Here is a 121,896-nt window from a genome sequence, read left to right as displayed (position 1 = left end):
AAAAAAAAGTTTAAGCGCTCTGATATCCCTACAAGGAGGGTCCTAAGATTAGCCTCATTACAGATGGGGATGAAGGGAGCAGGAGCCAGAGAGGGGATCCTGCCCCAGGACTCTTCGTTAACGTTACTAAACCCTACTCTGGAGGGCAGGGAGGGGTACAGCTCCCCCTCACTGGGTGTCTGGGCAGCAGCCTGCGAGGTCCCTCTTTGTGTGCACGCCCCCTCGGGCCTCAGGGCAGGAAGCACCTGGTCTGGAGCGGATGCACAGGGCGCCTGGTTCCGGTCCAGCTTCCGCCACTGCGGCCCCTGGAGAGCTGGGCCAAAGAAACCAGGCGGCGAGGAGGCAGCGGTGCGGGGACACGTGGGGGCTACCGGGCAGGAGCGCCCCCCTATGCGCAAGCCCTTGGCCTGGAGCGCGCTGAAGGTGGGAGGGGGAAGAGGGGCAGAACCCCCGCGGGAGCGAGCGCACAGCTGCCGCCCCGTGGCCGCTTCGGGAATCGCAGGCTCCGGCTCTGGGGTGGCTCAGTGACCCTCGCTGCAGAGGGGCCGACTACTGTGCAGATGGTCAGCTCCTACCTCCCATACAGACTCAATACTCCAGTCAGGCAGGGACGAACGATCCCCAGAGGAACAGAGGAACAGATCCCAGTCATGCAGCTGTATGGACCAATACACAAACCACAGGAAATCGGGAGAAGGTGACGTGACATCTCTTTATTGGTTCAGTCTATGCCTGGCCCAGCGGCAGCCCCAGGTCCAGGGGGGCTCTGGTTGGAGGTCTCTGGACAGTCAGGGGCAGCATCAGCAGAAACCCTGGGTGTCGGGGGGCTGTGGGAGTAGCAGCACTGGTCCCCACGTTGACAGGTGCCCTGGTGGGAAGATGGTGGGTGTGAACCCCTGCCCGGAGCTCAGCAGCCCCTGATGGGATCCTTTCCTGGGATGGGAAGCCCACTCCCAAACACTTGCCTGGCCCCAGCTCCCCCAGCTCTCTCCCTGTTGCCCAAAAGGGAGACTCACGTGTCCTGCAGTGGGGGAAAGGGAGGAGGGACCTTACCTCCTTAAACCTCTTGCAAGGAAACGTCTTGAGCCGGGCAGCCCGCTGGGCCGCATCTTCCGGCGGCTCCTTCCGCTTGTTCTGAAGCAGCCTGCGTCTCTCCTCCATGGCTGCGTCGGCCTCCTTGCCCCTGTGCGAGGGGAGGAGTAGGTGGGACCCCATCTGCCCCTTACCCCTTCTTTCCCTGGCTGAGCCCCACCCCCACCCTACCACCACTCACCCCGGCCGGGCACGAGGCCGTGGACCCCAGTTGGCCTCTGGGTTAGCCTGGAAGCGCTTGAGTCCTCGCTGGCGGGAGCTGGGGTTGGCATCTTCCCGGATGGTGAAGTTGGCCTGCAGCCTAGGGAAGCAGGGGTGGGGCGTCAGGGCTGGGGGAAGATGCCACACGAGTGTGTCCCCACTCCCCACAGGGCCTGTCCGCCTCCACCACACAGCATGAGGTGTCTGTTCATGTCAGGATTCTCTCATTCATCTAATAAACATTTTTTTGTTTGTTTTTTTGTTTTTGTTTTTTCTTTTTTTGAGACGGAGTCTCGCGCTCTTTCGCCCAGGCCGGAGTGCAGTGGCGCTATCTCGGCTCACTGCAAGCTCCGCCTCCCGAAGTGCTGGGATTACAGGCATGAGCCACCACACCTGGCCTTTTTCTTTTTCTAATTATTGTTATTATATTTTAAATGGAGTCTCGCTCTGTTGCCCAGGTTGATGTGCAGTGGTGCAATCTTGGCTCACCACAGCCTCCTCCTCCTCCCAGGTTCAAGTGATTCTTGTGCCTCAGCCTCCCAAGTAGCTGGGACTACAGGCATGTGCCACCACACCCAGCTAATTTTTGTATTTTTACATTCTCCTGCCTCAGCCTCCTGAGTAGCTGGGACTACAGGCGCCCACCACCACGACCGACTAATTGTTTGTATTTTTAGTAGAGACGGGGTTTCACCGTGTTAGCCAGGATGGTCTCGATCTCCTGACCTCGTGATCCGCCTGCCTCGGCCTTCCAAAGTGCTGGGATTACAAGTGTGAGCAACTGCGCCCGGCCATATTGTTGTTTTTTTTAAAGAGATGGGGTCTCGGCCAGGCACGGTGGCCCATGCCTGTAAATCCCAGCACTTTGGGAGGCCGAGGCGGGTGGATCACCTGAGGTAAGGAGTTCGAGACCAGCCTGGCCAACATGGTGAAACCCCATCTCCACTAAAAATACAAAAATTAGCCAGGCGTGGTGCCAGGTGCCTGTGATACCAGCAGCTACTTGGGACGCTGAGGCAGGAGAATCGCTTGAACCTGGGAGGCGGAGGTTGCAGTGAGCTGAAATCGCAGCACTGCACTCTAGCCTGGGCAAGAGAGTGAGCCTCTGTCTAAAAAAAATAAAATAAAGATATAGGGTCTCACTCTGCTGCTCAGGCTGGAGTGCAGTGGTGTGATCGCCATCAAAGCTGCAGTCTGGAACTCCTGGGCTCGAGCAATCCTCCTGCCTCTGCCTCAAGCTCCTGAGTAGCTGGGACGACAGGCAGGTACCACCATGCCCAGCTAATTTTTTTAGTTTTCTGGTAGAGATGGAGTCTTACTGTGTTGCCCAGGCTGGTTTCAAACTCCTGGGCTCAAGCGATCTTCCCGCTTTGGCCCCCAAAGCACTGGGATTACAGGAATGAGCCACCATGCCTGGCCCTAATAAACATTTTTATTTAACGACTGTGTGCCTGCATTGTTCTCAGTGCTGGGAATAGACAGTGAACAAAATGGACAAAAAGTTACCCCTGGTATGCCAGTAATGCTAATTTTCTTTTTTTTTTTTTTTTTTGAGACGGAGTCTCACATTGTCGCCCGGGCTGGAGTGCAGTGGGTGCAATCTCGGCTCACTACAAACTCTGCCTCAGGTTCAAGCGATTCACCTGCCTCAGCCTCCCGAGTAGCTAGGACTACAGGCATGTGCCACCACACCTGGTTAATTTTTTTTTTTTTTGTATTTTTAGTAGAGACAGGGTTTTGCCATGTTGGCCAGGCTGGTCTTGAACTCCTGACCTCAGGTGATCCGCCTGTCTTGGCCTCCCAAACTGCTGGGATTATAGGTATGAGCCAGTACGCCCAGCCCAGTCAGATTTAATAATTTTTATATTTATTTATTTATTTATTTAAAAAAAAAATTTTTTTTTTTTGAGATGGAGTCTTGCTCTGTCGCCCAGGCTGGAGTGCAGTGGCGCGATCTCGGCTCACTGCAAACTCTGCCCCCCGGGTTCACGCTATTCTCCTGTCTCAGCCTCCCGAGTAGCTGGGACTACAGGCGCCCGCCACCATGCCCGGCTAATTTTTTTTTTTTTTTTTTGTATTTTTAGTAGAGACGGAGTTTCACTGTGTTAGCCAGGATGGTCTTGATCTCCTGATCTCGTGATCCGCCTGCCTCGGCCTCCCAAAGTGCTGGGACTACAGGCATAAGCCACCGCGCCCAGCTATTTTTTTATTCTTTTTGAGATGGGGTTTCACTCTGTCGCCCAGGCTGGAGTGCAATGGCGTGATCTAGACTCGCTGCAACCTCGGCCTCCCAGGTTCAAGCGATTCTCCTGTCTCAGCCTCCCGAGTAGCTGGGATTACAGGCACCCACCACCACACCATGCCCAGCTAATTTTTGTATTTTTAGTAGAGATGGGGTTTCACCATGTTGGCCAGGCTGGTCTTGAACTCTTGACCTCAGGTGATCCACCTGCCTCAGCCTCCCAAAGTGCTGGATTACAGGCGTGAGCCTCCTACCCAGCCCCAGTCAGCAGATTTTGAATCTCACTTGAAGAATGGGCACGAGTCTGTGTGGGGCAGCATCTGTGTTGTTTGCACACACATGTGCTTCCCATGCCTATGGGCAGCCCTGGCCCCTCCCGCATGTGCTTGCCCCTACCTGGGCTCCACACTGAGAATGCGGTACGCTGGACTAGTCTCTGATAGTCGCTCCCGTTTCACCGGACATTCCTTCTCCTGGGGGCAGAGGTCAGAGGTTAGGGAATACTAGGCCCAAGGGACCTCTAGGTGACTACCACCTGCCCTCCCACTTGCATGAGGTCAGCCCTGCCCTCACCCAGCAACGCATGATGTCCCAGAGGGCGGAGGCAGGGGCATCCGTCTTCACAGCGTTCCTACAGGCGTGGGAGAGCGAGACCCGGAAGTCAGCGTGGAGGAGGGCCGACCTGGGGAACAGCAGGGATTATGAGGGAGATGCCGGACCCCTTGACTCCAAAGCCTGAGCTGACCAGTGTAGGTCAGACTACCTTTGGCAAGGGCTTATGGCTACAGAGTTCATTTCTTTTCTTTCTTTTTTTTTTTTTTTGAGATGGAGTCTCGCTCTGTCGCTCAGGCTGGAGTGCAATGGCGCAATCTTGGCTCACCACAGCCTCCGCCTCCTGGGTTTAAGTGATTCTCCTGCCTCAGCCTCCCGAGTAGCTGGGACTATAGGCATGTGCCACCACACCCAGCTAATTTTTGTATTTTTAGTAGAGACAGGGTTTCACCATGTTGGCCAGGCATGTCTGGAACTCCTGGCCTCAAGTGATTCGCCCGCCCCAGCCTCCCAAAGTGCTGGGATTACAGGCATGAGCCACCACACCTGGCCTTTTTCTTTTTCTAATTATTATTATTATATTTTAAATGGAGTCTCGCTCTGTTACCCAGGTTGATGTGCAGTGGTGCAATCTTGGCTCACCACAGCCTCCTCCTCCTCCCAGGTTCAAGTGATTCTTGTGCCTCAGCCTCCCAAGTAGCTGGGACTATAGGCATGTGCCACCACACCCAGCTAATTTTTGTATTTTTAGTAAAGACAGGGTTTAACCACGCTGGTCTTGAACTCCTGACCTCAAGTGATCTGCCTGCCTCAGCCTCCCAAAGTGCTGGGAATATAGGCATGAGCCAATAAGCCTGGCCTAATTTTTTTTTTTTTTAAAGAGACAGGTTCTCATTTTGTCACCCAGGCTGGAGTGGCATGATCATAGCTCACTTTAGCATCAAACTCCTGGCCCAAACGATCCTCCCACTTCAGCCTCCTGAGTAGTCAGGACTATAGGCATGTATCACCATACCAGGCTTGTGTGTGTGTGTGTGTGTGTGTATACATACGTTATGTATGTGTGTGTATATGTGTGTGTGTGTATATATATATTTATTTATTTAATTTGTTAGAGATAGGGTCTTATTACGTTGCCCAGGTTGGCCTCAAGTGATCTTCTTGCCTCAGGGTACTGGGATTACAGGCATGAGACACTGCACGGGGTTCTCCCCACCCCCTTGCAAGTTCTATGCATGAGAATCCCTGGACTTGCCCCAGGCCACCCTGTGGTCAGGGACAGGCTCCTCCCGGCCCCAGGGGCTCTTACCGCAACTGCAAGAGGCTTGGCGTGTTGCAGTGGATGGTGCTGCTCAGCTGGTCCAGGGTGTAGTACAGAGGCACGTCCGGGAGCTCCTGCGATGGGGGACAGGATGGGCATGAGTGGAGATGGGCAGGCACAGGTGGAGCCCCCTTCCCCGTCACAGCCCGGCCCTCACCTCAGTGATGACGCTCAGGACCCCCCGGATCCGCTCTGAGGTGTGGAAGCGGCCGGGGTTAGTGCTCACAGCCTCCAGGACACGGCCCACAAAATCCAGGTCATGGATGGGCTCTGCCCACACGGGACCACCAAGCTGGGGGCGCACCAGGGACAGGTGAGCAGGGACCATGACCTTCGAGACCCTCTTGCTCCTTTGCCTCCCCTGGCCTAGCCCTACCTGGTGTCGCTGCCCACAGTGTTCACACTCGGGGGTCACGGGGGGACCACAGGCTGCAGAGAACTTGACCCTAAACAGAGAGGGGCGGTTGGTAGGGAGGGAGGAAAACCCTGGGACGCCCCTTCTCCTCCTTCCTCCCTGCTCACCGGCCGCTGGGGACTCCTGACGCTTTGCCGAGGCGCTGAAGGTGGAAGGTCCCGCAGCCCACACACTGGAACACCAGCGCCTGCTTGCTGTGGGGGGTACCAGTGGCCATGAGTTCCCAGCGTGACCACGACACCCCAACTCCTCCCTTAGACTGGCTCTGTCCCTTAAGAAGCCCCAGATCCCCCAGGGCAAGGTCCCGTCTCCTCTCTCAATCCACCACCACTCTCTGCCCCCGGGCTGACCTGGCTGAGGCCTTGACCTTGGCCTGGCCGGTGAAGACACGGACAAAAACACGCACATAGAAGTCAGCGCTGATGCTGAGCAGCGGCACCACGAAGCGCTGGTAGCAGTTGGCTCGGAGGTCCAGGCTGTGCAGGACGATTCTCAGGGCCTGGGGGCGGGGGGTGGGTGTCAGCCTCCCCTCCATTATCCACCCACCCCACCAGGAGCCCTATATGGTACTCACAAGTACAGGCTCCAAGCCCACCCCCGAGAGTCCTGGCTGTGGGACCCTTAACAGGTGAGTATCCCCTCTCTGTGCCTCAGTTTCTCCATCTGCAAAATCACAACAGTCCCTGTCTGTGGCACTGCTGGGGGCACTAAATGAGTGAGGAAAACATAGATCCAGCCTATTCTGATCAGCATTATCAGTGTGCCATGTGGCATGTACTGAGGACCCACGTTCCAGCCCCCAAGGGCTCTGTGGGCAGGAAGTGGGGATACTAGGTGCTGTAGAACTGCCGGGGCCTGGGCCTGGCGCGGTGGCTCACGCCTGTAATCCCAGCACTTTGGGAGGCTAAGGCGGGTGGATCACCTGAGGTCAGGAGTTTGAGACCAGCCGGGCTAACATGACAAAACCCCCGTCTCTACTAAAAATACAAAAAATTAGCTGGGTATGGTGGTGGGTGCCTGTAATCCCAGCTACTCGGGAGGCCGAGGCAGAAGAATCACTTGAACCTGGGAGGCGAAGGTTGCAGTGAGCCGAGATCTCGCCACTGCACTCCAGCCTGGGCAACAAGAGTGAAACTCCATCTCAAAAAAGAAAAAAAAGAAAAACAGCCAGGGCTAGGCCGTGCGCGGTGGCTCACGCTTGTAATCCCAGCACTTTGGGAGGCCGAGGCGGGCGGATCACGAGGTCAGGAGATCGAGACCACGGTGAAACCCCGTCTCTACTAAAAATACAAAAAATTAGCCGGGCGTGGTGGCGGGCGCCTGTAGTCCCAGCTACTCGGAGAGGCTGAGGTAGGAGAATGGCCTGAACCCAGGAGGCTGAGCTTGCAGTGAGCCGAGATTGTGCCACTGCACTCCAGCCTGGGCGACAGAGCGAGACTCCGTCTCAAAAAAAAAAAAAAAAAAGAAAAACAGCCAGGGCTTTCTTGCTAGTGTGAGACTCTGATATGGGAAAGGAGTCAGCATTTCCCAGGCTGACTTCATGACAGAACCCTTTAGGAACAAGGACAAGAGCCCTCTGTGGACCAGGCTGGAGTGCAGTGGCACTATGAAAGCTCACAATAACTTTGAACTTCTAGGCTCAAGTGATCCTCCTGCCTCAGCCTCCAGAGTAGCTGGGACCACAGGCATCCACCACCACACCTAGGTAATTTTTAGGGTTTTTTTGTAGAGATGGGGTCCTCACTGTGTTGCCCAGGTTCCTAACCTCAAGTGATCCCCCCATCTTGGCCTCCGAAAGTGCTAGGATTACAGGCATGAGCTGCTGCACTTCGCCACTCAGCCTTCTTGAATCCTGATCAGAAACTCAATAGGGTCAAACCATTTTTTTTTTTTTTTTTGAGACAGAGTTTTGCTCGTTGCCCAGGCTGGAGTGCGATGGCGCCATCTCGGCTCACTGCAACCTCCACCTCCTGGATTCAATCAATTCTCCTGCCTCAGCCTCCCAAGTAGCCGGGATTACAGGCACCCGCCACCACGCCCAGCTAATTTTTTTTTTTTTTCATATTTTTAGTAGAGACGGGGTTTCACTATGTTGGCCAGGCTGCTCTTGAACACCTGACCTCAGGTGATCCGCCCACCTCGGCCTCCCAGAGTGCTGGGATTACAGGCGTGAGCCACTGCGCCCGGCCTATTTTTTTTTCTTCTTTTGAAACAGAGTCTCGCTCTGTCGCCCAGGCTGGAGTGCAGTGGCACGGTCTCGGCTCACTGCAAGCTCCGCCTCCTGGGTTCACGCCATTCTCCTGCTTCAGCCTCCTGAGTAGCTGGGACTACAGGCGCCCGCCACCACGTCTGGCTAATTTTTTTGTATTTTTAGTAGAGACGGGGTTTCACCGTGTTAGCCAGGATGGTCTCGATCTCCTGACCTTGTGATCCACCTGCCTCGGCCTCCCAGAGTGCTGGGATTACAGGCATGAGCCACCACACCCAGCCCTTTTTTTTTGAGACAGAGTCTCGCTCTGTTGCCCAGGCTGGAGTGCAGTGGCCAGATCTCAGCTCCCTGCAAGCTCTGCCTTCAGGGTTCACGCCATTCTCCTGCCTCAGCCTCCCAAACAGCTGGGACTACAGGTGCCCGCTACCACGCCTGGCTAAGTTTTTGTATGTTTAGTGAAGATCGGGTTTCACCGTGTTAGCCAGGATGGTCTCAATCTCCTCACCTCGTGGTCCACCCACCTCGACTTACCAAAGTGCTGGGATTACAGGCGTGAGCCACCGCGCCCCGCCTATTTTTTTTCTTTTTTGAGACGGGGTCTCCCTCTGTTGCCCAGGCTGGCGTGCAGTGGAGTGATCTTGGCTCACTGCAACCTCCGCCTCCTGGGTTCAAGTGATTCTCCTGCCTCAGCCTCCTGAGTAGCCGGGATTACAGGTACCTGCCACCATGCCTAGCTAATTTTTGTATTTTTAGTAGAGATAGGGTTTTACCATGTTGGCCAGCTGGTCTCAAAGTCCTGACCTCAGGTCATCCACCTGCCTAGGCCTCCCAAAGTGCTGGGATTACAGGTGTGAGCCACTGCGCCCGGCCTTCAGACCATCGTTGTGCCCATTTTACAGATGCAAAAAAACCCGAGGACCAGAAAGGTGAAGTCACTTGCCCAGAGCCACCAGCAAAGCTAGGATTTAAACCCAGTCCTAAGGGTGGTCGGTTAGCTCAGTTGCTGAGAGAGTGTGGTGCTGATAAACCCAGTCCTGGAAAAACCACCTTTAAAAAAATTTTTTTTTTTTGAAAAGTTGTTTTAATACAGAAAAGTAAAATAATGTGGCCATGCACTCCTATCCTGGCCAAAGCTACTGTCCCCAAATGACCATGACTATCAGCCATGCTCTTAGGAACTATGTGGGTTGAAGACACGCCTGTCGTTAACAGCCTGGGATGCATCTGGCCATCAGCCTAGAGGAAGCTGAGCAGGTCTGAGGAGGGGGAAAGTGTATTGGGTAAGGGACTCAGACAACCACCTGTCCCCCGGTCTCCCTGGCTGGCTGGCAGAGGGCCCCTCACCATCTCGTGGCAGGCCCGGCTCTTGAGGGCCATGGCCCCGTACTTGCTGTAGCATGTCTCCCCGCTGTTTCCCGCCAACACCGCCACGTCCGTGCAGGTCACACACAGCAACCCTGCAGAGAGGGGCTGGGCAGTGAGAACCCTCCAACACCCCAGGCCCTGCTCCTACCCCAGTGCCATCCCCGCCTCACCTCCTTCACTCACAGCCTGCACAGCTGCATCCAGGAAGGGGGCTGGGCTGCCATAGGGGTCCAGATCAATGACGTCAAACCTCTCCGACACCCTCTGGTGCTGGTACATCAGCATCCTGGGTGCAAAGAGGGCCAGGTCCTCAGCCTCCCGCGCCAGGTACCTTCTCTGTCCCCTACACATATTAACTCCTACAGCACGGTGGTTTGGGTCTGAACTCCGGGGCCAGATTCCCAAGTTCAAGTCCTGGCTCAGTCATTTATTTATTTATTTATTTTAGAGTCAGAGTCTTGCTCTGTCAGCCAGCTGGAGTGCAGTGTCTGGTCTCGGCTCCCTGCAACCTCCGCCTCCCCAGTTCAAGCAATTCTTGTGCCTCAGCCTCCCGAGTAGCTGGGACTACAGACATGTGCCACTAGACCAGGCTAATTTTTGTATTTTTAGTAGAGACGGGGTTTCAACATGTTGGCCAGGCTGGTCTCAAACTCCTGACCTCAGGTGATCCATCCACCTCAGCCTCCCAAAGTGCTGAGATTACAAGTGTGAGTCACTGCACCTGGCCTTAGTCATTTATTAAACTGCACAATTTTCCGACTTAGGAAAAGCACCATGTGGAACTCAGTCCACACATCTAAAACAACAGCAATACTGATATAAGACGTATCTGCCTGACACCATTTCAAGCAGTTTATAGACGTATTAACACATTTTTTTTTCCTTTCTTTGGAGACAGAGTCTTGCTCTGTCACCCAGGCTGGAGTGCAGTGGCGGGATCTCAGCGCACTGCAACTTCCACTTCCTGGGTTCAAGCAATTCTCCTGCCTCAGCCTCCCAAGTAGCTGGGATTACAGGCACATGCCACCATGCCTGGCTAATTTTTATGTTTTTAGTAGAGATGGGGTTTTACCATGTTGGCCAGGCTGGTCTCGAACTCCTGACCTCAAGTGATCCACCCACCTCGGCCTTCCAAAGTGCTGGGATTACAGGGGTGAGCCACTGTGTCTGACTGCATTTTAAAATTTTTGTAGAGACAGGGATTTCACTGTGTTGCCTAGGCTGGTCTTGAAATCCTGGCCTCAAGCGATCCTCCTGCCTTGGCCTCTCAAAATGCTCAATTACAGGCATGAGTCACCATGCCCAGCTAATTACTTTTCATTGTCTGTGATTACTATTTGGATTCCAGTAAGTTCAGAAAAGTAAAAACTTTTTTCTCTGTAAAAGGTCAGAAGGTATTTTAGGCTGTGTGAGTCATATGTGGTCCCTACTGCATATTCTTCTTTTTTAACCTTTAAAAATGTAAAAAACATTCTTGGGTTGTGGGCCATTGATAAACTGGCTAGGCCAGGCTCACGTCTGTAATTCCAGCACTTTGGAAGGCCGAGGCGGGCAGATCACTTGAGGTCAGGAGTTTGAGACTAGCCTGGCCAACATGGCAAAACCCTGTCTCTACTAAAAATATAACAATTAGCCTGGCATAGCCGGGCGTGGTGGCTCATGCCTGTAATCCCAGCACTTTGGGAGGCCTAGGCGGGCAGATCACGAGGTCAGGAGATCGAGACCATCCTGGCCACCATGATGAAACCCCATCTCTACTATAAATACAAAAATCAGGCGGGTGTGGTAGTAGATGTCTGTAGTCCCAGCTACTCAGTCGGGAGGCTGAGGCAGGAGAATCACTTGAACCTGGGAGGCGGAGGTTGCAGTGAGCCAAGATCACGCTAGTGCACTCTAGCCTGGGCAACAGAGCGAGACTCCATCTCAAAAAAATAAATAAATAAATAAAAAGTAAAAATTAGCCAGACGTGGTGGCACGTGCCTGTAATCCCAGCTACTTGGGAGGCTGAGGCAGGGGAATCGCTTGAACCTGGGAGGCGGAGGTTGCAAGGATGTGAGATCGCACCACTGCACTCCAGCCTGGGCAACAAGGGTGAGACTACATCTCAAAAAACAAACAAACAAACAAACAAACAAAAAAACAGGCTGTGAGCCCCACAGGCTATAGTTTGCCAACTCTTGCGAAGGTCACCAATTTTGCCTGTTTTGTTTCCTGATGCATTTCCAGCTCTGAAAATGGTGCCTGACACATAGCAGGCATGGGATATACTATGGCTCATTTGAATGAATAAAAGGAGTATAAGAAGTTAAAACAGAGACCAGGATGCTACTAATTTCTGGCACAGAGTATGGATCATACAATAATTATCTATTACTTACACATCACAGCAACCCCTGTAAAACTAATTTTCTCACTTGACAGATAAGGAAACTGGGGCTCAAACAGGCTAAGTCACTCACTCAAGGTCATAGAGTGAGAATATGACAGAGCCAGAATTTGACCCCAGGCAGGCTTGTCCCAGAGCTAGGCTGTGATGCCCAGAACCTACCGGGCATCTGCTTGGCTCGGCTGTACCAGGTGGGCCACGTCATTGAGCTGGACATTCTGGCGTATGAGATCCACAGCCCGGGCGGAGGCATCGTTTGCAACCACAGATCTGAGCCCAGGCACCTCTAGGGCAAATCGAATGGAACGTAGGCCTGAAGCTGCCAGGCCTTCCAGCACATGCAGGCCTTCCTGTTGGAGTAAGCAGAAAACCTCCCTCACATCTCCATCTCTATCCTCTTCTGGGCCCCAAGGAGCCCCCACCACCCACCTCCTATAGCTCTCTCCCTCCAGGAGCCCCCTGTCTCCCGCTAAATTCCAGGGCGGCCAGCTCGTAAGCTCAGGCCCCACCTCACAGATCTCCCCGACGGCCGCTATGCGAGGTTGGTCTCCTGAGGCCCGGTTTTCACTCTCTTTCAGCTCAACCTTTTCCTCCTCTTGCTCCGACAAGTCCACAACCACTTTTTGCGTGTCCTTCTCTCCTGGCACCTTGACTGCAGCCACCCAGAGGCACAAGTCAGAGAATAACAAAGTCCCCTCTGAGAAACCTCCCTTTAATCTCCAAAATATCGTCCCTGAAATCCCTGGGAAAAGGCTGAAGGAGCAGAACCCAGGGCCTGCTATGTGGCTGAAGCCTCTCTGGATTTGGGCGGCAGAAGAGCCCAGGCAGGGAGATAGACTCGTGTGACCCCCGCCCACCAGAAGCCTGGACCTCCACTCACTCTGGATTCCTTTCGCCCCAAGCTGAATGCGAGCAAACTCGGTGATCACAGCACATCTGGTGGGAGACAGAGGACTAGCTCATACCCCGCCCCCGCCATCCACACTGACCCACTAGCCGATGCCAGGCTAACCTCTGACCCCTGCTCACGTCAGGTCCCGATTGAATTCCTGCACCGGGTTATAAAAGACCTCGTTGGCGCTGGGAAAGGCGATTTTGGCAGCCCCCTCGGTGACTGTCGTCTCCTGGACTTCACGTGGGCGTTCTTCTCCGTAGGGCCCGGTGCCGTTCTCCATCGCTGCTGGATTCGGCAGCCCTGGGGACTGCCACTCGAAAAACTGGACTCTACAGAGCACACGGGCGCGGCGGAAAGTGAGGCTTAGCCACATGGACGATCCTTGCATGAGACATCCGCTGGCGCCTCTGCCTGCCAAGCCTGGTTCGGGTGGCGGGGAAGGGCATAGAGAGGGTCAAAGAGCCGCATTCTGCGCCCGGGGCTGTCCTACGTATCTATGAGGTGGGGACTAGGAAGACCTGCGGCCTCGGTAAGCTGATATCCCCTAGTTTTGGGGATGACTGGTCCCTGTGGAGCCGATGCCCTCGTGCAGGCCCGCCCCGAGTCCGAATCTCTCCCCGCGCTGCCCAGCCCCTCCTCACCCGCTCTCGTAGCCACAGAAAACCGAATTAGTCAAGGTGCACGTTTCCCGAATTAGGACTTGGGCGCCGCCATGTTGGCACAGTGGGTGGGCGAGTCACATGTTAGTGGTTGGCCAGTCAATGAGGAAACGTACGGTGGGCGGCCGGGATCAAAATGAACGCCATAAAGGAAGCGCGCTGATCGTGCTGTTCCGGGGGGTTTTAATCACAGTGGATCCCCTGGGAGAGGACACGTCACTAGTCCCATTTCACAGATGAGGAAGTTGTGGCTCAGAAAAGGGGCGGTAAGCGGAGAAACCCAACACTTATTGGTCCTCTTCTGTGTTCTGGGTGCTATATACACATTATTTCAGAGCACCTTGCAGGAATAACTCAGGCTCTGGAGTTGGATTTACCGGGTTTGAATCTCAGTCCCATCACATGCTCTGGGCAGGTTACTCCCGGGGCTTCACTTTTCTTACCTATTAAATAAGAATCGTGGTTTCTCAGATAGAGTAAAGATTAAATGACAGATTCCTGGAAAGCGTGCAAAGAGCCACTCTAACATTGTAAGCGCTCGGTAAAGTTCTAACCAGTGTATGAAGGCAGGACAGCGAAGTGGTCCCGGCTACCTGGGTTCCAGTCTCAGCTCGCCTTGCGACTTGTTAACTCTGAACTTAAGTTACCGCTTTTGCAAAATGAGCAGAACTTTTTTACCATTTGTTACTGGGTTGTAGTGAGAAGTAAACGAGTTAGTGCAGGTAAAATGCTAACAGAACCTGGCATCCGGTAAGCATCATAAAAGTCTTAGCTCTTATTGTCGCTTTTGAGCCTGTGTTTAAATCCTGGCACCCGCCATCACTTCCTTGCTATGTGATGATCTTCACCAGCTTTCTTCATTTCTCTGTGCCTCCTTTTCTTCTTTCTTTTTTTTTTTTTTTTTTTTGAGACGGAGCCTCGCCCAGGCTGGAGTGCAGTGGCATGATCTCGGCTCACTACAACCACCGCCTCCCGGGTGCAAGCGATTCTCCTGCCTCAGTCTCCCGAGTAGCTGGGATTACAAGCGCATGCCATCACGCCCGGCTAATTTTTGTATTTTTAGTAGAGACAGAGTTTCACCATATTGGCCAGGCTGGTTTCGAACTCCTGACCTCAGGCGATCCACCCACCTCGGTCTCCCAAAGTGCTGGGATTACAGGCGTGAGCCACCGCGCCCAGCTGCCTTTATTTTCTATAGTGTGTCTGTAACAGTTCCCACTAAAAAATGTTAGTGTAGTTTAAACGAGCTAATTCCCATAAAGAATGTAACACAGTGCCTGCCACAATAAACAGCCGTCATTATTGTTTTTGTTTTACAGGAAACTAAAGTTCGGAAAGGTAGAGCGACTTGCCCAAGGTCGCGGGACTAGAAGGTGGCGGGGTCGGGATTCGAACCATCGAGCTCAGCCGACGTACTGGCGAGGATCCCCCAGGGGCATAGAGAGGAGACGGAGCCGGTTAGAAGGGGCGCGCTCGGAGCTCGGCTGGCCTCGCCTGGAGGGCGGGGCCTGAGGGCGGTGCGCGGGCGGGGCCGGGGCCGCTCCTCCCTGGCCTGGCTGCGGCGGCGGCGCGGCTTGCGCTCGCTCGGCGCTCGGCTGGGGCGGCCTGGCCCACAATGAATGGCCGCCGCGGCTGCCGCTGCTGCTGAGGCGGAGGCCGCGGAGGCCGCGGAGGCGGAGGCCGAGGCCCCGGCGCAGCGGGGCGCGCCCCGGGCCCAGGCCCGGCCCCAGCCGCCGCTGCGGAGCCCGCCGGGACCCCCCGGAGCGCGGCCACGGCGCAGGTGAGGCGGCCCCCTTCAGGCCCGGTTCCGGCCTCCTCCAGCCAGGGCGGCCCGAGGGCTGAGTGGGGAGGGCCTGGGTGCTTTCTCTGACCGAGGAGGAGCCGGGCCCGCAGCCTGCCCTGTGCCCGGGCAGGCGAGTGTGTGGAGGCCGAGCTACCGCGGGCGGCCTTGAGCGTCCAGCTCGAGCTTCGGGGCTTGGGGGCGGCAGGATCGTACCTGGACCGCTCCCCCAGCTCCCAGCGAGGGAGGGGGCCAGGTCGGGCCGGGGCAGGTACCGGGGATCCGGGCAAGTTGGAGGGTCCGAGGCGGAAAAGTGAGGAGGCTCCCTTGGATGCCGGAGGGGGAGGGGGAGGAGGAGTCGGGCTCCGGCCAGGCCGAGTGGGGGAGGAGAGGAGAGCGGCGCGGCCGGAGGGGGGCGGGGAGGGGCCGGGCCTGCAGGTACCGCCTGGGCGCTGGAGGAGGTGGGTGGGTCAAGTTACAGGCCTGGGGGCGGCTGAGGAGAAGCCCAGGAAGTGGGGCACGGTGGGTGTGGGCGGAGTTAGTTCGGGTGGGGGCGGATAGGAGGTCCCAGAGATGTTTTCCGGGGGTCACATGAGGTCAGGACTCAGATGTGGGGAGGGGGAGGCTAGATGTGGGGGCGATCAGGTAAGGTGAGGGACTGCTGTAGGAGTTTTGGGAGTCAAGAGAGCAGAGCCTTTGGGCTAGGCTAGGGGGGATGTGGGGGCAGGTCAGGAAAAGCTGGTGTGACCAGAAGGTATATACTAAGATGCGCCCCCCACCGCCCCCAACTCCAACTGTTCAGGGTCACATCCAAGGGGTTCCCTCTTTCTCACACCTCATCCCTGAAGCCTCTAGAGTCCTGACCCTACCTCTTGGGCAAGCCTCTGCCAACTATTCAAAGGCGCTGGCCAGTGGGTGTTTGTGTGGGCAGCTGGAGACAGTCTGGAACACCTAGCTTAGGCATCTTGTTGATCACAAGGTGGCCCTCGCCCACCCCCACCTTATATATCTACGAGGAGGCAGCCCAGTAGACGTTACCTGGGTATTTTAGGATCCTGCATTCTTTCTCTACCTTTTGTGGCCAGAAGCTGGTGGTTCAAGCCTAGCGAATGGGACCTCACAGCAACCATCATATATATTAGTACCATGGCCTCCCAGGCACCAACTCTTTTGAGCCTGAGTTCTGTGTGCCACCTCCCTGGGGGTGAAGAATTAAAGGGGGTGAGCATGTAAAACTCTTGTTGATGGTGGTTTGGAGGCTCCCGATGGGGTGAAGGCAGGGCACAGAGAAGAGTTAAGGGGATCAAATCAGGCACTCACACCCTGGCCCAGGGATCTACCTCTGGGACGCTCGTCCTGGGCCAGGCCCTGTGCCGACCTCGCTGGTCAGATGAGCTCATTGATGGCTCACCACCACCAGGTCAACTTAGGCCTTCTCTGTGGTCCAGACGAGGAAGCTGAGGCTCGGGGTGGTGTGGCTTGTCTCAGGTCACATGAGCAGACAGTGGCTGAACTGGGATTGTCTGACCCTCAGCCCAAATCCATAGTCACTCAAGTGGCCTTCCAGGAGGTTGACTGGAGGAGCTCCTCGTTCTGGATTCCCTGGCGGGCATTCTCCTCCGTCCAGGTCTTCCCTTCTGCCCACCCCGAGGGATGGGTTAATCCCCTTTGGGACAGACTGAGTTTCCATGGTGTCCCCGGGGAATGGAACAGTGGAGGTATCTTTCTCAGAGGCCTGGTCACCCCTTCTTCCACATTTCCCTCCTGGGAGCCAAGAGGTCAGGAGTCATGGAGCTGCGGGCTGGCCGTGGGAAGCTGAAGAGGCCTGGCACCACCAGGGCTGGACTTGACTTTGCTTGCCTAGACTGTTTTTGCCCCACTTTGGCCCCCAGTCGGATGGCAGCAGCTTTTGTTCCTTTCTGGGCTAATTGCAAGGCTGTTACCAGGGTGTCCTTGGGACTTTGATTTGGGATCCTCAGCACCTGAGGCAGGAGCCACAAACTGCTGGGTCAAGTGGTGTCAGCCAGTTCTTCTGGGTTTAATGATGGGTTGTCACCCTAATTCTCCCCAGTCTCCCTGTAGTTCCCAGGACACCCTCCAACCTGGGCCCTGCCCTTCTTGCCTGTCTGGCCAGCCACTTGGTTCTAGGAGGAGTAGGAACTGGGCCAGCAGCCCCGCAAAAAGAGACTGAACCATCCTTCCTGGCTGGTTGGGCCAGGATTGCTGCAGGTCTGCTTCAGCACAGACTGGGTCCTCCTGGACCTAAGCTGGGTTGGATACCAGGGATAGGGGGTTGGGGGTACCATCCAGTCACTTAGCTGAGACTGTTGGGAGTTGGCCCTGGTAGGTGGGGGACAGGCAGTGCCTTGGGCAGCTCTGGTTTGTGCCTAGAGCTGGAGGAGAAGGCACCAGTAATAACTGCTTTTCGGTGAGAACTTAGCATGCACAGACTCTGTGGGGGCAAGTGCAACAAGTAGGCAGCCCATTGAGACAGTTTTATTTCACTGCTGGGTGCCGACTCCCCACTGGGGGCTGGGGAAGCATCCCGGAGTAACAGATCCGGAGCAGCTAGCTCTCAAGTGACCAAACTTTCACAAGCAAAGGATCAAGATAATTTCACATACCTCTGTGTTTACAAAGATGATGTAGCAAAGTGAAGTCATCATGAGCCATGAGGGGATGGGGAGGTTTCGATGGGTGGCCGGAAGTATTCCGGGAGAGCTAAGATCTGAATAATAATATTAGCTAAGGGGTGGGTGGTGCTGGGGCGCAGGGAGGGGTCAGTGTTCTAGGCTCAGGGGACAGCACATTCACAGCTTTTCTTGAGTATGTACCAGTCTTCTTCTGAGTGCTCTAAACATTTTGTCTTCGTGAGGGAAGGAGTGGGGGGATGACCCTACTGTGGAGACAGAGACTCTTAGTACCATTCACAAGAAAGTGAAGCCCTGTCTCTGGGTCTCTCGGATCTGCCCATCACCCCCAGATGGAAGTTCAGAACCCCTTGGCCTGTATCCAGGGTATTTAAAAAATCTGGCCTCCTGGCCGGGCAGCAGGGAGCCCCAGCAGGTTCTTGAGCTGGGCTTTGAGGAGATGTGAGTTTTGGTCAGCCTTACAGAATCTATTGAAGGAGTCTGCCTGGAGGCCCTGGGGTTTGGAGAGAGTTGGGGGTTGGCCCAACATTGTCTGACCCTAGATTTCATCAATGTCATTGCCAGAGCCTGTGTGGAGAGAGGGATCCCGTCAGGCTTGGTGGGGCACATTGCTTTTGGGATGGTGGTGAGCCACCGAGGCTGGAAAACATGAGTCAGTGTTCATGCCACTCTGCATCCTCTCTCAGATCCTCCGTGCCCCTCGTTTCTCCTCCTAGGTTGCTCTCAGCACTTGTACACACTCGAATTCGTTTAAGCCTGGTCCTACCTACTGTCATCATTTGACACACAAGGCAACTGAGGCACCCGAGTCCTTCACACAAGCTGCAAAGTGGTCTGGCTACCACCCCTGTGCCACCTTCCAGCCACTTTCATGTTCCTCGTCTCTGCATTTGCTCCTCAGTCCCCTCGGCCGCTACCCCCTTCCCCTAGAGAACCCTCTGGGCTGCATGAGGTGGGGCCGGGAGGTGGGACTGGGCCTGCTTGCACATTAGGTGGGGTGAGGACCAGCCGAACCGGCAGAGGTGACGTGTCTTAGGTTGTGATCTGTGTGTGGTTGTGGTCATGTCCCTCCAGCCTTCTCATGTGTTGCCTCCTTGGCGAAGGTCTCAGTTCTTAGAGACCTGTGCGTCTTCTCTGAGGGCTTTGACTGTGTCCAGTTCGTGTTTTCTAAATCGAGCAAAGGGAGAGGGTAGGTAAGGGTGAGCAGACACGGTCTAGTGGAGAGTGAAATTTCACACTTTAGCACCACCCCTGTCTCAGCCATGAGACTCTGGGCAAAGGTCTTTACCTCTGAGCCTCAGTGTCCTCCTCTGATAAGGAGTGACAAGTGGGCACAACTATACTGTTGTGATTCGCAACTGGGACAGTCCTACTTCCTCCTGGGGACACTTGGGGAATGTCTGGGGACGTTTTTGGTTGTCCCTGCCAGGGGTGGGGGTTCTGCTGGCATCTAGCGGGTCTATAGGCCAGGGATGAGGTTCAACATCAAACAGTGTGCAGGGCAGCCCCCACTACAAAGAATGATTGACGCAAATGCAGTGGCCGGGTGGGGAATCTCCACTGTCTGGTTATCATGAGGTTTGCGGGAGAGGTTGGCGTCTGGGGTGTGATTGGACAGTGCTGTGAAGGCTCTGGGGAAAACCCCAGCGAGCACTGCCTGTTAATCCCATGAAATGTGCAAGGTCTGGGAGATGGTGAGAGGCATAAGATGTCTTCTACTCCCAGGGAGTTTGCGGCCCAGCACGGGGCCAGGGGATACGACTAACAGCAGCTGGCATTCATGAGCACCGACTACGGGGCGAGCGCCGATCGGCCTGTGTTCTTTGGTTGTTTAATCCTTGAAATAGCCTTGTGAGATGGCTGCTGCTGTCAGCCCATTTTCTAGATGGGAGACTGATATGGGGGGTGAGCACTATTGAGGGTAATTCTGAGTGACAAGCTCCATAAGGGATTTGAGTCTAGTACAATAGTAGGATTCAAAATCTTAGGCCCTGTGTTTCCTAGCACAGGCCAGCAGGCCCCTCTCCCAGGATGATCCCCATCCCTCCAGCCTCCTTTGTGTTAGCAGCACCAGGGTCACCTCAGGGCCTTTGCACTTACTGTTGTTCCCTCCAGCCTTGGTTGCCGCCGCTGCCCTGTCTTTTGGGTATGATCTGATTACACACAGGGAGTGGGATGTAACTCCGAAGGGAGGGCTTATGGTTGGAGTTGGTGGGGAGGGAGCGGGCAGGCTGCGAGCTCCATGAGGACGGAGGCAGAGCTTCTGCCAGGCTCTCTCCAAGGAGCCGGAGCTGCTGCCTGCAAAGGGAGGCCAGATTGCCGAGGGCTGTGAGGAGGAGCGAGTGGGAGGAGGGAGGAGGGAGAGGCAGCACGCGGAGACTGCTCATTCCCGGAGATGGTGGTTGCAGGGAGGAAGGGCTAGAGAATAGCTGCAGATGGGAGGATTGGGAAAGGAAGAATGAAGAAGGCCTTCCTTGGGGATTAGAGAGAGGGCACCCCAGACCCTGAGGTGAAGGTCCTCAGACAGGCAGAAGACCCTGTTTTTGGAGAGGACACATCCAGTAGCTCAGGTAAAGAGCCCCAGCTCTGGACTCGGCCAGTCCAGGGTTCCCTTCTGGTCTCTGCCTTGCTTCTCTGAACACCAGTTTTCCCACCCGTGAAATGGGTCTAGTCACAGCTGCCTCACATTTTTGCCTGATTCGGAAGCCAGATGGCCTGGGTATAAACCTGTGCCTGCCATTCATCAGCCACATGTTCCCCGCCTCTGGCTTCACCTCTCTGGGCCTCGTTCCCATCCATGAAATGGCAGGCAGTCTCATGTCTTCCTCAGAAACCATAAAGAAGAGTAAGTGAAAGCCTGTCTCAGCCCTGGCCAGGTATGGGCACAGTCAGTGAGGCTTGAGTAGGAGATACTGTTACTAATCCTATTGCCACCATGGATTTAACGACAGTCATTCAGGGAAAAAGATAACGAATTAAATCTATGCTTGTATAAGAAAAAAAATACAGGCCAGGTGCAGTGACTCACGCCTGTAATCCCAGCTCTTTGGGAGGCTGAGGTGGGTGGATCACTTGAGGCCAGGAGTTTGAGACCAGCCTGGCCAACATGGAGAAACCCAGTCTCTACTAAAAATACAAAAATTAGCCAGGCATGGTGGTGTGTGCCTGTAATCCCAGCTACTCAGGAGGCGGAGGCATGAGAATTGCTTGAACCCAGGAGGCGGAGGTTGCAGTTAGCCGAAATCACGCCACTGTACTCCAGCCTGGGTGACAGAGGAAGACTGTCTCAACAAAAAAGAAAAAGAAAAGAAAAAAAAAATACTGCTGCAAGATGAGGTCTTGCTGTATTGCCCAGGCTGGTCTCAAACTCCTGGCTTCAAGCATCTTCCTGCCTCAGCCTCCCAAAGTTCTGGGATTACAGGTGTGAGTCGCCGCCCCTAGCTGAACAGTTTGTTCTTCACTAACCGTTTTCCTGGACTGCCTTCACATTCAGCCCCTACAGAGGGGTCTTCGTGGTTCTGGGTCAGGGAGGCAACCTGAGTAGCTGCCAGGATCCAGCCACATGCTGCTGAGCTGCATGAAGGACTGTGGGGTTCTCTGGGGCCTTTGTTCCTTGTTACACTTGGAGTTGCTGGTCTCCCATAACTGGCTTGTAGGTCTTAGCCCATCTGGGCTGCTGTAATAAAATACCTTAGACTGGAAGCCAGGCACATTGCTCATGCCTCTAACCTCAGCATTTAGGAGGCTGAGATGGGAGGATTGCTTGAGCCCAGGAGTTCGAGACCAGCCTGGGCAACATAGTGAGACCTCATCTTTACAAAAAAATTTAATTTTAATTTGTTTTTCACCCGTGACACAGCCCTCAGGAGATCCTAAGAACATATGTCTCTCGTCTTTACAAAAAATTGTTTTAATTAGCCAGGCGTGGTGGCACACATCCCTAGTCCCAGCTACTCAGGAGGCTGAGGTGAGAGGATAACTTGAGCCCAGGAGTTTGACGCTATAGTGATCCAAGATTGCATCACTACACTTCAGCCTGGGTGACAGAGCAAGACCCTGTCGCAAAAAAACAAAACAGACTGGGCCATTGATAAACAACAGAGATGTTGTAGCTCATAGTTGTAGAGGGTGGGAAGTCCCATATCACGGTGCCAGCAGATTCCGTGTCTAGTGAGGGCCCATCTCATAGATAGCACCTTTTAGGTATCTGCACAGGGTGGCAAGGACAAACAAGCTCCCCGTCTTTTATACGGGCACAGTTCGTATTCATGAGGACAGAGCCCTCCTGACTGAATCACCTCCCGAAGGCCCCACTTTTTTTTTTTTCTTTTTAATTTTTTTTTTTTTTTTTTTTTTTTTTGGTGAGATGGAGATTTACTCTTGTTGCCCAGGCTGGAGTGCAATGGCGCGATCTTGGCTCACCGCATCCTCCGTCTCCCAGGTTCAAATGGTTCTCCTGCCTCAGCCTCCCAAGTAGCTGGGATTACAGGCATGTGTCACCACGCCAGGCTAATTTTGTATTTTTAGTAGAGACGGAGTTTCACTGTGTTGCCCAGACTGATCTCGAACTCCTGACCTCAGGTAATCCACCCGTCTCCGCCTCCCAAAGTGCTGGGATTACAGGCGTGAGCCACTGCGCCCAGCCCTTTTTAAATTTTTGATCAACAACTTTTTTATTTTGAGATGGAGTCTTGCTCTGTTGCCCAGGCTAGAGTGCAGTGGCGTGATCTTGGCTTGCTGCAACTTCCGCCTCCTAGGTTCAAGCAATTCTGCCTCAGCCTCCCGAATAGCTGGGATTACAGGCGTGCACCACTGCGCCCAGCTAATTTTTGTATTTTTAGCAGAGATGGGGTTTCACCATATTGGCCAGGCTAGTCTCCAACTCCTGACCTCAGGTGATCGGCCCACCTCAGCCTCCCAAAGTGCTGGGATTACAGGCATGAACCACCATACCTGGCTGAAAGGCCTAACTTTTTTTTTTTTAGATGGAGTCTTGCTCTGTCGCCAGGCTGGAGTGCATTGACGCGATCTCGGCTCACTTCAACCTCTGCCTCCCGAGTTCAAGCGATTCTCCTGCCTCAGCCTCCCGAGTAGCTAGGATTACAGGCACGTACCACTGCGCCCGGCTAATTTTTTGTATTTTTAGTAGAGACAGGGTTTCACCGTGTTAGTCAGGATGGTCTCTATCTCCTGACCTCGTGATCCGCCCTCCTCGGCCTGCCAAAGTGCTGGGGTTATAGGCATGAGTCACCGCGCTTGGCCAGCCCCACTTCTTAATACCACTACATTGGAGATAGGCTTTAGCATGTGAATTTTGGGGAGAGGCAAACATTCAGACCATAGCATCTCTCGATGGCCATGTCACAGCTTCCCTGGAAAGACATCAGGAAAGGACTGTGCCTTTGACAGTCTCTCACAGGCCCCTGCTGGCTCTCTTCCCTAAGAGCTGGCAGTTACTACTCCCAGGAATCATCCTGCCAGCCCCCTTCCTGCAGATGGCAGGATCCACCGGCAATGTGAGCAATTCATCAGGTAACACCCAGGTCTCAGTAGGCCCCTGACTGCTGGCTACCCACCTTGGCGACTGTCAGAGGAGGTCGTCTGTCTGCCCAGCCACAGATAATGCTTCTGAGCCCTATTCATGTTTGAGCCACGTTGATGTGGAACAAAACAGGGAGTTAGATTAGGAGGAATGGAAGTAATTCTTTGTTCATTCTTTCCACAAAGGACTGTGAGCACCCACTGTGTACCTGGCCAGGTCCTAGGGGAGAGGACACAACAGGGGTCTACACAGACAAACTCCCTGCCCCAGGGAAACTGACATGAAGCCCCCAAAAATGCCCAGTTTGGCGGGGGTGGTGGCTCGCACCTGTAATCCCAGCACTTTGGGAGGCCAAGGCAGGAGGATCACTTGAGCCCAGGAGTTTGAGACCAGCCTGGGCAACATTAGGGAGACCTCATCTCTATTACTAAAAAATGCACAAATAAAATAATTATTTTTAGAAAAAGAAAAATACCCAGCTTGCTAAATAAATCATAGGAACTCCCAAGAAGGATAAGTCAAGCAGGGAGCATCAAGCTAAGGAGTTAGTGGCGGGAAGGGCTTTGTTGGTCAGACGCAGTGGCTCATGCCCGTAATCGCAGTGTTTTGTGAGACTGTGGCAGGAGGACCACTCAGCTGGGAGTTGGAGACCAGCCCAGGCAATATAGTGAGATCACGTCTCTACCAAAAAATATATATATATATATTTTTTGTTTGTTTGTTTGTTTTGTTTTAATTAACTGGATGGGCCCGGCGCCGTGGCTCATGCCTGTAATCCCAGCATTTTGGGAGGTGGGCGGATCACTTGAGGTCAGAAGTTCAAGACCAGCCTGGCCAACATGGTGAAACCCCATCTCTACTAAAAATAGAAAAATTAGCCAGGCATGGTGGTGGTTACCTTTAATCCGAGCTACTCAGGAGGCTGAGACAGGAGAATCACTTGAATGATTTTTGCAGTGAGCCAAGATCCCATCACTGCACTCCAGCCTGGGCGACAGAGTGAGACTCTGCCTCAAAAAAAAAAAAGAAAAAGAAAAAAATTAGCTGGATGTAGCTCCTGTGGTCCCAGCTATTTGGGAAGCTGAGGTGGGAGGATTGCTTGAGCCCAGGAGTTTGAGGATGAAGTGAGCTATGATGGTGCCACTGTACTGCAGCCTGGGTGACACAGCAAGGTCCTGTCTCCAAAAACAAAAGAGTAGAGAAAGGGCTTTATGTTACCAGGGAGAGTGTGAAGAGCTATGGCTGTCCCATTCCCATTCTAGTAGGTCCGAGAGCAAGCAGGGCCAGACTGCCAGGGGCCCCAGTAAGGCATTGTAGGGGCCCAGGCAGTGTCACTTGGGGCCAAGGTAGTACAAAGTGGTTTTGAAGGAGTTGAAGATGAATCCAAGGATCTGAATGAGGAGGGCCGGAGCTGGTGAAGCTACGGCATTCACAGGTTTTGGGAAGGACTGGAGCCAGGTCCTGAAAGTGTTGAGTGGAGGTGTCTGGGGTGTGTGCGAGTCTGGCATTCACAGGGAAGTCCCGGCCAAAGACTCCAGTGGGGGAGGCATCAGTGAATAGATGGTGCTTCAGGCCTGTCTTAGTCAGCTCAAGCTGCCACACAACAAAATATCACAGACTGGGTGGCTTAAACAACAGACATTTATATTTCAGAGTGCTGGGGGCTGGCAGTCTGAGATGAGAGTGCCAGCATGGTCAGGTTCTGATGAGGGCTCTCTTCGTGGCTTGCAGACAGCTGCCTTCTTAATACCACCCTTATGACCTCAATTAACCTTAATTAGCTCCCAAAGGTCTTATCTCCAGATAACAGCACATTGGGGCTTAGAGTTTCAGTCTATGAATTTGGAGGGACATACTTTGTCCATAGCAGAGCCCTGAGACTGAGCCCAGTCCCCTGGAGGTGAAAACCCTTTCTGGAAGGGCCACACTCCCCATCCACTACTGCCCTTCCTAGATCTCAGCTCCAGTGTCACCCCTTCTGGGCAAGGTCAGGCACCCCGGTGTGTAGCACATTGATCTGTGTGACCAAGGATGAATGGCCCTGTCTCCTGCTGGACTGTGAGCTCCAGAGGCAGGGCTACTTTGTCACCATTGTGGCCTGCCCAGGCAGGGACCTGGCAAATATTTATTGAGTAGTTGTTGGGATGTCATGGAAACCGTGTGCTGTGCCCTTGGGTCTCACCAGAAGATCTGCTCATGCCCGGGGCCAGGACTAAGCACTCTCCTGGCCAGGAAGGTCCCAGCTGCCCTGTGGCCTCCTGCCCTTGTCCCCCATACCCTCAGGGGTGCTGATATGCTGAATTTTAAGGAAAGATGATTCTGATACGGTTTTCTGCCCTTGGGGAGTTTATAGTCAAGTGGGACTTAGTTTCCTCAGAGGTAAACTTAAGGGCACTGTGGCTGGGGTGGGGCAGGAGGGGGACATCTTCTCTAGCCTGGAGAAGTGAGTAGCTGAGGGTGGAGGAAGAGGGTATTCCGGGCAGGGTGCACAGCTTGGGCAAAGGCCTCACGGCAGTAGAGGGGGACCAGGCAGTGTGTTTGAGCCTGACTTAGGTGGGGATTTGGTGGGGACTAGAACCATTAGGTGGTTTAGAGACCTCAACCCTCGACTCCGTCCCACCCCTGCTTCAGCCAGCAGGTGACCCTGCCAGGGACCTACCAGCGAGAGACCCGTTTCCTCTGAGAGTCCAGTCATGCCAGCTCCCTTCCTGGGGCTAGCGTCGGTGAGGGCTTCTTGCAGAGGCCTATGTAGTTTTTCTCCTGAGTCTGTTGGGCCGGATTGGGCCAATCACAGGGATAGAGGGGTTCCCAGAGATGGGTCTGCTCTGGCCCACACTGCAGCTCACCCCTGTCCACTCTGTGCGGGGGCCACTGGGGAACTAGACGGAACAGCATTCAGGTCACTGTGGCTCACAGACCTGTCGCCCCACTCCGCTCGTCCCCAGCAGCATGGAGGGAGGGAGAGTTCCCGTGCGCTAATTGGCTGAGCTGTTTGGACCAATTGCTAAACAAAGGCTCCAAAGCCCTGGGTGCTGGGCTCTGAAGCTGAGGTTCACAAGGTATGGGGGACCCCAGTCTGAGCATTAGGTTGGCTCTCATTCTCAGGAGGGGACCTGGGCCACCTTCCCAACCCCCACATCTCTGTTGCCTCCTGTTATCCCCATAACCTTTCAGTCTCCATTGCCAAATGGGGGCGTTCAAGACCAGCCTGGACAACACAGTGAGACCCTGTCTTAAAAAAAAAAAAAAAATTACCTGTGGCTGGTGCCGGGTGCTTAGTAAGGTCACCTTGAAGCAGTCCTGTGCCCATTCTGCACTGTTTTGTTTGTTTGGTTGGTTGGTTGGTTGGTTTTGGTGGGGTAGTGGGGTCGGGGGATGTGGTTTTTTGTTTTTGCTTATTGTTTTTTTTTTTTTTAGAGACAGGGTCTTGCCCTATGACCCAGGCTGAAATATAGTGGCACAATCATCACTCACTGCAGCCTCTAACTTTTAGGCTCAAATGATCCTCCCACCTGAGCCTCCCAAGTAGCTGGGACTACAGGTGCAAGCCACCAAGCCCCACTAATTTTTAAATTTTTTGTAGAGACAGGGGTCTCGCTATGTTGCCCAGACTGGTCTTGAACCCCTGGCTTCAGGGGATCCTCCTGCTTCTGCCTCCCAGAGTGCTGTGATTACAGGCGTGAGCCACTGTGCCCAGCCTCTCTGCACTGTTCTTTAACACATTTACAAATATTTACTGAGCATCTATTTCATTCTAAAGAACTAATCTTGAATAAAACCAGCCAGAATGTTTGCCTTCATTGAGCTGACAGTGCCCTTGGAGGGGTTAACTGTACATACAACTCTTTTTTTTTTTTTTTTTTTTTTTTGAGATGGAGTATTACTCTGTTGCCCAGGCTGGAGTGCAGTGGCTCGATCTCAGCTCACTGCAACCTCCACCTCCCAAGTTCAAGTGATTCTCGTGCCTCAGCGTCCTGAGTAGCTGGAACTACAGATGTGCACCACCACACCCGGCTAATTTTTGTATTTTTAGTAGAGATGGGGTTTCACCATGTTGGCCAAGCTGGTCTCGACCTCCTGACCTCAGGTGATCCGCCCACCTCAGCCTCCCAATGTGCTGGGATTACAGGCGTGAGCCACAGCACCTGGCCTGTACATATAACTCTTAAAATGCTGCCCTGACCCTGGGGCTCACTTTCAAAGATGTCCACACTCCCTAGGCCAGGACCCCACCTGTCCCATACCCTTCCTGGCAGCCCTGTCCCTGCTGCATCGCCCTCCAGCTACACCAGCTTTCTTTGGGTCCCTGGACCACACCTGATACCTTCCCGCCCAGAAGTGTTATCTCTGTCCTGGCTGTTGCTCAACCTTTAATGGTCCCTACCACCAAGGCCGTCTGCTCGGTTGACATACCCACCCCAACTGTAATTAAATCATCCCCCGTGTCTTCTCACTAGACAGCTCCACATAAGCACAGCTGGTCCTTTTAGGGCTGTGTCCCCAGCACCTCCCACAAAGGAGGATGCAGTTCATCAGGATGGGTTGGATGAACAGCCCATTTTACAGATGAATAAACTGAGGCACAGGCAGGTGCAGGGTTTTGGCTGCACTGCACACCTGTCCTGTCTTTGTCCTCCTCCCTGGGGAATGAGCTTGGAGCACCCCTCTAGGAACTGGGATGCCAGCCTCTTCCCTTGACCATCTTGGTCCTTGTCATTTGGGCCCCAGTACCGGGGTGGCTTTAATTTGGCTGCCCAGGGGGGTGGTTCAGGGTTACCAGGACCCGCGAAGTAGGCTCTCTGGGTTCTGTCCTTTGCCCCCCAACATGGTGCCTGTTTCTCCTGCCTCTTCATGCAGAGTGGCCAGCTCCTGGCCCATTCAGCTCTGAGTTTGAGCTCCTGGGAGGAGATTTTTGTTGCCTTGTAACTGGGATTCCTAGATCCGGCCTCCACCCTCTGATTGCCCTAAGGATGTTTTGGGGTTTTGTTTTGTTTTATTTGTGTTTTTGTAGGATGGTGGCAGTGATTTTGAGGAGGGGAAGAGGAAGGAAGATACAAGCAAGGGAAGTCACAGGCTGTGGTGCCTAGGCAGACCCTGGTTTGAATCTCGGCCTTACCACTTTTTGCATATAAGTGGTAGGGGCAGCAGATACCTCAGGACATATCTTGGGTTAAAGACGGAGTTTCACCATGTTTGCCAGGCTGGTCTTGAACTCCCGACCTCAGGTGATCCGCCTGACTCGGCCTCCCAAAGTGCTGGGATTGGCTAGGTGTGTTGGCTCATGCCTGTAATCCTAGCACTTTGGGAGGCCAAGGCGGGTGGATCATTTGAGGTCAGTAGTTAAAGACCAGCCTGGCCTATATGGTGAAACCACATCTCTACTAAAAGTACAAAAATTAGCCGGACATGGTGGCACACGCCTGTAAGCCCAGCTACTCAGGAGGCTGAGAATCACCTGAACCTGGGAGGCGGAGGTTGCAGTGAGCCGAGATGGCGCCACTGCACTCCAGCCTGGGTAACAGAGCAAGACTCTGTCTTGAAAAAAAAAAAAAGTGCCGGGATTACAGGCTTGAGTCATCCCGCCCTTCAGGACATATCTTTTGAATTTTGAACCTGGTGAATGAATTTTTAGATGACCTCAGGACAGTCCTTAATTTCCACATGACCTCAGTTTTTCCAGCTTTGCAAGGGGAGTATGAAACCAGCCCTGAAGTCTTGCTAAGAGGATTCGGGGAGCTCATAGAAGTTGTGAGTTGGTTCCTCCATTCGCCTGGGTGTTGCAAGGGGCAGGGCCCGTGTCTTGCTTGTGGCCTGCCAGGGTAGCAGCTCAGTAAGTGAGATGATATCTCACTGTGGTTAGGATTCACATTTCCCTGATGACTAGTAATGTTTCCGTGTAATTTCTTGAATGATCATTCAGTAACAATAAGTGTAGGTTGAGTTTGTAGAATCAGGTTTACCTCCTCAGCCTCGATTTCCAAATGGAGAAAGCAGAGATTTGCAGCTCCTGGTCAGAGGAGCAGGTCGGTGCTGGAGCCAGGACTCAACCTTAGGTTGCACCTCTGAGCCTTTGAACACTTGCCATTTCTATTCCTCACAGCAGCCCTTTCAGACGGAACGGGTGTTACCAAATAGGAGGAGAGTGGCCACTGTATTCTCAGTGCCTAGCCCAGGGAGGCAGATCTGAGTGGAGTTGCTAATGAAACATGGAAGGTGCTTGAGAGCTAACTGGGAGGGAGGGAAGGTGTGCATTCCTGCGCCAGGGCCTTTGCACGTACTTGTTACATTCTCCTGCTGGCCAGCTGGAGTCTCTGGAAAGATCTGTCTTACTCAGGGAAGCCTTCTCACTCGCACTCTGCCCAGTTAGGACCACTGCCCTCTAGAGACCCTATAGAATTACTGAGGAGGCCGGGCGTGATAGCTCAAGCCTGGAATCCCAGCACTCCAGCCTGGGCGACAGTAAGACTCCATCTCAAAAAAAAAAAAGGCTGGGCGCGGAGGCTCACACCTGTAATCCCAACACTTTGGATCACCTGTTGTCAGATCGAGACCATCCTGGCTAACACTGTGAAACCCCGTCTCTACTAAAAATACACAAAATTAGCCAGATGTGGTGGCGGGCACCTGTAGTCCCAGCTACTGGGGAGGCTGAGGTAGGAGAATGGCATGAATCCGGGAGGCGGAGCTTGCAGTGAGCCGCAATCGTGCCACTGCACTCCAGCCTGGGCGACAGAGCGAGACTCCATCTCAAAAATAAATAAATAAATAAAAAATAAAATAATTCTCACTTTACCTGTGGGGTCAGGTAGAAAGCCACACCTTCCTTTAAAGCCCTTTGATGACTGCCCCAGAGTGTGGGAGACAGCCTTCTCACGTCCCACACAGCCAGTTCTTCCTCCTGGAAGAGGCAGTACGGGGTCCGATGCAGAAGTTCACACATTGACACCCCCACTTCCGCCACCTCCCCAAGCTGTTCCTCTCACAGGTCAGTGTGGGGGGTGGGCTACCTGAGCAGCATCAATTTCCATTTCTGGTGGCTGAGATGGGAGGATCGCATGAGGCCAGGAGTTCACTACCAGCCTGGGCAATATAGCAAGACCCTGTCTCTACAAAAAGTTTAAAAATTAGCTAGGCATGGTGGTGCACACCTGTAGTCTCAGCTACTCAGGAAGTTGAGGCAGGAGGATCCCCTGAGCCTAAGAGTTCAAGACTCGTAATGAGCTATGATCTTACTACAGCTCCAGCCTGGATGGCAGAATGAGACCCTGTCTCTTTCAAAAAAATAAAATATATCTTCCTCGCCTCCCTGCCCTCAGGCACTTTTGAGTTAATTTGCTTGAATTAAATATGTATGGCGTGATTTCACAGTTTTTTTTCTTTTTAAATATTATTTACTTTTGCAAATAGGCATTTCATCCACCAGGTTTAAAATTCAAAAGACCTGAAAGTGTACTTCGCAAGTCTCCTCCCCACTTCTGCCCAGAGGAAATCAGTCTCACAGCTTCCTCCTTTCTTTTTTTAACAACTTCACTGAGATGTTCACACCATGCACTTTGCCCATTTAAAGTGTACAGTTAATGGTCTTTAGTATATTCACAGAGTTATACAACCATCACCAGTCAGTTTTAGAAGATTTTTCATTACGTCAAGAATAAACCCCAGCCGGGCGTCATGGCTCATGCCTGTAATCCCAGCACTTTGGGAGGCTGAGGCAGGTGGATCACCTGAGGTCAGGAGTTCAAGACCAGTCTGGCCAATGTGGTAAAACCCCATGTCTACTAAAAAATACAAAAATTAGCTGGTGTGGTGGGGCGCGCCTGTAAGCCCAGCTACTCAGGGAGGCTGAGGCAGGATGAATCACTTGAACCTAGGAGGCAGAGGTTGCAGTGAGCCAAGATCGCAGCACTGCACTCCCGCCTGGGCAACAGAGGGACTCCATCTCAAAAAAAAAAAAGAATAAAGAATAAACCCCACACACCTTTGCTTTCCCTTTGCTTTCCCTCACCACACCCCCATTCTCCCTGCCTCCCAGCCCCTGGCAACCACTAATCTGCCTCCTGTCTGCGTGGATTTGCCTGTCCTGGACATTTCCTATAAATGGATCATACAATCTGTGGTCCTTTTGTTTGGCCTCTTTCATTTGGAATAATGTTTTCCAGGGACATCCATGTTATAGCATGTGTCAGAATTTCCTTCCTTTTTATAGCTGAATAATATCCCATTGTATGGACTGACCACGTTTAGTTGGCCCATCCATCCGCAGATGGACGTTTGGATTGTTTCCACCTTTCGGCTATTGTGAATAATGCTGCTGTGAACGTTTGTGTACAGGTTTTCAATGCAGGCAAATGTTTTCGTTTTTCCTGGGCATAAATTCCAGGAGTGGAGTCGCTAGGTCATATGGTAACTCTCTTTAACTGTTTGAGGAATCGTCAGACTGTTCTCCATGGTGGCTGTGCCATTTGACATTCCCACAAGCAGTGGAAGAGGGTTCCAGATTTCTCATCCTCACCAACTTTTTTGATTCTAGCCAGCCTAGTGGGTGTGAGATGGTGTCTCATTGTGGTTAGGATTTGCATTTCCCTGGTGATGTTTTCTTCTAATTTCCCTGATGACTAGAGATGTTTTCATGTAAGTTATTTATTTTTTTTGAGACAGTGTCTCTGTCTGTATCCCAGGCTGGAGTATAGTGGCGCAATCACAGCTCACTGCAGCCTTGACCTCCTGGGCTCAACAACAGATCCACCCCCGCCACACCCGCCCTAGTAGCTGGGACCACAGGTGTGCTCCACCACGCCGGGCTAATTTTTGTATTTTTCGTAAGAGGCAGGGTTTCGCCATGCTGCCCAGGCTGGTCTCAATCTCCTAGGCTGAAGTGATCCACACTTGCCCTCCCAAAGTGCTGGGATTACGGGCATGAGCCACCACACCCAGCCTTATGTAATTTCTTTTTCCTTTTTTTTTTTTTTTTTTTTTTGAGACAGTCTTACTATATGTCCCAGGCTGGAGTGCAGTGCCGCAATCTCGGCTCACTGCAACCTCTGTCTTCTGGGTTCAAGTAATTATCTGGCCTCAGCCTCCCTATTAGCTGGGACTACATGCTCATGCCACTTTACCTGGCTAATTTTTATATTTTTGGTAGACAGGGTTTTGCCACTTTGGCCAAGCTGGTCTCGAACTCCTGGCCTCAAGTGATCTGCCTGCCTCAGCCTCCCAAAGTGCTGAAATTACGTGAGTGAGCCACTGCGCCTGATCTCATGTAATTTCTTGAGTGGTCTTTTAGTCATTTAACAAACAGTGATTAAGGGGCATGTGCCCAGCACTGCAGACTCTGGTTCTGGTGCACAGTCAGATGACCCTGCCTTTCTGGCATTTCCATGCCAGTACCCTGCAGAGATACCATATATGTACCTGGTGCTTGCAATAGCTGGCACTCAGAGGTAGCACACTGTGTCCTAGCCACTCTTCCAAGCACGTAAGCATATTCAGTTACTCTTCAAGTATATATGAATAAGTATGCCTTTGTCCCCTCCTCTTTGCAAGGGATAGCGTGTGGCCACCCTGGTCTGCAGCCAGCTTAGCAGATTTGACCACATATTGTAAAAGTGAGTCTGTACCAGGACAGATAGGGTAGAGGGCTCTGCGCGGTTTAGCACCATGGTAGATTCCATCGTGCAGATGTCCCTCCAGCAGGGGAGGTCTTTGGGGACAGGGCTAGTCCAGCACCCACATTTGCTGCCTGACCCCGTCCCTCTGTCTGTGTCTCTCCATTCCTCCCTGCCCCCTGTGCAGCCGCCGCCATGGCCCAGACACTGCAAATGGAGATCCCGAACTTCGGCAACAGCATCCTGGAGTGCCTCAATGAGCAACGGCTGCAGGGCCTGTACTGTGATGTGTCAGTGGTGGTCAAGGGCCATGCCTTCAAGGCCCACCGGGCCGTGCTTGCTGCCAGCAGCTCCTACTTCCGGGACCTGTTCAACAACAGCCGCAGCGCCGTGGTGGAGCTGCCGGCGGCCGTGCAGCCCCAGTCTTTCCAGCAGATCCTCAGCTTCTGCTACACGGGCCGGCTGAGCATGAACGTGGGTGACCAGTTCCTGCTCATGTACACGGCTGGCTTCCTGCAGATCCAGGAGATCATGGAGAAGGGCACCGAGTTCTTCCTCAAGGTGAGCTCCCCGAGCTGCGACTCCCAGGGCCTGCACGCGGAGGAGGCCCCATCGTCGGAGCCCCAGAGCCCCGTGGCGCAGACATCGGGCTGGCCAGCCTGTAGCACCCCGCTGCCCCTCGTGTCGCGGGTGAAGACGGAGCAGCAGGAGTCGGACTCCGTGCAGTGCATGCCCGTGGCCAAGCGGCTGTGGGACAGTGGCCAGAAGGAGGCCGGGGGGGGCGGCAATGGCAGCCGCAAGATGGCCAAGTTCTCCACGCCGGACCTGGCTGCCAACCGGCCTCACCAGCCCCCGCCACCCCAACAGGCTCCGGTGGTGGCAGCAGCCCAGCCCGCCGTGGCCACGGGAGCAGGGCAGCCGGCCGGTGGGGTGGCGGCAGCAGGGGGTGTGGTGAGTGGGCCCAGCACGTCGGAGCGGACCAGCCCAGGCACCTCAAGCGCCTACACCAGCGACAGCCCTGGCTCGTACCACAATGAGGAGGATGAGGAGGAGGACGGTGGTGAGGAGGGCATGGATGAGCAGTACCGGCAGATCTGCAACATGTACACCATGTACAGCATGATGAATGTCGGCCAGACAGGTGAGGTGCTGCCCTGTCCCCCTACCACCCAGCCACCCCTGCCCCTCTTGCCACTTGCACGCCACTCTCTCCCTGCAGCTGAGAAGGTGGAGGCCCTCCCGGAGCAGGTAGCCCCTGAGTCCCGAAATCGCATCCGGGTTCGGCAAGACCTGGCATCTCTCCCAGCTGAACTTATCAACCAGATTGGGAACCGCTGCCACCCCAAGCTCTACGACGAGGGCGACCCCTCTGAGAAGCTGGAGCTGGTGACAGGTGGGCCGGCCTCACCCCAGATCTCTCCCCTCCACAGCTTTGGAGCCGGCTGGCCTGGGCTGGGCTGGGCAGCTGGTTAGGGACCCCAGCACCTCAGTTTCGCCATATGTGCTGTAGTGTTGATAACAGCCACCCTAAGGGTGGGGGCGTTGGTGAGATGGAGGAGCTGATACAGCAAGGCCTGGCCTCTAGGTTTCTGGCTTAAGGGGTCGGGGTGAGTATTGGCTATTATTATTTGGCTGCATGTGTAAATTAGCTACTTCCTGGGCTCCTGTGAAGGCCAGCTACTACCTAGGTTAAGAATTTGGACAGTCATGGGGGCGAATGCCTGTAGTCCTAGCTACTCAGGTGGCTGAGGTGGGAGGATCCCTTGAGCCCAGGAGGTCAAGGCTACAGTGAGCTATGGTGGCCACTGCACTCCAGCCTGGGTGACAGAGTGAGACTTCATCTCTTAAAAAAGAAGAAGACTGTGTTTGGTCCTCGGGTCAGAGTGCCTGGGTGTGAGCCTCCACTCCCTGTTGGTCCTGCGGAGCTTGGGCTCATCTCTAGCTGGTGACAGCCAGCGTGCCCACCTCACACAGGCTTGCGGCATGACCGGCCACACAGCAGGCGCCCTGAGGATGGTGAAGCCACCCTTTCTGTCCTTTCCTGAGCACTGATGAGGTTGGGGGAGCCCCAAGGAGCCTCCCCTGACTGCCCTTGGTGGGTAGAGGTATAGGGGAGAAGGTCCCTGGGTGAGTTCTTGGGACCCAGAGCCCAGCAGGGAGGGCCTGGGGTGTTCTGATATGAGGCCTGGCATCATGGGGGCTGTGGCGGTTTGGGGGCACCGCAGGCCATCCTCCGGCTTCCTCTCACCAGGCACCAACGTGTACATCACAAGGGCGCAGCTGATGAACTGCCACGTCAGCGCAGGCACGCGGCACAAGGTCCTACTGCGGCGGCTCCTGGCCTCCTTCTTTGACCGGTAAGGCCCTTGGCCAGAGCCCCAGGGAGGGGGGTGGGGTTTCCCCATGTCCCCTCAACCACCAACTTGAGCACTGACTCCCTCCATGTCCCCTGCCCCCAGGAACACACTGGCCAATAGCTGCGGCACCGGCATCCGCTCTTCTACCAACGATCCCCGTCGGAAGCCCCTGGACAGCCGCGTGCTCCACGCCGTCAAGTGTGAGTGTCGGCCCAGCTGGACGGGGCATGGGCCCGGGGCACGCAGGTTGACGTTTTTTCCCAGCCTTGGCTCTCAGAGAGGGCTAGAGTTCAGTGTTGAGAAGCATGCTGGGGCTAATTCTAGCCTTGCTGGGAAACCGGCTATGATTGCTTAGAGTTTTCTTCGTGGTTGGGGGATGCAGGTGCCGAAGGGAAGCCAGGGAGCCTGTGTCAGGCAGGAGGGTCTCGAACTTGGCAGTCTGGGAGGGATGAGGCAGCCAGACAGTGCTAGCCACTCGTCATGGGGGGCATCTAGATTTTCAGGTGGCCACTCCCAGTTACTAAGTTCCGGCAAATGATCCGAATTTTTCAAGAACACGGGGACATCCCATCAAAACCCACACATCCCCACACATGGCTGAACTCAGTCTGGTGTAGGGCCGGGTGCACGTAGTGTGGTGTCCTGGCCGTGTGGCCTCACTTGTCTCCCCTTTGAGAGGGAGTCACAGATGCTGTGGGGGGCTGGTGAGTAGGCCTTGTGGGAGTCACCTGGCCCCCGTGCCAAGGCCGCACCCACCCTGCCCCACAGACTACTGCCAGAACTTCGCCCCCAACTTCAAGGAGAGCGAGATGAATGCCATCGCGGCCGACATGTGCACCAATGCCCGCCGCGTCGTGCGCAAGAGCTGGATGCCCAAGGTCAAAGTGCTCAAGGCTGAGGATGACGCCTACACCACCTTCATCAGTGAAACGGGCAAGATCGAGCCGGACATGATGGGTGTGGAGCATGGCTTCGAGAACGCCAGCCATGAGGGCGAGGCGGGTCCCTCGGCCGAAGCCCTGCAGTAACCCGCCCGGCCTCATGCGGGGCCGCACACTCCCCCTCCCAACACACACACATACCCGCCATCTTGGTCATGAGCTACTGTCTGTCCCTCCCCAGGACCCGCAGTGGGTGCTGCATGTTCCCGGCCCTCTGCCCCTCCTGTCCCACCCCCTTTCCCCACCGAGAGCTGGGCCGGGAGAGGACCGCAGGGCAGGTGGCGTGAGGTCCGTGTTGCCTTCTTTAACACACACTCGTGCAGTGGGGGAGTTCTGGCTCCCCAACCTAACCCCTAGCCGTCATCTCCATACTCACCAGGCCCACCAGGGGAGGGGGCTGGCCTGGGGGTCTTGGGAAGGCCCCTCCCCAGGCCCTGGGCCACCTCGAGGAAGCCTTCTTCAGCCTCCGCCCCTCACTGTAGCCCATTGGGACTTGAGGGGGGCCCCAGGGGTTCTCAGGACCCCTCCCACCACCTCCCAGTGCTTCCACGTCTCCAAAAGCGCCTTCCTGTCACCCTTGTCTATCCCTGCGCCTGGGGGCTGGGGTAGGCGAGGCCGTGGGGACTACCCATTTTATAGCTGGGGAAACAGGCTCCGAGAAATTGCACAACCGACCTAAGGTGGCCGGCAGTGGCGTGCCCGGTGCCCTTTCTCCTCTTTTCCGCCTCTGTTGCCCCCTTTGGTCCTCTGGGGCCTCAGAGAGGCAGGTCCTAAAGGAGGGGGGGTCTCTTGGGGGCAGACCAAGGGTCTCGGAGGATAGAATGAGAGGTTTCCAGGGCTGGCAGAGTGTGTGCGTGTGTGTGTGCAGAAGTTTTGCTTTCAAACAAATGAAGATACAAGAGGCAGTAGGACCTGGGTTGGAACCCAGGGGAGCAGACTGGGGGGCTGCTGCCCCTCTCTCCATCTCCCCACCCCCACCCCGCCCCACAGCAGGGCTCCTGGCCCCCACCCCCCTGTACATAATTTTTAAAACATTTTTTTAGCGAATGAAATATTGAAGTATAAGATTCCTTTTATTTTTCAAACCAATGGGGCTGTGTCTGTTGTCCCCCTCGGTCCCCAGGGGTGGGGGGGCCTTGGAAGGCAGGGTGGTGTTGGGGGGCTGGGGGGCAGGCTGAATGTGTGTGTGTGTGGAGTGTGGGTGTGTGTTTCCATGGTAGGACTCCAGTCCCAGCTGCTGCCTAGGCTCCTGTGGGTCCGACCGGGTTCCCCCTCCCCTGTCCACCTTTCCCAACAGGGCTATAGTTTAAGGGTGTCCCAGGCCTTGGCTGGTTGGCTGGGCCCAGCTCCTGGGGGCTGGGCAGGGCAGGGCAGGGCCGGGTCCACTTCCATTGTTAGCAGTTGTTTGCAGAATTTTCTCTTTTACCATTCCTCTCTTTTTGTTCTCGCCCTGAGTGGGTGGTTTTTTGTTTTAGATTTTCATGTGAAGGCAGAAAGTTTTTTTTCTTTTTTAACTCCCCATCCCCCTATGCGGGGTGTCACTTCACCATCCACATCCACATCCTTGTTTGCGTTTCTGGCCCTCGTCCTCCCTGCCTCTCCTCTGCCTCCCCAACCCCCGCTACCCGCTGCTCCCAGGGGTCTCTCCAGGGGCAGGGGATTTCAGGAGATGGGGTGGGGGCGAGCCCCTACTGGACCCTTGTAATCTGATTTGGAGACCACCCCCATGATGGGACCAGCAGCCTCGCCAGCCCACTGGGGGGTCCCTCTTAACATCTGCTTGTTGCGGGGGTCAGTCATGAGTGCCAGGGTCTGGCTGGGGTCTTGGCACTGTCTTCCTGGCCGGGGCCTGGCACCTTAGCCCCCAGCCGGCCCGAGTGGGGGATATCGACACCCCCAGCTAAAGCACAAGCACCTTAGTCACCCCTCCTCTCCCCCCGCCTCCTGGCCTGCCACCCCACCCCAGCGTTCACCCCAAAGCACAATGCCCTGGTCACTTGGCAAGCGGCTGGGCCTGACGGAGGCCGAGGGGCAGACCGGGGCTCCAGCCAGACCCCCGAAAGGAAGCAGGTGCTCCCCCACTTCCAGGCCTTAGTTGGGGCGGGGGAGGGGCCAGCTCCTGGGCCTGGGGTCTTCTCACCCCCACCCCCTTGTCCTGGGTAGGCCCCTACCTGCCCCTCTCTGCCTTTTCCTCGGGTGTCCCTCCTCGAGTCCCTGCGGCACTGGCTTGGGTGGCAGAGCCCACTTGTTTCAGGGACCCCAGGAGGTGCCCCTTGGCTCCCGTGACTGTGTGTGGGTCTGGGGGGTGGGGGGATGGGGAGAAGGGTCGGGCAGGGGGTGCAGGGGAGGAAACTCCTCACCAGGAGAGCCAAAGACAGGGTTGTGCCTTACCCCAGGAGTCACCCCTGTGCCCCACTTGCCCTGCCGTTCACCCTCCACCCCTCCCCCCGGGCGGCCTGCTGCTTTTTCCTTCTCTTTCTCCCCTGCCCTGCCCTGAGCTGCATGGTTCCCCCACCCTGGGCAGCCAGGAAGGAATCTGAATGGAGAATCACCAACCACCACAGAAAAAAGACTGTGGGGCCCTCCCCTGCCAACTCCCCTTCCCTGGCCGCCCACTCACCCACACCTCTTTCACGCAGGACAGGCTGCCCACCCTGCCCACGTGAAGTGCCAACGCCTTCCCCACCCTGGGCCGAGCCCCCCCCTCCCTGGGCCCCCGAGTGAGATTGCACATTTAACTACTGTAAGGAGAGGAGCGGCGTTGGCAAATGTGAACCATGAGAATATCAGTGACACTGATGAGAATAAACTAAACGCCTTTGTAACAGCCTTGCCGCATGCTCATTACTGGGGGCCCAGGGAGGAACACACCTGCATTGTGCCCAGCAGACCCAGGTTGCTGACTGCAAACTGACAGCCTCCAATTCTAACACACATGCAAGTTACCCCAACAGATACAGATAACGCAACATATGAGTTGGTCCTACACACACGACTTTTTCTTTTTTTTTTTTTTTTTGAGATGGAATTTCACTCTGTCACCCAGGCTAGAGTGGCGAAATCTCGGCTGACTGCAACCTCCGCTTCCAGGGTTCAAGCCATTCTGCCGTAGCCCCGCCAAGTAGTGGGGATTACAGGCACCCACCACCATTCCCGGCTAATTTTTGGGGATTACAGGCACCCACCACCATGCCCAGCTAATTTTTGTATTTTTAGTAGAGACAGGGTTTCACCGTGTTGGTCAGGCTGGGCTCAAACTCCTGACCTCAGGTGATCCACCCGCCTTGGCCTCCCAAAGTGCTGGGATTACAAGTGTGAGCCACCGCACCCAGCCTTTTATTTTTCTTTTTTTTTCTCTTGTTGCCAGGGTGTAGTGCTATGGCGCGATCTCGGCTCACTGCAACCACCGCCTCCCGGGTTCAAATGATTCTCCTGCCTCAGCCTCCTGAGTAGCTGGGATTACAGGCATGGGCACCAGGTTCAGCTAATTTTATATTTTTAGTAGAGATGGGGTTTCTCCATGTTGGTCAGGCTGGTCTCCCAAAGTGCTGGGATTACAGGCATCCCAAAGTGCTGGGATTACAAGCATGAGCCACCACACCCAGCCCGAAAAAATACTTTTAATTAGCTGGGTGTGGTGTGGTGGCATGCACCTGTACTCCCAGCTACTCAGGAGGCTGGGGCAGGAGAATCACTTCAACTGGGAAGGTCAAGGCTGCAGTGAGCTATGATGGCACCACTGCAGTCCAGCATGGGCAACAGAATCAGATCCCATCTCAATAAAAAAAAAAGGGAGCTGTGGCTCTGTCAATTTTACAGCATCACTGGCTCACTTGGTGCCCGCCTGTGCCGTGGCTGATACCAAGCCCCAGAAACACATCCCATACACACACACTCCACACTGCATTCAGAAGAGCATTCATGCATTAGAAGAAAGAACATCAAAGAGATCGGCAGGGCGTGGTGGCTCATGCCTGTAATGCCAGCACTTTGGGAGGCTGAGGCGGATGGGTCACCTGAGGTCAGGAGTTCGAGACCAGCCTGGGTCAACATGGCAAAACCCCATCTTTACTAAAAATACAAAAGTTAGTTGGGCGTCATGGTGTACGCCTGTAATCTCAGCTACTCAGGAGGCTGAGGGAGGAGAATTGCTTGAACCCGGGAGGCGGAGGTTGCGGTGAGCCAAGATCGCGCCATTGCACTCCAGCCTAGGTGATAAGCAAAACTTCGTCTCAAAAAAAAAATAAATGAGATCACAAAATTTAACTGGTATTGGAAATATCTGGGTGAACAAGAGGGTCCCAAGAATATAAAAAGACAAATGGTTATATCAAGTAGGAAAAACCATGGACGCACCGTGGGTCCCCATAGACTCAAAGGTAACACAAGATTAAAGTAACTGGGCTGGGCACGGTGGCTCATGCCTGTAATCCCAGCATTTTGGAAAGCCGAGGTGGGTGGATCACCTGAGGTCAGGAGTTCAAGACCAGCCTGGCCAACATGGCGAAACCATGTCTCTATTAAAAATACAAAAATTATCTAGGTGTGGTGGCAGGCACCTGTAATCCCAGCTACTCAGGAGGCTGAGATAGGAGAATCACTTGAACGCGGGAGGTGGAGGTTGCAGTGAGACGAGATTGCGCCACTGCACTGCAGCCTGGGTGACAGAGCAAGACTCCATCTCAAAATAAATAAATAAATAATAACATAGAAGCCAGGCACGGTGGCTGACACCTGTAATTCCATTACTTTGGAAGGCTGAGAGAGGAGGATCAGTGGAGCCCAAGAGTTTGAGACCAGCCTGGGCAATATAGGGAGACCCTGTCTCTACAAAAATAAAATAGCCAGGCGAGGTGGCATGCGCCTGTGGTCCCAGCTACTTGAGAGGCTGAGGTGGAAGGCTGCCTTGAGCCCAGGAGTTCCAGGCTGCAGTGAGCCATCATTATGCCACTGCACTCCGACCTGGGAGACAGAGTGAGAGAGACCCTGTCTCAAACAAACAAACCCAAAATACGCCAGGCACAGTGACTCATGCCTGTAATCCCAGCACTTTGTGAGGCTGAAATAGGCGGATCATTTGAGGTCAGGAGTTCTTTTTTTTTTTTGATAAGGAGTCTCGCTCTGTCGCCCAGGCTGGAGTGCAGTGGCGCAAATCTCGGCTCACTGCAGGCTCCGCCTCCCGGGTTCACGCCATTCTCCTGCCTCAGCCTCTCCGAATAGCTGGGACTACAGGCGCCCGCCACCACGCTCGGCTAATTTTTTGTATTTTTAGTAGAGACGGGGTTTCACCGTGGTCTCGATCTCCTGACCTCGTGATCCGCCCGCCTCGGCCCCCCAAAGTGCTGGGATTACAAGCGTGAGCCACTGTACCTGGTCTTGAGGTCAGGAGTTCAAATTCAAGACCAGCCCGGCCAACATGGCAAAACCACATCTCTACTACAAATAAAAAATTAGTTGGGTGTGGTGGAGCATTCCTGTAATCAAAGCTATTTGGGAGGCTGAGGCATGAGAACCGCTTCAACCCAGGAAGCAGAGGTTGCAGTGAGCCGAGATCACACCATTGCACTCCAGCCTGGGCGACAGAGCGAGACTCCATCTCAAAAAAATAAAAATAAAAATAAAAAGATCAAGAGAACCTAAACCATTAAAAAAAAGACTCGCACGGGTGCGGTGGCTCACGCCTGTAATCCCAGCACTTTGGGAGACTGAGGCAGGCAAATCACTTGAGGTCAGGAGTTTGAGACCAACCTGGCCAACATGAGGAAATTCCATCTGTACTAAAAATACAAAAATTAGCTGGGTGTGGTGACACACACCTGTAATCCAAGCTACTTGGGAGGCTGAGGCAGGAGAATTGCTGGAAACCAGGAGGTGGAGGTTGCAGTGAGCAGAGATTGCACCACTATACTCCAGCCTGGGTGACAAGAGTGAAACTCTGTCTCAAAAAAAAAAAAGAAAAGAAAAGAAATCTGGAACACATACACGTGCACACACACACTGGAGCACTTGTGCAAGCAGTGGCTTAGAATGGGAGTCCCAATCAGGGCTCGGTCACGCATTTGCAGTCAACACACACCGCACGACACAAATACGTATAAAAAAGGCTGACATTTTATTTCCAGGTTGGCACATGTATAAGGCACAGGGGCAAATGGCTTTGGGGTCCCGGAACTGGAAATGGAGACGGGTGTGTCTCAGGTGTCCCTGCCTCCACCACCCTCTAAGTGCACTTGAGACAGGACCAGTGGTAGTGGTTCCGGCCCAGGGTCCTGAAGGGTCCCACTGGCTCTGGGGGAGAGCCATGGGGACAGCTCCCCAGGCGGGACCCTCTACTCTCCAGCTACCCAGGAGGGACCCTCTCCTCCTAGGGGGCGAGGCCAGCTCCAAAGTGCTTGGTGGCTCCCCAGGCTTAAGGGACCAGCCTGCCAGGGAGGGCTGGGGTCAGAGAGAGAAAAGTAAGATGAGAACGAGGAGAAGCACCCCCACTAGCACAGCGATGGCACACCACTGTCGGCGGTCTGGGAACGAGAAGGGCAGGGGTCACAGGGGGAGAGGGTACCACTTACAAACTGCCCCCACCAGGACTGACCCCTCCCCCGAGGGGACTCACCACTCGTCATGTGGGATACTTTGGCCAACTTCCTGCGGACCCCGTCCATGCGGGACTGGGTGTGATCCATCTCTTGGGCGAAGGCATCCAGCATGCTGCCAAGAACAGGATGGCATCAGCCCCAGACAGCCCAGACACACCAGGGCGGCCAAGAGCCCCTGGCCCACCCCCAGGGTCCTGGCCTCACATGCCCTGCTCATCCAGCTCTTCCCCAACGCGGCCGGACATGTGCTTCAGAACCTGGATGCTCCCAGACACCATCTCCAGCTGTTGATCCTGTTCATCCATGATCAGCTGCAGAGCGAAGGGGTGGGAGGTGCTGTTGAAAAGGACCCCAGAAGGCCAGGCGCTGTGGCTTATGACTGTAATCCCAGCACTTTGGGAGGCCGAGACAGGCGGATCACTTGAGGCCAGGAGTTTGAGACCAGCCTGGCCAATGTGGTGAAACCCCATCTCTACTAAAAATATAAAAATTGGCCAGGCATTGTGGTGGGCGCCTGTAATCCCAGCTACTAGGGAGGCTGAGGCAGGAGAATAGCTGGAACCTGGGAGGCGGAGGTTGCAGTGAGCTGAGATCACGCCACTGCACTCCAGCCTGGGCGACAAAGCGAGACTCCATATCAACAACAACAACAACAAAAAGGGACCTCAGACCTCGGATCAGTCTGCAAGGCTCTCCCCTCCCAGGATCCACCCCGCCGGCCCCAAAACCTGCTGTGTGGCCTGCGGCTCCTCGATGTAGCGAGACATGGCCGAGACTGCGCTGGCATCCAGCAGGTCGCTGGGTGACTTCTGGGCAGCTGGCTTGCCTGCCAGTATCTGCAGGGGCACACAACATAGGCTCAGGGAGAGACCCCAACTCACAGCGGGGCATGTGGGGCAAATCCCCATGGTGGTGAGTCAGGGAGGCAGACTCTGGGGAAGGAGAACCTGCATTCCCCACTCACCACTTACTAGCAAGGTGACCCAGAGACCCCATCATTTGACTTCCTTGTGCCTCAGTTTCCTCATCTGTAAAATGCAGAGAGCAGGATGGGGCATGGTAGCTCATGCTTGTAATCCCAGCACTTTGGGAGGTGGAGGTGGGCAGATAACTTGAGGTCAGGAGCTCGAGACCAGTCTTGCCAACATGGTGAAACCCCATCTCTACTAAAAATACAAAAATTGGGCTGGGCGCAGTGGCTCACGCCTGTAATCCCAGCACTTTGGGAGGCTGAGGCAGATGGATCATGAGGTCAAGAGTTTAAGACCAGCTGGCCAACATGGTGAAACCCCGTCTCTACTAAAAATACAAAAATTAGCCAGGCGTGGCGGCGGATGCCTGTAATCCCAGCTACTCGGGAGGCTGAGGCAGGAGAATCACTTGAACCTGGGAGGCTGAGGTTACAGTGAGCCGAGATCACACCACTGCACTCCAGCCTGGGTGACAGATTAAGACCTCTCAAAAAAAAAAAAAAATTACCGGGTGTGCCGGTGCACGCCTGTAATCCCAGCTACTTGTGAGGCTAAGGCAGCAGAATCGCTTGAACCTGGGGTGCGGTGGTTGCAGTGAGCTGAGATCGCACCACTGCATTTCCAGCCTGGGTGTCAGAATGACCTTGCCTCGAAAAAAATAAATAAAATGGGAAGAGCTAGAATCCATGTTTCCTGGGTTGAAATGAGGATTTAAAGAATTAATTCTCCGGGCGCGGTGGCTCAAGCCTGTAATCCCAGCACTTTGGGAGGCCGAGGCAGGCGGATCACGAGGTCAGGAGATCGAGACCATCCTGGCTAACACGGTGAAACCCCGTCTCTACTAAAAATACAAAAAATTAGCCGGGCGTGTTGGTGGGCGCCTGTAGTCCCAGCTACTCGGGAGACTGAGGCAGGAGAATGGCGTGAACCCGGGAGTCAGAGCTTGCAGTGAGCCAAGATCGCGCCACTGCACCCCAGCCTGGACGACAGAGCGAGACTCCGTCTCAAAAAAAAAAAAAAAAAAAAAAAAAAAAAAAAAAATCTTTAAAAAAAAAAAAAAAGAATTAATTCATGGGGGATACTTAGAGCAGTGCCCAACACATAGTAATGCTAGTAAATGTCACATTTTACTATTTGCTTATTTTTTGGGGGATTTTAGCTGGGATTACAGGCACCCGCCACCACATCCAGCTAATTTTTGTATTTTTAGTGGAGATAGGGTTTCCCCATGTTGGCCAGGCTGGTCTCGAACTCCTGACCTCAAGTGATCCACCTGCCTCGGCCTCCCAAAGTGCTGGGATTACAGGCGTGAGCTACCACGCCTGGCCCAACAGATGTTTGTTTGTTTGTTTGTCTGAGACAGAGTCTTGCTCTGTCACCTAGGCTGGAGTGCAGTGGTGTGATCTTGCCTCACTGCAACCTCCACCTCCCGGGTTCAAGCAATTTTCCTGCCTCAGCTTCCCAAGTATCTGAGATTACAGGTGCTCACCACCACGCCTGGCTAATTTTTGTATTTTTTGTAGAGGCAGGGTTTCATCATGTTGGCCAGATTGGTCTTGAACTCCTGACCTCAGGTGATCCACTTGCCTGGGCCTCCCAAAGTGCTGAGATTTTAGGTGTGAGCCACCGTGCCCAGCTCCAACAGATGTATTTTAGAGTTTGGATTTGAATTCCCCCAAGGCAGCACATCTGGAAGGCATGTGGGCACTGCTATGGGATGACAAACTGGGAGGAGCCTCAGTCCCCCACCCTCCCCGACCCCACGTAGGCTTATGAGGGAGAGAGAAAGGCTGGTGGTTCTCAACATATGAAAAATATCAACAGAGAACACCAAGAGAAAAAGTGGACTGACAGAGGTGGTTGGGAGAAACACAAACACACACACAGCAGGCACATTACAGAGGAAACTGGAAGATATGAGGATATGAGGGGGGAAAATGCAGATACACTCAGAGGCCAAGTGCACGCACCCAAGTAGGTTAGGTGCATGTACAGATGAAAAGGCATGTACAGATGAAAAGGATCACCTGAGGTCCTGGCCAACATGGGGAAACCCCGTCTCTACTAAAAACACAAAAATTAGCCGGGCATGGTGGCACACTCCTGTTGTCCCAGCTACCCAGGAGGCTGAGGCAGGAGAATTGCTTGAACCCGGAAGGTGGAGGTTGCAGTGAGTCAAGATTTCACCACTGCACTCCAGCCTGGGCAACAGGGCAAGACTCCGTCTCAAAACTAAAAAAGGAAGCTGGCCAGGCGCGGTGGCTCACGCCTGTAATCTCAGCATTTTGGGAAGGTGAAGCTGGTGGATCACAAAGTCAGGAGATCGAGACCATCTGGCCAACATGATGAAACTCCATCTCTACTAAAAACACAAAAATTGGCCGGGCATGGTGACTCACACCTATAATCCCAGCACTTTGGGAGGCCGAGGCAGGTGGATCACGAGGTCAAGAGTTCAAGACCAGCCTGGCCAAGATGTTGAAGCCCCCGTCTCTACTAGAAATACAAAATTTAGCCACGCATGGTAGTGGGTGCCTGTAATCCCAGCTACTCGGGAGGCTGAGACAGAGAATTGCTTGAACCCGGGAGGCAGAGGTTGCAGTGAGCTGAGATCATGTCACTGCACTCCAGCCTGGGTGACAGAGCAAGACTCCATCTCAAAAAAAAAAAAAAAAAAAAAAATTAGCCAGGTGTGGTGGCATGTGCCTGTGTTACAGCTACTCAGGAGGCTGAGGCTGGAGAATCGCTTGAGCCCAGGAGGCGGAGGTTGCAGTGAGCCGAGATCGCGCCACTGCACTCCAGCCTGGCAACAGAGCGAGATTGCATCTCAAAAAAAAAAAAAAAAAAAAAAGGAAGTTATGCGCAATGGCTCACGCCTATAATCCCAGCACTTTGGAAGCCTGAGGCAGGCAGATCAGTTGATGTGAGGAGTTTGAGACCAGGCTGACCAACATGACAAAACCCTACTAAAAATACAAAAATTTGGCCAGGCGCAGTGGCTCACGCCTGTAATCCCAGCACTTTGGGAGGCTGAGGCAGGTGGATCACCTGAGGTTGGGAGTTCGAGATCAGCCTGACCAACGTGGAGAAACTCCGTCATTACTAAAAATACAAAATTAGCCAGGCATGGTGGTGCATGCCTATAATCCCAGCTACTCGGGAGGCTGAGGCAGGAGAATTGCTTGAACCCAGGAGGCGGAGGTTGTGGTGAGCAGAGATTGCGCCATTGCACTCCAGCCTGGGCAACAGAGCAAGACTCTGTCTCAAAAAAAAAAAAAAAGAGTAAAAGGCAGGCATGCGTCCTGGAAACGGGTGCACACAGGACAAATGGCATGGAAGCAGAAAGGAGATAGGTACACAGGCCCCCAGCCCTCTCCTGCAACAGGAAACCAGTATAGACCCAGAGGAGACAGTAGAGAGGAACCCACGGACATATACACACAGAGAGGTTCAGGTGCACACACCGAGAAAGTGCAGGCACGTAGACAGCAAGAAGACAACTGCACACAGAGAGGATGGGCACTGTCGCAAAAGGGACAGGTGAACACACACAGAGAGATCTGGCTTGGTTACCCCCAGGCGCTCAGGTGGGCAGGGTGGGTAAGGAAGGCTTACCTCTCTGTTATTCCTCTCCAAAAATGCTACGGCTGTTGGGCTGACCATATGGTCCTTCATTTCCTGGAGGTGAGGACAGCATTAGGGAGGAAAGACACTCAGGCCAGGCGCGGTGGCTTAACGCCTGTAATCCTAGCACTTTGAGAGGCCGAGTCGGGTGGATCACCTGAGGTCAGGAGTTCAAGACCAGCCTGCCCAACATGGTGAAACCCCATCTTTACTAAAAACACAAAACTTAGCCGGGTATGGTGGCAGGCACCTGTAGTCCCAACTACTCAGGAGACTGAGACATGAGAATCACTCGAGCCCGGGAGGCGGAGGTTGCAGTGAGCCAAGATTGCAACACTGTACTCCATACTCCAGCCTGGGCGACAGAGCAAGGCTCTGTCTCAAAAAAAAGAAAGAAAGAAAAAAAAAAAACACACACACACACACACTCAAACCTTCCCCCACTCCCCGCCTGCAGGACCTTTCCTGACCTGGACTGCCTCTCGCATCCGCTCCACGAACACCTTTCTCTCCTGCAGGTCCCCGGCGGGGAGCTTGAACTTGCCTGGGTTGGCTTCCACTATACGTGGGCTGAGAGTCAAGGGTCAAGGCCAGAGCCAGATATCATCCCCGTCCCTAGGGGTCCAGCCCTCCCCGAGGGCGGGCTCCCAGGTCCCCTGCCACCGCAATGGGCTCTCCCATGCCACCCCCTGCCACAAAGCCCCAGGATATCGATGGTCTCTTCCAGGTCCTCGAGGTCCCACTCGATGCTGCGCAGGCCATTCCGCAGCTCATTGGTCGTCCAGTCCAGCTCCTCGCGTCCGACCGCCGCGCTTTCCTGCAGGAGCTCGCACCAGCGCTGGTACAGCCCGCGGGCCGTGTTCACCGCCTTCTGCACCTCGCTGCGGGCAGGGGCACGGCGGGCGCGGCTGGGGGCAGGCGTTCCTCCCGCCTGCCTCTGCCCCCGACTGCAAACCCAAACGCATGGGGGACTCCGGAGACCCCTATATACCCCTGCGTGCGCCTCCCACTCTGCACCCGGACGGCCTTGCCCAGCCCGCCGGGCACGCTGGGGCCGGCACCCGGGCACTGGCTGGTTTGGGTACAGAGCACCCTCCGCCCTCCCCCGTCGTTGTCACTCACCCTCGGACTACAAAAAAGGGGTCTTCGAGAGACATGTCAGTCCCTTCCCCCCCAGGCCGAACCCCCCTCCTGGCCTGGGTTCGCGGGCTGGTTCCCTCCCAACAGAGGAGAACGCGCCGCCACCCCCGCCCCCGTCACGCCACCATCGAGAGCGGGACCGCCAGGGGAGAAAGAGAGGCCTCGGAGGCCCGACGTGCGGACACTTCCGCCCCCTCCGCAGCCATCTTGGTTGTGGGCAGAGGCAGCTTCCGGTGCGCATGCCCCCGCCCCTTCGCCCTCTTGTGCCGCACCTTAGGGGGCGGTGTCGGAGTTCTGTCTGGGCCTGTTCGGGTCCGAGTTCGGAATCTCGGTTCAAGACCCAGTTCCTCGGATTGTTCCTGCGCAACTTCAGTTTCCCTTCCAGGCACGGGCAATGTAAATAATGATAGCCTCCCTCATCTCTGGCGGGTGGGGATTATGGCTGGGGAAGGGGCTCATTCGATTTGTTGAACCTTTTCATGGACTCCCTGAGCTGGCACCTGGGGAGATCGTCCCAGTCCAGGGTCCCGAGTGTCAGGTTTGGGCAGGGTCTGGGGGAGAGGTGGTCCTCCCTTCTCCCTGCGGGGGCGGGGTGAGGAGCGGGCCTGCCCTCCGGGGAGTTCTGCCGCATTCTCCCAATCTCTCTTTCCTGAGAAGTGGGGGAGTTGGGGGCACCTCGAGGTCGCCTTGGGGCGAGGTGGTCGTGAGTGGGGGTCCCAGATATGCCAGGGGCGGGGGGAGATCACCTTTGAGAGCGTGCGTGGAGGTGGGTTTCTTCAGAAGCGCGGAGTGTTTCTGGGTGCGAGCCTGGGAGTCGCGGGAGGTGTGGTGGCTTTGAGGATGGTCTCCAGGGGGGCCCTCTGTGTGTGGGGTCTCCGTCCGGGTAGGGGCCAGGAATATCAGCGGAGGGACTCAGGGTCGTCCCTATGTGTGACAGTGGCGCTCTGTGTGTTGGGGAGCCTCGGGAAAGCACTTTTTTTGAGTGGTAGGGGGCCTGGTCTCCCCCGGAGGGTGGGAGGGTTATCTGAGGGAGTCCTCGGAGGGTCGCCCCCTTGCGCGTCAGAGTTGCTGCGTGGGGTCTGAGATAGCGCCTGGGCTGGGGAAGTCATTGTGGGGTCTCCGTGGTAAGGTTAGCGGGGCGGGGACGAGGGCGTCTTCGGCAGGTCGTCGCAGTCTGGCACCATCGTTGAATGGGGACGAGTTTGGGAAGGGTCTTTTAGGAGGGAATAATTTTTGAGTTCCCAGCGTGCGGGGGAAGGGCGGGACGGGAGGGTGCCCCAAGGCCCGAGTAGATCAGTGTGGGGCAGGGGTCAGGAATAACCTGGGAGGGAGCCTTGTATGGGGGAAATAATTGGCAAGGGGAGAAATGGGATGAAGGGGGCCTCAGCGGGTCGTCTATTGTGTATGCAGGGTCGTTCTGTAGCGTCTCTGGGAGACGGCGTCCCTGGGAGCCCTCAGGTCGCCCCTACCCGCTGCGGGGTGCTTTCCTGGCGTGACGCCTTCCTGGCCCCTGGAGGGAAGGAAGTGAAACTCTCCTCTTCACCCACCCGGCTGGAATGCGAGTCAGGAAGCCTGGGGCTCCAGCCTGCTCCGGCTGCCCCGGCTGGGGATGGGGAGGGGCGTGGCCGGCGCGCAGAGCCCCGCCCCTCCCCTCCCGGAAGCCCCGCCGCCGCCCGCTAAGGCGATCTCGGGCCCTGTCCTAATATGGGCAACCGGAAGCGGCCCGCGCGACTGCCCTACGTCACTACGTCCAAATTTAGTTGTGGAAGTCAGCGGGCGCTGGTGGCGGGAAGGCGCCGCGAGCCAGTGCGGGCGGAAAGTGGGGGGCGCACCACCCCTTAAAGGGCCCGCACCAGGAATGAATGGAGCCATTCGATCAATTCTGCATCCTATTTTTGGAGGAATTGGAATTAGGATTTCTTGGAGAGACGGCGCGTAGCGGAGGGTAGGGCGGAGGTTTTCTATCTGCTCTGTCTCTGCATTGCTGGGTTTCCAGCTCCCAACCGAACCCCGCCTCCCCGAGCGCGGAGGCGGAACTCGGCCCCCTTGTTTGGGGGGCAGCAGCCACGTGTTCACGGGGACTGTCGTGCGCGCCGGGTTCGCAGCCGTGCGAGCTCTGAACCCACCCGTGGAGCTCCTGTCGCGGGAAACTGCGGGGGAACGGCTTGGTACGAATCACGGGAACCCGTAGCCCGGGGCGGGTCACCGCCTACAAGCAAGGGCTGGCGTACGCTAGAGACCGAAGAGCTGGAGGCCCCATTAGCCCCCTTTCACAGCAGTAGCAAATATTGTTTGTTTAGTAAATATTGGCCCAGTGACTCTGCCTTGGTTTCCGCACTTGAAGGAAGCAGATAGAACAGTATCCTCCGAGGAGTGGAGGCTGGGGATCGGTGAATTATTGATAAAAGAAGAGCTCTTAACCTAGCCTGGCACGTAAGCGCTGTTAGCATGATTATTGGTGCAGAAAACACTCATTAGACACACCTGGTAAATGCTAAGAACAGTGGCCACAGGGGATGTTCAGGCTGGAACCCGGGTCTTCCCCTGTGTGAAGGGAAACTTGCTGCCCACGACCCACTGGGGCCTCCAGACGTGAGCATGTGGGTAGGCCGTGAGCTCCACCCCCGGCCCCCCTCCCTTGGGCCAGGGCGCTGATGCATCGGCGGGGCTCAGAGAAAGGAACCCACCCAGAAAGCTCAGCGTGGAGTGGGGGGGATGCTCCTCCTCGCCAGGGTTCCCGTCCCCTTTCCCTGCTGGGTAAATCACATTCTGTCGCTTTAAGGAGTGTTTGGCCGCGACGAGTTGGAAAGCCCGGATGCGTCCTTCGGTTGGGCGGGGCGTCTCAGTGACGTCACTGGGGGTATAAAAGGGCCTGGGTGGCGGGCGCCTGGGTAGAGCGTCCTAGCCGTGTCACTGCGTGGGTTGGTTCGTGTAGAGAGGCGTGAGCGAGCCCGTTGTCCGGAGTGCATCTGCTGCCTGTTCTGTCCGTCCCGGGAGCCCCCGCCGCTGTCGCCGTCGAGTCGCCATGGAAGTGCAGAAGGAGGCACAGCGCATCATGACCCTGTCGGTGTGGAAGATGTATCACTCCCGCATGCAGCGCGGTGGCCTGCGGCTGCACCGGAGTCTGCAGCTGTCGCTGGTCATGCGCAGCGCCCGGGAGCTCTACCTCTCGGCCAAGGTGGAGGCCCTCGAGCCCGAGGTGTCCTTGCCGGCCGCCCTCCCCTCTGACCCTCGCCTGCACCCGCCCCGGGAAGCCGAGTCCACGGCCGAGACAGCGACCCCCGACGGTGAGCACCCGTCTCCGGAGCCAATGGACACGCAGGAGGCGCCAACAGCCGAGGAGACCTCCGCCTGCTGTGCCCCGCGCCCCGCCAAAGTCAGCCGCAAACGACGCAGCAGCAGCCTGAGCGACGGCGGGGACGCTGGACTGGTCCCGAGCAAGAAAGCCCGTCTGGAAGAAAAGGAAGAAGAGGAGGGGGCGTCATCCGAAGTCGCCGGTCGCCTGCAGCCCCCTCCGGCGCAAGCGGAAGGCGCCTTTCCCAACCTGGCCCGCGTCCTGCAGAGGCGCTTCTCCGGCCTCCTGAACTGCAGCCCCGCGGCCCCTCCGACGGCGCCGCCCGCGTGCGAGGCAAAGCCCGCCTGCCGCCCGGCGGACAGCATGCTCAACGTGCTCGTGCGGGCCGTGGTGGCCTTCTGAGGACCCCGAGCAGCGCTGCCGGAGCCCAGAGCGCGCGTCGAACCGTCGGCCCGAGGGCGCAGACCCGAGGCGAGGCCACCCCCCTCCATCCCGGGGGAAGCGCCCGCGAAAACCGTGGAGAGAAGCCGCCGCCCGGGCTGCTGAGAGGCCCGGAGAGGGACTCTGTCCCCGGGGAGCCATCGCCTTCAGTGTGCAGCGACGGCACCGAGGAGTCTGAGCCGGGGGCGCGGGCGCCTTCCGCAGAGACCTGCGCCCACAGGTGCTGTCTTAGTGGACTGGGACGTGAACCTTTCGCCCTCCTTCTGGACTGGGAGAAGGGAGGCTTGGGTTTTTTGTTTGTTTTGTTTTTTAAGATCTCCTCAGGGTCAGACTTCATTTTGTACTGTGGGCTGTGCTGGCCCTTTCAAGGTTTTTCAAGAGTTGGTTTTGCGTTTCCAACCTCGGAGAATTCCAGGCACTCCCCTTCCCCCTCCGCTGACATACTTGTATAAGCGGTCATCGTTGCGTCATGGGGCAGGCGTGGGGAGCTTCCTGTCGCCTTGCGTGGGTGTGGGGCCTGGCAGGAGGGTCTGGGGCGTGCACCCGCCCTGGGGAGTGGGGAGGAGAGTGGCCTGAGTCACTTCACCCCCGCGTGCTGCTGGTTAATGTCCTGCGCCTCTGTACCTTCGGGTGGGAGCGCGGGCTGATCTAGTTTCACATTCAAGTTTTTCTCATCTGCATTAGAGGTGCCCAGTAGGTTCCCAGGTTCCAGCGTCCCCCTCCCTCAGACACACGGACACAATCAGCCGAGGTTCCTGGTCTGAATCACGAGAATGTGGAGGGGTGGGGGGTGTCAGTGGAAAGGCATAAGGCTGAGCTGAGACCAGTTGCTGGTGAAATTGGGCCAATCTGGGGAGGGGAACATCCTTGCCAGGGAGTTTCTGAGGGTCTGTTTTGTTTACCTTTCGTGCGGTGGATTCTTTTTAACTCCGTCTACCTGGAGTTTTGTTAGAAATGTCAGATAGGAAAATAAAAACCATCTGAGTAAAAAAGCCGGTGCTGTCTGTTTTTCTGCTCTGGTGGGGGAGGGGCGGGGTTAAAGGGTCAGGGGCTGGCAGCGGCTCGCTGGGGCCCCAAGAACCGGTCTGACCGGTTACCACGTGGGCGAGAGAGGGCTGGGCCCCCTTTTCCTAGCCCGGGCATTCCCTAACTGGTGGAGCCCCGCCTCCCCCAGATTTGGGGGTTCCCTTGAAATTGTCCTACCACTCCGGGACAGGGAGGTCGGGGCTTTTTGAGTTGAGACAATAGTGTTAAACACACTGCCCCAAGCGGAGCTGGGGATCGATCGCACGCACTTTGAAGCCTTGAAAGGTGGTAGATCTCGCCCCACCCCCTAGACCAAACTGATTCAGCTGCGGCCGGGGCCCTACAGTCTCAGGTGGAGCTGAGCGGGTGAGCTTTGAAGGGCTCTTTATTCCCCAATTCCCGTGTCTTCCTGGAGGAATCGCTGTGTGGCTCAGGCAGGGACGTGCAGCCTCAGTTTCCTCATCTGTGAAATGGGCCTCTAAGCAGCTCCTCCATCCGGCATTAGGTTTTTAAAAATGCCCATTAGAGCCCTAGGTATTTTCTTGGGTCACTCCCCAGCTCTAGAATAACCACCCTGAAAGGAGAAAGCCCTTTCAATATCCCCCACGTAGGTTTAGGAGTGGGGTTGTGGGCGTTGCCCCAGGGCGAAGGGAGGGGGCCTGTCGGGAAGACAAAGGAGTCGCAGGTGCGGGGAGTGGTGGCGGCGGGAGGGAGGCGCCGGGAAAGCGCTCGCCCCGCCCCCCCGACGGCTGGCTCTGCCGCCGCAGGCTTCCCATGACCCCAGGGGAACTGACCCCGTGGCCGGAGGGTAGAAGGAGGGGCAAGCCGGCCTCAGGACGGTGGTGGAATCTGGGAGCTTTGGCTCCCCTCCCGCCCAACCCACACCCCCTTTCCCCTCCTGTGTGGATTGTGAAGGGGAGCTTCTCACCGTTCTCCTCCAGCCAAGCTCGCCCCCACGGCTGCCTGATTCCTTCCTGGGAACACGTGGGGGGACTTTTAAAAGGCGCCACCTACTCCGAGTCCTGACCCACCCAACTCCCCCAGGGGACGTGGGGGCAGTGGAGCCCCACACCGCAGGCGGTAGCTCAATGCACCCGCGTCGGAGTTCCTCCCCCGCGAGCGTGGCAAGGCTCAGGGAAGTCCCGGGCCCCTGGGGAGGGGGCCTCGCCGCGCATCCTGTCGCAGGAACGGCAGGGCCCTTCCTTCCGCGGGAAGCGGCTTGGCCGACCCCCGCCCCCGCCCGGGCCTCTTGGGGGTTTCCGGTGCCCGGCCACTGTGGGGCTGGGGACTGAAAGTGATGGGACGGAAGAGGGGGCTGGATCAAACACCCTACAGACACATCCCCTTAAGACACACCCATCCCCAAGTCCCCATTGGACCCATCAGAAAAGGCAGCATTGAACCTTGTCACAGCAAATAACATTGGTGAGGCCTGGACTAATTGATTGGACACTGGCTGTGAAAACTAAAAAGGTCACCCATCCTGTGACCAGCAGGTTCCAGCAGGGAACTCCAAGCCTGCTGCAGGAGACTCCAGAAAGGTGTTTGCTGCTGGCTTGTACTAAATTGGCACAAACTGCAAACAGCACAGCCTACATGCCCATCCTCCCAGATGGGTCCTCCCCAGAGGATAAAAGGCCCGAGCCAGACAGAACTACACACACACGCCACACAGATAATTCGGAACCAGAAACATGATGCTGAGTGACAAAGGCCAGCTGCAGAAGTCAGGTAAGAAGCACATATTCCGGGCCGGGCACGGTGGCTCACGCCTGTAATCCCAGCACTTTGGAAGGCTGAGGTGGGCGGATCACCTGAGGTCAGGAGTTTGAGACCAGCCTGGTCAACATGGTGAAACCCAATCTATACTAAAAATACAAAAATTACCCGGGCAAGGTGGCAGGCGCCTGTAATCCCAGCTATCCGGAGGCTGAGGCAGGAGAATCACTTGAACCTGGGAGGCAGAGGTTGCAGTGAGCCAAGATGGTGTCACTGCACTCCAGCCTGGGCTGCAGAGGAAGACTCTGTCTCTAAAAAAAAAAAAAAGAAGAAGAAGAAGAAGAACATATTCTGGAGAGAGGGAGACAACCAGGTCTACTTTCTTGCTATGCATCCTTGACCTCTCTGGGCCTGTTTCCCCAACTGTGTATTAGGGACAATAATAGTCCCTGTCCTTTAGGTTTGTTGTAAGGATTGAGATTACACATGTAATCCTTACAACAAATCTAGCAGAGTGCCTGGCACATAGAAAATGCTAAATGTGCTGGGTGCCGTGATTCATACCTGTAACCCCAAAAATTTAGGAAGCTGAGGTGGGAGGATCATTTGAGGCCAAGAATTTTCAGTGCAATCATGGCTCAATGTAGCCATGTAGCCTTGAACTCCCAGGCTCAAGCAATCCTCCCCACCTCAGCCTCCCAAGCAGGTTGGACCACAGGCTCAGGCACCATGCACAGCTAATTTCTTTTTTCTTTCTTTGTGTTTCTTTCTTTCTTTCTTCTTTCTTTCCTTTCTTTGTCTTTCTTTCTTCTTTCTTTCCTTTCTTTTTTCTTTCTCTTTTCCTTTTTCTTTCTCTTTCTCTCTCTTCCTTTTCTTTTTTTCTTTCTTTTCTTTCCCTCCTTCCCTCCCTCCCTCCCTTCCTTTCTTTCTTTCGACTAGAGCCTCTCTCTCTATCACCCAGGCTGGAGTGCAGTGGCTTGATCACAGTTCACTGCAGCCTTGAGCTCCTGGGCTCAAGCAATCCTCCCACCTCAGCCTCTGGAGTAGCTGGGACTACGCCACCACACCCAGCTAATTTTTCTTTTTTTTCTTCTTCTTCTCTCTCTTTTCTTCTTTCTTTTCTTTTCTTTTTTGTTTTTGACAGAGTCTCGCTCTGTTGCCAGGCTAGAGTACAGTGGCGCAATTCGGCTCACTGCAACCCCTGCCTCCCGAATTCAAGCAGTTCCCCTGCCTCAGCCTCCCAAGTAGCTGGGACTACAGGCACACACCACGACGCCTGGCTAATTTTTTTTTTGCACCGGTTGTCAAATGACCCTTTATTAAAATATTTTTCTTTGTGCTTCTTAACTAGCTGGGCATTTCACAGCACCACTGTGTGGTTTTTTTGGTTTTTTAGGGTTTTTTTTTTTTTTTTTTTTGAGACGGAGTCTCGCTCTGTCGCCCGGGCTGGAGTGCAGTGGCACGATCTCGGCTCACTGCAAGCTCCGCCTCCTGGGTTCACGCCATTCTCCTGCCTCAGCCTCTCCGAGTAGCTGGGACTACAGGCGCCCGCCATCACGCCCGGCTAATTTTTTTGTATTTTTAGTAGAGACGGAGTTTCACCGTGGTCTCGATCTCCTGACCTCGTGATCCGCCCGCCTCGGCCTCCCAAAGTGCTGGGATTACAAGCGTGAGCCACCGCGCCCGGGTTTTTTTTTTGAGTCGGAGTCTCGCTCTGTCGCCCAGGCTGGAGTTCAGTGGCACGATCTCGGCTCACTGCAAGTTCCGCCTCCTGGGTTCACGCCATTCTCCTGCCTCAGCCTCCCGAGTAGCTGGGACTACAGGCGCCTGCCACCACGCCCGGCTAATTTTTTTGTATTGTATTTTTAGTAGAGACGGGGTTTCACCTTGTTAGCCAGGATGGTCTCCATCTCCTGACCTCGTGATCCGCCCGCGTCGGCCTCCCAAAGTGCTGGGATTACAGGCGTGAGCCACCGTGCCTGGCCAGCACCACTGTTGATGTCATCTATGACGTCATGAGGGTGGCGGCCATCAACATTACAGCCCACAGACTGGGCAGTCCCCAGGATCTCTTTGATGGTTCCAGAGAGTTCTCTGGCTAAAGATCGGTGCTGCATCTGTCGAGTAATGTTGACGATCTCATCAAAAGTGATATTCCCATTGTGTCTAATGTTTTTATGTTTCTTTCTGTCTCTTGGTGGTTCCTTGAGGGCTTTAATGATCAGGGCAGAGGCAGAAGGCACCACCTCAATCTGGGCCTGTCTGTTCTGAATGGTCAGTTTCACTGTCATCCTCAGGCCCTTCCAGTCACCCGTTGCCTTGGCAAGGTCATTACCAAGCTTTTTTGGAGACAGACCCAGGGGGCCGATCTTGGGGGCTAGCACAGAAGTGGCACCCCCTTCACCCCGGGTGCACCTCAGGTATACAGATTTGATCTTGTTGGGGTTGAACTTTGGCAGCATGGTGGAGGTGATTGGTGTCGGAAAAACCTGGATTCTGGACGACCAAAGAAAGTTGCACCTTGGGCTCCTCCAAGCCGAAAGCCGAAAGCCCAGCTAATTTTTTTTTCTTTTTGACACGAAGTCTCGCTCTGTCACCCAGGCTGGAGTGCAGTGGCGCGATCTTGGCTCACTGCAACCTCCATCTCCTGGGTTCAAGCAATTCTTCCGCCTCAGCTTCCTGAGTAGCTGGGATCACAGGCACCCGCCACCATGCCTGGCTAATTTTTGTATTTTTAGTAGAGACGAGGTTTCACCATGTTGGCCAGGCTAGTTTCAAACTCCTGACCTCAGGTGATCCACCCACCTCTGCCTCCCAAAGTGGTGGGATTACAGCCATGAGCCACTGCACCTGGCTGAAATTTTTTGTATTTTAGTAGAGACGGGGTTTTACCATGTTGGCCAAGATAGTCTCCATCTCGACCTTGTGATCCGCCCGCCTCAGCCTCCCAAAGTGTTGGGATTACAGGCATGAGCCACCGCGCCTGGCTCTTTCCTTTCTTTTAACAGGGTCTTGCTCTGTTGCCTAGGCTGGAGTGCAGTGGCACGATCTTGGCTCACTGCAATATCTTCCTAACAGGTTCATGAGATTCTCCCACCTCAGCCTCCTGAGTAGCTGGGATTGCAGGTGCACACCACTGCACCTGGCTAATTTTTGTATTTTTTGCAGACACCGGGTTTCACCATGTTGCCCAGGCTGGTCTGGAACTCCTGAGCTCAGGTGATCTGCCTGCCTCAGCCTCCCAAAGTGCTGGGATTACAGGCATGAACCACTGCACCTGGACGTATTTATTTTTTACTTAGGATCTGTGCCCTAACTCAGAAGTTAATTCTGTTAATTCTACCAATGTCCAGCCTGGGCCTGAATGAGTGAATGAGGTTGTTTTGGGTAAACAGGTGTTACATGCTTAATATTTATCATCTCATTAAATCAGTGGCTTCTACACGACTCTTAGAATTTCTCAAACCTCAGATGGTTGAGGGGTGAGGATATTTGTGATAGTTTCATTACTACTGTACTATTATTATTATCATTCATAGACAGGGTCTTGCTATGTTGCCCAGGCTGGAGAACAGTAGCGTCATCATAGCTCACTGCAGCCTCCACCGCCTGGGCTCAAGCAGTCCTCCCACCTCAGCCTCTGGAGTAGCTGGGACTGCAGGCGTGTGCCACCATGCCCAGCTAACTGTATTCATGTAATAGTTTTCTTTGAGTTAACCCACTTATTAATCACTCTCCCTATTTAGAAAGTAACAGTTTTTTAAAAGGTTACAATGAAAATAAAACAATGTCAAAAGATCCTGCTGAAACAGTAACAGGTTTAATAGTTTCAAAGAGAGATTAGCCAGCCTTAATGACACATTGTTTCCAAGGGAAGAAAACTATGCTTGGGCTGAGAAGGGGGATGCAAGTTGACATGGGAGAAATGTGGAGAGATCCAGTCCATGTTATTTAAATAACATTGAATTGGGCTAGGCGAAGTGGCTCACGCCTGTAATCTCAGCACTTTGGGAGGCTGAGGTGGGCGGATCACCTGAGGTCAGGAGTTTGAGACCAGCCTAGCCAACATGGTGAACCACCACCTCCAATAAAAATCCAAAAATTAGCTGGGCATGGTGGTGAGTGCCTGTAGTCCCAGCGACTTGGAAGGCTGAGACAGGAGAATTGCTTGAGCCCGGGAGGCAGAGGATGCAGCAAGTCAAGATCACACCACGGCACTCCAGCCTGGGCAACAGAGTGAGACTGTTTCAAAAAAATAATAAATAAATAAATAAATAAATAACCTTGAATTATTTTGCCAGACTGTCCCAGAATTTGGAAAATTCTGCTTCTGGAAGAGGGACAAACTCCTATGATGATCTGCAAGGCCCTGCTTGATCTGGGGCCATCCCATCTCTGGATGAATCGTGCATCACCTTCTGGCCACATGGACCTGCTTTTTGTTCCTCATACTTCCACAGCCTTCACAGCCACATGGCCTTTGGATATGCCGTGACCTCCTGAAGATCTTTCAGCTTCCTTGCTCACCTAGTGAAGCCAGCTCAGCTCAAGGGGCAAATCCTCAGGGAAGTGTTCCCTGTCTAACCCTCTTTTGGCCTAAGGACCGCTTTATTTTATTTTTAATTTTTATTTTTTGAGATGGAGTCTCTCTGTCACCCAGGCTGGAGTGCAGTGGCACGATCTCAGCTCACTGCAACCTCCACCTCCCAGGTTCATTCTCCTGCCTCAGCCTCCCGAGTAGCTGGGATTACAGGCGCCCACCATCACACCTAGCTAATTTTTGTATTTTTAGTAGAAATGGGGTTTCACCATGTTGTCCAGGATGGTCTCAATCTCCTGATCCGCCCGCCTCGGCCTCCCAAAGTGCTGAGATTACAAGCATGAGCCACCGTACCTGGCCTATTTTATTTTATTTTAATTAATTTATTTTTGAGACAGGGTCTTGCTTTGTCACCCAGGCTGGAGTGTAGTGGCATGATCCAAGGCTCACTGCAGCCTCAAAGTCTAGTGCTTAAGGGATCCTCCCATCTCAGCTTCCAGCATAGCTGAGACCCCAGGCATACACCATGATGCCTGGCTAGTTTTTTAATTTTTTTGTAGAGATGGAATTTCCATGTTGCCCAGGCTGGTATTTTTTATTTGTTTATTTATTTAACCAGTCTCTGATGGGAGGCAAGACCCCTATATTTGACACTCGGATCAAGAGCTACTTTATTTAAAACATTTGGCCAGGCATGGTGGTTCACGCCTGTAATGCCAACACTTTGGGAGACCGAGGCAGGAGGATCACAAGGTCAGGAGTTCAAGACCAATTTGGCCAATAAGGTGAAACCCCATCTCTACTAAAAATACAAAAATTAGCCAGGCATGGTAACGCACGCCTGTAGTCCCAGCTACTCCAGAGGCTGAGGCAGGAGAATTGCTGAAACCCTGGAGGAGAAGGTTTCAGTGAGCCGAGATGGTGCCACTGGCACTCCAGCTGGGCGACAGAGCAAGACTCCGTCTCAAGAAAAATAAAGAGACCAGGCACAGTGGCTCACACCTGTAATTCCAGCATTTTGGGAGGCCAAGGTGGGCGGATCACAAGTTCAGGAGTTCGAGACCAGCCTGGCCAATATGGTGAAACTTCGTCTCTACTAAAAATACAAAAATTAGCCGGGCGTGGTGGCAGGAGCCTGTATCTCACCTACTTGGGAGGCTGAGGCAGGAGAATCGCTTGAACCCGGGAGGCGGAGGTTGCAGTGAGCCGAGGTCACGCCACTTCACTTTAGCCTGGGCGACAGAGCAAGACTTCATTTCAAACAATTATAATAAATTTTGGGGAGGCTGGGAGTGGTGGTTCATGCCTGTAATCCCAGCATTTTTGGAGGCTGAGGCGGGTGGATCACTTGAGGTCAGGAGTTTGAGACCAGCCTGGCCAACATAGTGAAACCCCATCTCTACTAAAAATACAAAAATTAGCCAGGCATGGTGGCGTGCACCTGTAGTTTCAGCTGCTCGGAGGGCTGCGATGGGAGAATCGTTTGAACCCGGGGCCGGGGGGCTGAGGTTGCAATGAGCTGAGATAGCGCCAATGCACTCCAGCTTGGGTGACAGAGCAAGACTCAGTCTCAAAAAAAAAAAATTTTTTTTTTTTTTGTTAATACTTATCACAAGTGCAATTTTACCTTTGTAGAATTAAACCGTTGTTTCTGAGTTAGTTTCCTCTTGAAGCCTACGGACTCCAAGTCTAGCAGATGGTTAAGTGGTTTTTGTGAATGAATGATGCCTTTGCAACCTTCGTTTGAGATCTGTCCTCTTAACGTCCACTGTGTACAGATGAGGTAACAGGCCCACAGAGTTTCGCTCTGCAAGATAGCAAGTAAAGGACAGCTCTAGTCGGGTCCTCTATCCCGAAGCCTCCTCCCCACTCTGCCCTGCCCTGCCGTGCAGGACCCAAGGGAAGGGCGCCCCAGTTCAGTCTCTGTAGATCTGGGCAAGGGCCGGGCCACAGGTCGGGACCAATCCAGAAGCAGCACCCAGACCGGTTTTCCGGTTCCAGGACCTTGGGCGAAGTCCACCCGCCCGAGGGCAGGGACGACGCAGGCCACGCCGCAGCCCAGTTGCTAGCCAGGCAGGGCGGGATTTGATCTTGCCAAGGAAATGTGAGCGGGAGGCCGAGCGTTGGAGGTGGGTAGGTCGTCACTACGCAGGGCGGAGCCATCCTATGTCTATCACGCCCAAGGGCGGTGCATGCAAATTGACTCCCGCCTTTGGCTTTTCCGCGGGCTCCGCCCCCGCGCGCTGCAACCCGCGACTTCCAAGAACTCCCCGCGTAGTCAGTTGCCCGGGCCACGCCCCCTTCCCGGACCCACCCTGCCCGCACCAGGGAGGCGGGGGCGGAGCTTGCGGCCCAGCGGGAAGGCGGAGGCGGGGGCCGCGCCCAAGTCCCGGGGGCGTCAGAGGCGTGGGGAAGTCGTGGTTTCTGCACCGCCCTCGGGGGTTCGGCTCCCAATCCGGGAAAAAGGGCCGAGAGAATGAAAGAGTAATGAGACTTGGGAGTTTGAGGCTCACCCTACTCTCTTTGGGTTGGGGGTTGCTGAAGCCTCCACGTGTATTCAGGGAGCCCCGAACCTCACATCTCTGTCCAGGGGAGCTCAGAACCCGCTGTGTTCAGGAAAGCCTACACTTTCCCCAGTTTTTTAGTGTCTAGGGGAGCCCACAACCCTCATAGCCGTGTCTAGTGGAGCTCAGATCCACACACCTGTGTTTGGGGGAGCCCAGATCTTCTCCACCTGGGTCCAGAGGAGTTCGGAGCCCCCACGTTTGTCTAGGGAAGCCCAGACCTCCTCCACCTGTCTCCAGAAGCGCTCTGACTAGGACCTTTCCTGTTTCCTGAGGCTCAGCCTAGGGGGTCATCCCACCCACGTCTGTGTTAAGGGGAGCTTGTGTCTCCCCAAACATGTCCAAGAGAGCTGAGGCCTCCCCTTGTCGTGCTCGCCTCCCCTTGTCGTGCTCCCCGCCTGGCCCTTTGGTGAATCCCTTTCTCAGAAGAAACCCTCAGGGGCCCCAGCCCTGCTGCCCTTCCCTGCACTGTCTTCGAGCCTCCTGGCCCAATCGGCCCCTCCCCCAGTACATTGTTGAGTCTTAGTTAAGACATAATCCCAGCATTCACTGTTCCCCCATCCCCCAGCTCTCCCGTACCTCGGCGGCTGGCCGGGCCCCCGGGGGTGCCGTCATCCCAGCCGGCTGGCCACCCGACTGGCACCAATTAATTTCCTCCTCGGCCTGTCCACCCAGGGCCTCGGCCTGTCTGGTTGCCAGCTGCTCACCCTCAGCCAGCCCGCCCCCTCGGGCTCCCAGGGAATTGCCAGCAGTTCTCCTCCTTCCTGCAACCCCCCCACCCCCAATCCAGGCCACCCCACCCAGCACAGTTAATCAGAAAAAGCTGACAGTTAGGACCTGGAGGAGTGATTTGAAATTAGATGGAGGAGGGGTGGGATGTTAAACTTTCGGACCCGGGGATGCTTGGGGTGGGGTGGGGTGGGGTGGGGTGGGGGGGGGGGGGGGGCGGGGCGGGGGCATGGCTGGAGGGAGGCAGGGGATCCAGTTTCACCTAAGAACCCCAAATCAAAGGCTTTTAGCTTCCAGATGGGGACTGCAGGGAGGGTTGACCCCCTCCCAGATACACCAGGCGGGCAAGGTGGAGCGCCCCTCCTCGGAAATTGCCCCCCGCCCAAGATGCGTCAGTGACAGCTGTGCCTCCCCAGCCCGCACCCAGCCGGTTTCCTTTTCCTGTGCACACTCTCCCGTTGGGCTGGACTCCACGGCCCCTTGGAAGGGGCTCCCCAGAGGGTCTTCCTGGACGAGGGGGAGGGGACAGGCTGGAGAACAATGAGGCTTCTGTGGCTGCAGGACGCCAGGCACTTCCTGTTAACCCTTTCCTCGGGGTGCAGCTGCAGGGAGCACCTCCCAGGTCCAGCCTTAAGGGGAGGGGCAGAGGCAGCCCGAGGTGAAATCTTGTTGCGGGAATTAACTGTTGTGTTAATTGAGGCTTTTGTGAGTGTGATTAGGAGGGGTGAGGTGAATCACACCTTTTCTCACTTGATGGAGTTACACGGCTTTCTCCTCTATTGCTGAGGGCTGTGCAGTCAGGGACGGGGCAGGGCTAGCCTGGGAGAAGCCTGTGCACTGAGCTTAGCGACGTTCAAGGCTTTTCCCCAGATAGGTTACACCAGGATCTCCAGGGCATGGACAGGGATGGGGTGGGGGAACCCAGGCATCCTAGGTAAATCCAAGGAACAGCCATGTCTGCAAACCACTGTTCTAGCTGCCTTGCTGGGCTTACCTAGGGGCCACGATCCCCGAGTCAATTCCCTTGGCAGCCTAGGTCTCAGTTTCCCTTGGCTTGTAGAAGTTTTCCCAAGGGCCTACCAAGAGGACATGGCAGTCTAGGAGCTCCCTAAGGGGCAGGAGTGGGCTGGGAGCCTTGGAAATGGTTTGTTCCTCCTGGGAGCCCTGAGAAGTCATGTTGGGGGAATTAACTGCTGTGTTAATTGAGGCTTCAAGCCAAGTCCCCTCTGTTTACACAGAGAGTCTGAGAAATGCCCTCGGAAGATTCCGAGAGCCTTCAAAGGCCCCAGAGACTTTGCTTCTGCCCCGGAGGCTTCCGGTTTTTTAGAGATAAGATAACCTCCCCCATAGTCAAGAGAGAGACTTACCGATGCTTACGGCAGCCCCAGGCCCTGAAGGTATGCTGTACTTGGTTACTTTCATGCATTCGCTTAATCCTCACCACAAGCCTGGGTCAGGATAAAAAGTAGGCACTCTTTCTTTTTTAGGGGTCTTGCTATGTTGCTCAGGATGGTCTTTAACTCCTGGGCTCAAGTGATCCTCCCGCCTTCGACCTTCCAAAGTGCTGAGGTTACAGGAATGAGCCACCGTGCCCAGCCCAGCCCTAAAGTAGGCCTTTTCTTTTCCCCCGCGACGGAGTTTCACCCTTGTTGCCCAGGCTGGAGTGCAATGGCACGGTCTCAGCTCACCACAACCTCCGCCTCCAGGTTCAAGTGATTCTCCTGCCTCAGCCTCCTGAGTAGTTGGGATTACAGGCATGGGCACCACGCCTGGCTAATTTTATATTTTTAGTAGAGAGGGGGTTTTGCCATGTTGGTCTCGAACTCCCAACCTCAGATGATCCGCCCAACTTGGCCTCCCAAAGTTCTGGGATTACAGGCGTGAGCCACTGCACTCGGCCTTTTTTTTCTTCTGAAGTGGAGTCTTGTTCTGTTGCCCAGGCTGGAGTGCAGTGACGCAATATCAGCTCACTGAACCCTCTGCCTCCCGGGTTCAAGCAATTCTCCTGCCTCAGCCTCCCAAGTGGATGGGATTACAGGCATGCAGCGCCACACCCAGCTAATTTTTGTATTTTTAGCAGAGACGGGGTTTCGCCATGTTGGCCAGGCTGGTCTTGGAACTCCTGACCTCAGGTGATCTGCCTGCCTCAGCCTCCCAAAGTGCTGAGATTACAGGTATGAGCCACTGTGCCCCGCCAGGTAGGCACTTTCATTACAGATGAGGGAACTGAGGGGAACTGAGGCACAGAGTGGTTAAGCAAAGTGTCCAGGGTTACCCTGTCCAGTAAAGCAAAGCCCATTGACATTCTTCCTCTCCTGGATTTTTTTTTTTGGAGATGGAGTCTTGCTCTGTCACCCAGGCGGGAGTGCAATGGCCCAATCTGGGCTCACTGAAAACTCCGCCTCCCAGGTTCAAGCGATTCTCCTGCCTCAGCCTCCTGAGTAGCTGGGATTACAGGTGTGCACCACCATGCCTGGCTAATTTTTGTATTTTTTTTTTTTAGTAGTGACGGGGGTTCACCATGTTGGTCAGGCTGGTCTCCAACTCCTGACCTCGTGATCCGCCTGCCTCGGCCTCCCAAAGTGCTGGGATTACAGGTGTGAGCCACCACGCCCGGCTGGATTTCTTTTCTTTTCTTTTGGGTGGGGAGGAGGAGAGTGTGAGGACCTTTGTCCTGGTTGGTGAACTTTTGCTTAAACCCAGCTTCTATCTCTGGTTCTCAGATAAGGAACCAGCTCCTTCTGGGAGCTGAGAGCCGCACCCCAGGTCTCCTTGCCACTCCTGGGCTACCTGTTTTCTCTTTCATATCCAGGGCTGATTACTCACCAGGTTCCCTCTTAGAATCATTTGCCAGATCACTTCATTTTCCTCTCTTCTACCCTTTCTGCAGGATGAACACTCCCCCAGGGGTCAATCTGTGCAAGCTTAGTCCAGGGGCTGGATAAAGACAAAGTTGTTTGTTTGCTGTTGTTCACTTGTTGATTTAAATTTATTTATTTATTTATTTATTTTGAGATGGAGTCTCGCTCTGTCACCCAGGCTGGAGTGCAAGGCGCGATCTCGGCTCACTGCAACCTCCGCCTCCTGGGTTCAAGCAATTCTCTGTCTCAGCCTCCTGAGGAGCTGGGATTACAGGCGTGCACCACCACGCCCGGCTAATTTTTGTATTTTTAGTAGAGATGTGGTTTCACCATCTTGGCCAGGCTGATCTTGAACTTCTGACCTCGTGATCCACCTGTCTCAGCCTCCTAAAGTGCTGGAATTACAGGTGTGAGCCACTGCGCCCCACACTCACTTGTTTATTTACTTGTTTTGTAAACATTATTTACTGAGCATGATCAAACTGCTAGACTGGAGAGGCTGCTGCAATCTCCTCCCTCTGCCCCCGCCATTCCCCCCTACCCATCCTTGCTGGTGGTGTCTGGAATCAGCGGGGCCCTGGCTGAGTTCACAGGAAAGGAAATGGCTCATTGCTTTAGCCTTTAGACCGGGGGGCAGGGAGGGCCTGTCGGGAGGCCGCCTAGTCAGGGGCGTGTCAGAGGTCAGAGGGGCCGGAGGGCCCAGCAGCTGAGGCTTGGTAAGCTCTGGAGCCTGGGCTCCAGGCCAGCTCGCTGCCAACCTCCACCTGAGACCACCCCACCCCCAACCCCCTTCCTTCTCTCCCCTGCTGCCTAGGCGCGCCCTTCCGGAGTGAAACTTTGTTTGGTTTCTCACGACCCGGAAGGCTTGAAGCAAACCTGCAATTACTCACCGCCTGGTCTGTGCGGGCTGCAGCTCTCAGACTCAGGATGAGGTGGCGGTAGGTGGGGTGGGGCCCTTGGGACCCTTTTACCCCTTCGTGCTGCTGGCTGGGGGAGGCCGCTGAAGTCTGTGCGCTGCCTTCCACGCATTCTCCAGACACCTTCCAAATCCCTGCGGACACTACCTTATAAACAGATACTGGAATTTTCAAAGTGCTGTCATGCTGTTTGGGACCAGAAATTTCCACCCATGAGGGTTGGATATAAAGCCAGTTTGGAGGGGGAAGCTGAGGGTGCATGCCCCTGGGGCTGCCAAAGCCTTCTCTTCAGTCTGGGAGGTTTTTTTTCTTTTTTGAGATGGGAGTCTCACTCTGTCGCCCAGACTAGAGTGCAGTGGCGCGATCTCAGCTCACTACAACCTCCACCTCCCAGGTTCGAATGATTCTCCTGCCTCAGCCTCCCAAGTAGCTGGGACGACAGGCGTGCGCCACCACACCTGGCTACTTTTTGTATTTTTAGTAGAGACGGGGTTTCACCATGGGTTTCAGAGGGTGCAGTGGCTCACGCCTGTAATCTCAACATTTTGGGAGGTCGAGGCAGGCGGATCACTTGAGGTCAGGAGTTCGAGACCAGCCTGGACAACATGGTGAAACCCTGTCTCTACTAGAAATACAAAAATTAGCTAGTGGTGGTGGCATGCACCTGTAGCCCCAGCTACTCAGGAGGCTGACTCAGGAGAATCACTGGAACCTGGGAGGAGGCTGTTTCAGTGAGCCAAGTTGCTCCAGACTTTGAGACTCCATCTGAAAAAAAAAAAAAAAATTAAGCCAGGCAAAGTGGCTGATGCCTGTAATTCCAAAGCTTTGAGTGGCTGAGGTGGGAGGATCACTTGAGGCTAGGAGTTTGAGACCAACCTATGCAACATGGCAAGACCACCACCCCCCCATCTCTGCAAAAAATTAGCCAGGCGTGGTGGCGCACACCTGTAGTCCCACCTGCTCTAGAGGCTGAGGCGGGAGGGTGGCTTGAGCCCAGGAGGCTGCAGTGAGCTATGATCATGTCACTGCACTCCAGCCTGGGTAACAGAGCAAGGCCCTGTCTCAAGAAAATCAGTTATTTTTGCATGTATATGGTGTACATGAGAACATTTGTTACATGTCTGTAATGTAACCTCTCTGCTTTGCTTTGCAGCTCTGGCAGGAGCAGGGCGGCAGGTGCTGTAATGAGGCCACTTGTAATTGGGGGTGTTCATGGGAGGGCCTTTGTTCTCTGAGCACTGAGTGGGCACTGCTCTATCTCCACATGCAGCCTGGGATCCTCATTGGTTCCCCTCCTTTCTCCCAGGCTTGTGCCTCTTTCTTTTTCTTGACTTTTTTTTTTTTTTTTTTTTTTTCCCATCCAGGCTGCTGTATAGTGGTGCCATCTCAGTTCACTGCAACCTCCACCTCCCGGGTTCAAGCAATTCTCCTGCCTCAGCCTCCCCAGTACCTGGGACTACAGGCATGTGCCACCACACCTGGCTGATTTTTGTATTTTTAGTAGAGACAGGGTTTCACCATGTTGGCCAGGCTGGTCTCAAACTCCTGGCCTCAAGTGATCCATTAGCCTCAGTCTCTGAAAATGCTAGGATTACAGGCGTGAGCCACTGTGCCCGGCCTTTCTTCTTTTTCTTTTTTCTTTTGTTTGTTTTTTAAGAGACAGGGTCTCACTCTGTCACCCAGATTGCAGTGCAGTGGCGTGATCATAGCTTACTGCAGCCCTGAACTCCTGTGCTCAAGTGATCCTCCCACCTCAGCCTCCCAAGTAGCTGGGACTATAGGTGCACATCACCATGCCTGGCTAATTTTTTTAAATTTTTTTGCAGATATGGGGTCTTGCTATGTTGCTGAGGCTGGTCTCCAATTCCTGATTTCAAGTGAGCCTCCTGCCTCTGCCTCCCAAAGTGCTGTGATGAGCTACCATGCCTAGTCATTGTCCCTCTTTCTCATGACTCTCTGGACATCCCTGGGGTGGAGGGTGGGGCAGGCACACACATCCCTCAACCTCCCAGTGGTTCCACGATGACTAAGCCAGCCCTGTCCCTGAGGCTGGGAGGCTGGAGCTAGGATCCACCCCCATGGCCTCATATCCCAAGCTTGAGCCTGGGTTTCTGGTCAGACTGGACGGGCTAGCTCGGTCTCCTTAACGCTCAGAGCTGCCTTGTCCAGGCCCAGCGGGTCCCACACAGCCAGGTACACCCCACCCCACAGGGCTCCTGGGAAATTCTCTGCCCCACTCTCAGGCTGCCTCAGACAGACTGAGGTTACCTGTGATTGTCCCAGATAACCCGAGTGAGCCCATCCCCTGCTGTGGGCGACTCCCTCCCTGGCAGCTGACCTGTAAATTTTGAAAAGCTGGGGACAATCCTCAGGAGGGATGCTCCTGCTGTCTTCCCTGCTGGCCTGGCCACTCCCCAGACTGGACAGGCCCCTTGGCAGCTCTTCCCAGGAATCCAGGCAGCCCCAAGCCCCCTCTTGCTTGGTGTTCCAGGCCAGTGAGAATCTCACTTCTTCTCCAAAACTTTGTCTTCCAACTCCTGTTTTGTTTTGTTTTGTTTTGTTTTGTTTTGTTTTGTTTTATTGAGACAGAGTCTCATTCTGTTACCCAGGCTGGAGCTCAGTGGCACCATCATAGCTCACTGCAGCCTCAAACTCCTAGGCTCAAGCAATTCTTCCCACCTCACCCTCCTGAGTAGCAGGGACTACAGATGTGTGCCACCATGGCCAGCTAATTTAAAAAGTTTTTTTCTTAGGCCGGGCATGGTGGCTCACGCTTCTAATCCCAGCACTTTGGGAAGCTGAGGCGGGCGCATCACCTGAGGTCAGGAGTTTGAGACCAGCCTGACCAACATGGTGAAACCCCGTCTCTACTAAAACTACAAAAATTAGCCGGATGTGGTAGTTGTATGCCTGTAATCCTAGCTACTCAGGAGTCTGAGGCAGGAGAATTGCTTGAACCCAGGAGGCAGAGGTTGCAATGAGCTGAGATCCCACCACTGCACTCCACCCTGGGTGACAAGAGCGAAACTCTGTCTGGGAAAAAATAAAAATTAAAATTAAAAAAGTTTTTTTTGTAGAGACAGGGATCTCGATACGTTGCCAAGGCCGATCTAGAACTCCAGGCCTCAAGCAATCCACCCACCTCACCCTAAATGTATCCCTCTTTATCTAAAATGTATACAAGCATCTTGGTTTGGCCAGTTCTTCAGATTTCACTCTGTTGTGAAGATCTAATGAACACATAAAACTAATAAAATTTATATGTTTTCCTCATGAATTTGTCTGGTGTCAATTTGGATTCTTGATCCTGGCACAAGGCTCACTTAAGAGCTAAAAGGGGACTGGACGTGATCTCTGGAGCCCCTACAATAATAATAGCTGCTATTTATTTTCTTTTTTTCTTTCTTTTTTTGAGATGGAATCTTGCTCTGTCGCCCAGGCTGTTATTTTAGAGACAGGGTCTCTAAAAAGATCTCGGCGCGATCTCAGCTCACTGCAACCTCCGCCTCCCAGGTTCAAGGGTTTCTCCTGCCTCAGCCTCCTGGGTAGCTGGGATTACAGGTGCCCGCCACCACGCCTGGCTAATTTTTGTATTTTTAGTAGAGACAGGGTTTCACCATGTTGGTCAGACTGGTCTCGAACTGTTGACCTCAGGTGATCCACCCACCTTGGCCTCCCAAAGTGCTGGGATTACAAGCATGAGCCATCGCACCCAGCCTCTTTCTTTTTTTGAGACAGGGTTTCCCTCTTTTACCCAAGCTGGAGTGCAGTGGTGCCATCATAGCTCACCGTAGCCTTGAACTCCTGGTCTCAAGTGATCCTTTTGCCTCAGCCCCCACGTAGCTGGGACTATAGGTGTGTACCACCACCCCCTGGCTCATTAAAAAAAAACAAAAAACCTGGGGGGGCGTCAAGCCTGGCCAACATGGTGAAACCCTTATCTCTACAAAAATATAAAAATTAAGCCGGGCGCAGTGGCACACGCTTGTAATCTCAGCACTTTGAGGGGCTGAGGCAGGTGGATAACGAGGTCAGGAGTTCAAGACCAGCCTGGCCAACATGGTGAAACCCTTGTCTCTACTAAAAATACAAAAATTAGCCGGGTGTGGTGACAGGCACCTGTAGTCCCAGCTGCTGGGGAGGCTGAGGCAGAGAATTGCTTGAACCCGGGAGACGGAGGTTGCAGTGAGCCGAGATCACTCCACTGCACTCTAGCCTGGGCAACAGAGCGAGACTCTGTCTCAAGAGAAAAAAAAATTATATATATATATATATATAAATTAGTCACCGGGCGCGGTGGCTCACGCTTGTAATCCCAGCACTTTGGGAGGCCGAGGCGGGCGGATCACGAGGTCAGGAGATCAAGACCACGGTGAAACTTTGTCTCTACTAAAAATACAAAAAATTAGCCGGGTGTGCTGGCGGGCGCCTGTAGTCCCAGCTACTCGGAGAGGCTGAGGCAGGAGAATGGTGTGAACCCGGGAGGCGGAGTTTGCAGTGAGTCGAGATTTCGCCACTGTACTCCAGCCTGGGCAACAGAGCGAGACTCCGTCTCAAAAAAATAAAATAAAATAAAATAAAAAATAAATTAGTCAGGCATGATGGTGAGTGCCTGTAATTCCAGCTCCTTGGGAGGCTGAGGCGGGAGAATCGCTTGAACCTGGGAGGCAGAGATTGCAGTGAGCCAAGATTGCTCCACTGCACACCAGCCTGGGTAACAGAGTGAAACTCCATCTCAAAAAAAAAAAAAAAAAATTTTTTTTTTTTTTTCAGAGATGGGGATCTCTCTGTGTTGCCCAGGCTGGCCTCAAGCAATCCTCCTGCCTCAGCCTCCCAAAGTGTTGGGATGACAGGCATGAGCCACTGCGCCCAGCCTATGGTGTCTCCATATGGGGCCGGATCATTCTTTGTGTAGGGAGCTACCCTGTGTGTCTTAGATGTTGAGTATTAGCCCTGGCCTCAACCCTGTGCCAATGAAAGATGTCTCCAGATGTTGCCAAATGTTGGGGTGGGGTGGGACGCAGCCTTGCCACCTGCTTCACCTGTTCTACCTGTCCACACTCATGCCAATCTGCAAAGTAACTTGGACTGTGTGTTTTCTTTTTCTTTTTTTTTTTCTGAGACGAGGTCTTGCTTTCTCCCAGGCTAAAGTGCAGTGGCTCGATCTCAGCTCACTACAACCTCTGCCTCCCAGGTTCAAGCGATTCTCCTGCCTCAGCCTCTCGAGTAGCTGGGATTACAGGCACCCACCACCATGCGCAGCTAATTTTTGTATTTTTAGTAGAGATGGGATTTCATCATGTTGGCCAGGCTGGTCTCGAACTCCTGACCTGACCTCAGGTGATCCACCTGTCTCGGCCTCCGAAAGTGCTGGGATTACAGGTGTGAGCCACCGTGCCTAGCCAGAGCACGTTTTTTGTTTTTTTTTTTTTTCTTTCTTTCGTTCTTTCTTTTTTTGAGACGGAGTCTTGCTCTGTCACCCAGGCTGGAGTGCAGTGGCACGATCTCGGCTCACTGCAAGCTCTGCCTCCTGGGTTCATGCCATTCTCCTGCCTCAGCCTCCCGAGTAGCTGGGAATACAGGTGCCCGCCACCACGCCCGGCTAATTTTTTTGTATTTTTAGTAGAGACGGGGTTTCACCATGTTAGCCAGGATGGTCTCGATCTCTTGACCTCTAGATCTGCCTGCCTCGGCCTCCCAAAGTGCTGGGATTACAGGCATGAGCCACTGCGCCTGGCCAGGAGCATGTGTTTTCTCATCTTGGGCCTGGATCGAGTACTTATGGTGGAGGTGATCTGCGGGTTCCAGAATCTTGGGAAGGGATTGGTGAGACCATAGCATGGCCCATTGCACTGTCCCTCTACCTGGAGTGAGGGGTGCCAGCCTCCCATTTCCTGGCGGGTGGGCTTGCTGGACGGCAGCCTGAGGTGGGTGGAGTCAGGCTGCCTTGTTCTATTTCCTGGTTCCCAGGGGTGGGTGGTGGCAGTGGTGGCCCCGGAGCCAGAGGGCGTGGGGTACCCTGACCCTGCCTCCGGATTTACTGGGTGGGTGCTAGGGTGTGTGCTCCAAGACCGATGGCCTCTGTGGGTGTGGAGGAGAAACCAGAGACTCAAGCAGATCTCCCTGCCTGCCTTCTGCCCTCACGTCCCACTCCACCTTGGCTCTAAGCCAGGGGCTGCCGGAATGGTGACTCAGAGCAACTGCGAAGAGGAGAGAAACAGAATGGAGGTCCTTTTCATCCTCCAATCTCCGCCATCCCAGCATCCCCATAAAGTCAGGATCCTTGAGGCCACATCTCAAGACCGGCCACACTGCCCTTTCCTGCTTCCTCCTCCTCTACCCACCCTCTTTCAGTGGGATTTTTTTTTCCTGGTACCACGCTAGGGCAGGAAGGCGGAAGTAAGCATGGGGCGTGGCATGTCTCTGAGGTTGGAATATATTTAGGCCAGGAGGAGAGTGTGTGTGTGGTGCTGGCCAGGCCCTGGCGCCAGCCCGGCGGGCTTGAGGAGTGATGCTGGGGGGCCCTGAGCCAGTGTGGGGAGGCTCCTGCCTTCTCCCTTTTTTTTTTGTTTTGAGACATAGTCTCACTCTGTTGCCCAGGCAGGAGTGCAGTGGCGCCGTCTCGGCTCCCTGCAACCTCTGCCTCTTTGGTTCAAATGATTCTCTTGCCTCAGCCTCTCAAGTAGCTGGGATTACAGGTATCTGCCACCACGCCCGGCTAATTTTTTCTATTTTTAGTAGAGACAGGGTTTCACCATGTTGGCCAGGCTGGTCTCAAACTTCTGACCTCATGATCCGCCTGCCTCGGCCTCCCGAAGTGCTGGGATTAGAGGCGTGAGCCACCGTGCCTGGCCACCTTCTCCCTTTTAAAGACAGCCTCTCAGCTTTGGGGAGGAGGAGTGGGAATCTCTAGGCCCCCACCAAGGCTGAGGCAGGCCCTGTGCGGGCCAGATACATTTAGCGTCTTCAAAACAAATCAGCAAGACTAACATCAGGATCACCTACAGCTGTAAACACAAGGCCCAGAGAGGTTAAGCGGCTTTCCCAAGGCTGTTCAGGAAAGAGGTGATGATGGAAGGGTTCTCTTGCTGGCCCGGCTGGCTGCCACCATTCATGCACGCTGTGTTCATTCATGCAGCACCTTTGTGGGCACAGCCTAGCATGTGCCAGCCCCCAACAATGTGCGGGAGAACAAGAAGCCAACTGGACCCAGGTCGGCAAACCGCAGCCCATAGGCGGCATTCGTCTGTTGTCTCTGCACAGCCCTTGGGCTAAGAATGGTTTCTACATTTTTAAGTGATTGAAAACAAAAGAAGAAGAGTATTCCATGATACATAACAATTATACGAAATTGCAATTTCAGCCTTCATGAATTCAGGGTACACAGGTCACACCCATTTGAGTCCACATTATCTGTGGTTGTCTTTTCGCTACTGTGGCAGAGTGGAGCTGTTTTGACAGAGACCCTGCAAAGCTGAACAGCTTTCCTATTTGTCTCCCCCTCTCCTGTCCCCCTCACACTTTTTTTGACAAGAGTTTTGCTCTTGTTGCCCAGGCTGGAGTGCAATGGTGCAATCTTGGGTCACTGTAATCTCCGCCTCCTTGGTTCAAGCGATTCTCCTGCCTCAGCCTCCTGAGTAGCTGGGAGTATAGGTGCCTGCAACTATGCCCGGCTAATTTTTATATTTTAAGTAGAGACAGGATTTCACCATGTTGGCCAGGCTGGACTGGAACTCCTGACCTGAGGTAATTCAGCTGCCTCGGCCTCCCAAATTGCTAGGATTACAGGCATGAGCCACCACGCCTGTTTTTTTTTCTCTCTCTCTTTTTTGAGATGGTGTCTCACTCTGTCGCGCAGGCTGGAGTGCAGTGGCGTGATTTCGGCTCACTGCAACCTCTGCCTCCCGGGTTCAAGCGATTCTCCTGCCTCAGCCTCCTGCAACTTCTGCCTCCCGGGTTCAAGCGATTCTCCTGCCTCAGCCTCCTGAGTAGCTGGGATTACAGGCGCGTGCCACCATGTCCGGCTAATTTTTTGTATTTTTAGTAGAGACGAGGTTTCGCCATGTTGGTCAGGCTGGTCTGGAACTCCCGACCTCAAGTGATCCGCCCGTTTTGGCCTCCCAAAATGCTGGCATTACAAGCCAGAGCCACCACACCTGGCCATGCCCGGCTAATTCTTTTGTTTGTTTGTTTGTTTGAGGTAGAGTTTCACTCTTGTTGCCAAGGCTGGAGTGCAGTGGCACAATCTCGACTCACTGCAACCTCCACCTCCCAGGTTCAAGTGATTCTCCTGCCTCAGTCTCCCTAGTAGCTGGGATTACAGGCGCCTGCCACCACGCCCGGTTAATTTTTTTGTATTTTTAGTAGAGACGGGGGTTCACTATATTGGCCAGGCTGGTCGCCAACTCCTGACTGCAGGTGATCCACCCACCTCGGCCTCCCAAAGTGCTGGGATTACAGGCATGAGCCACCGGGCCCGGCCGGAGCATGTGTTTTCTTTTCTTTTTCTTTTTTTTTTTTTAAGAGACGGAGTCTCACTCTGTCGCCCAGGCTGGAGTGCAGTGGCGCGATCTTGGCTCACTGCAAGCTCCGCCTCCCGAGTTCATGCCATTCTCCTGCCTCAGCCTCCTGACTACCTGGGACTACAAGCGCCTGCCACCACGCCCAGCTAATTTTTTTGTATTTTTAGTAGAGACGGGGTTTCACCGTGTTAGCCAGCATGGTCTCGATCTCCTGACCTCGTGATCCACCCGTCTTGGCCTCCCAAAGTGCTGGGATTACAGGCATGAGCTACCGTGCCCGGCCTTAATTTTTAAAGATAGGGGTCTCAATATGTTGCCCAGACTGGACTCAAACATCTGAGCTCAAGTGGTCCTCCAGTGTTAGCCTCCCAAGTAGCTGGACTCAGGTTTTTATTTTAACAATGTAAGAATATATTATCCTTATAAGAATACTTTAAAAAAAATGGATAATCCTCCCAGACTCCCTGATATGGGAGTTGAAGGGGCAGATGTGGGGTGGAGGGAGAGAGGAGCTGGTGCTGGAACCATCTAAACCAGGGCTTGCTAAATCCAGCCTGCCACCTGTTTCTGCACAGCCTGTGAGTTAAGAATGGCTTTTTCATTTTTAAATGGTTGGGGAAAAAAAATCAAAAGGGAAATTTCACGACATGGGGAAAAGTATATGCAATTCAAATTTTAGTGTCCATAAATAAAGTTTTATTGGCATGGAGTTGTGCTCATTCATTTACCCTGTATCCGTGGCTGCTTTTACGCTCCACCGCAGAATTGAGTCATTCAACAGACTGTCTGGCCCTCGAAGCTGAAAATATTTACTGTCTGGCCCATTGGAGAAAAAGCTTGTAGACCCCTCTTCTAAGGGGCCTGAGACCCTCACGTCAATCTGCCCCTGATTCAGGCTGTCCCAGGATCATTTCTTCATTGGCATGGAAAAGACGTTGGTGTGATTTGGAGGCAGGAGGACTCGCTGAGGACTGATCCTTAACACTGGATGCCCCCTGGAGAGGAGGGACATTGGGGTCTTCAAGGTGAAGCAGGATTGAGGACTGAGGTGGGCAGGCTGGCTATGGGCACGGCAGGAGCAAAGGCCAGGAGGCCAGACCTCTGCCTCAACTCAAGCTGCCCTGCTCAGTTCGAGTCCAACTTCGGCAACATAGCAAAACCCCATCTGTACAAAAAAAATTAGCCGTAGGCCGGGCGTGGTGGCTCACGCCTGTAATCCCAGCATTTTGGGAGGCTGAGATGGGAGGATCATGAGGTCAGGAGATCGAGACCATCCTGGCTAACATGGTGAAACCCCGTCTCTACTAAAAATAGAAAAAAAAATTGGCCGGGTGTGGTGGCAGGCGCCTGTAGTCCCAGCTACTCAGGAGGCTGAGGCAGGAGAATCACTTGAACCCAGGAGGTGGAGGTTGCAGTGAGCCAAGATCGCGCCACTGCACTCCAGCCTAGGCGACAGAATGGGACTGTCTCAAAAAAGAAAAAGAGAGAGAAAGAAAGAAAAAAAATAAGCAAGCAAGCTCCCCCCCATCCCATCTCCTGGTGGATGGGACAGATCTATTCCTATGGGTCACCTCCCCCTAACCAGTCCCCCAGGCCCATCTGCTGTCTCTGCATTTCTCTGCCCCTGCCCACTATCACTGTTTGCACCAGGCTCCATCTCTTTCATTGTCTTGGGTCTGGAGATGCGCCCTTAGCTCCCTTAGTTGGTTCCCCACCTCTCTTATCTCCTTTTCTGAGCACGACCAGTGCACTTTTCTTTCTGCTTTTTTTTTTTTTTTTTTTTTTTGAGTCGGATTCTCGCTCTGTCTCCCAGGCTGGAGTGCAGTGGCGCAATCTCGGCTCACTGCAAGCTCCGCCTCCCGGGTTCACGCCATTCTCCTGCCTCAGCCTCTCCGAGTAGCTGGGACTACAGGGGCCCGCCACCATGCCCGGCTAATTTTTTTGTATTTTTAGTAGAGATGGGGTTTCACCGTGGTCTCGATCTCCTGACCTCGTGATCCGCCCGCCTCGGCCTCCCAAAGTGCTGGGATTACAAGCGTGAGCCACCGCGCCCGGCCTCTTTCTGCTTTTTTTTTTGTTGTTGTTTATTTTTTGAGACGGAGTCTCGCTCTCTTGCCCAGGCAGGAGTGCAGTGGCGTGATCTCCACTCACTGCAAGCTCTGCCTCTGGGTTCAAGTGATTCTCCTGCCTCCTCAGCCTTCCGAGTAGCTGGGATACAGGCTCCTGCCACTACGCCCAGCTAACTTTTGTAGTTTTAGTAGAGACAAGGTTTCTCTGTATTGGCCAGGCTGGTCTCAAACTCCTGACCTTGTGATCCACCCACTTCGGCCTTCCAAAGTGCTGGGATTTCAGGGGTGAGCCACCGCGCCTGGCCTTTTTTTTTTTTTTTTTTTTTTTTTTTGAGACAGAGTCTCACTCTGTCGCCAGGCTGGAGTTCAGTGGCACAATCTTGGCTGACTGCAAACTCTGACTCCCAGATTCAAGCGATTCTCCTGCCTCAGCCTACCAAGTAGCTGGAACTACAGGTGCCCACCACCATGCCCGGCTATTTTTTGGATTTTTAGTAGAGACCGGTTTTGCCATGTTGGCCAGGCCGGTCTCGAACTCCTGACTGCAGGTGATCCGCCTGCCTCGGCCTCCCAAAGTGCTGGGATTACAGGCGTGAGCCACTGTGCTCGGCTTTTTTTTTACTTAAAAAAAAAAAACTTTTTTCCTCATTCCATGCTTCATTTCAAAATTAACCATTTTAAAGAGAACATTTCGATGACATTTAGAACATTCACATTGTTGTGCAGCCGTCACCACCATCCATCTCCAGAACTCTTTTCATCTTGGAAAACTGAAACACTGTCCTCATTAAATACTCACTCCCCATTCCCCCTCCCAGCAGCCCCTGGCACCCAGCAATCTACTTCCTGTCTCTGTGGATTTGACTATTCTGAACATTTCATATCAATGGAATCATCTACTGTGTGGCCTTTTGTGTCTGGCTTCTTTCACTCAGCATGATTTTTTAAAAATTTTATTTTTAGAAACAGTCTCACTCGGTTGCCTGGGCTGGGGTGCAGTGGTGTGAAAATAGCTCACTGCAGTCTCGACCTCCTGGGCTCAAGCAATCCTCCTGCCTCAGCCTCCTGAGCAGCTGGGACTATAGGTGTGTACCACAATGCCCGGCTAATAAATTTTTTTTTTTTTTTTGGCTGGGCGCGGTGGCTCACGCCTGTAATCCCAGCACTTTGGGAGGCCGAGGCGGGCAGATCACAAGGTCAGGATATGGAGACAATGCTGGCTAATATGGTGAAACCCCGTCTCTACTAAACATACAAAAAAATTAGCTGGGCATGGTGGTGGGCACCTGTAGTCCCAGCTACTCAGGAAGCTGACGCAGAAGAATGGCATGAACCGGGAGGCAGAGCTTGCAGTGAGCCGAGATTGTGCCACTGCACTCCAGCCTGGGCAACAGAGCAAGACTGTCTCAAAAAAAAAAGACAGAGTCTTGCTTTGTTGCCCAGGCTGGTGTTGAACTGGCTTCAAGCCACGTTCCTACCTTGACTTCTCAAAGTGCTGGTATTACAGGCATGAGCCACTGCATCCAGCCTAGCATCATGTTTTTTTTTGTTGGGGGGGAGCGGTTCATGCATGTTGCAGCATGGATCAGTGCTTTATTATTATTATTATTATTATTATTATTATTATATATTTTTATGAGACAGAGTTTTGCTCTATCTCCCAGGCTGGAGTGCAGTGATGCTATCTCGGCTCACTGCAACCTCTGCCTCCCGGGTTCAAGCGATGTTCGAGCCTCAGCCTCCCGAGTAGCTGGGTATGGAGGCACCTATCACCATGCCTGGCTAATTTTTGTATTTTTAGTAGAGATGGGGTTTCCCCATGTTGGCCAGGCTGGTCTCGAACTCCCAACCTCAGGTGATCTACCCGCCTTGGCATCCCAAAATGCTGGGATTACAGGAGTGAGCCACCATGCCTGGCCCAGAATACTTTCATCATCCCAAACTGAAACTCTATCTCTGTTAAACATCAGATCAATATTCTCTGCACCTCCAGCCCCTTCTACTGTTCTACTTCCTGTCTCTAAGCCAGTGAGCTTTCTCTTTTTTTTTGGGGCGGGGGGAGCAGAGTCTCGCTGTGTCGTCCAGGCTGGAGTGCAGTGGTGTGATCTCGGCTCACTCCAGCCTCTGTTTCTCGGGTTCAAGCGATTCTCCTGCCTCAGCCTCCCGAGCAGCTGGGATTACAGGCCCCTACCACCATGCCTGGCTCATTTTTGTATTTTTAGTAGAGATGGGGTTTCACCACGTTGGCCAGGCTGGTCTCAAACTCCTGACCTCAGGTGATCCGCCCGCCTTGGCCTCCCAAAGTGCTGGGATTACAGATGTGAGCCACCGCACCTGGTGTCTTTTTGGTTTGTTGATGTAGGCTGGGCTGATTGATCCTCCCCCATCTGATGGTGAGCCCTTGAGGGCTGGAACAGGATCCTTCTTCCTCAGCACTGTGCACTCCCAGCTCCCAGGCCTGTGCTTGATCCTCAGCTGATGCTCAAAATATAGTTGAAGGAACGGCAGAAAATTCCAGATGGGTGGGCAAAGGATGCAGTCCGCTGCTGGGGAGGATAGATGGGCTGAGGCAGGAGATGAATGCCTTGTGGCTCTGGGTGGGTGTAGGGAGCTCTCAGGCTGCAGGTGGGGTTGGGTGCATGAGCCGAGATCTCAGGGGGCTGGCTGGGTAGGGGCTGCAGATACCGAGAGAGAAGAAGAAGGGTCTTTGGAGGCAGAGAAGTGGGCACAGAGAGATGTGCTCCCCAGGCAGAAGTGCAGCCATGTGGCCAGGCGAAGGTGGGACCGAGGGATGGGAGGTGTGGAGGATCCATGGTCACATTCTTGGCCATCTTGCATGTGCGTTCAAAGCCTGGGAAGGGCCCGGTGCAGTGGCTCATGCCTGTAATCCCAGCACTTTTGGAGGCCAAGGCGGGCAGATCACCTGAGGTCAGGGGTTCAAGACAAGCCTGGCCAACATGGTGAAACCCTGTCTCTACTAAAAATACAAAAATGAGCTGAGCATGGTGGCAGGTGCCTGTAATCCCAGCTACTCGGGAGGCTGAGGCAGGAGAATCGCTTGAACCCAGAAGGTGGAGGTTGCAGTGAGCTGAGATGGTGCCACTGTCTGTCTGGGAGACAGAACGAGACTTAAAAAAATAATAATAATAAAAATAAAAAATAGCAAAGCCTGGGAAGGCCTGGGGAAGGGAGCTCTCAATCCCAGCACTTTGGGAGGCCAAGGCAGGAGGATCGCTCGATCCCAGGAGGTCAAGGCTGCAGCTGCAGTGAGCTATGATCGTGCCACTGTTCTCCAGCCTGGATGACAGAGCAAGGCCCTGTCTGTTAAAAAAAAAAAAAAAAGTCCAGAAAGGCCAGTCTTGGGCTGAGTCCTGCCAGGGCCTGGTGGCCAGGGCCTGACAGTGTCCTTGTGTCCTTGCTAGGAGGTGAATTCCTAGTGTAGGCTTGACCCACTTTAGCTGGGGAAGCCACAGGATTTACCATTTCCAGGGGCCAGCTCTGCCCGAGGAGAGAGGCCTTCCTCATAAAGTCAGGCTTGGCTTCCTCCCAGCTGGCTGGCCTCCTTCTCCCTGATTCTAAATGCGGGCTTGTCACCGTGTGTCTGCATGTAGGCGTACGAGCGCACATCTGTGTGTGTGGGGGTGTTTGTGGTGCTGTAGGCAGTGTGGGGGTGGCATGTGTTAGCAAGCTGGGGGCCATTTCTACCCCACGGTTCTTTTTATATCTCACATTTACAGAAAGCCTGGACCTCTGAGCCTGGGCCTGTCAGTGGGCTGTTTGAGGCTTTGAAGGAAGGGACCAAGAGGCGGAGGCGTCTGAAACCCCGGCGCGGAGGGAGGATAGTTGGGTCAGGGGTGACTGTTAGCTTCCTTCCATTGGCACTGACGGCACGCAGCCCGGGGCCACAGCCCTGCAGTGTCAGATGGTGCAAAGCTATATTTTAAGACACTGGCACCATGGTTCACACCTATAATCTCAGCACTGAGGTTGGGGGAGGCTGAGGTTGGAAGGCTGAGGTGGGAGGGTCACTGGAGCTCAGGGATTCAAGACCAACCTAGGCAACATAGTGAGACCCCATTTTTACATATATATAGACAGCGATTTTATAGATATATATATATATAGCGATTGTATATATATATATATATATATATAGTGATTGTATATATATATATATATATTTTTTTTTTTTTTTCTCTTGCTTCAGTCTCCTGAGTAGCTGGGATTACAGGCTTGTGCCATCACGCCCAGCTAATTTTGTATTTTTAGTAGAGATGGGGTTTCACCATGTTGGTCAGGCTAGTCTTGAACTCCTGACCTTAGGTCATATGCCCGCCTTGGCCTCCCAAGGTGCTGGGATTACAAGCGGGAGGCACTGCGCCCGGCCCTACAAATATATATATATATATATATATATACATTTTTTTTTACTTAGCTGGGTGCTGTGGGTGATACCTGTAGTCCCAGCTACCTGGGAGGCTGAGGCGGGAGGATTGCTTGAGCCCAGAAGGTCGAAGTTGCAGTGAGCTATGCTTGTGCCACTGCACTCCAGCCTGGGTGACAGAGAGAGATCCTGACTAAAAAATAAGTAAATAGGCCGGGCGCGGTGGCTCACGCCTGTAATCTCAGCACTTTGGGAAGCCGAGGCGCGCAGATCATGAGGTCAGGAGATTGAGACCGTCCTGGCTAACACGGTGAAACCCCATCTCTACTAAAAATACAAAACATTAGCCGGGCGAGGGGGCGGGCGCCTGTAGTCCCAGCTACTCGGGAGGCTGAGGCAGGAGAATGGCATGAACCCGGGAGGCGGAGCTTGCAGTGAGCCGAAATCGCACCACTGCACTCCAGGCTGGGCGACCGAGCGAGACTCCAGCTCAAAAAATAAAATAAATAAATAAATAAATAAATAAATAAATAAATAAATAAAGCCGGGCGTGGTGGCTCATGCTTGTAATCTCAGCACTTTGGGAGGCTGAGGTGGGCAGATCAGTTGAGGTCAGGAGTTGGAGACCAGCCTGGCCAACATGGTGAAACCCCGTCTCTACTAAAAATACAAAAATTAGCCGGGCATGATGTTGGGGGGTCCCTGTAGTCCCAGCTACTCAGGAGGCTGAGGCAGGAGAATCACTGGAACCTGGGAGGCAGAGGTTGCAGTGAGCCAAGATCCCACTACTACAGTCCAGCCTGGGCAACAGAGCTAGACTCCATCTTAAAAAAATCAAAGTAGGCCGGGCGCGGTGGCTCACGCTTGTAATCCCAGCACTTTGGGAGGCCGAGGCGGGCGAATCATGAGGTCAGGAGATCGAGACCACAGTGAAACCCCGTCTCTACTAAAAATACAAAAAATTAGCCGGGCGTGGTGGCGGGCGCCTGTAGTCCCAGCTACTCGGAGAGGCTGAGGCAGGAGAATGGCGTGAACCCGGGAGGCGGAGCTTGCAGTGAGCCAAGATTGCGCCACTGCACTCCAGCCTGGGCGACAGAGCGAGACTCCGTCTCAAAAAAAAAAAAAAAAAAAAAAAAAAAATCAAAGTAAATATAATAAATAACGGGCATTCTCTCCGCCTCCACTGCTGGGTCCTCACCAGGATGAATGGTTCAGAGCAAGGCCTGAAGGGGTCCTTCCTGAGATGCTGGAAGCGTCTCCCTGAGAAGCCCTGTTGGGCTGGTCCCTGTGGACCCTGGGTGTCTCGCTGCCTAAGCTGCCCTCCCCCATCCCTGCCCAGCTCTGCACCCCATGAGAAGCCCTGTGGGTGGCCCCCAACTCAGGAGTTCCCACAGGGAGCTGAGGGCTGGTGATAGCCCCCCGGGTTTATGCAGTGACCTCTCTAACAGCTGGTAACTCCTGCAGGATTCTGAGGCACCCACCTCTTCCCAGAGGGACACATTCATGGCCTTTTCCTATTTATTTATTTATTAGAGATGGGGTCTTGCTCTGTCTCCCAGGCTGGAGTCCAGTGGCATGACTATCGCTCAATGCAGCCTCAAACTCCTGGGCTCAAGCAATCCTCTCACTTCAGCCTCCGGATCAGCTGGGACTACGGGCATGCACCATGCTGGGCTAATTTATTTTTATGTGTATTATTTTTTCTTTTCTTTTTTTCTTTTTTTTTTGAGATGGAGTCTCGCTCTGTCGCCCAGGCTGGAGTGCAGTGGCGCAATCTCGGCTCACTGCAAGCTCCGCCTCCCGAGTTCACGCCATTCTGCTGCTTCAGCCTCTCCGAGTAGCTGGGACTACAGGCGCCCGCCACCACGCCCAGCTAATTTTTTTGTATTTTGTAGTAGAGACGGGGTTTCACCGTGGTCTCGATCTCCTGACCTCGTGATCCGCCCGCCTCGGCCTCCCAAGGTGCTGGGATTACAAGCGTGAGCCACTGCGCCTGGCCTCTTTTCTTTTTTTCTATTTTTTTTTTTTTAGACGGAGTCTCCCTCTGTCGCCCAGGCTGGAGTGCAGTGGCGCGATCTCGGCTCACTGCAAGCTCCACCTCCCGGGTTCACGCCATTCTCCTGCCTCAGCCTCCTGAGTAGCTGGGACTACAGGCGCCCACCACCACGCCCGGCTAATTTTTTTATATTTTTAGTAGAGACGGGGTTTCACCGTGTTAGCCAGGATGGTCTCGATCTCCTGACCTCGTGATCCACCCGCCTTGGCCTCCCAAAGTGCTGGGATTACAGGCGTGAGCCACCGCACCCAGCCTGTATTTTTAATAGAGACGGGGTTTCACCATCTTGGCCAGGCTGGTCTTGAACTCCTGACCTCAGATGATCTGCCCACCTTGGCCTCCCAAAATGCTGGAATTACAGTCGTGAGCCACTGCGCCTGGCTCTTTTTACTTTCTTTAATGTGACTACTAGAACATTTTTGTTTGTTTGTTTATTTATTTATTTATTGAGACAGTGTCTGGCTCTGTTACGCAGGCTAGAGTTCAGTGGCACCATCTCAGCTCACTGCAATCTCCACCTCCCACACTCAAGCAATCCTCCCACTTCAGCCTCCTGAGAAGCTGCGACTAAAAGCACACACCACTACGCCTGGCTAAATTTTGTATTTTTTATAGAGATGAGGTTTCTTTTTTTTTTTGAGATGGAGTTTCGCTCGTCGCCCAGGCTGGAGTGCAATGGCGTAATCTCGGCTCACCGCAACTTCCACCTCCCGGGTTCAAATGATTCTCTTGCCTCAGCCTCCCAAGTAGCTGGGATTACAGGTATGTGCCACCACACGTGGCTAATTTTGTATTTTTAGTAGAGACGGGGTTTCTCCATGTTGGTCAGGCTGGTCTCGAACTACCCACCTCAGGTGATCTGCGCTGGGATTACAGGCGTAATCCACTGTGCCCGGCAGAGTTGGGGGTTTCACTTTTTTGTCCAGGCTGGTCTCGAACTCCTGAGTTCAAGCAATCTGCTCACCTCGGCCTCTCAAAATGTTGGGATTACAGTTGTGACCCACCGCATCAGGCTAGAAATTTTAAATGTGGCATACATTGGATTTCTGTTGGGGGGCTCTGGTTTAACACTACTGTGCCTCCAGAGACAACACATCACACCTATTTCCTCTGCCCAGCAGGTGGAAACCCCCAGGGCCACTGCGGACCCACAGCAAGGCAGAGAGGAGTCTTAGAAGAGCCGAGGTGGGGAGGAGAGCTGTAGCTGTCCACCCACTAACTGGAATTTTCTTTTTTTTTTTTTTTTTTGAGATAAGGGCTCGCTTTGTGGGCCAGCTGGAGTGCAGTGGTGCAATCTTGGCTCACTGCAACCTCTGCCTCCTGGGTTCAAGCGATTCTCCTACCTCAGCCTCCCTAGTAGCTTGGATTACAGGCACCTGCCACCACGCTCAGCTAATTTTTTTTGTTTTGTTTTTTTTTTTTTTTTTTTTTTTTTTTTTGAGACGGAGTCTCGCTCTGTCACCCAGGCTGGAGTGCAGTGGCACGATCTCGGCTCACTGCAAGCTCCGTCTCCCGTGTTCACGCCATTCTCCTGCCTCAGCCTCTCCGAGTAGCTGGGACTACAGGCGCCCGCCACCACGCCCGGCTAATTTTTTTTGTCTTTTTAGTAGAGACGGGGTTTCACCGTGGTCTCGACCTCCTGACCTCGTGATCCGCCCGCCTCGGCCTCCCAAAGTGCTAGGATTACAAGCATGAGCCACAGCGCCTGGCCTGTTTTGTTTTTTTGAGAAGGAGTTTTGCTCTTGTTGCCCAGGCTGGAAAGTAATGGCGCGATCTCAGCTCACCGCAACCTCTGCCTCCCAGGTTCAAGCAATTCTCCTGCCTCAGCCTCCCGAGTAGCTGGGATTACAGGCATGCACTACCACGCCTGGCTAATTTTGTATTTTTAGTAGAGACGGGGTTTCTCCATGTTGAGGCTGGTCTCGAACTCCTGACCTCAGATGGTCCGCCCGCCTCGGCCTCCCAAAGTGCTGGGATTACAGGCGCGAGCCACTGTGCCTGGCCAACACTTGGCTAATTTTTGTATTTTTAGTAGAGACAGGGTTTCACCATGTTGGCCAGGCTGTTCATGAACTCCTGTCCTCAAGAGATCCACCCGCCTCGGCCTCCCAGAATACTGAGATTGCAGGTGTGAGCCACTGTGCCTGGCCTGGACTTTTCTTTTTAATTAATTAATTATTTTTTCTTCTAAATTTAATTTAATTTTTTTTTTTTTTTTTTTTTTTGCGATGGAGTTTCACTTTTGTTGTGCAGGCTGGAGTGCAGTGGTATGATCTTGGCTCACTGCAACCTCTACCTCCTGGGTTCAAGCAATTCTCCTGCCTCAGCTTCCTGAGTAGCTGGGACTACAGGTGCCTGCCACAACACTCAGCTAATTTTTGTATATTTAGTAGAGGCGGGGTTTCACCATGTTGGCCAGGCTGGTCTCAAACTCCCGACGTCAAATTATCCACCCACCTTGGCCTCCTAAAGTGTTGGGATTACAGGCGGGAGCCACCGTGCCTGGTCTAATTTTTTTTTTTTTTTTTTTTTTTTGCCAGTCTTAACTCTGTCACACAGGCTGGAATGCAGTGGTGTGGTCATAGCTCACTGCAGTCTCCACCTCCTGGGTTCAAGTGATCCTCCTGCCTCAGCCTCCCAAGTAGCCGGGACTACAGGCATGAGGCACCACGCCTAGCTAATTTTTGTAAAGATGGGGTCTTGACATGTTGCCCAGGGTGGTCTTGAACTTCTGGCCTCAGGCGATCTGCCCCCCTCAGCCTCCGAAAGTGCTAGGATTACAAGCATGGGCCACCGCACCCAGCCACTGACTGGACTTTGGATTCATGCTTTGGTTCCAGAGGTAGCAGGGCCTAACTCTCCCTGGCTGGCTGGGAGGGGTAGGGGAAAGAGATGGTTTCAATACCTTGAACCACCCTGAACTTTGGACCTCCTGAAGTTCAAGGACCTGGAGATTGTTGTTCGGGATCACGATTTAGGAGGGAGCGGAGGCGGGGGTGGGGTGGACGTGGCAGAAGTTAACTAGGTCTCAACCAGCAGGGGCGTGTCCTCACCTCAGGGAAATGGCAAGTGTGACTGGACGGAAACCAGAAACCAACCGGTTACAGATTCAAGTCTCATCCTTTTTACAATTGTATGACATTGGACAAGTAATTGAGCCTTTTTGAGCCTTTCTGACTCTTTATTTTCTTTTCTTTTGAGACGGAGTCTTGCTCTGTCGCCCAGATTGGAGTGCCAGAGTGGGATCACGGCTCACTGCAACCTCCACCTCCTGGGTTCAAGCAATTCTCCTGTCTCAGCCTCCTGAGTAGCTGGGATTACAAGTGCCCACCACCATGTCCAGCCAATTTTTGTTTTTTTAATAGAGATGGGGTTTCACTATGTTGGCCAGGCTGATCTTGAACTCCTGACCGCAAGTGACCCACCTGCCTCGGCTTCCCAAAGTGCTGGGATTACAGGCATGAGCCACTGCGCCCAGCCTGACTCTTACTTTTCTGATGAGAAACTTTCTCCCTTGGATCCTTTGAGGCCAGGAGTTTGAGACCAGGTTGGGCAACATAGCAAAACCCTGTCTCTTTTTTTTTCTGAGACAGAGTTTCACTTTTGTTGCCCAGGCTGGAGTGCAATGGCGTGATCTCGGCTCACCACAACCTCCGCCTCCTGGGTTCAAGCGATTCTCCTGCCTCAGCCTCCCCAGTAGCTGGGATTACAGGCATGCACCACCACGCCCAGCTAATTTTGTATTTTTTAGTAGAGATGGAGTTTCTCCATGTTGGTCAGGCTGGTCTCAAACTCCCGACCACAGGTGATCCACCTGCCTTGGCTTCCCAAAGTGCTGGGATTACAGCCGTGAGCCACCACGCCTGGCTTTTCTTTTCTTTTTTTTTTTTGAGCCAGAGTTTTGCTATTGTCACACAGGCTGGAGTACAATGGCGTGATCTTGGCTCACTGTAACCTCTGCCTTCCTGGTTCAAGCAATTCTCCTGCCTCAGCCCCGCTGAGTAACTGGGATTACAGGTGCCCACCACCACCCCTGGCTAATTTTTTTTTTTTTTTTTTTTTGTATTTTTAGTAGAGACGGGGTTTCACCATGGTCTCGATCTCCTGACCTTGTGATCCGCCCGCCTCGGCCTCCCAAAGTGCTGGGATTACAAGCGTGAGCCACCGTGCCCGGCCAACCCCCGGCTAATTTTTGTATTTTTAGTAGAGATGGGGGTCTCACCACATTGGCCAGGCTGGTCTCGAACTCCTGACTTCAGATGATTTACCTGCCTTGGCCTCCCAAAGTGTTGGGATTACAGGCATGAGCCACCGTGCCTGGCCAAAACCCTGTCTCTTAAACAAACAAAAAAGGTTAGGTGCGGTGGCTCACGCCTGTAATGCCAGCACTTTTGGAGGCCAAGGTGGGCGGATCACTTGAGGTCAGGAGTTTGAGACTAGCCTGGCCAACCTGGTGAGACCCCATCTCTACTAAAAACACAAAAATTAGTGAGGCATGGTGGCGGGCGCCTGTAGTCCCAGCTACTCGGGAGGCTGACACAAGAGAATTGCTTCAACCTGGGAGGCGGAGGTTGCAGTGAGGTGCGATCGTGCCGCTGTACTCTAGCCTGGGTGACAGAGCAAGACTGTATCTCAAAAAAAAAAATAAATAAAAAATAAAAATTAGCGGCCGGGCGCGGTGGCTCACGCTTGTAATCCCAGCACTTTGGGAGGCCGAGGCGGGCGGATCACGAGGTCAGGAGATCGAGACCACGGTGAAACCCCGTCTCTACTAAAAATACAAAAAAATTAGCCGGGCGTGGTGGCGGGCGCCTGTAGTCCCAGCTACTCGGAGAGGCTGAGGCAGGAGAATGGCGTGAACCCAGGAGGCGGAGCTTGCAGTGAGCCGAGATTGCACCACTGCACTCCAGCCTGGGTGACAGGGCAAGACTCCGTCTCAAAAAAAAAAAAAAAAAAAAAAAAAAATTAGTTGGGTGCAGTGACACCCACCTGTAGTCCTAGCTACTAAGTAGGCCCAGGTGGGAGAACTGCTTGAAGTCTGGACTTTAAGGCCAGCGTAGGCAACAGTGAGATCCATCTCTATTTAATTTATTTATTTATTTGAGAGAGGGTCTGGCTCTGTCACCCAGGCTGGAGTGCAGTGGTGTGTTCATAGCTCACTGCAGCCTCGACCTCCTGGGCTCAAGTGATCCTCCCATCCCAACCTCCCAAGTAGCTGGGACCACAGGAGTGTGGCAGGCCGGGCACGGTGGCTCACACCTATAATCCCAGCACTTTGGGAGGCCAAGGCAGGTGGATCATTTGAGGTCAGGAGTTTAAGACCAGCCTGACCAACATGGAGAAAGCCCGTCTCTACTAAAAATACAAAATTAGCCAGGTGTGGTGGCACATGCCTATAATCTCAGCTACCCAGGAGGCTGAGGCAGGAGAATCGCTTGAATCCAGGAGGCGGAGGTTGCAGTGAGCCGAGATCACACCATTGCACAGAGCGAAACCCCGTCTCAAAAAAGAAAAAGAAAAAGAAAAAAAAGAAGTGAGGTCTCACTATGTTGCCCAGCCTCGTCTCAAACTTCTGGACTCAAGTGATCCTCCCGTCTTGGCCTCCCAAAGTGCTGGGATTTAAAAAAAAAATAGCCAGGTGTGGTGGCACTCACCTGTGGTCCCAGCTACTTGGGAGGCTGAGGTGGGAGGTTCAATTGAGCCTAGGAGGTCGAGGGTGCAGTGAGCTATAATGGGACCACTGTACACCAGCCTTGGAAACAGAGTGAGACACTGTCTCAACAACAACAGAAAAACAAAACAAAACAAAAAAGAAGAAAAAGAAAAAAGAGACTGCCTCTGTCTTTCCAGTTTCGGTTTTCTTTCTTTCTTTTTTTTTTCTTGAGACAGTGTCTCGCTCTGTTGCCCAGGCTGGAGTGCAGTGGTGCAATCTTGGCTCACTGCAATCTCTGCCTCCCGGGTTCAAGCAATTCTCCTGCTTCAGCCTTCCGAGTAGCTGGGACTACAGACATGTGCCACCATGTCCGGCTAATTTTTGTATTTTTAGTAGAGGTGGGGTTTCACCATGTTGGCCAGGCTGGTCTCAAACCCCTGACCTCAAATGATCCACCTACCTTGGCTTCCCAAAATGCTGGGATTACAGGCGTGAGCCACCGTGCCTGGCCTGCTGCTTTCTCTACCTCTCCTAAGCAGCCACTCCTCTCACACAAGAGAATTGCTTCAACCCGGGAGGCAGAGGTTGCAGTGAGGTGAGATCGTGCCGCTGTACTCCAGCCTGGGTGACAGAGCAAGACCGTATCTCAAAAATAAATAAATAAATAAATAAATAAATAAATAAATAAAAATTAAAAATTAGTTGGGCGCTGTGGCACCCACCTATAGTGGCCCACCGCACTCAGCCACCCAGTTAGAATTAAGAGTGTTCTCTCCGGGCGTGGTGGCTCACGCCTATAATCCCAGCACTTTGGGAGGCTGGAGTGGGAGGATCACTTGCTGTTGGGAGTTCGAGACCAGCCTGACCAACATGGTGAAACCCCGTCTCTACAAAATATACAAAATTAGGCGGGCATGGTGGCGCATGCCTGTAATCCCAGCTACTCGGGAGGCTGAGGCAGATGAATCGCTTGAATCTGGGAGGCGGAGGTTGCGGTGAGCCGAAATCGCACCACTGCACTCCTGCCTGGGCAACAAGAGCAAAACTCCGTCTCAAAAAAAAAAAAAAAAAAGAGTGGTCTCATCTTTGGCTGTTTTCCATCTGACCTCCAGGTGGCGCTGTCGACTGACTCCTCGGCTTGTTCAGGCTGTGCAACCTCAGGTAAACCAAGGCCCCCCGGAGCCTGGAGCTTGGGACACTACCTTGAGCAAGCAAGGCCCTGGACCTAATTTTGTGGAGTTCCGAATCTAATTTGATTGTCCAATTGATTTACTTTTTTTTTTTTTTTTTTTTTTTGAGACAGGGTCTCACTCTGTCGCACAGGCTGGAGTGCAGTGGTGGTGCGATCTCGGCTCACTGCAACTTCTGCCTTCCCCGTTCAAGGAATTCTTATGCCTCAGCGTCCTGAGTAGCTGGGGTTACAGGCATGCACTACCACGTCTGGCTAACTTTTGTATTTTTCGTAGAGACAGGGTTTCACCATGTTGGCCAGGCTGGTCCCAAACTGCTGGCCTCAATTGATCCACCTGCCTTGGGCTCCCAAAGTGCTGGGATTACAGGTGGGAATCACGGCTCCGGGACTTTTTTCAAAAATTTCAAAAATTATTATTTTTTTGAGACAGAGTCTCACTCTGTTGCCCAGGCTGGAGTGCAGTGGGGTGGTCTCGGCTCACTGCAAACTCCGACCCGCGGGTTGAAGGGGTTCTCAAGCCTCTCAGGCTCCTGAGTAGCTGGGATTACAGGTGTGAGCCACTGCACCTGGCCGAAGTTCTAGATTCTTTTTGTTTGTTTGTTTGTTTTGAGACGAAGTCTTTTTTTTTTTTTTTGAGACGGAGTCTCGCTCTGTCGCCCAGGCTGGAGTGCAGTGGCACCATCTCGGCTCACTGCAAGCTCCGCCTCCCAGGTTCACGCCATTCTCCTGCCTCAGCCTCTCCGAGTAGCTGGGACTACAGGCGCCCGCCACCACGCCCGGCTAATTTTTTTTGTATTTTTAGTAGCGACAGGGTTTCACCGTGGTCTCGATCTCCTGACCTCGTGATCCGCCCGCCTCGGCCTCCCAAAGTGCTGGGATTACAAGCGTGAGCCACCGCGCCCGGCCGAGACGAAGTCTTGCTCTGTCGAGATCTCGGCTCATTGCAACCTCTGCCTCCCAGGTTCAAGCAATCCTGCTGCCTCAGCCTCCTGTGTAGCCGGACTACAGGCACGCGCCACCACGCCCAGTTTGTATTTTTAGTAGAGACAGGTTTTCACCATGTTGGCCAGGATGGTCTCGATCTCTTTCTGTTTTTTTTGAGACGGTATCTCGCTCTGTGGCTCACTGCAACCTCTGCCCAGGTTGAAGCGATTTTCCCAGTAGCTCAATTACTACAATGGTGGGGATTACAGAAAACAACCATTATGCCCAGCTAATTTTTGTATTTTTGTAGAGACTGCGTTTCACCATTTTGGCCAGGCTGGTCGTGAACTCCTGACACCTCAAGTGATCCGCCCGCCTCGGCCTCCCAAAGCGGTGGGATTACAGGCGTGAGCCACCGCGCCCAGCCTCAAGTTCTAGGTTCGTTAATCAGTTACAGTTAAGAGTGTTCTCACCTTTGGCTGTTTGCCGTCTGGCCTCCAGGTGACGCTGTTGACCTGCCTCCTCCTCGACTTGTACAGACTGCCACCTCAGGTCAACCAAGGGCCCCCAGGCCGTCCCTGGAGCCTGGAGCTCGGGACACCCCCTCGAACAAGGCCCGGGACTTAATCTTGTGGAGTTTTGAATCTAATTTGATTGTCCAATTGATTATTATACTGTGGTCTTTGATTGGACAAGGCGGTCCTTGAGACTCAGGAAATACTTTTTGGAGAAGGTGCCTGGGCACCCTTAAAACATTTTTCCAAGCTGGGCATGGTGGCATGTGCTTGTAGTCCCGGCTACTTGGGAGTCTGAGGCAGGAGGATCCCTTGAGTCTACAAATTTCAGGCCAGCCTGGGTAATATAGCAATACCCTGACAAAAAAAAAGTGCTTGATGTAATCCCATTTGTTGATTTTTCTTTTTGTTGCCTGTGCTTTTGGGGCCTCGCACAAAAAATCTGTGCCCAGACCAACATCTGAGCATTTTCCCAATGTTTTCTTATTTTCCTTCTTTCTTTCTTCTTTCTTTCTTTTTTTTTTTTTGAAACAGAGTCTTGCTTTGTCACCAGGCTGGAGTGCAGTGGCATGATCTCGGCTCACTGCAGCCTCTGCCTCCCGGGTTCAAGCAAATCCACTGTCTCAGCCTCCAGAGTAGCTGGGACTACAGGCGCACGCCACCACGCTGGGCTAATTTTTTGTATTTTAGTAGAGATGGAGTTTTACCACGTTGGCCAGGATGGTCTTGAACTCCTGACCTCGTGATCCGCACGCCTCGGCCTCCCAAGTGCTGGGATTACAGGCTTCTTTTTTGTTTGTTTCTTTTGTTTTTTTTTTTGAGGCAGAGTCTCACTCTGTCACCCAGGCTGGAGTGCAATGGTGCAATCTCAGCACACTGCAGCCTCTGCCTCCCCGGCTCAAGTGATTCTCCTGCCTCAGCCTCCTCAGTAGCTGGAATTACAGGCACCCACTACTCTGCCTGGCTAATTTTTGTGTTCTTAGTAGAAACGGGCTTTCGCCATGTTAGCCAGGCTGGCTTTTTTTTTTTTTTTTTTGAGACGGAGTCTTGCCCTGTTGCCCAGGCTGGAGTGCAATGGTGCGATCTCGGCTCACTGCAAGCTCTGCCTCCCGGGTTCATGCCATTCTCCTGCCTCAGCCTCCCGAGTAGCTGGGACTACAGGCGCCCGCCACCACGCCTGGCTAATTTTTTTTTTTTGTATTTTTAGTAGAGACGGGGTTTCACCGTGTTAGCCAGGATGGTCTCCATCTCCTGACCTCGTGATCCGCCCGCCTTGGCCTCCTTTCAAAGTGCTGGGATTACAGGCGTGAGCCACTGTGCCCAGCCTCTTTGTTTTTGTTTGTTTGTTTGCTTGTTTGTTTGTGTTTTTGCGACAGGGTCTCGCTCTGTCACCCAGGCTGTAGTGCAGTGGCGCAATCTGGGCTCACTGCAAGCTCTGCCTAACAGGCTCAAGTGATTCTTGTGCCTCAGCCTCCCGAGTAGCTAGGACTACAGACACGAGCCACCACACCCAGCTAATTTTTGTATATTTGTAGATACGGGGTTTCACCATGTTGCCTAGGCTAGTCTCAAACTCCTGGACTCAAATAGTCTGCCTGCCTCAACCTTCCAAAGTGCTGGGATTACAAGCATGAGCCGTTGCGCCCGGCCTCCAAAGTTTCCTTCTAGGAGTTTCATAGTTTCAAATCTTAGATTTAGGTTTGTAATCCATTTTGATTTGATTTTTGTGTGTGGTGAGAGATAGGGGTCTAGTTTCATTCTTCTGCACATAGCCAGCCAGTTTTCCAAGCACCATTTTATTGAAGAAACTGTCCTTTCCCCAGTATATATTCTTTTTTTTTTTTGAGAGACAGTCTTGCTCTATTGCCCAGGCTGGAGTGCAGTGGCATGGTCTCGGTGCAACCTCTGCCTCCCGGGTTCAAGTGATTCTCCTGCCTCAGCCTCCCGAGTAGCTGGGATTATAGGCGCCCGCCACCACATCCGGCTAGTTTTTGTATTTTTAGTAGAGACGGGGTTTCACCATGTTGGCCAGGCTGGTCTTGAACTCCTGACCTCAGGTGATGCACCCGCCTCAGCCTCCCAAAGTGCTGGGATTACTGACGTGAGCCACGGCACCCAGCCTAAGTATTTATATTTAAGATGACACATATCCCAAGTACACTTGATTTGATCTTTACAAATTATATGAATGTATTAAATCATCACATGTACCCCCAAAACTATGTACATCTATGATGCATCAATAAAAAAAAACTATTGAGTGTAGTGGCTCATGCTTGTAATTCCAGCTACTCAAGAGGCTGGAGGATCATTTGAGGCCAGGAGTTGGAGACCAGCCTGGGCAACATAGCAAGATGCAGTTTGCACAAAAAATTGCTGGATGTGGTAGTGTGCACCTGTAGTCCCAGATACTTGGGAGACTGAGGAGGGAGGATTGGTTGAGCCCAGGAGCTCCAGGCTGCAGTGAACCATGATCGCGCCACTGCACTGCAGCTTTGGTGACAGAGCAAGACCCTGTTCATATATATATATATATATACATATATGTCCAAATATATATATATCAGAGTGGGCAGGAGGGAGGTTGCCTTTTGCAGGGCTGCAGGGGCAGGTATGAGAGAACCAGGGGTGGGTGAGAGGGGCTGGGCCTGATGTAAAAGTGTGTAGGGCTCGTAGGGGCCTGGGGCTGGGGGAAGCTCACAGGCGGGGAGGTGGTAGGCGTGACGGGTGTGACAGGAGACCGCAGCGTGGGACTGGCCATCATTCCAGGCAGGGCAGGGGCGGCAGAGACAGGAACCCAGATGGAACGTAGGCACCCTGTATTTTTTTTTTTTTTTTTTTTTTTTTTTTTTTTTTTTTTTTTTTTTTTTTTTTTTTTTTTTTTTCAGTAATCCAGATTGACGAGGCACCCTGTATAGCGGACGCGGCTGTCATCAGCAATTCAGGACATGGGTGGGATGACATTGGTTTCCATGTCTGTCCCCTCTGCAGAGTCTCACCTCCGCGATGCCTGCCCTCGTCTGCTCATCCTCACCTGGCCTTCAGCAGGTGCTCAGCTGACATCGGTGAGGGAATAGGAGTGATTCGTCATCACAGTAACTGTGTACTTGAGATAAATGCTCAGGAGGAAGCCAGTTCCCATAGGACTCACAGTGGGAGACAGAGCGGAGCATCCAGTGCTTCCTCGGCTAGCCGTGTCCCGCGATGCCCGGTCGTTTGCGGACACCGTCTGCACCTCCTTTATCACTTGTGTTACTGCTGTGGGTTGAATAGCATCTGCCTTAGTCTGCTTGGACTGCCATAACAAAATATTGTAGACTGGGGGATTCATAAACGACAGAAACATGTAGCTCACATTTCTGGAGGCAGGGAAGTCCAAGAATAGGACTTTTTTTTTTTTTTTTGAGACAGAGTTTTGCTCTTATTGCCCAGGCTAGAGTGCAGTGGCGCAATCTTGGCTCACTGCAACCTCCACCTTCTGGTTTCAAGCAATTCTCCTGCCTCAGCCTCCCAAGTCGCTGGGATTACAGGCGCCCACCACCCTGCTCAGGTATTTTTTTTTTTTGTATTTTTAGTAGAGACAGGGTTTCACCATGTTGGTCAGGCTGGTCTCGAACTGCTGACCTTGTGATCCACCTGCCTTGGCCTCCCAAAGTGCTGGGATTATAGGCGTGAGCCACCGCGCCCAGCCCGGACTTTTTTTTTTTTTTTTTTTTTGAGACAGGTTCGCTCTTGTTGCCCAGGCTGCAGGGCAATGATGCGATCTTGGTTCACTGCAGCCTCCGTCTCCCAGGTTCAAGCGATTCTCTTGTCTCAGTCTCCTGAATAGCTGGGACTACAGGTGTCTGCCACCATGCCTGGTTATTTATTTATTTATTTTTGTATTTTTAGTAGAGAAGGGGTTTCACCATGTTGGCCAGGCTGGTCTCGAACTCCTGACCTCAGGTGATCTGCCTGCCTTGGCCTCCCAGAGTGCTGGGATTACATGTGTAAGCCACTGTGCCCAGCCAAATATCTGCTACTGTAAGCCACCCAGCCTGTGATAATTTATTACAGCAGCCATAGGAAGAGACTAATACAACTCCTATTTCTTTAATTTTTTATTTTATTTTATTTTTTTGAGACGGAGTTTCCCTCTGTCTCCCAGGCTGGAGTGCAGTGGCGCAATCTCGGCTCACTATGACCTCCGCTTCCCAGGTTCAAGCCAATTCTCCTGCCTCAGCCTCCTGAGTAGCTGGGACTACAGGTGCCCACTACCACACCTGCCTGATTTTTGTATTTTTAGTAGAGATGGGATTTCATCATGTTGTCCAGGCTGGTCTTGAACTCCTGACCTCAGGTGATGCACCCACCTTGGCCTCCCGAAGTGCTAGGATTACAGGCATGAACCACTGTGCCTGGTCCAACTCCTATTTCTTTAATTTTTTTCGTGATGGGGTCTTGTTAGGTTGCCCAGTCTGCTCTCAAACTCCTGGGCTCAAGTGATCCTCTTGCCTTAGCCTTAGCTGGGACTACAGGTGCATGCTACCGCACCTGACTTCTTTAATTTTTTTTTTTTTTTTTTTTGAGATGATGTCTTGCTCTGTCACCCAGGCTAGAGGCTCTGTCTCCCAGGCTGGAGTGCAGTGGTGCGATCTTGGCTCACTGCAACCTCTGCCTCCCGGGTTCAAGCGATTCTCCTGCCTCAGTCTCCTGAGTAGGTGGGATTATAGGCACCCACCACCACACCTGGCTAATTTTTGTATTTTTTAGTAGAGATGGGGTTTCACCATGTTGGCTAGGCTAGTCTCGAACTCCTGACCTTGTAATCTACCTGCCTCGGCCTCCCAAAGTGCTGGGATTACAGGCATCAGCCACTGCGCCTGGCCACTTTTTTTTTTTTTTTTTAACTTGAAACATTTTATCTTTTTTTTTTTTGAGGTAGGGTTTCACTCTGTCACCAGGCTGGAGTACAGTGGTGTGATGACAGCTCACTGCAGCTTCAACCTCCTGGGCTCAGGCGATCCTCCCACCTCAGCCTCCCAAAATATTGGATTATAGGCATGAGCCACTGCACCTGGCCTGTTTTATCACTTTTTTAAAATTTGTTTTTTAGACAGAGCCTTGCTCCGTCACCCAGGCTGGAGTGCAGTGGTGCGATCTCGGTTCACTGCAACCTCCGCCTCCCAGTTTCAAGCGATTCTCCTGCCTCAGGCTCCCGAGTAGCTGGGATTACAGGCATGCACTACCACACCCAGCTAACTTTGTGTTTTTAGTAAAGACTGGGTTTCTCCACGTTGGTCAGGCTGGTCTGGAACTCCCAACCTCAGGTGACCTGCCTGCCTCGGCCTTCCAAAGTGCTGGGATTATAGGTGTGAGCCTCCGCGCCTGGCCCAGTTTTTTTAATTTATTTTTTTTTGAGACAGAGCCTCTCTCCATCGCCCAGGCTGGAGTGCAGTGGTGTGATCTTGGCTCACTGCAACCTCCAAGGTTCAAGTGATTCTCCTGCCTTGGCCTCCTGAGTAGCTGGGACTACAGGTGCACGCCACCTTGCCTGGCTAATTTTTGTACAGTACAGATGGGGTTTCGCCATGTTGGCCAGGCTGTTCTCAAACTCCTGACCTCCATGATCTGCCTGCCTCAGGCTTCCAAAGTGCTGGGATTACAGGCGTGAGTCACCGTGCCCGGCCCTGTTTTATCACTTTAATCATTGGTATCTGTAAGAGACTGGCTTTGCTGTGCTGGTGAGGCTTTTTCCGATGCACAGTTAAATAAATGCAGCTTCCTGGCTGGGTGTCCTGACCCCATCCTCTCTGCTTCTGGGTATTTCCCTAAAGTTGAGCCTTCACCCCAGCGTTGCCCTGAGTTCCTGAGGAGCCAGCAGTCCTGGAAGCTGGGGTGCTCTGGCTGGGCCCCCTGCACAGTCCTGGCTCTCTCACTGTGATGTGACCCTTCCATGTCCCCACCCCAGTTCTCTGATGGCAGCTGAAGGGGATCAGGATATGTTACTCTTAAAAATATATCACTTAGAGCACCGGGCGCGGTGGCTCACGCCTGTAATCCCAGCACTTTGGGAGGCCGAGGCGGGCGGATTACGAGTTCAGGAGATTGAGACCATCCTGGCTAACACGGTGAAACCCCGTCTCTACTAAAAATACAAAAAATTAGCCGGGTGCGGTGGCGGGCGCCTGTAGTCCCAGCTACTCAGGAGGCTGAGGCAGGAGAATGGCACAAACCCGGGAGGCGGAGCTTGCAGTGAGCCGAGACTGCGCCACTGCACTCTGGCCTGGGCGAAACAGCAAGACTCCATCTCAAAAAAAAAAAAAATTTTATATATATATATATATATATATATATATATATCACTTAGAGACCAGGCACAGTGGCTCACGCCTGTAATCCAGCACTCTGGGAGGCCGAGGTGTGTGGATCGTTTGAGCTCGGGAGTTCAAGACCAGCCTGGGCAACATGGCAAAACTCCATCTCTACCAAAAATACAAAAAATTCACCAGGCATATGGTGGCATCCACCTGTGGTCCCAGCTACTTGGGAGGCTGAGGTGGGAGCATAGCTTGAGTCTGCGAGGCTAAGGTTGCAGTGAGCCGAGATTGCACCACTGCGCTCCAGCCTGGGTGACAGAGCAAGACCCTGTCTCAAAAAAAAAAAAACCAAAAAAACCCCACAAAACTATCTATCATCTATCTATCTATCTATCTATCTATCTATCTATCTATCTATCATCTATCATCTATCTATCATCTAATCTATCTATCTATCTTTTTATCTATCTATCACTTTAGCATAAGAATTATTCTGAGCTGAATGCAATAGAAAATCAGTAGATGGCCAGGCACGGTGGCTCACGCCTATAATCCCAGCACTTTGAGAGGCCAAGGTGGGTGGATCACCTGAGGTCAGGAGTTGGAGACCATCCTGGCCAACATGGTGAAACCTCGTCTCTACTGAAAATATAAAAAATTAGCTGGGCATGGTGGTGGGAACATATAGTCCCAGCTACTCGGGAGGCTGAGGCACAAGAATCCCTTGAACTCGGGAGGTGGAGGTTGCAGTGAGTCGAGATCCTGACACTGCAATCCAGCCTGGGCAACAGAGCAAGACTCTGTCTCAAAAAAAAAAAAAAAAAAAATCAGTAGAGGCAGAAAGAATTCTCTGCTCTCTCCTTTTCTGCCTCAAAGCCAGGCATAAACTTCTCTTTAAGAAGGTGACATAAGGCCGGGTGTGGTGGCTCACTCCTGTAATCCCAGCACTTTGGGAGGCCGAGGCGGGTGAATCACGAGGTCAGGAGATCAAGACCATCCTGGCTAACATGGTGAAACCCCATCTCTACTAAAAATACAAAAAAATTAGCCGGGCATGGTGGCAGGCACCTGTAGTTCCAGCTACTCAGGAGGCTGAGGCAGGAGAATGGCGTGATCCCAGGAGTCAGAGCTTGCAGTGAGCCGAGATTGCACCACTGCACTCCAGCCTGGGCAACAGAGTGAGACTCCATCTCAAAAAAAAAAAAAAAAAGAAAGTGACATAAATTTCCCTTTGTGGAGGTGTCCCCCCGTCTCCTTACCAGGGAGAGCAGAATGACTCCTATCACTGCAGATAGTCAGTCCCAAGATGAGTCTACATAAACAAACTTTACTAAAATAACTCTCTGTCTCCCTCTCTTTTTTTTTTTGGAACAGGGTTTTGCTCTGTCACCCAGGCTGGAGTGCAGTGGTGTGATCATAGGTCACTGCCGCCTTGACCTCCTGGGTTCAAGTGATCCTCCCACCTCAGCCTCCCAAATAGCTGAGACCACAGGCATGTACCACGATGCCGGGCTAACTTTTATATTATTTATTTATCTATTTATTTATTTATTTTTTGAGATGGAGTTTCACTTTTGTTGCCCAGGCTGGAGTGCAATGGCATGATCTCGGCTCACCAAAACCTCCACCTCCGGGGTTCAAGTGATTCTCCTGCCTCAGCCTCCCGAGTAGCTGGGATTATAGGCATGCGCCACTATGCCTGACTAATTTTGTATTTTTAGTAGAGACGGGGTTTTTCCATGTTGGCCAGGCTGTTCTTGAACTCCCGACCTCAGGTGATCCGCCTGCCTCGGGCTCCCAAAGTGCTGGGATTACAGGTGTGAGCCACCAGGCCAGGCCAATTTTTGTATTTTTTGTAGGGATGGGGTTTCACCATGTTGCCCAGGCTGGTCTCGAACTCCTGGGCTCAAGTGATCCTCCTGCCTCAGCCTCTCGAGTAGCTGAGACCACAGGCATGTACCACTACACTCCACTGTTTTTTATTTTTAGTAGAGACAGGGTCTTGCCATGTTGCCCAGGCTGGTCTTGAACTCCTGAGCTCAAGCGGTCCACCCACCTCGGCCTCCCAAAGTGCTCGGGTTACAGGCGTGAGACACTGCGCCCGGCCGATGCTTGGGCTTTTGCACCTCAGGGCATTTCTTTTTTTTTTTTTTTTTTTTTTTGAGACGGAGTCTCGCTCTGTCACCCAGGCTGGAGTGCAGTGGCGCAATCTCGGCTCACTGCAAGCTCCGCCTCCCAGGTTCACGCCATTCTCCTGCCTCAGCCTCTCCGAGTAGCTGGGACTACAGGCGCCTGCCACCACGCCCGGCTAATTTTTTGTATTTTTAGTAGAGACGGGGTTTCACCGTGGTCTCGATCTCCTGACCTCGTGATCCGCCCGCCTCGGCCTCCCAAAGTGCTGGGATTACAAGCGTGAGCCACCGCGCCCGGCCATTTCTTTTTTTTTTTTTTCTTGAGACAGCGTCTCGCTCTGTTGCCCAGGCTGGAGTGCAGATCGCGCTGGAGTGCAGTGGCGCGATCTCGGCTCACTGCAGGCTCCGCCTCCTGGGTTCACGCCATTCTCCTGCCTCAGCCTCCTGAGTAGCTGGGACTACAGGCGTGTACCACCACGCCTGGCTATTTTTTGTATTTTTAGTAGAGACAGGGTTTCATCATGTTAGACAAGATGGTCTCAATCTCCTGACCTCGTGATCTGCCCACCTTGGCCTCCCAAAGTGCTGGGATTACAGGCGTTAGCCACCGCGCCCGGCCACCTCAGGGCATTTCTATGACAATCATGCCCTTCCAGCCTTCCAGGTGATGACGCTCAAGCAGTGGCCTGAGAGGATGTGAGAGCGGGGACTAGGCCAAGCTCCGCCCCTCTTCCTCATCCCCTGATCTTCCCACCCTGTGACTCCTGGGCAACTAACACTCTAGCCTGATGATGTGGACTGTGGAGGCCTCAGGTCCACCTCTTGGCACTCGGGCATAGACTTGGCCTTTGAGTTCAGGGCTCATGGGGGGCTTCGGTAGTGAACTTCATTCCTGGGAGGACAGATGGCTGCAGCCTCATTGACAGCAGAGGGACTTGCACAAACCCTGGCTTACTCCAGTGGCTCCTGGACACACTCAACCCCAGCACCATGGGAGGGGGACCAGAGGCCAGCTCTGCTGTGGATGGACAGCTTGTTTAGAAGCCTGTGGTGGTTGCCAGACCGCCTGGTTAGAAAGTTAAACCCCTCCCTCTCTCCCTCCCTTCCATTCCATTTTTTTTTTTTTTTTTTTTTTTTTTTGAGACGTAGTCTCACTCTGTCACCCAGGCTGCAGTGCAGTGATGCAATCTCAGCTCACTGCAACCTCTGCCTCCCAGGTTCAAGCGATTCTCCTGCCTCAGCCTGCCAAGTATCTGGGAAATATAGGCATGCACCACCACACCTAGCTAATTTTTGTATTTTTAGTAGAGACAGGGTTTCGCTATGTTGGCCAGGCTGGTCTTGAACTACTGGCCTCAAGCGATTCTCCCAAAGTGTTGAGATTACAAGAGTCAGACACTGCACCCGACCTCAAAACTTTGACTTCTCGTTGGACTGATATTTTCCTAGATGCCATTATTTTATTTATTTATTTTTAATTTTAATTTTTTTAGAGATGGGATGTTTCTACGTCACCCAGGCTGGAATGCAATGGTTATTCACAGATGTGATCATAGCTGGTCTTGATCTCATGGGCTCAAGTGATCCCCCTGCCTCAGCCTCCTGAACAGCTGGGAGTACAGGTGCGTGCCACCACACTTGGCTTACCATTATTTTAGAAGGACTTACACCTGTCGTGCTATTATTTTAGAAGGACTTACACCTCTCTTGCCATTATTTTAGAAGGACTTACACCTCTCTTGCCATTATTTTAGAAGGACTTACACCTGTCTTGCCATCTGGAGTCTGCAGATTTCTTGCCCGAGGTAAGCTCAAGCAGGGCCTGTTGTCTGGAACAAGACCTGTTCAAAATGTTTGCCTTAATGCTACAGTAGTAATGGTGATAGTCAATAGTAGCTTGCTATGGGTCAGGTACCGTTCTGAGAACAGAAGCTCTCAAAGGGGTATTGGACTCTGGGGATGGCTGAAACACTTCGTGGGGGCGGGGGTTGGTGTCCACAAGACCAAATTATTGTTAATTATCTGAGATGGAGTCTTGCTCTGTCACCCAGGTTGGAGTGCAGTGGCACGATCTTGGCTCACTGCAACCTCCGTCTCTTGGGTTCAAGCAATTCTCCTGCCTCAGCTTCCCGAGTGGCTGGGATTACAGGCACCCGCCACCACGCCTGGCTAATTTTTGTATTTTTAGTAAAGACGGGGTTTCACTATGTTGGCCAGGCTGGTTGTGAACTCCTGACCTCATGTGATCCACCCACCTTGGCCTCCCAACGTGCTGGGATTATAGGGGTGAGCCACCGCGCCCGGCCTTTTTTTTTTTTTTGAGACAGAGTCTCATTCTGTCACTCAGGCTGGAGTGCAGTGGTGGGATCTCGGCTCACTGCTAACCTCCGCCTCTCAGGCTCAGGTGATTCTCGTGCCTCAGCCTCCGGAGTAGCTGGGATTACAAGCACGTGCAACCACGCGTGGCTAATTTTTTTTGTATTTTTAGTAGAGATGGGGTTTTGCCATGTTGGTCGGGCTGGTCTCGAACTCCTGAACTCAAGTTCTCAAGTGATCCATCTGCCTCAGCCTCCCAAAGTGCTGGAATTACAGGCGTGCACAACGATGCCTGGCCTCCTTGTCGCTTTGAAACACTGCTTCTAGGAGCTAACAAAGTGCCTCTTTGTATGATTCCCCAAGAGAGACCCACCCAGGCAGCACCTAGCCAAGGGACAAAGACCACTCCCATCCAAAAGCCCTTTGATTCAACTTTTTTTTATTTTTTTTTTCTTTTTGAATGTCATGCAATAATTCACAGTCCCAAGCCCACGGTTTTCAAACAAGGTAGGAAAAAAGGAAAAAAGCAAAGGAATCGGTGGTGATGGTGGGTTTTTTTTCTTCTTTTGTTGTTTCAAGCAGGACCAAATGTCAGAAAAAAATGCCTCTTTTCTCAATCATTAATTTTTTTGTCCTTTTTAAAATTGTTTATTATTTTTTTTAATTGATTTCTGCAGGCAGTAATAGTAGGGTTTGGTATAACCGGCAAGCACTCTTGTGTGTGTCTGAGAACGTGTGTGGATGTGAGTGTGTCTGGTGGTGGGTATAGGGCACTGGGGTTCTGGTTCCTTCTGGCTTCTTTGCCGCACTCGGCCACCAGCTCTCTTCATCAGGGAAAGGAAAGATTCAATTGAGATGATAAAACTCATCAATAGAAGCTATTTTTTTCTCCCCATTTTTTCTTTTAAAAATGTTTTTTTTTTTTTTTTTTTTTCCGTGTTCCCCAAAGTTCTCCAAAAATGGCTGAGTTAATTCAAATCCCTTGGCTGTGTGGTTTGTCTGCCCCCTGCCTCCCACCCGAGAGCCCCTGTCGTGGGTGGGGGGATCGGGGCTGGGTGGGGGGCGCCGTGGCTGCCCAGGAGGGTCTCTTTTGGCTGAGGGTCTCTGCGGGACACCCTTGTGGCCCAGCCCCGGCCTCTCCAGAGTCTGGGGTCTCCCGGCTGGCCCTCTCCCGGGCCCTCTGTGCTGGGCCCCCGCGGCCTCTGCGCGGCTCCTCGGGTGGGGTGTGTGCGTGGGGTGCGTGGGGGGCCGGGCGGGCGCCACCTCGCCCGGGCTTAGCACCAATCATCGTCGCTCTCGCTGTAGGGTTCGTGCAGGCCCTTCCTGGAGCCCGGCCCCCGGGGCCTGGCCAGTCCGTGCGCCGGGTAGTAGCCGTTGGGGAGTCGCCGGCCGTGCCGAGAAGGCGAGGCGCAGGCCGGGCCCGAGGCCCGGGGAGTCCTGGGCGAGCGCCCGGTGGCGCCCGAGGACGCATGTCGTGCGGGGGGTGGCGCGTCGTAGGCCCCGGCCATGGCCTCCTCGCCGCCCCCGCTGCCCGGGCCATCAGCCTCGTCGTAGTCGGAGCCCCGGTAGTAGCCGTGGTGCCGGGGACCCGGGGGCCCCTCGGACGCGTGCGGGCCAGATGCCGGCCACCGGGCCCCGCCGTGGCGACAGGCCCTGGGGGACTCGCTCCGGGTCGGGCCTGGGACCCGCCGCTCCATCCTGGGCGAGCGGCCGCTGCTGTGGCCCCCCGTGGGCGGCCGATCTCCGGCCAGAGGCTCGGCCGTGGGGCCTGGGTACCTCCGAGGGCCGCTGGTGGCCGCCCGGCCCGGCCTGGCCACCGCCTGCTGCTGCTGCTGCTGCTGCTGCGGGGGCCCCGAGCCGCCGGCCTTACGGATCACAGGGGAATAGGACACGTGTGGCCGGGGGGTGGAGGGGGTCTGGGGGAGCTGGCGGCGGCCCCGCCGCGGAGTGCTGGTACCAGATGTTGAGGGGGCTGGGCTTCCACTTACGGAACTACTGCCCTACACGAAAATTGAAACAAAGGAAATCAAAAAAAAAGATACAACAAAATCAAAGGAGACACGGGATTGGGAGGAAGAGAGGGGAGCGAAGGGAGAGAGGCCAGGAGGAGAGGGAGGAGGAGAGAGAGGAGGAGGGGGAGGAGGAGGAAGAGAGGGGGGACACAGGACATTTTAATGGAAAAAAGCAACAGCCACAGGGAGGAGGGAGGGGAGGAGGGGGAGTGAGACAAGGAGGGAGGGGAGGAGTCGAAAACCAACACAACAAAGTGAAAAGAGAAATGAGAAATGGAGTTTTGTAAGTTTCGGGGTTAAAAATAGCAGAAGTTTCAAAAATTACTCACAGGCGTCCAGAGGACAGAAATCATAATTGAAACAAAAACAAGCCGGGTTAAAGGAAAGCGAAAGGTCGGGCTGCGCGGCCCAGAACTCAAATGTGATCCACAACCGAGGAGGAAGCAGCTGCGGGCGGCGAGGAGGGGGTGGCAGGTGGGCGGGGGGGCTGGGGGGACAGCATGGGCAGCTGGTGTGGTGGGGAGCCATGTCCCCTCCGGCTGCCGGGCACCCCCGTGGCTTGGGGGCAGGATGGGAGGTGGTCACAGCCTGGATCGGGGGACCTTTGCCCAGAGTGGCTGTCGGATGGGGGATCCCCTTCTCTCCTCCCCACCTCCCTGCCCGTGAGCCCAGCCTGGGGTCACTTGCAGCCGCACCCACCTGCCGGTGCGCCATGTGCTCTCGGCCCTCGCTGGGCGAGCGGGACCAGCGCTGGTCCCGAGCCCGTGCCCGGCCGTGGTCCGGCCGTTCCTGGGCGTAGCGGTCCTTGTCGGGGGGCGGGGGGTGGTGGTGGTGGTGGTGGTGGTGGTGCTGTCGATGCTTCCGATCCTTGGGCCGGCCCCGCTCCTGGTCCCTCTCCTTTGACGGCAGGTCCCCGGATTGGGTGGTCATGCTCAGGTCTGTCCCCAAGCCTGGGCCGGGCGAGGGTCAGACAGACAGACAGGTGGTCGTGAGGGAGAGGTGGGGCAGATGCACACACAGGAGGCCACCCGGAAGGTGTGGGGGCCCTAGAGATCCCCTGGACTGAGGCAGGTCAGTGGGTTGGGGGGAGGGGGTAGTACCCAGGTTCCTGCAGCCGCTGCCTGGCCCCCTCTGTCCCCTCTCCATAGAGGCCTCTCCCTTTCTTCTTCCTCAGCGTCTCCGCCCTGCCTTCTCCTCCCCTCTCCTCTCCTCTGTTCTGCTTGTCCCTGGGCACCACAGGGCTGCCCACCTGTGTCCACGTCGGTGTAGCGGCCCAGGGAGCGCTCAGAGGCGCGGTGGCTGCGGTCGCGGCGCCGCTGGTGGTGCCGCTGGTTCTCCTCGGGCGGGACCCGCTCCAGCGAGTAATCATCCAGGCGTCGCGCCTTGGGGCCCAGCACAGAGGCTGAACGCTTCATGGGGCTGGTGTCTGAGATGGTCTGGGAGGGGACAGGCCAGTGGGTTGGGGTCAGCAGCTAGCACCAAGTGGTCCCGGTCCTTCCTGCCCCATTGTGGCAGCCTGGTGGTGGCCTTCGGTGACTGGGGTGTGACCATCCTGGGGCAGGGGCCAGGGGGTGCCATGGGGTCTTGGCTCCCCTGATCAATCAGGGCTCTGAGTGTGGCCAGGCCTCTGAGGGTGGAGCCTGAGGACTCCTCTGTCCCTCAGAGACAGGACTGCTCCTTTTGAGCCCATCCTGGGTTCTGACCAGAAAGATCTGATCCTCACTCTCCAGCCCTGGGGGCCCAGCCACGGTTGGGCAGGCTCAGGCTGGCCAGAGGGAAGCCCTCCCCACATCCAGGGTGCAAACCTGGGAGCCCTGGACTGCCGCACTCATCCCTGCCCCAGCTTGCTCTCCTGGGAGGGTGAGAAGCCTCCGACTGTGGCTGGCTGACCTACAGGCTCAGGACCAGGTGCCCAGCATGGCAGCTTCGGGTCTTCCCCACTAACGGGGCTGTGCTCGCTGCCCCCACAAGTCTGAGTCCTTCTGGTGAGGCCCAAGCTAGGGATCTCTGGGTGGGGGTGGGGGATACCCAGGCACCGGAGGCTCTGGGGGCCCACTCTTTTCCCCGGTGCTTCACCCCTGGGTCAAGCCCTGACACAGAGGTTTCTCTGCAGCAGGCAGAGGACGGAAGGAGGGAGATGGGGCAGACGCCCACCTCCCAGGGTCCAGCCCAGCTGAGTGCTGGTGGCCCTGCTCCAGGTAGGAGCTGCAGGACCAGGGGTCGGTGGTGGTGTCAGGGGAAGAAGCCCCCCAGAAAGAGGTGCAGAGTGGGCCAGGCTCTTGGAGAGCCAGTGTCCTCCGGCATGGGGGGCCCTGAAGAAAAGGGGGTAGGGGTGAGGATGGGGACGGCCCCGCCCACCAGGGCTTTTGGGTGAGGGGCACACACAGGACACCACACACAAGGATTGGGCTCCATGGAGGGGAGAGGGTGCGATCGGCAAAGAAAGGGTGGGGTCCGGGGACGGTGAGAGATGACAGGACTCCCTGGAGGGGGGGTGGGGAGGAAGAGGGGGCCGGAGCCCTGCTGGGCGCTGGGCAGGCGCGGTACATACACTGAGGTTATTCCCACGTGGCCGGCCCCTTCTCCTCTGTCACAGCCCCATGGGATGGTGCACACAGGAAAAACAGAAAGAAGAAAATAAATATAAAAGGCAAGAAGGAGAGTGAGGAGGTGGTGCATGGAGAAGAAGCCAGGGAGGGGGGTGGCACTGGCATCAAGAGAAATCGGAGGGAGAAGGCAGGGAGGAAAAGAAAAGTTAAAGTCCTGGCAGGTGGGTGTCCCAGGCCCCCGGGGCTGGGCGTCCTCTATTCCAATGGGTACAGAGGAGACAGACAGGAGACGCAGACAAATGGCAGAGGCATGGGACCAAAAGACAGGACGGCGCAGCCTCGAGCCCCTGGCCCTGGGCTCTGCCTCATGCGATGCACACCCCAACCCCTGGCTCCAGCCGATGCTCAAAGCTTCCAGGTGGTGGCCGTCAGCTGGGCTTGTCCCAACCCTCTCCTGGGGGCCCAGCAGCTCCGTCCTAAGGGGGCAGCAGCATGCAGGCTGGGTGCTCCCCAACCCACGTTCCCAGCAGCCAGAGGCCAGGCCCTCAGGTGACCCTGGTCCAGCCAGGCACAGCACAGCCTCCTGCCCCGTGCAGACACCACACACGGCACACGGAAAGCTCGCCACAGCCACACATGCCACGCACCCGGGCCAGGCTCTCACAGCCACGCCCTGTTCTCCTCCAGAGGCGGGCTGCGTGCATGGGCCCCCGCTGCCCAGGCCGGATGGGCAGCCAGCTATGCCTCTGGGCTCTCTATCCCGTGAGTCCGAGGCAACGGGATCACCTGCAGGTGGGCTTGGCAGCTGGGTGAAGCGGCCACACACAGACACACATCAAGCACACACCCCTGTCCCCCCCAATGACCCCCACAGAGACCAGACAGAAAATACGAACCCAGCTGCCCCCAGACCCACCCCAGACTCTGCTACTGCATCCTAGGACCTGCCAAGTTCCCATATGCAGACACGTGTGCACGTACATGTGTGCATGTGTGAGTACATATGCAGTGTGTATATGCCCACGTGCACACACGTGTGTGTATGCAAGCATCTGAGTAGGCGTACAGCTGTACATGTGTGTGCATGTATGTTGAGCATGTGTGTGTGTGTGTGTGTGTGTGTGTGTAGGGGTGATCTTTGTGGCAGGTCTCACCTGGCCCTGTTGAACCCTGCTGTACCCACAAATCTTCCACAACCTCCCCTGTCTGCAACCTCCAACCAGGGCAGCCAGAGACCATTTTGCAGTGGCCACTGCCCTCTGCCCTGGGGGAGCACTTTCCTGTCTCCTCTCTGAGGGAGGAGGGTCTGCAGGTGCTCCAGGTATGACCAGGTAGTGGGTGGGGCCTGCAGACTGCTTCAGAGACCGAAGGAGTCCCTACCCAGGCCTGAGTCCGGCAGGGAGGGGATGCACTGGGCTGCTTGTGGGGGGGGTGCCTGGCCCCACCCAGTGCAGAGTGAGGGGTCCAGCCCCAGGGCAGTGGTGAAAGCCCTCACCTGGTTCTCTGCAGGGAGGCGGGGCATGGAGGCAGCCCGGCCCTGGCCTTCCATGGGGAGGTAGTGCTCGCTGTCGGAGTAGCCATCTCTGCCCATCTCTCGCATCTCCACGGACTGTGGAGCAGATGGCAAAGCCAGATGAGCTCTGGGGCCTGACCTCCAGATCCCTGGTGTCTGCAGAGGGAGGGAGCTGCAGGTGTGTGTGTGTGGGGGGCCCAGATCCCTTCCACCTGAACCACCCGGGCCCTGGGAGCTGTTGGGGAATCGGGGGACAGAGGCACCTGAGAGTTAGGCTGGCTGTTGGGCATGTCGGTAGGGGGGCCTCGTTCCGGACTCCACGTGCCTGTCTTCTGGAACATCTCCTGGGCACGCTGGGTCACCCAGGAGGGGCTCTCTTTGAGGCCGCTTTCGTGAGCCATCCTGCATGGGGGACAGAGGCCGGGGTAGCAGTGGGCGCTTGGGCAGCTTCCAGAATGTGGGGACCACGGCACCCCCACACTCCACCTCCCTGGCAGGGGTGACACTCACAAGGCTCCTCCTGGGTCCAGCTGGGTGGAGGGGAGGGCGTTCTGGCCAGGTCCTCCTTCCTGCGTTGGGGACGGAGGCTCCATGCGCTGGAACATGAGGGGTGTCCGGTCCTGGGGAAGGGGGCAGACAGCAGTGTGTGGACAAGGGTGGGGTGGTGGGATGGTGGTACCCAGAAGGCATTGCGACATCCCCAGTACACACACACACACACACACACACGCACGCACGCACGCACGCACGCACACTCAGGTCTCATCCATCTAGACCCTTCCTTCCGATTCCACGCAGAACTGCACCACTTCTCACTCCTCCACCCAAGTCATAGCCCTAGCCTGGTCCCGCCTCCTCATCTCCCACTGCAGACGCCTTCTCCCAGGTCTCCCGCTCCTACCTTCAACCCCACTGTTCCACAAGAGCCACCAGAGGGCGCCCATGAGCACTTGAGTCAGGTCCTGTCCCTCCTTTGCTTAGAACCCTCCATGGCTCCCACTTCACTTGGGGTAAAAGCCAGAGTGCTTCCTGCAGCTCCCATGGCCCTGAAGGATCTGCCCTGTCACCTCCTTGCCCTTGTCTCCTCCCTGCTCTTTTCCGGCACACTGGTCTCTTTGCTGTTCCCCAAACAACCCAGGCATGGTCCAGCCTCAGAACCTTTGCACTGGCTGTTCCCTCTGCCTGGTACACCCTTCCAGGTATTGCTTAGCTCACTCCCTCTCCCCTTTTCCTTCAAGCCTTTGCTCACATGTCACCTTCTCAGGGAGGCTCCCCAACTACCCATTTCCCATTGCACCCCCTCCTCCCCTGGATACTCCTATCTTCTGGATTCTTCTCCTCTTTCCCCCATGACACTTTCTTTCTCTTTGCTGGATGCTGCACGATTCAGCCATTTGCTACCATCGGCATTTCCCCACTTGGAATGTCTGCTCCTCGAGGGCAGGGATTCTGGCCTGTTTTCCCCATGGGTGCATCCCCGAGGACTGAGAACAGCGCCCTGCACACAGTAGCTACTCAGTAAGTGTTGGTGGAGCAGCTGAATGAAGAATGAATCCACATTATGTGTCCTTGGCAAGGACTTTTTTTGAGATAAGAGTCCTGCTCTGTCACCTGGGCTGGAGTGCAGTGGCTTGATCTTGGCTTGCTGCAACCTCCACCTCCCAGGTTCAAGTGATTCTCCTGCCTCAGCCTCCCAAGTAGCTGGGACCACAGGTGCATGGCGCTACATGCAGCTAATTTTATTTTATTTTTGTAGAGATATGGGTCTTTCTATGTTGCCTAGACTGGTCTCCCACTCCTGGCCTCAAGTGATCCTCCCATCTTGGCCTCCTAAATAGCTGGGACTACAGGTGTGCACCACCATGCCTGGCTAATGTTTTATTTTGTAGAGATGGAGTCTCACTGTGTTGTCCAGGGTGGTCTCAAACTCCTGGTCTTAAACGATCCTTCTGCCCTGGCCTCTCAAAGCACTGAAATTACAGGTGTGAGCTGCTGTGCCCAGCCCCTACTTTTCAGGGACCTGCCCTGGGGCTCAGCCACCCTCATATTCTAGTTGGTTCCCATGGTGACATGCAAGCCACTGTCCCCAGCCCAGATATCCCCAGAGCGGCGAACTGCACACCTGCTCCTCGCGCATGGCCTGCAGCTTCTTGGCCTTGCTCTGCCGGTAGTACTCCATGATCATCATGGCTGCGTAGATCTTCCCCACGGTGAGGTCCGTGGCTGGGGGCACACACAGGGCGAGCTCACCAAGGGCAGGCCTCCCTGGGGCCCTTGTCCTGGGTCCCTGTGTATACCAGCCCAGGCCAACACTCTCCGCAGGCCTCCTCTTTCCCTCCCCCTCCATCTGTCCTGGTGGATTGGATCCCAGGGCTGGGCTCAGCTCTTACACTTGTGAGGTGTGACCAGCAGGTCTAGCGTCTTCTGGGACAGGTTGGGCCAAATCGCCATCATCTCCTTCCGCAGCTCAGCGTCCATCTGCTGCTTGTCGGCTCCTCCTGCAATGGGAGTGCAGACAGAACTTGACTGCCTGCCTGGGTGTCAGCTGGACTCTGGGTCAGCTGAAAAGCCAGAGGCTCCCAAGAATAAGACCCCAGTCTTTCTGGTCCCCCTGGGGTCTCCAGTTCCCCAAGGGCCTGGCCCAGAGGAGGCCCTGGGCAGTGCTGCTGGAATGACCTCGTGGGCTCTGGTTCTCGGTGGGGCCAGGACCATAGAGCAGCTTTGCGGGAGACAGCCCAGCATGGAGAACAGCTGGGTGACCCGGGTCCCAATCTTGTCTCCCAGTTATCGGCTGCATGACTCAGGTTACTCTACCACTTAGTGCCTCAGTTTCTCCATTTGTGAAATGGAGACGATAGCAAGAGTACTTGCCTCACCTGGTTGTTGTTGTTTTTTTTTTGGTTGGTTTTTTTTTTTTTTTTTGAGATGGAGTTTCACTCTTGTTGCCCAGGCTGGAGTGCAATGGCGCGATCTCAGCTCACTGCAACCTCTGCCTCCCGGGTTCAAGTGATTCTCCTGCCTCAGCCTCCCGATTAGCTGGGATTACAGGTATGTGCCACCACGCCCGGCTAATTTTGTATTTTGAGTAGAGACGGGGTTTCACCATGTTGGCCAGGCTGGTCTCAAACTCCTGACCTCAGGTGATCCACCCTCCTCAGCCTCCCAAAGTGCTGGGATTACAGGTGTGAGCCACCGCGCCTGGCCTGGTTTTTTTTTTTTTTTTTTTTTTTTTTTTTTTTTTTTAACAGAGTCTCTCTCTGTTCCCAGGCTGGAGTGCAGTGACGTGATCTCAGCTCACTGCAACCTCCCCCTCCCAGGTTCAAGAGATTCTCCTGCTTCAGCCTCCTGAGTAGCTGGGTCTGCAAGCATGCACCACCATGCCCGGCTATCACCTGGTTGTTTGATAATCAAAGTAACGTGCGTGCAGCCTTGGGACAGTGTCTGCCATAGGATTATTACTGCAGTGACCCATCTGTTCAAGGCTGGGACGCCCTGGAGCATCCCCAACAGAGGAGGTTTTGGTTTTATTTTGATTTTTGAGACAGGGTTTTGCTCTGTCACCCAGGCTGGAGTGCCGTGGTGCAAACATAGCTCACTGCAGTCTCGACCTCCTGGGCTCAAGCTCAGCCTCCCAAAGTGCTGGAATTACAGATGAGAGCCACCGTACGTGGCTCAGAGGAGGTCTTTTCCCCTTTCCCAAGTCTCCACTGCCATGGACATGCCCTTGGCCTGTGGCCAGTCCCTGGTCCCTCACCCCAGTCATGATGGTCATTAAAGCTCTCTAATGGTGTTTCCTGGCCCTCCTACCTGAGTACATGGGGGGGTTCCTCCTGTGGTTGGCAGGGCCATGTGATGAGTTCTTGCTAAGGGAGTGTGTGCCATGTATTGTGCCACTTTTGGGCCAGAGAATTTATTATTGTTGTTGTTATTATTTTTGAGACGGAGTCTCGCTCTGTCACTCAGGCTGGAGTGCAATGGCATGATCTCGGCTCACTGCAACCTCCACCTTCAGGGTTCAAGTGATTCTCCCACCTCAGCCTCCCGAGTAGCTGGGATTACAGACATCTGCCATCATGCCTGGTTATTTTTATATTTTTGTAGAGACAGGGTTTCACCATGTTGGCCAGGCTGGTCTCGAACTCCTGACCTCAGGTGATCTGCCTGCGTTGGCCTCCCAAAGTGCTGGGATTACAGGCATGAGCCACTGTGCCTGGCCTATTATTTTTAAAAAAATTTATCTATCTATCTATCTATCTATCTATCTATCTATCTATCTATCATCTATCTATCTATCTATCATCTATCTATCGATTGACAGGGTCTTACTCTGTTGCCCAGGCTGTGGCACGATCTTTGTTCACCGAAGCCTTGAGCTCCTGGGCTCAAGCAATCCACCCACCTCAGCCTCTTGAGTAGCTGGCTCTATGGGTACACACCACCACACCTGGCTCATATTTTTTGTTTTTGTTTTTGTAGAGACTGGGTCTCACTGTGTTACCCAGGGTGATCTCAAACTCCTGGCCTCAAGTGATCCTCCTGCTTCAGCCTCCCAAAGCACTGGGATTACAGGTATGAGCCACTGCACCAGGGGCCAGGCTATTTAACTGTCACAGTGGGACCCTTCCAAGTTCTCTCTCTGTCACATGGCTGGTGATGTCATGGACAGTGACCCTCAGGCCTTTCTCTAAGTGACTCTGAAGAACTGAGCTCCCTGTCAGTCCATGAAGGACATCTAACAAGAGTGGATGAATCTTAAATTCATCTGAGAAAAAAAAAAGGAAATTAAAAAAACCAAGAGTGGGAGAAGAACCTTTATTGGTTTGTGCCAGCGAGATCTTGGGGCTGTTTGTTTCACAGCTCGGCCTCATCTGTCCTGACTGATACATCAGAATGGCTCCCACTTCTACTAATGTTTCAGGGCCCTGAATCTTGGGCACAGGGGTGCTGTTCGAGACAATGGTCAGTAGGTTTGGAAAGAACATTAACCCACAGCCACTGTGGGATACGTGCAGAGTGTGAAGACTCTTTTGGGGCCAAACATTAACCCTGTAGTTGCTGGATTGTGAGGGGAGGTCCAGGAGGTCTGGGGGAAGGGCAGGGGCTAGCTACCAGCTGCTAGAGAGGTAGTTCAATAGTATTCTATTTTATTATTATTTTTATTATTATTTATTTATTTGAGACAGAGTCTCGCACTGTCACCCAGGCTGGAGTGCAATGGCGCGATCTTGGCTCACTGCAAGCTCCGCCTCCCGGGTTCAAGCAATTCTCCTGCCTCGGCCTCCGGAGTAGCTGGGATTACAGGCACCCGCCACCATGGCCAGCTAATTTTTTGTATTTTTATTAGAGACGGGGTTTCACTATGTTGGCCAGGCTGGTCTCGAACTCCTGACCTCGTGATCTGCCCGACTTGGCCTCTCAAAGTGCTGGGATTACAGGCGTGAGCCACCGCACCCAGGCTATTTTCATTTTTTTTTTTTAGAGACAGGCTCTTGCTGTGTCGCCCAGGCTGGGGTGCAGTGATGGGATCCTAGCTCACTGCAGCTTTGAACTCCTGGGCTCCAGATATCTGGCCTCAGCCTCTTTCTTTCTCCTTTCTCCTTTCTCCTTTCTCCTTTCTCCTTTCTCCTTTCTCCTTCCTTCCCTCCCTCCCTCCCTCCCTCCCTCCCTCCTTCCTTCCTTCCTTCCTTCCTTCCAACAGTCTCACTCTGTCTCTCCCAGGATGGAGTGCAGTGGCACGATCTTGCCTCACTGCAGCCTCCGCCTCCTGGGTTTGAGTGATTCTCCTGTGTCAGCCTCCTGAGTAGCTGGGATTACACAGGCGTGTGCCACTACACCCAGCTAATTTTGTATTTTTAGTAGAGCTAGGGTTTCACCACATTGGCCAGGCCAGTCTCAAACTCCTGACCTCAGGTGATCCACCTGCCTAGGCCTCCCAAAGTGCTGGGATTACAGGCGTGATCTACCACGCCTGGACCTCTCAGCCTCTTGTGTAGCTGAGACTACAAGAGTGTGCCAGCACATTTGGCTAATCTTAAAAAACTTTTTTTTTTTTGTCTTGCTATGTTGTCCAGGCTGGTCTTAAATTCCTGGCTTCAAATGATCCTCATGCCTTGGCCTCCCAAAGTTCTGGGATTACAGGCATGAGCCACTGAATCTCTGTAGCTGGGCTCTTGACATCAACCTATAACAGTTTTTCTTCCCTCATGGGGAGCAGCTGGAATTCGTGGCTATGTTTACTGTCTACTACAGCCAAGTGAGGTGCCCTCGGTCTCTGTGGCCCCTTCTCAGAGACAGAGAAAGAAGAAAACGTGACATTTCCTATTAAAAGTCACTTTCTCAGCCTGGGCAACATAGGGAGACCCTGTCTTTACCAAAAAAAAAAAAAAAAAAATTAGCTGGGTGTGATGAGTGTGCACCTGTAGTCCTAGCTACTCGGGAGGCTGAAGTGGGAGGATCGCTTAGCTTGGGAGGTGGAGGCTGTAGTGAGCTGTGATTCTGCCATTGTGCTCCAGTCTGCGCGACAGAGTGAGACCCTATTTCAAAAAAAAAAAAAAAAAAAAAAAAAAAAAAAAAAAAAAAAGCAAAGAAAAGAAAGAAGAGGAAGAACTTACTTTCTCCTTACGGCTTATATGTTTCCTGTTTCTTGTGGAGAAAAAGAAAATGCCTGCTATGATAACTGAATTGAGTCCCACCCCAAATTCACATGTTGAAGCCTTAACCTCCAGTGTGACTGTATTTGGAGATAGAGCCTTGAAGGAGATAATGAAGGTTAAATGAGGTCCCTAGGACCCTAATCCAATATGGCTGGTGTCTCCCCATTTTTGAGAGACAGGGTTTGCTCTGTTGCCCAGGCTGGAGTGCAGTATGATCATAGCTCACTGCAGCAGCCTCCAACTCCTGGGCTCGAGTGATCCTCCTGCCTCAGCCTCCTGAGTGGCTAGGACTACAGGCACATACCATCATGCCTGGCTAATGAAAATTATTTATTTATTTATTTATTTATTTATTGGACAGAATCTCACTCTATTGCCCAGGCTGGAGTGCAGTGGCACGATCTCAGCTCACAGCAACCTCTGCCTCCCAGGTTCAAGTGATTTTCCTGCCTCAGCCTCCTGAGTAGCTGGGATTACAGGCACGTGCCACTGCGCCTGGCTAATTTTTTGCATTTTTAGTAGAGACGGGGTTTCACTATGTTGGCCAGGCTAGTCTCAAACTCCTGACCTCAAGTGATCTGCCCACCTCAACCTCCCAAAGTGCTGGGATTACAGGCGTGAGCCACTGTGCCCGGCCAAAAAATTTTTTTGTAGACCTGGGGTCTCATTATGTTTCCCAGGCTGATCTCAAACTCGTGGCCTCAAGCAATCCTCCTGCTCTGGCCTTCCAAAGCGCTAGGATTACAGGTGTGAGCCACTGCACCCAGCCTGAAGTGCAGAATTATATTAACACTGGGGGTGTCAGGAATAGGAGGTGTTTCTGCAAGTGGGCAATAGTCACCCACAAACTGTTCATGTTCCCAGGTGGGCTGCCCAAGGCTGTCTCACTCCCCACTCTCATCCTTATGCCTTTGGTAAACATTCTCTGTGGCGGGGTCTGTCCTGTGCACTGTAGGGCAATTCAGCACCATCCCCAGCCTCCACACATAATGTCTTCTCACCTTGCAATCCCAGAGTACACAGCTTAGCATGTGGGCAGCCTAGTGTATTTTTATTAGAGACGAGGTTTCACCGTGTTAGCCAGGATGGTCTTGATCATCTGACCTCGTGATCCACCCGCCTCGGCCTCCCAAAGTGCTGGGATTACAGGCGTGAGCCACCACGCCCAGCCCACGGGCAGCCCAGTGTAGATTGCCCTTGCTGTGAGCTCTAGGCAGAAGTCAGAATGTCACTATGGGCTGCTATTTGGATATGCTAACTGGGTTTATGTTTAATATGCTAATTGGTTCAGGCAGGTGGTTGGCTCTGCCCTCAATGCCTGGGGTAGGGGGTGTGAAAAAGCATAGGGTCCAGCGTGGCCAAACATGGTGAAACCCGTCTCTAGTAAAAATGCAAAAATTAGCTAGGCGTGGTGGCATGCGCCTGTAATCCCAACCACTCGGGAGGCTGAGGCATGAGAATCGCTTGAACCCGGGAGGTGGAGGCTGCAGTGGTGAGTTGAGACTGTGCCACTGCACTCCAGCCTGGGCGACAGAACGAGACTCCATCTCAAAACAAAACAAAACAAAACAAAACAAAACAAAACAAAACTAAAACCAAAACAGAGATTCTTCTGGGCAGAGAGAACAGGGGGGTGGGTGGGAGAGAGAAACAGATGGACAGGGAAGAGAGAGAGAGACAGAGACAGAGAGAATGAGATGGACTTGCCCCCTTTCTCCCAGTCTCCAGCAATGAATGGTAACACCATTTTTGAGAATCTGAAGAATGAGGAATCTGTACCCCCTTTGCGGCCCCTTAGCCTGCTGGAAAGGAAGCTCAGTGTGCTTAGAAAGTGAACTGAGCTATGAAAAGGAAGCGTGTTATGCTCTCCTGAGACTCGCATCTGCTCAAAGGGCTGCCACTGTCATCACTCTTCCGTTGTTGTCCCCACACCCTCTTGACCTTCCTTAACCCCGAGAGCCTGGCTCAGCTGTGGAACTCCAGGATGAGGCCTGGCACCCACTGAGGACAAGAGATGGAGGGGCCCCTGGCTGAGAAATCTGGGGGATCATTGTCTTCAGGGAACTGAGTGGCATCTGGGGTACAAGTAACAACTGTGACAGCCAAACGCAGAGACATCTCCAGGAGTCTTTGAAACCCTCAGGAAGGGAATCCAGTAGGTGTCATCAAGGCTGGGGTTCTAAGCAGTAAGGACTAGCTCAGCAGGCTGGTGTTGTCCAAACCCTCACATTCCAACTAAAGGACTGGCCCATTGACTTGCTCCTGGGAGGTCATCTCTAAGCCTTTGAAATGTCCTGCCTGAAAAGAGTGTCCTCATTTAGCAGAGGGCCTTGGGCCACACTGTATAGTTCATTCTTTTTTTTTTTTTTTTTTTTTTTTAAAAGAGAGATAGGGTCTCACTATGTTGCCTAGGCTGGTCTCGAACTCCTGGTCTCAAACGATCCTCCAGCCTCAGCCTCCCAAAGTGCTGGAATTATAGGCATGAGTCACTGTACCCGGCCAATACAGTTCATTCTATTTATTTATTTATTTATTTATTTATTTATTTATTTATTTATTTTGAGATGGTGTTTTTGCTCTATCGCCCAGGCTGGAGTGCAATGGCACGATCTTGGCTCACTGCAACCTCTGCCTCCTAGTTTCAAGTGATTCTCCTGCCTCAGCTTCCCGAGTAGCTGGGATTACAGGCGCCCGCCACCGCACCTGGATAATTTTCCATACAGTTCATTCTAACAATGCGATTTATCGTTGGGGTCTTGGGCCACGTGGTATCAGTTTGACCTCTGGAGGGACTGGAGACTGAGTACGTCAACCCTGCCTATATGACAAACCCTCAATAAAAACCCTGGGGCACCAAGGCTCAGGTGAGCTTCCCTGGTTGGCAGTGCATGGTGTGTGTTGTCACACACTGCAGGGAGAATTAAGCGTTGTCTGTGCAGCTCCACTGGAGGCAGACAACTGGAAGCTCGTGCCTGGTGTCTCCTGGACCCTTCCCCAGATGCCCTTCCTTTGCGCATTTTATGTTTTTGGATTTTGTTTGTTTGAGACAGTCTTGCTCTGTTGCCCAGGCTGGAGTGCAGTGGCATGATCTTGGCTTAATGTAGTTCCCTCTCCTGGGTTGAAGGGATTCTCGTGCCTCAGCCTCTGGAGTAGCTGGGACTACAGGCATATGCCACCACACCTGGCTAATTTTTTTTTTTTGGACAGAGTTTTGCTCTTGTCACCCAGGCTGGAGTGCGATGGTGCGGTCTCAGCTCACTGCAACCTCTGCCTCCCAGGTTCAAGCGATTCTCCTGCCTCAGCCTCCTGAGTAGCTAGGATTACAGGGGTCTGGCATCATGCCTAATTTTATATTTTTGGTAGAGATGGGGTTTCGCCATGTTGGCCAGGCTGGTCTCAAACTTGTGACCTCAAGTGATCTGCCCGCCTTGCCCTCCCAAAGTGCCAGGATTACAGGCATGAGCCACCATGCCTGGCCCTTTGCAGATTTTTTTTTTTTTCGAATAGAGTCTCACTCTGTCCAGCCTGGAGTGAGGTGGCGGGATCTCAGCTCACTGCAACCTCTGCCTCCTGGGTTCAAGTGATTCTCCTACCTTAGCCTTCCAAGTAGCTGGGATTACTGGCGCCAGCCACCACGCCTGGCTAATTTTTGTATTTTTAGTAGAGACAGGGTTTCACCATGTTGGTCAGGCTGGTCTCGAACTCGTGACCTCAAGTGATCTGCCTACCTCGCCCTCCCAAAGTGCTGGGATTACAGGCGTGAGCCACCGTGCCCGGCCCTTTGCAGATTTTAATCTATATTCTTTCACTGTAATAAACTGTGAGTATAAAAACTTTTCTCAGTTCTGAGTTCTTCCAGGGAATCACTGAACCTGTGGGTGGTTTTGGGACCCCTGAACACAGATTCCCAGAGTGCCACAGCAGCTGAGTTACGATGGCATTGCACACGAAGAGTGGGGGTGTTGTTAGACCCGTTGTACAGACGAAGGAACTGTGGTAGGCAGAATTCAAAAGCTGCCCTTCCGCCAAGATTCTGTTTATTCAAACACTAATCTAGGGACCACTGCCCAGGCTATGAAGGGACTTTGCAGATATAATTAAAATACCAGAGGCCCAGCGCGGTGGCTCACGCCTGTAATCCCAGCACTTTGGGAGGCCGAGGTGGGCAGATCACGAGGTCGGGAGATTGAGACCATCCTGCTATCATGGTGAAACCCCGTTTCTACTAAAAAATACAAAAAATTAGCTGGGCACGGTGGCACACATCTGTAGTCCCAGCTACTCGGGAGGCTGAGGCAGAAGAATCACTTGAACCCGGGAGGTGGAGGTTTCAGTGAGCCGAGATTGCGCCACTGCACTCCAGCCTGGGCGACAGAACAAGACACCATTTCAAAAAAAAAAAAAAAAAAAAGAAAATGCTGGGCATGGTGGCTCACACCTGTAATCCCAGCACTTTGGGAGGCTGAGGCGGGTGGATCACCCGATTAGGAGTTCCAAACCAGCCTGGCCAACCTTGTGAAACCCCAACTCTACTAAAAATACAAAAAAATTTAGCTGGGCATGGTGGTGGGCACCTGTAATCTCAGCTACTCGGGAGGCTGAGGCAGGAGAATTGCTTGAACCTGGGAGGCGGAGATTGCAGTGAACTGAAATCACACCATTACACTCCAGCCTTGGCAACAAGAGTGAAATTCTGTCTCAAGAAAAAAAAATTAAAATATCAAGTCAGCTGACCTCAAAATACAGAGATGATCAGGGTAGGCCTGCCCCAATCAGGTGAGCCCTTGAAAAGCACAATATTCTCTCTGCTTGGTGGCAGATGGGGATGTCAGAGAGAATGGGAGCACATGGAGGATTACATGCACTTCCAGGAGCAAAAAGCTAAAAAGCCAGTGATAAAACAAGACCTCAGTCCTACAACCACAAGGACTTCAATTCTGCCAACACCTGAATGAACCTGGAAGTAGATTCTCCCTCAGATCCTCCAGAGAGGAGCACAGCTTGGCTGACCCCTTGATTTCAGCCTCGTGAGACCCTCAGCAGACAGCCCAGTCCAGCTTCTTGGACTTCTGACCTATGGGACTGTGAGCCGACAAATAGGTGTGTCTTAAGCTGCTACGTCTGTGGTCATTATATAGCTCACTGCAGCCTTGACATCCCGGTTCCCAGTGATCCTCCCACTCCAGCCTCCCAAGTAGCTGGGACTACAGGTGCACATCACCACACCTGGCTAATTTTAAAATTTTCTGTAGAGATGGGGTCTCTCTGTTTTGGCCAGGCTGATCTTGAACTCCTGGCCTCAAGTGATCCTCCTGCCTCGGCCTCCCACAGTGCTGGGATTACAGGTGTGAGCCACCGTGCCCAACTTCCTTGTGCTCTCTTTACCTTCACTTTGTTCCTGGCATTAACAATATCTGTCCTCCGACCCTCCAGTCCCCCACCTTCCCTGCCACTTCCTCCTTGAGTCTTGCCATGTGGCCTTGGCTCTTCCTCCCTTCTTTCCCTCAAGACCCTGGAAGGCACACGTGTCCTGAGGCTCAGTCTTCCCTCCTCCTGACTTCCTAGTGGTTTCAGCTGGGCTGAAACCTTCCCATCTATCGGACTATCCACCTGCTCCTCTCCCACCCACTGCTTCTCTCTGGTCCCATTTGTTTTTTTTGTTTTTTCTTTTCTTTTCTTTTCTTCTTTCTTTCTTTCTTCCTTCCTTCCTTTCTCTTTCTTTCTTTCTTTCTTTCTTTCTTTCTTTCTCTCTCTCTCTCTCTCTCTTTCTTTCTTTCTTTCTTTCTCTCGTCTCTCTCTCTCTCTCTTTCTTTTCTTTCTTTTTTTTTTTGAGGCAGACTCTTGCTCTGTCCCCCAGGCTGGAGTGCAATGGTTTGATCTCGGCCCACTGCAACCTCTGCCCCTGGGTTCAAGCAATTCTTGTCCTCAGCTTCCTGAGTTGCTGGGATTATAGGTGTGCACCACCACGCCTGGCTAATTTTTGTATTTTTAGTGGAGATGGGGTTTCGCCATGTTGGCCAGGCTGGTCTCAAACTCCTGGCCTCAAGTGATCCACCTTCCTCAGCATCCCAAAGTGCTGGGATTACAGGCGTGAGCTTCAGGTCCCCGTTTCTTCTGGTGATTGTGCGCCTCTCTCTCTGCCCTGATGTCCTTAATCAGCTGCCAAATCACATCACATCCCCTTTCAGGCCTCCGAAATGCACTCCAGACAGGGGACCCCTGACCCCTCTGCCAAAGCTGCCCTGGTCAAAGTGACCATGATGACCAGTCACTTGTGATCCTCGTCATCCTTGGTCTCTGGGCAGTGCCTGACGTGGTTGGTCCCCTTCCTCCTGAAGCCGCCGTTCTAAACATAGAAGCTGCCTCCAGGAGCCCATACTGCCCTGGTCTCTGCCCGCCTCCCCGGCCTCCTCTTCTTCTTTCCCCCTAATGATGGAGAGTGAGCCCTGAGCTAGGTCTTTCGGGGAATCTCT

General features: G+C 53.7%; 5 protein-coding genes and 1 pseudogene across 31 annotated transcripts in view; 2 read left to right on the top strand and 4 right to left on the bottom strand.

Annotated features, from left to right (window-relative positions):
- Nucleotides 1-686: 686 nt before the first annotated feature.
- TRMT1 (tRNA methyltransferase 1) lies at nucleotides 687-13,571 on the bottom strand. Of its 4 annotated transcripts, none has more exons than XM_030820671.1 (17): nucleotides 13,321-13,571; nucleotides 12,814-13,099; nucleotides 12,665-12,720; nucleotides 12,294-12,436; nucleotides 11,947-12,134; nucleotides 9,568-9,683; nucleotides 9,377-9,489; nucleotides 6,174-6,322; nucleotides 5,931-6,017; nucleotides 5,785-5,854; nucleotides 5,566-5,700; nucleotides 5,397-5,482; nucleotides 4,109-4,217; nucleotides 3,932-4,008; nucleotides 1,274-1,393; nucleotides 1,054-1,183; nucleotides 687-868 (listed from the first exon to the last, which is right to left on the bottom strand). In XM_030820671.1, the coding sequence occupies exons 2-17, from the start codon at nucleotides 13,065-13,067 to the stop codon at nucleotides 722-724; spliced, it is 1,980 nt and encodes a 659-aa protein (XP_030676531.1). In that variant the 5' UTR covers nucleotides 13,068-13,099; nucleotides 13,321-13,571; the 3' UTR covers nucleotides 687-721. The 4 variants fall into 4 exon arrangements, with proteins under 4 accessions (XP_030676531.1, XP_030676530.1, XP_030676532.1 ...); XM_030820670.1 differs by having other exon boundaries at nucleotides 688-868; nucleotides 4,103-4,217; XM_030820672.1 differs by having other exon boundaries at nucleotides 688-868; nucleotides 4,103-4,217; nucleotides 12,814-13,008; nucleotides 13,321-13,427.
- Nucleotides 13,572-14,917: 1,346 nt separating this feature from the next.
- NACC1 (nucleus accumbens associated 1) lies at nucleotides 14,918-48,591 on the top strand. Of its 3 annotated transcripts, XM_030820665.1 has the most exons (8): nucleotides 14,918-15,118; nucleotides 33,104-34,057; nucleotides 34,136-34,309; nucleotides 35,168-35,273; nucleotides 35,376-35,473; nucleotides 36,042-39,035; nucleotides 40,250-40,259; nucleotides 48,580-48,591. In XM_030820665.1, the coding sequence occupies exons 2-6, from the start codon at nucleotides 33,112-33,114 to the stop codon at nucleotides 36,299-36,301; spliced, it is 1,584 nt and encodes a 527-aa protein (XP_030676525.1). In that variant the 5' UTR covers nucleotides 14,918-15,118; nucleotides 33,104-33,111; the 3' UTR covers nucleotides 36,302-39,035; nucleotides 40,250-40,259; nucleotides 48,580-48,591. The 3 variants fall into 3 exon arrangements, with proteins under 3 accessions (XP_030676525.1, XP_030676523.1, XP_030676524.1); XM_030820663.1 differs by having other exon boundaries at nucleotides 33,104-34,309; XM_030820664.1 differs by lacking the exons at nucleotides 40,250-40,259; nucleotides 48,580-48,591 and having other exon boundaries at nucleotides 33,104-34,309; nucleotides 36,042-39,041.
- On the bottom strand, nucleotides 42,304-48,761 carry STX10 (syntaxin 10). Of its 4 annotated transcripts, XM_003275603.3 has the most exons (8): nucleotides 48,525-48,761; nucleotides 48,114-48,283; nucleotides 47,873-47,967; nucleotides 47,394-47,456; nucleotides 43,536-43,643; nucleotides 43,012-43,118; nucleotides 42,825-42,919; nucleotides 42,304-42,732 (listed from the first exon to the last, which is right to left on the bottom strand). In XM_003275603.3, the coding sequence occupies exons 1-8, from the start codon at nucleotides 48,557-48,559 to the stop codon at nucleotides 42,656-42,658; spliced, it is 750 nt and encodes a 249-aa protein (XP_003275651.2). In that variant the 5' UTR covers nucleotides 48,560-48,761; the 3' UTR covers nucleotides 42,304-42,655. The 4 variants fall into 4 exon arrangements, with proteins under 4 accessions (XP_003275651.2, XP_030676526.1, XP_030676527.1 ...); XM_030820666.1 differs by having other exon boundaries at nucleotides 42,304-42,919; XM_030820669.1 differs by lacking the exon at nucleotides 42,304-42,732 and having other exon boundaries at nucleotides 42,831-42,919; nucleotides 43,016-43,118; nucleotides 48,525-48,760.
- A 32-nt stretch (nucleotides 48,762-48,793) lies between these two features.
- Nucleotides 48,794-53,270, top strand: IER2 (immediate early response 2). Its single transcript, XM_030820662.1, has one exon. It carries the CDS (start codon nucleotides 51,568-51,570, stop codon nucleotides 52,237-52,239), a length of 672 nt encoding a protein of 223 aa, XP_030676522.1. The 5' UTR covers nucleotides 48,794-51,567; the 3' UTR covers nucleotides 52,240-53,270.
- Nucleotides 53,271-54,389: 1,119 nt separating this feature from the next.
- Nucleotides 54,390-57,562, bottom strand: LOC115837030 (annotated as a pseudogene).
- Nucleotides 57,563-103,118: 45,556 nt separating this feature from the next.
- The window catches only part of CACNA1A (calcium voltage-gated channel subunit alpha1 A), a 299,183-nt gene continuing 280,405 nt past the window's right edge, over nucleotides 103,119-121,896 (bottom strand). For 8 of the 19 annotated variants that reach the window (XM_030820656.1, XM_030820655.1, XM_030820641.1 and 5 more), the window contains 9 exons: nucleotides 111,161-111,268; nucleotides 110,893-110,993; nucleotides 109,281-109,390; nucleotides 109,034-109,172; nucleotides 108,753-108,866; nucleotides 107,260-107,295; nucleotides 105,958-106,144; nucleotides 105,408-105,658; nucleotides 103,119-104,696 (listed from right to left, as the gene is read on the bottom strand). In XM_030820656.1, the coding sequence (XP_030676516.1) occupies nucleotides 103,971-104,696; nucleotides 105,408-105,658; nucleotides 105,958-106,144; nucleotides 107,260-107,295; nucleotides 108,753-108,866; nucleotides 109,034-109,172; nucleotides 109,281-109,390; nucleotides 110,893-110,993; nucleotides 111,161-111,268 (1,772 nt within the window). In that variant the 3' untranslated portion in view covers nucleotides 103,119-103,970. Of the gene's footprint in view, nucleotides 104,697-105,407; nucleotides 105,659-105,957; nucleotides 106,145-107,259; nucleotides 107,324-108,752; nucleotides 108,867-109,033; nucleotides 109,173-109,280; nucleotides 109,391-110,892; nucleotides 110,994-111,160; nucleotides 111,269-121,896 lie in introns of those variants that run through there. The other 11 variants (XM_030820645.1, XM_030820647.1, XM_030820649.1 and 8 more) reach the window with 7 other exon arrangements.

Source organism: Nomascus leucogenys, chromosome 10 (assembly GCF_006542625.1).
Source record: "Nomascus leucogenys isolate Asia chromosome 10, Asia_NLE_v1, whole genome shotgun sequence".
Classification (NCBI taxonomy): domain Eukaryota; kingdom Metazoa; phylum Chordata; class Mammalia; order Primates; family Hylobatidae; genus Nomascus; species Nomascus leucogenys.
Note: the sequence above shows the minus strand (reverse complement) of the source record. Positions and strands in the feature narration are given on the sequence as shown.

Coding starts and splice junctions, on each gene's coding strand:
- TRMT1 (XM_030820670.1), bottom strand. CDS start 13,067: ATGCAAGGATCGTCCATGTGGCTAAGCCTCACTTTCCGCCGCGCCCGT. Junction 12,721..12,813: donor GAATTCAATCGGGACCTGAC/GTGAGCAGGGGT, acceptor GTCTCCCACCAG/ATGTGCTGTGATCACCGAGT. Junction 9,490..9,567: donor GCAGGCTGTGAGTGAAGGAG/GTGAGGCGGGGA, acceptor CCCTCTCTGCAG/GGTTGCTGTGTGTGACCTGC.
- NACC1 (XM_030820663.1), top strand. CDS start 33,112: ATGGCCCAGACACTGCAAATGGAGATCCCGAACTTCGGCAACAGCATC. Junction 35,274..35,375: donor CTGGCCTCCTTCTTTGACCG/GTAAGGCCCTTG, acceptor CCCTGCCCCCAG/GAACACACTGGCCAATAGCT. Junction 35,474..36,041: donor CGTGCTCCACGCCGTCAAGT/GTGAGTGTCGGC, acceptor CCTGCCCCACAG/ACTACTGCCAGAACTTCGCC.
- STX10 (XM_030820666.1), bottom strand. CDS start 48,559: ATGTCTCTCGAAGACCCCTTTTTTGTAGTCCGAGG. Junction 43,644..47,393: donor TGGAGAGGAATAACAGAGAG/GTAAGCCTTCCT, acceptor GTGCCCCTGCAG/ATACTGGCAGGCAAGCCAGC. Junction 43,119..43,535: donor AGCCGCAGGCCACACAGCAG/GTTTTGGGGCCG, acceptor TTCGCTCTGCAG/CTGATCATGGATGAACAGGA.
- IER2 (XM_030820662.1), top strand. CDS start 51,568: ATGGAAGTGCAGAAGGAGGCACAGCGCATCATGACCCTGTCGGTGTGG.